Source organism: Ornithorhynchus anatinus, chromosome 1 (assembly GCF_004115215.2).
Source record: "Ornithorhynchus anatinus isolate Pmale09 chromosome 1, mOrnAna1.pri.v4, whole genome shotgun sequence".
NCBI classification, from domain to species: domain Eukaryota; kingdom Metazoa; phylum Chordata; class Mammalia; order Monotremata; family Ornithorhynchidae; genus Ornithorhynchus; species Ornithorhynchus anatinus.
In genome coordinates this window covers 8,384,949-8,529,127 of record NC_041728.1, presented here as the reverse complement: position 1 = coordinate 8,529,127, position 144,179 = coordinate 8,384,949, and the positions used below count along the sequence as shown (strand labels likewise).

Sequence of the window (144,179 nt, the reverse complement as noted above, 5' to 3'; positions counted from 1 at the left end):
GGGGCTGGAAAACTCTAGACTGTAAGCATCTTGTAGGCAGGGAATATATCTACCAACTCTGTAATACTGCAATCTCCCAAGGTCTAAATATTGTGCTCTGCACACGATAAAAACACTCAATAAATACAATGTATTGGAAACTCCAGGGGGTTGAAGGGAAAGGTCCCTGGAGTTCCTTAGATTGCGAGCCCCACGTGGGACAGGAGCTGTGTCCGACCTGATTGACTGGAATCCATCAGTGTTTAGAACAGTGCTTGACGTGTAGTAAGTGCTTAAAAAATACCATAAATAAGTGGGAAGACTTCGGTCTGAAGTAGGCCTGCTGAGGTATCCCACAAACCAAAGACTCCTTAGAACTGAAGGATGGGAAATTGACATCTCTCTCTTCAAAAGGCCCCATTGTCACTAAGCCCTCTCGTCTTAACTTGTGCACCTGACTCACCTCTTTCCCTTCTGCAAAATATCTGAAAGGAAATGTGTGAATAAATTATAATAATAATAACATTTATGGTATTTGTTAAGTGCTTGTGATGTGCCAAGCACTGTTCTAAGCAGTGGGATAGGCACACGTTAATCAGGTGCCACGTGGGGCTCACAGTCCCGGTTGGAGGAAGAACGGTTATTGACTCCCCATTTTGCAAATGAAGTAACTTATGACGCAAGGAAGTGAAGTGATTTGCCCAAGGTCACACAGCAGACAAATGGAGGGGCTGGGATTAGAACCCAGGTCCTTCTGATTCCCAGGCCCATGCTCCAGCCACTAGGCCATGCTGCTTTTCTATGTCATGCCTGAGGCCAAACCTAAGCAAGAACAGAGACAGTTTGGCTCCCTCTAGACAATAAGCTTGTTGTGGGCAGGGAATGTGTCACCTAATTCTGTTAGATTGGACTCTCTCAACCACTCAGTACAGTGCTCTGCACATAGTAAGCGCTCAGTGAATACCACCGATTGATTTCTTCAGTAAAAGCCTAGTGATTTCTTAAGAGAAGCAGCGAGGCCTAGTAGACAGAGCATGGTCCTGGGAGTCAGAAGACCTGGGTTCCGATCCCAGCTCCGCCATTTCTCTGCTCTTTGATCTTGGGCAAGTCATTTCACCTCTCTGTGCCTCAGTTTCCTCATCTGTAAAATGGGGATTAAGACCGCGAGCCCCTCTAGACAGTGAGCCCTTTCCTCTAGACCGTGAGCCCGTTGTGGGCCGGGATTGTCTCTCTTTATTGCTGAATTGTACTTTCCAAACGCTTAGTACAGTGCTCTGCACCCAGTAAGCTCTCAATAAATATGATTGAACTGAATGAATGGGGGACGGGAACTGGTTCTAATCTGATGAATTTGTATCTACCACTTAGCACCTAGTGCCTGACGCAGAGTAAGCGCTTAACGAATTCCACAATTATGATTGATATTATTATTATTCAGCTCAGAAGGCTGCTCCAATCAGGGGTGGATCCCTAATCCACCGGATCCAGCTCTGTCCTCTAAGAGACAGCAGAAGGTGAAGAGTCTCCCTGGGTTTCGAGGGCTGTGGCTGGGCGGGGGATCGAGGCAGACTTTGCCCACTGGCACGCGTGGAGGACTGTAAGACGAAATAAGCCCCCATTGATCCTCAAATCATCATCGTCCGCCTGGCGTAGTGGCTAGAGCCTGGGCCCGGGAGTCAGAAGGTTGTGGGTTCTAATCCCAGTTTTGCCACTTGCCTGTTGTGTGACCTTGGTCAAGTCACTTCTCTCTGCCTCTTTTACCTCATCTGTAAAAGAGATTGAGACTGTGAGCCCCTGGTAGGAAGGGGACTGTGTCCAACCGACTTGCTTGCATCCACCCCAGCGCTTAGTACAGTGCCCGACACACAGTAAGCGCTTAACAAATACCGCAACTATTATCATCGATCACTTTCTGTGTGCAGAGCACTGTACTAAGAGCTTGGGAGAGTACAATACAACAGAGTTGACTGACCTAATGGAGGAGATAAAGCATCTGGCTTTTGGTCACTAATAACAGTTAATGGTCATCATTGAGTCCATTTCCCTTGAGCCACTTGCCCATTAAAATTGTTTACAGCCTTTTGTTCCCGGTTTATTCATTATCATTTGGGGTTTTGTATCCATCACTACCACAGGTTCCTTAAGGGAAAGTGGCTTTTTAAAATGCAGCAAAGAACCCACTCATCCCTCACAAAAAACCCTAAGCCAATTCCAGCTTCTTGGCTGACTTTCTGTCTCTAAGATTTATTTGGCTGAAAAGGCAACCGCATTTCAACCACCGGGGATGAAAGCTCCTGGTTTTTAAGCACAATAAATCTTCAAGGCTAACGTCGGCCCGAAGACGACTGAATGGCTTTGATCTTCAGCAGAGGAGAGTATTGATGCCTTGGGGGGTTTATGATATTAACCAAAACCGTCGATGGAATTTCAAAATGGAAAATCGATTCTGAAAGGATTGGTTTGGAAGGTTTCCCTTTAAGTTTTATTTTTCAATTTGGGAGCTATTAATTCGTGACTTTTATGAGCCGTCCTCCACGGGACTGGTAACAAGGAAAGGGGGAAGGGAAGGAATTGGGGTCTCGGAGCCCGCTGAGCGTTCGGTGCCGGACCCGCATTCCCAGCCTCACTAGGCACACGGAAAGGTAGTCCTCTGTTGCGTTGTGGTGCTTCGTGTTTGCAGTGCCTGGAGCGGCCTTTTTTTAGGTAATCTTTATATCTTCATAAAATCTTACCGGAACGAAGTTTTACTCAAAGCTCTTCTAGCACCACATTATGTTCTCAGAAACTAATACTACTACTAATAATGATGATGATGGCATTTGTTAAGGGCTTACTCTGTGTCGAGCACTGTTCTAAGCCAGGGGTAGATACAAGGTAATCAGGTTGGTCAGAGTCCCTGACACACAAAGGGTTCACGGTCTTAAACCCCATTTTGCAGATAAGGGAACTGAGGCCCAGAGAAGTAAGTGATTTGCCCGAGGTCACATAGCAGACGAGTGGAGGAGCCAGGATTAGAACCGGGTCCTTCTGACTCCCAGGCCCATGTTCTATCCACTAGGCCACGCTGCTTCCCTCCAAATCTAAGGAAGTCTCTTCTGAATCACTGAGTCCGTGGTATTTGGTTCTCCAGATCTCAGATTTGACATAATTTTAAAACTTATTTTATTGACCGCTGTCTGTGTGCAAAGCACACTATTAAGCGCTTAGGAGAAGACAACACAACAGAGTTGGCAGATTCGTTCCAAACCCATGGCGAGCTTACTTTCAGCGACTGAGAAGAAATGTGAAGCAGCGTGGCGCAGTGGAAAGAGCCCGGGCTTTGGCGTCAGAGGTCATGGGTTCGAATCCCGGCTCTGCCACCTGTCAGCTGTGTGACTGTGGGCAAGTCACTTTACTTCTCTGTGCCTCAGTTCCCTCATCTGTAAAATGGGGATGAAGCCCCACGTGGGACAACCTGATTCCCCTGTGTCTACCCCAGCGCTTTGAACAGTGCTCTGCACATAGTAAGCGCTTAACAAATACCAACGTTATTATTAAAGTGCCACTGCCTCTTACCTCTCTCAAGGATGAGGAGGATAGTTCAGTCAGACCGGGACCGCCGAAGAAAAATTCGCATTCTGATTTCCCCTCACTACTCCTATGAAATACAGATGAGTTCTTTCCAGTTGGTTTTTTTTGGCAAGTTTCTTTGTTCACCTGAGTAAAGAAGGTCAGAACTTACTCGGCTGAAGCAGGTCTTTTCACATGAAAGCACTTGCTGAAACGATAATAATAATCGTGGTATTTGTTAAGCCTTCGCGACGTGCCAAGTCCTGAGATCGGCGCTGGGGTCGATAAGGAGATCAGACACAGGTCTGAGGAGCAGCATGGCCTAGTGGAACAATCATAGGCCCGGGAGTCAGAAGATCTGAGTTCTAATCCCAGCCCTGCCACTCGTCTGTTGTGCGACCGTGGGCAAGTCACTTCACTTCTCTGTACCTCAGTGACCTCATCTGTAAAATGGGGATTGAGACTGTGAGCCCAGTATGGGACAGATACTGTGCCCAGCTCGATTTGCTCGTATCCACCCCGGTGCTTAGTACTGTGCTTGGCACAAAGTAAGCGCTTCACAAATACCATCATGATTCTAACATGGGGTGGCTAGAACTGTTAGTAGCCTTTCAGTCTCGTGTTGATGCACTTTTCTGAAGTGACAGCATTTTTGTAAACACGTGTACACACGTTCACACACACACTCACACACACAGAGAAACTGTGAGGGTTACAGCCAGACTGATCTCGTGTTTTTCAGATTCATCTCACCGAGCGTTCCCCATATGGATTTTACTTAAATTCTCTTTGAATGAATGTACTTTTCATTTCCCACTGGCAACCCACGTGTGGTGTTACTTCTATTGCTATTAAATTAACGAGTTTCACCCTAAAGGTGAATTCACTTGATTTGTAAGCATTTGAGAATGCTTTGACATGTAGGGCATTATTACGGGTGAAGCATTAACATTTTTATTGGGATATCAAGGTAGAAGAGAATACGATGGTATTGGGGCAATATTAATATTTATTAGAGTAAAAGAGGAAGGGCTGATGCCAAATAAATATTCATACTGTGGGATCAGAGGAGAGGAGATGACAAATAAACACTAGGATAGAGAAGTCTTCTCATAGAGACAGAGGGATGAGGTTCATGATGCTGGTTCAAATGCAGTCGTGTTTGTAAATATGAATTCACAACCACGAAGGCTAATTCGCGAACATCTCGCGGTTTTAATCCCATCAGTGTGGAACCGTCTCCTGATGGTGTGTGTTAGACTCGTTCACATTCCCGGTCTGTTGTGGTTCTTTTTCCCTCATGGCATTTCGATTCCACCCAAAGAGGGACTCCTCGAAAAGACACATCCATCCTAATGAGATCTGGATTCTGCTCAGAAATACATTTTTAGCAGAAATTGAAGTGGATGGCAAGGGACGAATCTCATTGCCAATAAAACAGACACCTGCCAGTCAGCCCCTAATCTTCACCATCACGTCCTGAGACGCCATGAAGGGAATCCGTTGATGTGGCTGAGGGAAGTAAACTTTCGGGGAGGTGGGAGAAGGGGAAAAACATATTTTTCTCCCACAATCCCTTCAGTAATATCATATTTAAATTACAGGGTTTTTAATGTCAAATTTACCTCAGGGTTTTGGCAATTTTGCTGGGCTAATGGTTTTCCTTGGGACCGCATCCTCTTTTATCTATTTCTTAAAAGGCGTGTATGTAAATACGGCATCTGCAAAAGCTCTCCTCTTATCTTTAGGGAGAGACTTCTGGGCTTTTGGACTCCTTAATCACACTGTTGCCTTCTTTGCAACGAAACCATTAAAAATCCATAAATCAGGTAGGGGGCGGAGGGGGTTTCGACTATATGAGACGCAATGTGACTGTTCGGGAATGCCAGCTTTAATTCAGTTCCATTATAGAAGAAACGACACTAGAATCTGTTTCATTTCAGCAGCAGCCAGCTAGATATTTATTCAATCATATTCACTGTTCATTCTGCAGAGAAGTAAGCAAGTGTCTTCTTGAAATATGAATAACTTATTATGATGATGGATGCATAACCCGTGTCAATCTTTAGTTAACTACAGAAGGTTTCTCCCAACCTGCGAAGACGGAAAAACGATCCAACTTTCGTTTGAAGCACAAGGGAAAATATGGGGCTGTGCACTTTGCATCACTGAAGAGTTTCTGTCACTACAGGAAAGCGATCCCGATCGTAGCGTTCAATGTCCCCTTTCACCCGCTCCCAACAAGCTATTGGAAATCTTTGCTGCGACTAGGTAGAATGGTACAATTAAATAGACCATGTCTTACTTCAGTCGAATTTAAATCACGTGGCGGAAGAGACAAAGGTGAACTAAGAGTAACTAGGATCCAGAAAGAGCACTGAAATGATAGAAGAAAACCTCTCCCACCCACCTAAACCACTTCTGTTCTTAATGACCTACATAGCCTGCTACTGAAGCACCTCTTCTTCATTTTTTTTGCCTTTTTCTTCTTTTGTCAGTAAATTATCTGGGCTCAGTCTCCTCTGCTAGGCTGTAAGTCTGTTGGGTAGGGATTGTCTCTATTTGTTGCCGAATTGTACTTTCCAAGCGCTTAGTACAATGCTCTGTACACAGTAAGTGCTCAGTTAATACAACTGAATGAATAAATGTAAGGTATGATCCGACTGGGTCTTCTACTGCTCCTGCTCTCTTAATAGTGCTCTCTTAATAGTGATGGCATTTGTTAAGTGCCTACTTCGTGTCAAGCACAGTTCTGAGTGCCGGGGTAGATACAAACAAATCAGATTGGACACAGTCCCTGTCCCACATTCATTCAGTCTTTCGGTCATATTTACTGACCACTTACCGTCTGCAGAATACTGTACCAAGTGCTTGGGAGAGTACAATACAGCAATAAACAGACACATTCCCTGCCCACACGAGCTTACGGTCTCGAGGACTCACTGTCTTAATCCCCATCTTAAAGATGAGGTAACTGAGGCACGGAGAAGTTAAGTGACCTACCCAAGGTCACACAGTCCACAATTGGCAGAACTGGAATCAGAACCAGGTTTCTCTGACTCCCAGGCCCATGCTCTACCTATTAGGTCATGCTTCTTTGCTCCTAAACACTTAGTACAGTGCTTGCTCACGGGAGGTGAGCCCCCCTTTTCCTTTTCTCCTCCTCCCCTCCCCATCACCCCAACTGCCTCTCTCTGCTCTACCCCCCTCCCCCCCCCATAGCACTTAGGTATATATGGGCATATTTATTACTCTATTCATTTTATTAATGATATGTTTATATAATTCTATTTATTTATATTGATGCTATTGATGCCTGTCTACTTGTTTTGTTTTGTTGTCTGTTTCCTCCCTTCTAGATTGTGAGCCTGTTGTTGGGTAGGGACTGTCTCTATCTGTTGCCAAATGTACTTTCCAAGCGCTTAGTAGAGAGCTCTGCACACAGTAAGCGCTCAATAAATACATTTATTTATCCGTTGGTTGACTGACTGAGAAGAGGATGAGCGAGGGTCAGATAACATCCTCCTGGGCCTTTAAGGCTAAGACATTTCCAAGATGCTAGTCTCCTGCCCCCCTATTACTTAACGAGGTGGGTTCAGTGAGGGACGAGGGGAAGAAAGATCTCTTTTTCGTGCTGTGGTTTCTTTGTGCTGGATTGAAAACAGAGCCCAAGCTGGGATCAGGCTGTGGTTCAGGGTCTTGGAGACCTGGGTCTGCTACGCTGCAGCTGAGGCACGCTCTGTCTGCATCAGCGGAGAGAAGAGGATCAAGGGACAGCCAGGAGTGAGAGTCGCTTGGGGTGGAAGAAGCAGCAGAGGAAAAGTCTACCTAACAACTCTCTAGCCGGTAAACTCGTTAGGGGCAGGGAGTGTGTCTGTTTATTGCTGTAGTGTACTTCCCAAGTTCTTAGTACAGTGTCTACACACAGTAAGCACTCAATAAATAATAGCAATAATGACGGTATTTGTTAAACACTTACTATTTGCCAAGGACTGTTCTAAGCCCTGGGGTAGATACAAGCTAAGGAGGTTGGACAGAGTCCCTGTCCCACGTAGAGCTCACAGTCTTAATCCCCATTTTACAGCTGAGGCAACTGAGGCCCATAGAAGTGAAGTGACTTGCCCGGGTGGCAGACCAGGATTAGAACCCAGGTCCTTCTGACTCCCAGGCCCGTTCCCTCTCCACTAGTCATGCTGCTTCCAAATCAGTGGGATGCTGTGCTTAGAGGAGCAGGATTTCAGGCTCCTTGTGGTTCAGAGTCCAAAGCACCGTCGAAGTCACAGCATCCACTACAGAAGCCACAAGTCTTCTTGAGGTTTTGCGGAAGCCGCAAGCTGCGGGTGCTTTCCCACCAGAGTGATTTGGAATGGCTTTAGACGAATCAAGAACCATTTGACAGAACAAGAACGAAGTGCTTAGTAGAGTGCTCTGCACACAGTAAGTACTCAAGAAATAGAGTTGAACGAAATTGGGGATCTTAGGGATGAATTGGTTCCTCTTTAAGATGATGAGAGTTTTCCAGAAAAACAACGGCATACCTCCTAAAGCAACTTTAAAGCCTCAGTGACTGCTGTGAAATGAAACATGACAGCATCAGAGAATTTTCATTTATCATTTTAAATACATCAGTGGGAAAGAGCTAATTCTAAAATAAAATAGGCAGGACTGGGCAGTCCACGAATGATCCCAAGCAGGAAATGCTGATTGGCATGAGGTAGATTTGGGGAAAAAAGATGTAGAGAAACAAAGAAATGGTTAACGATTTGTGAAAAATAGAAGGGAGGCTGGCTGGATTTATAGTGAGTTGGAGAGGGCAGAGGATGTTGTGAGGCGCAGTTTGTCCATAGATCAATAGATTGCATTTATTGAGTGCTTATTATTTTAAAAGGTATTTGTTAAGCACTTACTATGTGCCGGGCACTGTATTAAGTGCTGGGTTAGATGCAGAATAACCAGGTTGGACACAGTCTGTGTGTCACACGGGGCTCCCGGTCTTTATCCCCATTTTCCAGATGAGGGAACCGAGGCCCAGGGAAGTGGAGTGACTTGGCCGAGGTCACACAGCAGACAAGTGACGAAGCTGGGGTTAGGACACAGTTTCTTCTGACTCCCAGGCCCGTGCTCTACCCACTAGGCCATGCAGGTTCTCACTGAATGCAGAGCACTGTAATAAGTACTTGATGAAGTTGAGATCCAGGATCGTCAGAGACTTGGTATCAGTGTATCCTTCGCATTCTTTATTGTAACCCCCTCTAAACTGTAAGCTCCTTGTGGGCTCCTGATGTGTCCTGAAGTTTTGACCCTCACCAATCTGCACCATCAGAAAGTCTCTAACAGGAGTGGAGTCTGGCCGTGCAGAAACCTCCTTGTGTCGCCCAGAAGCTGGGGATTATTGCATTACCGTTGTGGGGTTGGGGAATGTGGGACAGGTAATTATCTGTCTTCTATGTCGTTCTAGCCTTTTGTTACAAGCTCAAAAGAAGGTCAAACTCAGCCTACAGAATGTTACCTCCATTTGAAAATCACGCTCCCGGTTTACAATCGTACTACCTCAGTCTTCAGCTCACACTTCACTCTGCTGCCCAGATCATTTTTCCACGAAAACGTTCGGTTCGTGTTTTCCCACTCCTTAAGAACCTCCAGTGGTTGTCCAAATAGCCCAGCATCAAAGAGAAACTCCTCACCATCGACTCGAAAGGACTCAATCACCTTGCCCCCTCCTACCTTACCTTTCTGCTCCCCTACTACAAGCCAGCCCGCGCACTTCGCTCCTCTAATGTCAACCTGCTCACTTCCACCTCCATCTCACCTACCTCACCACTGACTCCTCACCCACATCCTGCCTCTGACCTGGAACTCCCGTCCCCTTCTTATCCGACAGATGACCGTTCTCCCCGGCTTCAAAGTCTTATTTCAAGCACATTTCCTCAAAGAAGCCTTCCCCAAGTCCCCACTTCCTTTTCCTCATTCCCTTCTGTGTCACTCTTACACTTGGATTCGCATTCTTTCTACACTTCCACCTATTCAGAATGTTTCCTGAGTACAAGAAATTAAATTTTCTCTTGGCCTGTACACTGCCTTTCCAGGGTCCATAAACATGCTGTGTATTAGGACGGGTGTTAGCATAATTTGCAGTGTGCTCTCTGCTTCATCAAAATAGAGCTCTCTTTTATTTATTTTTCCCTATATTTCTGTATTATGCATTTACTGAGTTTTGAAATTATAATTGTACTTTTTTACACTTCACCTTTCAGTTTTTCCTTGTAGTCTTATGACGTTTCTGAAGGCAACTCACCCCAGATAGATTCCTTTTACCTTCATTGCTTTATTCACCTCACTAGGTCCTTAATCCGCTGTTCAATTAGTTTGTTTTTAAATTTAGACTTTCTTCAGTCCAAGTGATTAAAATGAACCATATAAAATCAGTCAATCAACCAGTGGTATTTACTGAGCGATTATTGTGTGCAGAGCTCCGTATTAAGCTCTTGGAAGAGTAAAATACAACAGAGTTGGTAGTCATGTTCCCTGCCCATGAGTTTACAGTTTTGAGGAGAAGGCAGACATCAATATCACTTAAACATTGGAACAGGAAGTTCACCAAAAGAAGTAGAAGAAAATTATGGCATCTCAGAGAAGTCAAGTCAGAGGGGAAAATCATTACGCTAATGAGAGAGAAATTACAATTTACAGATCTCAAGTGATATGCTTAAACAAATCTGGACTGTATATATATATATACATACTATATATACACACACACACATATATATATAAATGTAGATATAAATAACCGAAGCCCTAGCAAACCAGGATTATAGAGATCATATACATATAAACAAACGGAATGTCAGCGCCTTCACCTTCAATTGCAAAGGACAACTGCACATACTCAAGTGCTTAGTACAGTGCTCTGCACACAGTAAGCCCTTAATAAATACGACTGAATGGACACTCAGTTTTCTTACAGTATAAGGGTTGCATCTAGACTGTGAGCCCATAGTGGGCAGGGATTGTCTCTATCTGTTGCTGAATTGTACTTTCCAAGCGCTTAGTACAGTGCTCTGCACGCAGTAAGCGCTCAGTAAATATGATTGAATGAATGAATTGATTCTTGTGAGACCTCCCAGCTAAGGAAAAGTCATGCCCTAGAACTTACCCTTCTAATGCCAAGTGCCAGAGAACAAGCAATTTCTTCGATAACACAGTGGGACAACTCTGAATAAGATTACTTTTTTCTGAAGAACTCTGCCTTATCCCCTAACGGTGTTCTAGCCAAAGTACCTAGTCATGATGGTGGAATTGAGCAAATACTAATAATCATGATAATAATAATGATGTTCTTCATTAAGCACTTACTATGTATCAAGCACTGTTCCAATTAGTAATAACTGTGTCATTTCTTAAGCACTTACTATGGGTCCGGCACTGTACTAAGCGCTGCGGTGGATACGAGCAAATCAAACTGGACACAGTCCCCGTCCCAGATGGGATTCACAGTCTTAATCCCCATTTTACAGACGAGGGAACTGAGGCAGAAAAGTGGAGTATTTGCCCAAGGTCACACACAGCAGACAAGTGGCAGAAACAGAATTAGAACCCAGGCCCTTCCGACTCCCAGGCCAGTGCTCTATCCACTAGGCCAAGCTGCTTCTCGGTGTTGGGTTAGATACAGGCTAATCGGGTCACATGCAGCCTCTGGCCCACTTGGACCTCACAGTTTAAGTAGGAGGGTGAACATTTATTTATTCAATAGTATTTATTGAGTGCTTACTATATGCAGAACACTGTACTAAGTACTTGGAAAGTACAATTTGGCAACAGAGAGACAATCCCTACCCAACAATGGGCTCACAGTCTAGAAATGTGTTTGACCTTTGTTTTATAGATGAGGAAACTGAGGCAGAGAGAACTTAAGTGACTTTCCCAAGGTCACAGCAGGCAAGTGGCAGAGCCAAGATTAGAACCCAGGTCTACTGACCCCCAAGCCCATGCTCTTTCACTAGGCCATACAGTTTATACGTAATGAAGAGGTGTTTGTATATCGTGTGTCATTCATTCAGTCGTGTTTATTGAGCACTTACTGTGTGCAGAGCATTGCACTAAGCGCTTGGAAAGTACAATTCTGCAGCAAATAGAAACAATCACTACCCAACAACGGGCTCATAGTTTAGAAGGTGGAGACAGACAACAAAACCAAACCAGTAGACATGCATCAATAGCATTAATATAAATAAATAGAATTATAGATAGATGCATGTCATTGATAAAAATAAATAGAATAACAAATATGCACATATATAGATAAGTGCTATGGGGCGGGGAGGGGAGTAGAGCAGAGGGAGGGAGTTGGGGCAGTGGGGAGGGGAAGAGGAGGAGAGAAAAAGGAGGGCTCAGTCTGGGAAGGCCTCCTGGAGGAGGTGAGCTTTCAGTAGGTTTTCGAAGGGGGAAAGAGTGATTGGCAGATTTGAGGAGAGAGGGCTTTCCAAGCCAGAGGGAGGACGTGGGCCAGGCGTCGATGGTGGGACAGGCGAGAACGAGATCCATTGAGGAGGTTCGCGGCACAGGAGCGGAGTGTGCGGGCTGGACTGTAGAAGGAGAGAAGCGAGGTGAGGTAGGAGGGGGCAAGGGATGGACAGCTTTGAAGCCAACAGCGAGGACTTTCTTCTTGATATCAAGGTTGATAGGCACCACTGGAGATTTTTGCGGAAGGGGTGGGGAGTGTAGTTGGCCTTTGTATTTGAAGATGGCATTACTAATGTAGTGGTTCACCTATGGGAAAGAGTGGGGCGGATAAGGCTGATATGTGAATTATAAAATGCCTAAAGGAAAAAGAATGAGATTGGGAGTTGAGATTCTAGTCCCGCTCTACTATTTGCTTGCTTTGCGACCTCTTTGTCCCTCAGTTTTTCCCACCTGTAAAATGCGGATCAAATACCCGTTCTCCCTCCCCTTTAGACTTGGAGCCCATATGGGACGTGGACTGTGTCTGAGCTGAGTATCTTGTGTCTAACTCTGTGCTTAGCACAGTGTAGGGGATTAGAGTGCTGAATAAATGCCACAATATAATACATCTTAATTCATTATTAACAAGTAATAATAATAACGATGATAAGATTTAGGCAGTTTCATTCAGAACCTAATTGATTCCCAGGGAGTTACTTGTATAATGGAAGAATCTGACTCACTATGCAGAATGATATCGATTAAGGTGCCGTAGATTAGTGTTAAAAGATCTCTGCTCAAACACGGCGATCAGTGAACGAACAAGCAATTGGCAAAGTAGTCATTAAAGGGATTGACCGTGGTGACAGTGTCAATATCCACATCTTAAATGCTTAATCCGTGTCCTCACAGAGACTCAGTATCCATACTGATCCAAGCCTGTCATTCCTCGTCGGAGCGATGCTTTTTTTTTTTGCAATCATCTGATGCATCATAAGGAAATGAAACCATTTATCTCTGCTTTTTCCATCAGGTAAATGAAGAACTAAAAAAAAAAAAAAATAGAAGGACACTGCCTAGGTCTTAATTGGAAGATTTAAGGGCCACTGCCATTAAAAAGTGCAATTTACGTGCTGTATCAAGGGATATAAAAAAAAAATAATCAGTCACACTTTCGCAGGTTGTCCCGGTGAGGCGATCGTTAAACCCTGACCAGCCTTGAGTGCCACGTGGCACAAGGGGAGATGAAAGTGATCAAAGAATTAATAGGGGAACAGCTCATTAGAACACTCGGTGATTAAATGAATGGATTGGGGAGATTGCCTTGGGTGACACTCACGACCGCATTAATGCTAATTCAGAACAATTTTGAGCTGCCCCGACCTTTTGAGGCCGTTCTTGGAAAATCTCAACTTCAGATAAACATCCACCTTTTCCACCCTCCTGGGTTCTAGATGCTATTCCTGACTTGAATTTACTGCCTTAACATTCGAAAATCCTTCCTCCCAGCCCAACTAACTTTCTCCACTTAAGATTTTAGATGAAGGTGAACCTAAAGGGTCTAGTCAAGGGAGGCGCTAATCGAACCGAGCTAGTATCCTTTCTAACCGGAAAGAGAAGGTTCAAAAAGAGGAATTCAGGTTGGAGAGCTTATTAGCGATGGAGCAGTGGTAGTTATTGAGCACTTACTGTATGCAGAGCTATGTACTAAGTGCTTGGGGGAGTGCAAGATGGGATCCTTCCCTCGAGGAGCTTATAATCTAGTGGGGAAGGACAGATATTTAAATAAGTTTGTCAGGGGAAGCGGAAGAGTATAATAATGTGTTCGTAAGTGTTGCGGAGCTGGGGGTAGGGTTTCCAAATGCTTAGGGGATTCACAACCCAAAGGCATGTGTGATGCAGAAGGGAGGGTGAATAGAGGGTAGGGAAATAGAGACGCAGCGCGGCTCAGTGGAAAGGGCACGGGCTTTGGAGTCAGAGGTCATGGGTTCGAATCCCAGCTCTGCCACTTGTCAGCTGTGTGACTGTGGGCAAGTCACTTAACTTCTCTGTGCCTCAGTGGCCTCATCTGTAAAATGGGGATTAAGACCGTGAGCCCCACGTGGGACATCCTGATTCCCCTGTGTCAACCCCAGCGCTTACAACAGTGCTCTGCACATAGTAAGCGCTTAACAAATACCAACATTATTAAATAGGCTAATAAAGGAACATAATCGTCTCATTCATTCATTCATTCATTCACCCAGTGTATTTATTGAGCACTTACTGTGTGCGGAGCACTGTTCTAAGCATACCGGTTAGAATCCCGGTTACATGTTGTCAGTGTGAGACTGTGTCGTCTAGTTTTGAAGCATATTTTATTCCGTTGTCTTCCCTTGTTTATTTAGAAGCACCGCTTTTTAACCCAGGGCACGTACTAAGTGCGCTGAAGAGTCAGACTTTCAATGTTGTGGAATGCAGTGCTTCCACAAAGCTGACTTTTGTTATGCATTGAAATATTTCCCATCAATGAGCCAAATTTATCAATTATAATTTTAAATAAGGAACATTCTGCATATTCAGGAGGAGAAAAACCTAACACTGTAGCATGAGATGTATAATGATTTGGGAAACAATTCCATTTTCTACGTGCCTCTTCACTTCTTGGCTTGAAGAACAGTTGCAGAGAGGACAAATGTCTGTGAGAAAGTCTCTATTAGAAATACCGGAAAATTCATAATATAGCCTATGCCGAATGGAAATTTCCAGCCTCGATTTGTTTCTGTATTTATTGATTCGATTCTTTGAAAATGAAGCACTGATGCCAGTAGACGATACGGTAAAAGACCACTGCAAACAAAATAAGATGCTGGAACTCGGTCTAACCTCTGATAAGTTATCCAAACATTCTGATGCTCAACTAATCCTGAAATATCCCTTAGAAAATGACCTTTCCACTGGTGGAAAGGTATTACACTACCTCATACTTAGAGGCAGAAAATGCCTCGTGCTGTCTATCCATAATTCTTTTTGTTTCATTATAAGATTAGGGTAGGTTTGACGAATGAGGTCTGAGCAGTTCCCACTAATCCGGGACCTGGGTTCTAATCCTGGCTCCACCACTTGTCTGCTCTGTGACCTTGGGCAAGTTGCTTCACTTCAGCTGCTTCATCTATAAAATGTGGATGAAATGCCTCTTCTCCCTCCTTAAGAAAAAAAAAGTCTGGGTCCTAGCTGGGTGAGGAAGGCAAGAATGTAGCTATCATTAAGCTTGCGCATGAATCTGGGATACGAGGAGGTGTGAGCTTTTAGGACTGGCTTTCCTGACAGGGTTTAATCGCTATCATTATTATCATTACCACTTCCACTAATAAATCTATTTGTTAAACACTTTCTGTATAACAGCACTGTGCTAAATTCGGAGCAATCCCTGCGCTTCATGGGGCTCAGTCTAAGAAGGAGAGAGAAAAGATATTTAATCCCCATTTTACAGATGAGGTAACTGCCTCACAGAGAATTCAATTGACTTCGCCAAGGTCACACAATAAGCAAGTGATAGAGCGCTAGGATTGGAATCCAGATCCTCGGACACCCAAGCCTGTGGTCTTTCCACTAGGCCATGCTGCCTCTCTAACAGGGTCTACTAGGATTAAGTGCATAGTCTGGAATTTTCTCTCTGATCCAGAATGTCTATTCTGTAAGTATGTCAATGATGTGTGGATAGAGCACGGTCCTGGGAATCAGAAGGTCGTGGGTTCAAATCCTGGCCCTGCCACGTGTCTCCTGTATGGCTTTGGGCAAGTCACTTCACTTCTCTGTGCCTCAGTTACTGCATCTGCAAAATGGGGATTGAGACTGTGAGCCCTCTGTGGGACAGGGACTGTGTCCAACCCGATTCGTTCGTATCTACCCCAGCACTTAGTACATAGTAAGTGCTAACACATGCCACAATTATTGTTGTTATTATTATTATGTGCTGTAAACAGTGAACATTCTGTAAGTGTGTGATTGATATGCTACAATCAAGGAATCACCTAACTCAAATTAGCTTCTCAAACCTAACAGATATCTGACTTCCATATTATGAAGATGTCTCCTTTCCCTGGCTGTGAATGTGGGACATTTTATTTAAACACACACATACAGACACGCACACACACACACACACACACACACATAGTGTGAGCTATCCATGAATTTCAAAAATGATCTTCTAGACTGTAAGCTCCTGAGGCAAGGAACGTGTCTACCAATCTCTTTATTCTGTACCCTTCCAAATGCTTAGTACAGTGCTCTGTACATAGTAAGCACCCAATAAAAACGTATTTATTTACTGATTTATTACTGATTGATTTATGCTATTGTCAGTCAACTGCAAGTGGGTACAGCTAAAAAAAGATTCCTATCAGCCCAGCCGGTGTCCCTTCCAAATCTCCAAACTGTGCAAGTTTGCCAAATAGTAACTCTGTTTTTCTAATTCCCCTTTCCCAGTTCCCAATCCTTGGATTTCCCGTTTCCTTTCCCCACATCCTGAACTCATCCTCCTACTTCTCCAGTCTCCACAATCCAGATGGGCAAAGGCAGGGAGCCTGGGACCAGAACAGGTGAGATGGAGGGAGTGCAGACAGGAAAAGGAGGAGAGAAGGAGGAAGAAATTGGGAGAGAATATCTGAGGCGGAGAGGAAGGAAGAGACTTAGCTTTCTATACCCCAACAGCATTGAGTTTCTGTGGGTATTTCTGCTCTAAAATTCACTCTGCTGGTGGATAAATACAATTGAAAGAATGTATGAATGATGGATAACTACCGAAAAGACTATTATGGCACTGACCCTCATTTGATGATGATGATGATGGTTTTTGTTAAGCGCTTACTATGTGCCAAGCGCTGTTCTAAGCGCTAGGGGAGAAACAAGGTAATCAGATTGTTTCATCAGGGATTTACAGTCTTAATTCCCATTTTACAGATGAGGTAACTGAGGCCCAGAGAAGTTAAATGACTTGCCCAGGGTCACACAGCTATGTGGCAGAGCCAGGATTAGAACCCATGACCTCTGACTCCCAAGCCCGGGCTCTTTCCACGAAGCCACGCTGCTTCGATCCGAAAGCAGGGAGCTCCCTCTTAAACGTAAGTTCGCTGTGGGCAGGGAATGTGTCCGGGTTTTGTTCTACCGTACTCTCCCAAGTGCTTAGTACAGTGTTTTGCACACCGTAAGTGCTCTATTGAAAGAAGGAATGAACAAATGAATGAATTCCCTGAATTTCCAGTCAATTGTAATGATGGTGTCATTTTTGAAGTCCTGTAGCAATTCCTCCATGTCGCATACGTTGAGGAAGGGCACGGGCAGATAGTTCTTTAGATATTTAAATACACTCAGTTCTCCTATAAAGCAGAAGCTACACTTTTTTAGGACTCCACAGTGTGATGTGACGCTCGCCCACGTCTGTGGCAACATACTTGTTCTTCTGACAACACATTACACTGTATCAATGGAATTTATTGAGCGCTCAACCGGTACCGAGCACTGTATTAAGCACTTGCACTATATGGTTCGCACAGCACTGTAGTAAACGCTCGCGGCGGGGGGGGGGGGGGCGTTCAATAGAGTAAGTCGATGTGATCTCTGCCCTTGAGGACTTTATCATCTAGCCAGAGTGAGACAGGCAGTAGCCTACTGTGTGCAGAGTGCTGTACTAAGCACTTGGGAGAGTACGATAAAAAAGAATCGGTAGACACGTTCCCTGCTCTCAAGGAGCTTACGTTCAAGTCGACAGTCAACTGCATTGCCTAGAACTCTTGAGTGATGGGCTTGTTATTAATAATAATAATAATAATAATGGTATTTGTTAAGTGCTTACTGTGTGCAAAGCTGATACAAGCTGATCAGGTTGTCCTACGTGGGGCTCCCAGTCTTCATCTCCGTTTTCCAGAAGAGGTAACTGAGGCCCAGAGAAGTGGAGCGACTTGCCCGAAGTCACACAGCTGACAAGCGGCAGAGCCGGGGTTAGAACCCGTGACCTCTGATTCCCAGGCCCGTGCTCTTTCCACCGAGCCACGCCGCTTCTTGTTCTCTACGTAACTCTGCTGGGATGCTGAGGCTGGGGTGGGTGGGGAGGAGGCTGTGGCTTTTGTAGGGGTTCACTTTCAGGGACCCCAAAACAACGGTAATGGAAGTGGAGGGCAAATGTTGGCAACAAGGAGGAGGAGGAGGAGGAGGAGGAAGCAGCAGCAGTAGTGTTTGCGAAGCGTAAAATAACAAAGTGACTCATTTCCTGCCCCAAAAGAGCATTCACTGTAACAGCGGAGACCAGTGTAAGACCATTTACAGCTGGTGGTCAAAATAAATAAACTAGGCAGTCATACAGACCTGAGGGCTCACAGGGGTGTATTATGTACTGTAATCATGTCCTGCAATTAAAATAATACTGTGATTACGGTATCAGCCACCCTGCCGACCTCCCGGCCTCCTGTTTGTCGTCAACTCCGGTCCGCACTTCGCTCCGCTGCCCGGTTCAATTTTCTACAGAAATATTCAGGACACGTTTCTCCACTCCTCAGGAGACTCCAGGGGTGGTTCATCCACCTCCGCATCAAACAAAACCTCCTCACCATTGGTTTCAAAGCACCCGATCACCTCGCGCTCCCTCCTACCTCGTCTCGCTGCTCTTTTAATACAACCCGGCTCACTCTCCACTCCTCTAGTGCTCACCTTCTCACTGGGCCTCCATCCCTCCTGTCTCGCCGCTGACCCCTCACCCACATCCTGCCTCTGAAACAGCCTCCCTCCTCAAATCCCACAGACGAAGACTCTCCCGAGCTTCAGAGCCCTATGGAAAGCGCATCTCCACCCAGGGCTTCCCTGACTAAGCCCCTCCTTTCCTCTTCTCCCACTCCCTTCTGTGTCGCCCTGACTTGCTCCCTTTATTCATTCTTTCATTCATTCAGTATTTTCTGAGCTCTTACTATGTGCAGAACACTGTACTAAGCATTTGGAACGTGCAGTTTAGCAACAGATAGAGACGATCCCCGCCCACTGACGGGCTCACGGTCTAATCGGGGGTGGGTAGACATGTTCCTTGTGAACAGTGTGAGCAGGGGACTTGGCTGATTGGGATCCCTCTTCTTGCCCAAGGCGAGGTAGCACCACACCACAGAGGACAGGAGTCTACCAGTCACTCCCTTGGGCCTCAGAAGATTGATTCAGTCATTCGATCGCATTTATTGAGCACTCACCATGTGCAGAGCGGTGTATCAAGTACTTGGGAGAGTACACTAGAACAGTAAACAGACACATTCCCCGCCCATAATCATAATAATAACAATGTTGGTATTTGTTAAGCGCTTTCTATGTGCAGAGCACTGTTGTAAGCGCCGAGGGAGATACAGGGGAATCGGGTCGTCCCACGGGAGGCTCACGGTTAATCCCCATTTTTACAGATGAGGTAACTGAGGCACAGAGAAGTGAAGTGACTCGCCCACAGCCACACAGCTGACAAGGGGCAGAACCGGGAGTCGAACCCATGACCCCTGACTCCGAAGCCCAGGCTCTTTCCGCCGAGCCGTGCTGCTTCTAGATGGGGAGACAGACGTTGATATGAATAAATAAATTCCAGATATGTGTGTCGATAAGCGTTCATTTATTCATCCATTGAGCACTTACTCTGTGCGGGACACTGTACTAAGCGCTTGGAATGTACAATTCCACAACAGATAGAGACAATCCCTGCCCAACAACGGGCTCACGGTCTCTTATTCATCCACTGTCCTAGCCCCATGGTATTTCTGTACATATCTTTTATTTATTTATATAAACTAATGTCTGTCTCCCCTCCTAGACTGTAAGCTCGTCATGGACAGGGACTATGTCTGTTTATTATTACCTTCCTCTCTACCAGGGGTTTAATATGGTCCTCTGCACACAGTAAGTATTCAACTCAGTGAATATGACCGAATGAATGAAAGAATAAATAAGGAAGGGCATTGGGAGAGTATCTGAAAGGGAGCGGGTTGAGATTGAGTTTTCTAGAGAAGTAGCATGGCCTAGTGGAAAGAGCATGGCCCTGGGAGTTAGAGGACCTGGATTCTAATTCTGCCTCTGCCAGCTTTCTGCTGTCTGACCTCGGGTAAGTCACTTAACTTCTCGACGCCTCGGTTCCCTCATCTGCAAACTGGGGATTCAGAACGTGCTCTCCCTCCTACTTATTCTGGGAACCCAAGTTGGACCTGATTATCTTGGATCTACTCTAGTGCTTAGTCCGGCACTTGGCATATAGTGCTTAGCACATTATTATTACTATTATTATCATTATCAATATTGTTAACAATATCTGATTGCCAGATGAGAGCGTCAACGTGAGATGACCCAAGAATTTCATTTCGTACGGCAGTAAGTTTCCGTAATAACGCGCGCATCGGCCCCAGAAATCCATCTTTACGCGGATACCAACCACAGATCAATCTGGTCGGCCACACCCGAACACGGTATGGTGTTCAGTAGCACCGTCTTTGAACACAAAGCGAGCAAATATGTCAATGGTGCGTATACAATAAATATGTTATGTATAAAGTGAGATTCTAGGGAGCCTGACACATATATCGGTTTGTCAACCACCGCTAGACCGCCTCTAATGAGTTGTCTTCAAATAAACAGCAGGGCTTTCAAGCCAAATAATAGTTCTGCACTTTTAAATCCTTCCCTGTAAGCAATCGTATGCTTGAATCGGGAACAGGGTGGAAAATTTATTATCCCCTTGAATATTTTTATATTCTTCAGCTATCACCATTTTTCACAGTATCGTCATCTCCCCCTATTTTATGATTTAGTGTCTCAGCTTCATCACATCGAGCCTTTAGAGAGATTAATATCACCAGAGCATCGATCCATCTTTTCATCTTTCATTTTTCAAAACCCAAGTTGGGTGTCTTCCCCCCCCCCCCCCCTTATCCTAAGAGGTACCTGTCCGTTTCTCCATCCGTGCCTCTTTTAAGCCAAGAGCTCCCGAGAAATGGAGCAAGATGATATTCAGATCAGATTCTATTCGTTTTAGAGATCTTGTCCTTTTGCAACACTCATAAAGTCTCAGGAGAGCGGGCAGCTACGCGATGCTCTCTGTTACCGTGGAGAAGGCAGCATCAAGCCAGAGGACCAACTGAGATGATCTCTTTTCAAGCCAACTGGGAACTTGGAGGCTGGAGAAACAGGGTAGGTTGATGGACCCACTGAATCGCTCTCCCTCCATGTTCCTCAAAGCCCGATTTCAAGTGTTCTGAGGGCGGGGATCGTCTCTTCTTTGCATCAACTCCTCCAGGGCACTTAGCTGGACACAGTCAGCAGCGCTCAGTAATAATAATAATAATGTTGGGATTTGTTAAGCGCTTACTATGTGCAGGGCACCGTTCTAAGCGCTGGGAGGGTGATCAGGTCGTCCCACGGGAGGCTCACAGTTAATCCCCATCTTCCAGCTGAGGGAACTGAGGCACAGAGAAGGTAAGGAATAATGTCGGTATTTGTTCAGCGCTCACTATGTGCCGAGCACTGCTCTAAGCGCTGGGGTAGACACAGGGGAATCAGGTTGTCCCAGGTGGGGCTCACAGACTTCATTCCCGTTTTCCAGATGAGGGAACTGAGGCACAGAGGAGTGAAGCGACTTGCCCACAGTCACACAGCTGACGAGTGGCAGAGGCGGCATTCGAACCCATGACCTCTGACTCCCAAGCCCGGGCTCTTTCCGCTGAGCCACGCTGCTTCTCTAATCCCGTGATCATATATTATACCATATCATACTATTATTGATGATAATAATTACTATTGTTATCGTACTTGTTAAGCATTTACTATCAATAAATGTTATTTACATTTAGTAGTACATGGTAGTACACGGGCAGAACACTGCACTAAGCACTTGGGAGAGTACGATACGACAGAATTAGCGATCGCATTCCCTACAAGCGTACAGTGTAGAGGGGGAGACAGATATTAGTGTGAATAAATAAGTAATTTATAATATGTAGTTCAAAGATAGGTACCCAAGTGTTGAGAGTTTGGTGGGTGGGGCGACAGATGATGTAAACTCTGTTCTAAGCGCTGGGGTAGATACAAATTCATCAGGTTAGACGCAGTTTCTGTCCCACATGGGGCTCACGCTCTCGTCTCCAGGTCAGAGATGAGGCACAGAGAAGTTAGGTGACTTGCTCAAGGTCACACAGCGATACGCTAGCTGTTTGACGCAAGGCCTGGGTTTCCCTAGGTGGCCTGCCACCACCCCGACTCTGCCGCTTGTCGGCTGTGTGACTGTGGGCAAGTCACTTAACTTCTCTGGGCCTCAGTTCCCTCATCTGGAAAATGGGGATTAAGACTGTGAGCCTCACGAGGGACATCCGGATGACCCTGTATCTCCCCCCAGCGCTTAGAACAGTGCTCTGCACGTAGTAAGCGCTTAACAAATACCAACATTATTATCCCCCCATGGCTTAGTGGAAAGAGCCCGGGCTTGGGAGTCAGAGGTCACGGGTTCTAATTCCGGCTCCGCCACTTGTCTGCTGTGTGACTTTGGGCAAGTCACTTCACTTCTCTGTACCTCCGTTACCTCGTCTGTAAAATGGGGATTGAGATTGCAAACCCCACGTGGGACGACCTGATTCCCCTGTGTCTACCCCAGCGCTTAGAACAGTGCTCTGCAGATAGTAAGCGCTTAACAAATACCAACAATATTATTAATAGTAATTATTATCAATATTATTAACATTATAGTCCTTTCCTCATCAGTTTTTTTCTCCCGATGTTGTCTCAAATATTCCTCTAACCTCATTCTCCCGAGAAAAAAGCCCATCGAACGGGCACCCTGGGCTTTTCCTTCGAGTCCTCCTAGTCCTTTTCAATCAGCATCCAGTTCCACTCTTTATTTTCCTTGTAGTCATTTCCTCCGATTCTAATTAATCAGGGAGGTGTTTCAGGCAGAGATACTCCTTCCTTTACCTCTCAGGGATCCATTATTGTAAGGAAAAAAATACAATTAATTCAATCAACTATTTTAATGGAGGAGATCTGCGTGTTTCAGAAGATAACTCTACATTTGCATCGCATTATTATTGAAGTCGGCTATCCCCGTTGTGTTAATGAATCAATTGAGTTTTTCATGGTGAATATTTTAAGGTTAAATCACTCGTTCTAAACTAATATGGCAAATTGTCTTTGCTAATGAAAGTCAATTAAATCAGCTTAATGAAAGCCCATATGCGAAGCATTTTATTTAAATACAATTATGGACAGAACCGTGTGGTCCATTCATAGTGCCGAGCAGTGAATGTAAAAATCTAGTTGAAGTGAATTATCTTAGGAAAAACACGTACAGTAAGCATTTCGTACGACATCACGTTTCACGAAATGACGGACGAGTCAAGCGACACAAGACAAATATTGACGATTTGGGCATCTGGCCGGGGTGATCGAAATCATAACCGTGGCGCTTACTGTGTGCCAAACACTTTACTAAGCGCGGGCGTTGTACGAGAAAATGAAGACTGGACTCGTGGAATTCACGGCCTGAGTAGGAGGGAGAATAGGTACCGAATCCCCATTTTGCAGATGAGGAAACTGAGGCACAGAGAAGTTAAACGACCTGTTCAAGGCCACACACGTCAGGCAAGCGGAATAGTTGAGATTCTAACCCGGGTTTTCCGATTTCCATGCCCGGTCTCTTTCCACCAGTTCACCCGTTAACTTTTATAGATAGATATAACATTTATTGACACAGGCTATATGTTCATCTCTCGGAATTATATAGCCATTCAGTATGGAAGACAACGTTATCGGGAATGTTAGAGTTGACCTCTGGAGTCTCAACCTCCAAGTACCCGGCGCGACTCCTGCGGCCTTACTATTTCTGATATGTGAAAATACTGATTTTTTAATGATATCGGCTAAGAACTTATGATATGCCAGTCACTGTCCTAAGCACTGGGGTAGAGCAAGCTAATCAGGTTGGACACGGGCCAGGCCCCACTTTGGGATCACGGTCTTAATCCCCATTTTACAGTTGAGGAAACTGAAGCACGGAGGAGTTAAAACGATTTGCCCAAGGTCACCCAGGAGACAAGTGGAAGAGCTGGGATTCGAATCCCAGGCCCTTCCTCCTATCAGACTGATTCTGGTTTAGCAGGGTCAATCCCGCTGGATGTGGCTCAGTGGAAAGGGCCCGGGCTGGGGAGTCAGAGGTGATGGGTTCGAATCCCGGCTCTGCCACTTGGCAGCTGGGTGACTGTGGGCAAGTCACTGCTCTGTGCCTCAGTTCCCTCATCTGGAAAATGGGGATGAAGACTGTGAGCCCCACGTGGGACAACCTGACTGTCCTGTATCTCCCCCAGCGCTTAGAACAGCGCTCTGCACCTAGTAAGCGCTTAACAGATGCCAACATCATCATCGTCATCATCATCTCTAGAAACATTGCAAAATTCTCTGGAATAATGATAATGTTATTTGTTAAGCGCTTATTATGTGTCGAGCACTGTGCTAAGCAATGGGATAGATACAAACTGATTAGATTGGGGACGGTCCCTGCCCCACGTGGGGCTCACTGTCTTGATCCCCATTTTATAGGTGAGGAAACTGAGGCCCAGAGAAGTGAAGTGAGTCGCACCAGGTTACACAGCAGAGAGGTGGCAATCCAGGGATTAGAACGCGTCCTTCTGAATCCCAGGCCCGTGCTCTATTCGTTAGGCCCCGCTGCTTCCCCGGGACAGATTCCAGGTCTGAAATCAAGCCTGTCCAGGGAAACCGGTCAATCCAACTTGTCCTCTTTCCTAGCTGCTCTTGCTCACCTTAAGTGTGTGATTTTCATGCTCTGTGAATGCCGGATCTAGGAATTGTAGTATTTTGCGGGTTCGTAACATCAGTGCCTTAAAACATCCAAAGTTTCCTTTCCTCCTCTCCTTCCTTTCTCCCCGCCCTCTCCATTCTCCTTCCCCATCAACCATTAATATTCATTAAATCCTCTGTCTGCAGAGCACTGCACTAAACACTCCTTTACCAGTCGCTGAAGGAGAAGAGTAAGGCACAGCCGCTTGCCATGCATCCCAATTTCCCCCCTTGGAACAAGAACAAATGGGCAGGCTATCCACCCAGGATTCCTTTCTTTTTGAATGTTCCTAGTAGCCAGCAAAACTCAAAGTTTTGCACTTATTAATTCCCGGAGCCCCGTTGGTTGTCAAGACCTGTTTCGCATCTATGATTTTACGATGGGAATAATGCACTGGGTCTTTGCACGTAACCGTTTAGAGGTTTCTTCTTGATGACGAAGAGCAGCGGGGCCTAGTGGAAAGAGCACGGACCTGGAAGTCTGATTCTGGGTGACCTTGGGTGCGTCGCTTCACTCCTCTGGGCCTCCGTTTCCTCATCTGTAAAATGGGGATCCAATCCCTGTTTTCCCTCCTACTTTGACTGGGAGCCCCATGTGGGACCTGATTGTCTTGTACCTATCCCAGTGCTTACTCATTCATTCAGTAGCACTTACTGAGCGCTTACTATGCGCAGAGCACCGTACTAAGCGCTTGGAATGTACAAATCGGTAACAGATGGAGACAGTCGCTGCCCTTTGACGGGCTTACGGTCTAATCGGGGGAGACGGACGGACGAGAACAATAGCAATAGATAGAATCGAGGAATCAGAGAATCTCGAGATAGCAAGTGTTTTACAAATACCACGATCATTATTCTTATCGTTATTATTATCGTACTTCATACCCCTGGCTAATACATAGCTAAAATTTCCTTAGAGCAGTTCAGACCAATCACCCCACACGCTGCCGTGGACCTCCGTTCTACTTAGTAAGGGGCTTTCAGAAGTAGCAATATTAATGGTGGAAGAAGAAGAAGAAGTGCAATTCACAGTAGTAATAATAATAATAATCATAATTGCGGTATTTGTTAAGCACTTACTACGTGCCAGGCACTGTACTAAGCACTGGGGTGGATACAAGCAAATCTGGTTGGACACAGTCCCTGTCCCACGTGTGAGGCTGTGAGGCTCACAGTCTCAATCCCCATTTTACAGTTGAGGTAAATGAAACCCAGAGAAGTTAAGTCACCCGCTCAAGGCCACACGGCAGGCAAGAGGCAGAGCCTACATTACGACCCACATCCTCTGACTCCCAAACCCATGCTCTCCTTCGCTAAGCCATGCTGCTTCTCAAGAAGCAAAGAAACTAAAGAAACTATCCCCTCCAGGGATGGAGCAGTGATTGGTAATTAGCTAAGAATTGATGAAAAATCTCCTTCCCCTCCTTCAGGCTAGGAGGAAACTTTAGCTTAGGGTAAATAATGATTACCAGTAAGTAGGGACACCTGGCAGAAGTTAAATCCCACCTTCTGATGATTGTCCTATGAAAGAGCTGGGCAAATTTTCGGGATAAGAATGACAGCAAGGCTGCCTTAGTTTTGGAGAAAAATCCTCCAGCATCCGGAAAGAGACCTCTAGGAGAAGAAAAGGATGATGAAGAGATAAAGAATAATAATAACGGCATTTGTTAAATGCTTACTATGTGCCAGACACCGCACTGAACACTGCAAGAAGCCCCTCACCCACAGTTGGCCGTCTGCTCGCCCCTTCCTCCTGCCTGGAACTCCCTCCTCCTACATATCCAGCAGACCATCACTCTCCCCATCTTCAAATCCCTACTAAAATCCCGTGTCCTCCAGCAAGCCTTCCCTGATTAATCTCTCACCTTTCCACCCTATCTCCCTCCCAGCTGTCTCACTTTATGCACTCCATCCCACCCATTAAGCCCCTAGGAACTCACCATCCCCAACACCACTTATGTATGTCTATATCCATATAATAATAATAATAATAATAATGTTGGTATTTGTTAAGCGCTTACTATGTACAGAGCACTGTTCTAAGCGCTGGGGTAGTCACAAGGGAATCAGGTTGTCCCACATGGGGCTCACGGTCTTAATCCCCATTTTACAGATGAGGTAACCGAGGCCCAGAGAAGTGAAGTGACTTGCCCACAGTCACCCAGCTGACAAGTGGTGGAGCCGGGATTCGAACCCATGACCTCCGACTCCCAAGCCCGTGCTCTTTCCACTGAGCCACGCTGCTTCTCTGTAATAATAATATCGGTAATTGTAATAATAATGATGGTAATCATTATTATCGTTATTGTACTTAGTAAGAACTTGCTATATTCCAAGTACCGTCCTAAGCACTGGGGTAGATGCAAGTTAGGCAGTCAGTCGTATTTATTGAGAGCTCAGTGTGTGCAGAGCACTGTACTAAACGCTTGGGAGAGTACAATAAAGCAATAAACAGAAACGTTTCCTGCCCACCACAAGCTTACAGTCTAAAGGCTGGACAGTGTCTCCGTCCCAGATGGGGCTCACAGTCTAAATAGCTGGGAGTAGGATTTAATTCCCATTTTACAGCTGAGGAAACTGAGGCCAGAGATGTCAAGCGATTTATCACAGACCATGCAGGAGACAAGTGGCAGAGCCGGGATTAGAACCAGGTCCTCTGATCTAAGACCCGCTCTTTCCACTAGTCCATGCCGCTTCTCTTTTCTTCCTTTACCTGTGATTTCTTTTCACGTCCATCTCCCCCATTAGACCATAAGATACTTGAGGGCAGGGGTCATGTCTACCAAATGTATTCCCCCCAGGAGCTCGGCACAGTGGTCGCGCAGAGTGGGTGCTCAATGAGCACCGTTGATCACTTGATTTACCGTGTGCCCGAGGTTAGACCCTCAGACTATAGGCCACTTTCGGCCCTATAGCTTTTGCGAGGGGGGATCGATCGGTCGATCGATGAGATTTATTGGGTGCTCCCTGTTCTCTCCACATTTCCTCCTCTGGACCTCAGACCCCTCTTCTCCCTCAGTCGGAAGGGAGCGCCTGCTCCCCCAACACAGACCCTGTGCTGGTCATCCCAGGGCCCGACCTCTAGCTCCTGGGAATGAAGATCGGACCTATCGTATCCTTTTCAGAGCGTCACCCGCTCCGCTGTGCCGCCCGTCAAACCCGGGCCGTGAAACTGAAGAGAAAATGATTTCCATTCTTCGACGCACAATTTCCCAGTTATTACATTTCATCTTGTGGTAACCCGAAAGGTGAAAGCACTCAAATCCTTTTCTAATACATGTTACACTTACCCTCTTTCCCAAACAACACCCAATTACTGTTGAACTCGTACAATAAAGGTTTCAAAAACGCAAAACTTAAAATGTTTTGGAAAATCTCAGAGCTGTCAGGAACTCTTGGCCCCAAGCTGCTTTAAAACCTCACGCTGGCAGCTAAATGGTAGACAACACAAGGTCCCCGTGACCTTATAAAAATGACAAGGGACAGGATGTTCCCCTAGTGTTTTTCATCCATTAGGCATAGAATGAGAGTTCTTTAATATTACGCATTAATGTCACCCTGTTCTATTATTTTTCTTGAACCGCACATATTTATTAAACCCAAAGGCAAGGGAAAATCATGATTTTCATTCATATTTAAGGCTTTCATGCTCCTTTTATAGTGACACGACAGAATCATGTTCCACATTAATGCATTTCTGGTCAGATATGTTTTCGGAGTCTAAAGTCACGGAAAAACTGCCGGCAGCTGGTATTTAGTGACCTCCTGTACCCGGCGATTTGTGCCTTTGGGGAAACAAAATACATTTTCATTCGCTACGACTCCAGAATGTACTCCATTCCTCTCATTCTGTCATTCCCGCAGAAATGGCAGGAAGGACAGCTTCAGAGTCGGTCTGAGAACTGTCTATCTTGTCAGAAATGACGGCCTCAAGATTGTCTAGCGGCGAGTTGGGCTAAAGAAACATTCCATTTTCTACGGTTCTTGGGAAAGATACAGACAAATCCCTACCTTACCTCAGTTCCCCGGTCAGGGTCGCACGTGGAGAGTTTTCAGTACTCTACCAGTCGCGACTACGGGAGGGAGAGTCGAGCAGAGACCTAACCGTTCCATTCCTCACTTGGCCAGTGGCTAACCAGTGGAAGGCAATCAATTGGCTACAAGTCAAAACTCGCCCGTGCTGGGTAGCAGCGGCTGGGAGAGAATCGAGGGCAGAGACTCGTTTCCCGTGCAGAAGGAGGGGACGCTAAACCACTTCCATATTTTTACCAAGAAAACTCCACGGATCCGCTACCAGGATGATGGCTGATGCAAGTGGGGCATTCTGGGAGAGACGTGTCTAGGGCGTCGCTAATGGGTCGGACACGACTCGACAGCATAAGACAACAGCCACCTTAGTTACCATCGATGCATCGTCGGTGTCTTTTTATTGAGCACTCAGTGTGTGCAGAGCATTGCAACAAGCGCTTGGGAGAGTACAATACAACAGAATCGGTAGACACAATCCCTGCCCACATTGCACTTACGGTCTAGAGGGGGAGACAGACAAACTATAAATGAATAATTTATAATATGCAATCGATAGACATGTACATAAATGTAGTGGGGCTGAGGGTGGAGTGAATATCAAATGTCCAAAGGTCACGCAGCAAGGAGAAGAAGCTGGGGACGAGAAGACTTAATCAGGGAAGCCGATTAATTTGCAACTGCATTGCAAGCTCCTCCTCTAGATCACAAGGTCCTTGAGGGCAGGGTAATCGTTTACCAACTCTCTTACAGGCAATCTCCCAACAGCCCAGTACAGTGCTCTGTACAGAGTAAGTACTCAATAATTGCCACTGAATGATTGATTTGTTTGTGCTTGTGTCACGGGGAATATCTTAGTTGCTTCCACAGAGGGAGAAGAGAAGTCTAGGGGTTACTAGAGTAGGGCTCGGGTCTATCTAGTCCATTGTGCTTTCTGAAGGGCTTAGTAATCAACCAGTCAGTGGTATTTATTGAGCCCTTTCTATGTTTAGAGCGCTGTACTAAAATGCTTGGGAGAGTATAATCAAACAGCATCAGCAGATGCATTCCCTGCCCAAAATGCACTTACAGTCTAGAGGGGGAGAAGAATTAATCTTCAAACAAATGAAAATTCTCATTAGAGGGAAGTTATTAAGTTTTTCTTTGTGAATTTTCATTCGATCATATTTACTGAGTCCTTACTATGTGCAGAACACTGTATTAAGCGCTTGGAAAGTACAATTCGGCAAGAGAGACAATCCCCAACAACAGGCTCAAGTCCAAACAGTTAGGTAAGGGTTAAAATTGCAGCAAGAGGGAAAGTTGTTTTGGCCTTGAGAACTCACCACATTTGTGAGGAACCACAGGGCAGTCAATTGTATTTATTGAGCTCCTCCTGTGTGCCAGTCACCGTTCTCCCCCTCTAGACCGTAAGCATATTTTGAGCGGGGAACGCGTCTGCCGATTCCCTTTCATTATACTCTCCTAAGCATTTTACTACAGCGCTCTACGTATAGTAGGCGCTCAGTAAATACCATTGATCGGTTGATTACTAAACCCTTCGGAAAGCACAGTGGAGATAGGTAGACATGAGCCCTACTCTATTGGTTAAAGGAATTTGATAGTAAAGTCTTTCAATATTTCATCAGCTCCTACTACATTTCATCTCTTACTCCAACCCAGCCCTCACACTTTGTTCCTCCGGTGCTAACCTTCTCACCGTTCCTCGAACTTGACTTTCTCTCTGTCCACCTCTCGCCCACATCCTACCTGTGGCCTGTAATGCCCTCCCTCTTCATATCAGATAACTGGGCTCCCCCACTTTAGAGCCTTATTGAAGGCCCATCTCCTCCAAGAGGCCTTCCCTGACAAAGCCCTCCTTCCTCTTCTCCCACTCCCTTCTGCACCGCTCATATTTGCTCCATTATTCATCCTCTCTCCCTTCCCCATGGCACATTGGTATATATTTCTATATATCTCTAATTTATTTATCTGTTTATAATAATGTCTCTCTCCCCCTCTAGACTGTGAGCTCACTGTGGGCAGGGAACGTGTTTGATATTATAGCGTACTCTCCCAAGTGCTTCGTATAATGCTTCGCAGTCAGTAAGCATTCAAAAAATACTATTAAATAAAAAATGAAACAAATCAGCGACAGCATTTATGGAGTGACAACTGGGCATAGAGCTCTGTACAAAGGTCCTGGAACCAAACACTAGAGTTAGAAGACCCGGTTCCTCCCTCAACCTCATTCACTGACGTCTCACAGAGTAAGGTTTCCATAAACACTTAGCCGACGTTAAAAGGGCTGCCAAGGGCAGACACCACTACAGATCGGCTACACTGCCGCCCACAGATCCACCCGAGGGGCAGGGAGCAAATCTATGGATTGTCCATTTCCAGATCCCGTCTCTCTCCGCTCCACTGGATCTACAAAGCCTGGCGGTGGGGGAGGAGCCTCTTTGCCAGCTTCCACTGATTCACTGATTCCAGCTGTTTGCAATTTGTGCCCCAAGACTCAGGGTTAGTGGGCAAGAGAGTGTGGTTTGCCTAGTTAAAACCTTCCCTATAAAATCTATAAAATCAAGGCAAGGTGAATAGGTTAACGTTAACAGAGAAGCAGTGCGATCTAGTGGACAGAGGATGGGAATGGGAGTCAGAAGGACCTGCGTTCTAATCCAAACTCCGCAGCTTGCCCGCTGTGTGACTTTGGCCAGTTCACTTCATTTGCCAGCGATCGGTACAATGCCTGGCATATAGTAAGCACTTAATAAATACCAAAACGAAACAAATAAACAAAAAACCACACATGACTACCCACAGTGTGCAGGTGCACTTGGTATTTGTGCCAGAAAATGAATTTAGGACTTTGTAAGGTCAATAACTGGAGTTTTCACTGGGTAATTCACCAATAGATTATTTGAATAGATTCTGGAACACCTTAAAGACTCTGATAACAAAGCAGAATTCTCCTATCACAGGAAGAGTGCTGTAATATTCCTAGCTCCTTCACTCCCCATCTCAGAGGGTGCATGTGGGTATTTGTGGGTGGAATATGTAAATCCTGATAATTACATCAATTTTAGTAGGTAACTGACTCCTATCAGATCCATCGAGCGGTGATATTTACCGTGTACTTATTGTGTGCAGAGTTCTGTATTAAGCGCTTGGAACAGTACAATACAGTACAGTTCAGACATGATCCTTCCCCTCAAGGAGCTCACACTTGTATATTATTTTTCATTTTTATTTGAAAACCAGACTTCTCAACCCTTAGTGCCTCTAATTACGCACAAACCAACTGGGCCAGGACCAAGGACGCACAGAAATTGAAAACCCAAGGTGACTCGAATGGGAGAATTAGCATATTGGAAGAAATGTCTAAATGATAGAAAAGCTCATAACCTGCGTAATAAAATACTCAATGAGATATCATAAAGCAAACTCTCCAGGAAGGAACGGTTACTGTCTCTTTCCCAGAAACCTGAGAAATATAAGCCCACGATCCATTTTTTCAGGACTCAATGTCCATCAGCGGTCGGCAGCAGGCAGGACAGAGGAAATCTTAAATCACTCGTCCACCTCCGGGCTATCTGCACGATAAAATTCACTCCGGACCCAAATTACGTCTCAATTCATTGCCGGGCCCCAGCATTGGAAAACTGTGATCCGGGGAACATATTTGCATATACCAGCAGTTCCAGATTGGATAGGTTTTTTTAGATTATGCTAAATGACCATAATTTGTATCAGCTGGTTGAAGAATTCAAGATATTTTAAGTCATTTTGAGACAATCATGATCATTGCTAATTTTGAGAGTTTTTTGCGTTTGCTTATTCTCTTGGGAGATCGAATTCAGCATAAACCCCACTGGTGTTCACTGAGTTGTGATCTAAATTTGACAAACGTGACCATGAAGATTTAGGCCACGTCTACACGGTTAAAGAGAAGAGGAAGACATTTGGCTGGAGAATTCAGGTCGTTTGAAATATCTGGGGACTGCAGGGAAACAGCGTGCTCTACGAAAGAGCATAGGACTGGGAGTCAGAAGATCTGGGTTTTAATTCTGGCTCTGCCACTTTGCTGTGAGACCTTGGGTAAGAATCTTAACTTCTCTGGGCCTCAGTCACCTCCTCTATAAAATGGGGAGTAAATCCTCCTCCTTCCAATTTAGCCTCATGCGGGACAAGAACTGTGTCTAACCTGATTAACTTGCATCTACCTCACTGCTTAGAACAGTGCTTGACACATAGTAAGTGCTTACTAAATACGTTTGATTAATAATTTTGAATAATTTTGATTCTTGTTATTATTACAGGGCAGATGAGCTGAAAGCAAGATATGAGGCAAGTAGGTCTCAGGCATACGCAGCTCCTCTCATTCTCCCACCATCAGCTGATTGTCAGCCAGATTTCTGAGCCACTTAAAAGCCATCAATCAATCAATCAAGTAAGGATAGTTACCCAGCACTTTCTGTGTGCAGGGCATTGTACTAAGCACTGGGGATAGAACAACACAACAGACTACTTTAATGTTGGTATTTGTTAACCGCTTACTAGGTGCAGAGCACTGTTCTAAGCGCTGGGGGAGATACAGGGTCATCAGGTTGTCCCACGTGAGGCTCACAATCTTAATCCCCATTTTACAGATGAGGTAACTGAGGCCCAGAGAAGTGAAGTGACTTGCCCACAGTCACACAGCTGACGAGTGGCGGAGCCGGGATTAGAACCCACGACCTCCGACTCCCGAGCCCGTGCTCTTTCCGCTGAGCCACGCTGCTTCTACTTTCTGTGTGCAGAGCACTGCACTAGGCACTGGGGAGAGAACAACACAATAGACTATTGGAAAGCACCATGGCCTAGTGGATAGAGCACGGTCCAGGGAGCCGGAGGGACCTGAGGTCTAATTCCGCCTCCGCCACCTATCTGCTCTGTGACCTCAGGCAAGTCAAGCATTCTCCAATTTTAGAGAAGCAGCGTGGCTCAGGGGAAAGAGCCCGGGCTTTGGAGTCAGAGATCATGGGTTCGAATCCCGGATCTGCCACTCGTCAACTGTGTGACTTTGGGCAAGTCACTTAACTTCTCTGTGCCTCAGTTACCTCGTCTGTAAAATGGGGATTAAGACCGTGAGCCCCACGTGGGACGACCCGATTCCCCTGTGTCTACTCCAGCGCTTAGAACAGTGGTCTGCACATTGTAAGCGCTTAACAAATACCAACGTTATTATTATTTAACTTTTCTGGACCTTGGTCACCTCATCCAGGTATTAAGACTGGGAGCCCCAAGTGGGATAGGCGCTATGTCCAAGCTGATTAGCTTGGGTCTACTCCTGTGTTTAATACAGTGCCTGGCACATATTAAGTGCTTCACAAAATACTATTTTTAAAAAAAAAACAGTGTTACTAGACACGTTCTTGCCTACAGCAAGCTTACAGTCTAGAGAGTGATAAGAAAAAGCGGTTCCCTGGGCCAACAGCCAAATATAACGTTTAAGACATTAATGTTAATCAAGGTTTGATGTCTAAGACAAAAGACACTTAACTACAACAGAAGCATAAGTTTCCAAAGTCCCTTTAATTAATTAAAAGTCAGATGCAAGGCTGGAACCCTAACAGTCTTGCTGACTAACAGGCTGAATCTACTCTGAATCTATTTTTAAAAACTATAATCCTTTCTGAAAATTGACAACTGGGAGGCAGGCAGAGAGAGACAGAGGAAAAGAGAGAATGTAAGAGAAACCAAAAGGGATACTTAATAGAAGAAATAAAGGCAGAGAGTGAGAAACAGGAAGAAAGGGAAAGGGAGAGAGACAGAGAGAGCAAGAGGGAGAGAATAGCAGCTCATCTTTCTTCACAAAGAATCAGCAATGCTCATGAGGAATTGAAGGGAAAATCCAGTGGGAATGAAAAATTCCCCATTTCCGTTGCTCACGGGAACACTCTGGAAATCGTGCACGTGAAGACACTGTAGCCCGGAGGATTCCACTCCTGGCATAGTACATCTCTGCCAATTATTCCAATAATCTGATCGATGTGGGTGCCCGTGGGATGGGTGTATCTAAGGACAGACTTTGACCCACTGGCCATCTGGCTGTTCAAGAAAACTTGCATGTCACGCGGAGCAGACGTTAGTAAACTAAGCCGTCAAGACGGATAAAGATCAATAAGAAGACCGGCCGGAGCATACTGTAAATCAATGAATGTGGTCCTGGCAGCGTACGAGCAGTCACTGAGATAAACCCTCTCCCCAGAGATGTCACAGATGTGAATGAAAATCCTGGGAAGAGAACAGAAAGTCTCTTTCCTGAAATACTAGTGGAGCCCAGCCAGTTCAATGGGTTTGGTACAAAAAGATCATATTTGGGAAAGCTCCCAGTGGGATAGGAGTGGTGTGGCCTAGTGAAAAGAGCATGGGCCTGGGAGTCATAGGACCTAGGTTCTAATCCTGGCTCTGCTGTGTGACCTAGAGCAAGTTAAGCCCTTACTAGGTGCCAAGCGTTGTACTAAGTACTGAGGTAGCTACACGATAATCCGGTTGGACACAGTCCTTTCCCCACATGAGGCTCACAGTCTTAATCCACAATTTAAGAGAAGCTGTATGGTTTAGTGGATAGAGCACAGGCCTGGGTGTCGGAAGCTCATGGGTTCTATTCCCAACTCCCGCTCTCGTCTGCTGGGTGGCCTTGGGCAAGTCACTTCACGTCTCCGAGCCTCAGTTACTTCAGCTGTAAAATGGGGATTGAGGCCGTGAGCCCCATGTGGGACGGGGACTGGGGCCAACACCATCTGCTTGTATCCACCGCAGAGCTTAATATAGAACCCGGCACATAGTTAAGCGCTTAACAAATACCACGATTATTACTACGAGAAGCACCGTGACTCAGTGGAAAGAGCACGGGCTTGGGAGTCAAAGGTCGTGGGTTCTGATTCCGACTCTGCCACTTATCAGCCGTGTGACTTTGGGCAAGTCAGACTCTAAGGTCCCGGTGGAACAGGGACTGCGTCTCACCTGATTAACTTGTATCTACCCTAGTGTTTAGAATAGTAGTCCTTGGCAATTAGGAAGCACTTGACATATAATAACAATAATTACCATTATGATAATAAGGGCTGGGAGCAGGGCCAAAAATGCAGAAAGAGAGACAGAAAGATGGAGAACGAGAGTAAGAGAGGGACAGTCGAGAGACAGGGAGAAAGAGAAAAGCAGAGACCCAGAGAGACAAAGCTCATCAGGGATAGGGAGTCATCTATCACTCCCTCGGTGAACTCATCCGCTCTCACGGCTTCGACTACCATCTCTACGCAGATGCCACGCAGATCTACATCTCCGCCCCCGTCCTTTCCCCCTCCCTTCGGGCTCGCGTCTCCTCCCGCCTCCGGGACGTCTCCGCCCGGATGTCGGCCCGCCACCTAAAACTCGACACGAGCGAGACCGAGCTCCTCATCTTCCCTCCCGAACCCGGTCCTCTCCCAGACTTCTCCATCACCGTCGACGGCACGACCGTCCTTCCCGTCTCTCGGGCCCGCGATCTCGGCGTCGTCCTCGACTCGTCCCTCTCGTTCGCCCCACGCGTCCTATCCGTTACCGAGACCCGCCGGTCTCACCTCTACGATATCGCCGAGATCCGCCCTCTCCTCTCCACCCGGACGGCTACCTTACCGTTACGGGCTCTCGTCATATCCCGGCTAGACTACCGTGTCGGCCTTCTCTCCGACCTCCCTTCCTCCTCTCTCGCCCCGCTCCGGTCTATCCTTCACTCCGCCGCCCGGCTCATCTTCCCGCAGAGACGATCCGGGCGTGTCACTCCCCTTCTTAAACAACTCCGGCGGTTGCCTATCGACCTCCGCTCCCAACAGAAACTCCTCACTCTAGGCTTCGAGGCTCTCCGTCACCTCGCCCCCTCCTACCTCTCCTCCCTCCTCTCTTTCCACCGCCCACCCCGCACGCTCCGCTCCTCCGCCGCCCGCCTCCTCGCCGTCCCTCGGTCTCGCCCGTCCCGCCGTCGACCCCCGGGTCGCGTCCTCCCGCGGTCCCGGGACGCCCTCCCTCCTCGCCTCCGCCAAACCGATTCTCTTTCCCTCTTCGAAACCCTACTTAAAACTCACCTCCTCCGAGAGGCCTTCCCAGACCGAGCTCCTCTTCTCCCTCTACTCCCTCTGCCATCCCCCCTTTACCTCTCCGCAGCTAAAGCCTCATTTTCCCCTTTTCCCTCCGCTCCTCCGCCTCTCCCTTCCCATCCCCACGGCACCGTACTCGTCCGCACGACCGTATGTATTTTCGTCACCCTATTTATTTTGTTAATGAATCGTACATCGCCTCGATTCTATTTAGTCGCCATCGGATTTTACGAGATTTCTTCCCCTCGACTCTGTTTATCGCCATCGTTCTCGTCCGTCCGTCTCCCCCGATCGGACCGTGAGCCCGTCAGACGGCGGGGACCGTCTCTGTCGCCGACTGGTTCGTCCCAAGCGCTCGGTACGGTGCTCTGCACATAGTAAGTGCTCAATAAATACGATTGAATGAATGAATGAATGAATCTATTTCTACTCTTCTGCTCTGTACTGTCCTAAGTTCTTCGTTCAGTGCTCTGCACTCCGAAAGCATTCAAAAAATACCCTTGATCAATTGAGGAGAATAAAAGGCAGAAGAGGAAGCAGAATTGCCTAGTAGAGTACGGGCCTGGACGTCAGAGGGACCTGAGTTCTCATCCTGGCTCTGCCCCTTGTCCGCTCTATGAACTTTAGCAAGTCACTTCACTTCTCTGTGCCTCAGTTACCTCATCCGTAAACTGGGGATTAAGACTATGAGCCCCGTGTGGGACAGGGGACGTGTCTGACCTGATTAGTTTATTTCTACCCCATGGTAATGCCTGACACATAGCAAGTGTTCAACAAATACCGTAGAAAAAAAGCGGAAGGGGTTAATGAAAATTTTCCCGGCCGTTTCTCTCTCAAGAGAACGGACATCCTCCAAAATTCCCTCCTGCTACTCTGTAGAGTTGGGCACCAATAATCAGTCAGTCAGCCAATCTGATTTATTAAGCACTTACCCTGTGGAGAGCACCGTACTAAGCGCTTGGGAGAACACAGCACAACAATAGACAGACACATGTCCTGCCCACAATGAGCTTACAGGCTAGAGTGAGTAGGAGAAGCAGCGTGGCTCACTGGAAAGTGCCCAGGCTTGGGAGTCAGAGATTGTGGGTTCGCATCCCAGACCTGCCACTTTTCAGCTGGGTGACTGTGGGCGAGTCACTTCCCTTCTCTGGGCCTCAGTGACCTCATCTGTAAAATGGGGATTAACTGTGCGCCTCACGTGGGACAGCCTGATTACCCTGTGTCTACCCCAGCGCTTAAAAGAGTGCTCTGCACATAAGGTTGGTATTTGTTAAGCGCTTACTATGTGCAGAGCACTGTTCTAAGCACTGGGGTAGACACAAGGGAATCAGGTGGTCCCACGTGGGGCTCACAGTCTTCATCCCCATTTTACAGATGAGGTAACGGAGGCACAGAGAAATGAAGTGACTTGCCCAGAGTCACCCAGCTGACAAGTGGTGGAGCCGGGATTCGAACCCATGACCTCTGACTCCAAAGCCCGTGCTCTTTCCACTGAGCCACGCTGCTTCTCATAGTAAGTGCTTAACAAATACCAACATTATTAGAGTGGGAGCTGAACAATAATGTAAATAAATTACAAATCCACTGGATCATATTTATGGAGCACTTACTGTGTGCAAGGCATTGTTCTAAGAGTTTAGCACTGTACTAAGGGCTCAGCACAGTAAAGCTATGTAAAATAATCCCATTAATCACACAGAAATCATCTGACTCCTTTGGACCCACAATTATCCAGTCTTCTCTGAGCAAGCCAAGTAATCTTTGGCCTGATATACTTAGATCGCTCAAACCCAGGCTTTTTGCAGGCTTTAATAATCCACTGGTGAACACAGAGGCTAATTCTGAACCTAGTAAATTCAACCAACAGATCACGCGAGCGGTTAGATTTATCGTACTTAGGAGAGCCCCATACTAGACAGTCAGGAGAGTATACTAGAATTAGTGCCTGCCTTCAAGAGGTATGCAGTCTAGCGGGCGACACCGGCATTAAAATAAATTTCAGGTAGAGGAAAGAGAGTTTTATTTTGCGGAATTTGTTAAGTGTTTACAGTGTGTTAACCACAGTCTTAAACACTGTGGTTAGTTAATTAACAAGTTAAGTTGGACAGAGTCCCTGTCCTGCACGGGGCTTACGGTCTAAGTTGGAGGGAGGACAGATATTGACTCTACATTTGCGGAAACTGAGGCACAGAGAAGTTGACTGACTTGTCCAAGGTCACCTAGCAAGCCGTCGGCAGAGCCGGGATTAAAACCAGGTCCTCTGACTCTTAGACCTGGTCTCTTTCCATTAAGCCGTGCTCCTTCTCTAAGTTGAAAGAGTTGAAGAGTTGAAAGATCAATCAGTTGATCAGTTGAATTTACTGAATACTTACGGTGTTCCGAGCATCGGATTAAGCATTTGGGAGACTGGGGAAGTTCAGTCACCGGTATGTACCGAGTGCTTGTTACGTGCAGAGCACTGTACTAAGCGCATGGGAGAGGACACTACAACAGAGTTCCCTGCCTGCATTAAGGAATAATGATAACGATAATAATGGCGGTATATGTCACGTACCAGCCACCGTACCAAGCCCAGGAGTGGACACAAGCAGATCAGGGTGGACAGAGAAGCGGTGTAGCTCGGTGGCAAGAGCCCGGGCTCGGGAGTCAGACGTCGCGGGTTCGAATGCCGACTCTGCCGTTTACCAGCTGTGTGACTTCGGGCAAGTCACTTCACTTCTCTGTGCCTTAGTTACCTCAGCTGGAAAATGGGGATTAAAAACCGTGAGCCCCACGCAGGACGGCCTGATCACCTTGTATCCGCCCCCCAGCGCTTTGCACATAGTGAGCGCTTAACAAATGCCACCTTATTATTATTAAAGTCCCTGTCCCAAATGGGGCTCACAGTCTTAATCCCATTTTACAGGTAAGGGAATTGTGACCCAGAGAAGTGAAGCAAGGTCACACGGCAGATGAGGGGCAGAACCAGCATTTAAACCCATGACCTTCTGACTCCCAGGCCCATGCCTCAAAAAGAGCAAAGTGCCTTCTGCCTGAATAGCTTCCTTCGTTCAATTCGATCGCATCTGTTGAGCGCTTACCGTGTGCAAAGCACTATACTAAGCGCTTGAGGGAGTACAGTGTAACACTGACAATATAACAATAAACAGACACATTCCCTGCCCACAGGGAGCTTTAGAGTCTCAGGGCTAACCCCCTCCTTGGAAGGGAACACAGAGACCAAGAAAAATTACCTGGTTTTCAATAGCTGAATGGCATATACATGCTAGGAAAGAATAATTTTGCCCAACGATCGTAAATAAATCAAACGCCTCATCTGTTCTCATGCTATTTCAGAGGTTGTCTGTAAAAAAACAAAATTGTGGTATTTGTTAAGTGCCTCCTATGTGCAAAGCTCGGTTCTAAGCGCTGGGGGCTACAAGGTGATCAGGTTGTCCCACGTGGGGCTCACAGTTTTAATCCCCATCTGACAGATGAGGTAACTGAGGCACAGAGAAGTGAAGTGACTTGCCCAAGGTCACACACCTGACTAGGGGCGGGGCCGGGATTAGAACCCGTGACCTCTGACTCCCAAGCCCGTGCTCTTTCCACTGAGTCACGCCGTCTGTAGTGGAGTTCTCCTCAGCTCTTAGTCGCTTGACCCGACGTGAGCGGCCTTTTCATGAGCGAACAGTCGTACCCCAGCACATCACAGTGGGGACTTCTTGAAACCAGCAAGAAATAACATAGTTTAAGTCTTAAAGAGTCATTTAAAGTATTCTGACAGGCAAGCTCCTTGATACTAACCCTCTCGTTTTCCAAACATGATTTCAGCTTGTCTGCCCTCACAGAGTTCTTAAATAATACGGTCTGTTTGGGTTGACGGATTATCGGAAGCCGGCTCGTACATCCAGAGTCTGACATTCTAAATCAAATCTTTCAGCTCTGAACGAATGGAATGAGTTTGATATCTTGATATGTATGGCTTTGCAGCATTTTCAGGATGGGTTAGATCTGTATGTTTAGCGTAATATACATTTTCTAAAATTGATAAAATTTTCTCTGCCTTATTAATATTAGTCCCAGATTACAGTTGCCTCAGCATACCGAAAGTCCCAAAGAAAGAACTAGATGATAACAGGCATTTCTAGATGTATACATCGCTCCTTAGGATGAAATTTCCTTTTTGATAGTACTTTTGACAATAATAAAATTAAATGGCTAATAAAACTCTAAGCCCAACTAGCGTACCTCTAGACTTTTTCATTATTCACATTTCCATAATCACTCTCAATCGCTCCAAATCTTTAAATATTTTTTCTTCCAACATATTTTTTTTTTAAATGGCCTTCGTTAAATACTTATGATGTGCCAGGCACTGTACTAAGCGCTGAAGTAGACACAAGCTAATCAAGTGGGACATGGTCACTGACCCACAGGGAGTTTATGGTCTTAATTTGATGTCTGTCTCCCCCCTTCTAGATGATGAGTCTGCTGCGGGCAGGGATTGTCTCTATTTGTTGCTGAATTATAATAACAGTGATGTTGGTATTTGTTAAGCGCTTACTATGTGCAGAGCACTGTTCTAAGCGCTGGAGGAGATACAAGGTGATCGGGTTGTCCCACGTGAGGCTCACAGTCTGAATCCCCATTTTACAGATGAGGGAACTGAGGCCCAGAGAAGTGAAGTGACTCGCCCACAGTCACACAGCTGACAAGTGGCAGAGCTGGGAGTCAAACCCATGACCTCTGACTCCCAAGCCCAGGCTCTTTCCACTGAACCACGCTGCTTATACTTTCCAAGCGTTTAGTACAGTGCTCTGCACACAGTAAGCATTCAATAAATATGATCGAATGAATGAATTGTACAGGTAAGATAATTTAGTAACAGAGGGGTTATGTGTCTGGTCCAAGGTCACACAGCGGACGAGTGGCCGAGCCGGCATTAGAACCCAGGTCCTCTGACTCTCAGGCCCGTTGCATCTCAGTGGGGCACGCCATCATGATGCATCATCGTGTAACGGAATCAATCAAGCAAGCGAGCGACTGTATTTATCGAGCACCTATTGAGTGTGGAGAACTGGACTAAATGCTTAGGAGAGTACATTAGAACAGAGTTGGTGCACTACAGTGCAACAACAGAAGAGGACATAATAACAGTAATAATTATGGTGTTTTTTAAGCGCTTACTATGTGCCAAGCACCGTTCTAAGCAGAGGGTTGGAAAAAAGCTAATCGGGTGGTCCCACGTGGGGCTCGCAGTCTTAATCCCCATTTTACAGATGAGGCAACTGAGCCACGGAGAGGTTAAGGGTCTTGCCCAAGGTCACCCAGCAGACAAGTGGAGGAGGCGGGATTAGAACCCACGACCTGACTCTCAAGCCTGGTTCTTTCCACTAAGCCTTATTGCGTTAGCAGTGAAATAAAGAGACAGTAGAGAACCCGCTTGGCTTAGTGGATGGAACACGGGACTGGGAATCAGAAAGACCTGACTAAGTTGTATCTACGCCACTGCTTTGACCAGTAAGCCCAGTGTAGGCAGAGATTGTCTCTCTTTATTGCTGAACTGTACTCTCCGTGTATGTAGTACAGTGCTCTGCACACAGTAAGCGCTCCATAAATACGATCGAATGAATGAATGGTGTTGGCGCATAATAAGCGCTTAACAAATGCCATTAAAGAAAAAAATGCAAGGTGAGATGAGATGAGGAAGGATAAATGAAGAGGAAGTCACCTTGCACTGTCGATCAATCGATCGATCAGTGAAAGTTGTTGAGCTCTTACAGTGTGCGGAGCACTGTACTAGGCATCTGGGAGAGTACGATCGAGTTGGTAGGAGCTACCAACTACCCCCGCCCTCGAGGAGCTCACAATCTAGTGGTCAAAGCACATAACCTACTGGTCACTGGGGAACGAAGCCCACTGGATTATTTGGCCACTCGTCAACTGTGTGACTGTGGGCAAGTCACTTAACTTCTCTGTGTCTCAGTTACCTCATCTGGAAAATGGGGGTGAAGACTGTGAGCCTCACGTGGGACAACCTGATCACCCTGCATCTGCCCCAGCGCTTAGAACAGTGCTCCGCACATAGTAAGCGCTTAACAAATACCGACATTATTATTATATGGCGTAGTCATTCTCATCCCCGTCCAAAACAACAGTGAGTCTCTGTAACGTCACCGATTCCTCTGAAAGACCAACTCGGCCCACATCGGCCTCGGCAGGAATCCGGCGGGCATTTCCGAGAAGTGCCGGATTTTGACCTTCGAGGCCCCTGAGTGGAAAAACACTTAGTTCTGCTGGAACACGTGTTTTCACGAGGAATCTGGGCTAGAGTGGGATAACACGATTAGGGAAGAATCTTCTGACAATAGGAACCTGTCTAGGTTCAGCACTAATGTGTCGTTAGAGGAAACGTTTGTGCATATGTTTGTGGGGATAGATATGGGGAATACAACAGTGTGATTTTTTCCTCCCCGCAGGAAAACGCGAACCTCTCTGTTATCGGAGGCCTGCGGGGACACGAGACAAATTATCCACTACTGCGTTCTTCCTGATACAGAAATAATCCTACCATCAGGTCAGACCGTTGGCCCGACCACTGTGGAACCATGCCGGCCACCACAACGTAATAGCTGCCATCCTCACTCCCTTTCTCATGGTTAGGAATGGACCGATTTATCCCTTTAACGATCCCTCCCAGACATGTTGTCCATGGATGTACCAGGGAAGCAGCACAACCTAACGGGAAGATCCCGAGACCAGGAGTCAGAGGACCTGGGTTCTAATCGCACCTGTGCCGCTCGTCAGCTCTGTGACTTGGACGAGTCTCATAACTTCTCTGTTCCTCGGTTTCCTCGATCGATCAGTGGATCAGTCAACCAATCCATGATATTGATTGAGTGCTTACTGTGTATGGTGTACCATATCAAGAGCTTGGGAGAGTATGATATAACAGAGTTGGTTGACACGTCTCCTGCCCGCGAGGAGTTTACCTCTGTAAAACGGGGGTTCGATCCCTGTTCTCCTAGAGAAGCAACATGGCCTAGTGGCTAGAGCATGGGCCTGGGAGTCAAGAGGACCTGGGTTCTAATCCCAACTCTTTGACTTTGCTGTATGACCCTGGGCAATTCACTTCACTTCTCTGGGTCTCAGTTATCACAGCTGGAAAATGGAGATTAAGACTCTGAGCCCCATGTGGGACAGGGACTGTGCCCAACCTGATTTATTTGTATCTACCCCAGTGCTTAGTACATTTCCTGGCACATAGTGAGCGCTCATCAAATGCCACAGTTGTTATTATCATTATTACTTAGACTGTAAACTCCACGTGGGACAGGCACTGTGTCTAACTGGATTGTGGTGTTTCTGTCCCAGAGCCTAGTACAGGCGTGGTACGTAGTAGGAGCTTAACAAATACTGCAATCATTATTATTACTTAACCTCCCTTTTACTCAGTTTTCTCATCTGTAAAATGGGGATAAGATACCTGCCTCAGCTTCCCTCTTTGACTGACCACTCTCTAAAAGGACTGTGTGTGTTTTGATGTCATCGTACTGATCCCAGCATTCAAGTATATGTAAAGTACCTAATGCATATCATAATTATTATTCATCTAAACTGATCACAACCTCTTAACCTCTATTTCCCCCCTCCAAAAATTCACAATAGTAATAGTAATGGTACTTAGGCACCTACTGAGGGAAATATCTAAGCTTTGAGGAAAATACAATCAAATCAAACCTCACTTTCCCTGCCCGCAAGGAACTTGGTAATCAGCTGGAAGATAAGACAGGGGAAAGAGAGAGAAGAGAGACAGAAGAATGAACAGGAACTTCCGAGGCTTTTTGCATTTTTACCAAATCAGGGTAGCTTAGCTTTATCCTGATTTTGCGTACAGTCACGCTCGACAGTGTTTGGGTGTGTAGTGTGTGCAGAATGTCAAACTGGACGCCTTCTGTGTCCACAGCCCTGTTATGGGAAAAAAGGCAGAGGCCTGGGGTTCTAATCCTGCCCCAAAATGTGACTCTGAGCAAGAAACCTAACTACTTTGTGTCTCATCCGTAAAATGGTTATTAAATAAGCTCCGCACAGTGTTCTGCACACTGTAAATGATGCTCAGTAAATATGGTTAAATGAACGAATGAATGAAATACCTGTTCTCTCTCCGACTTAGACTGCGAGCCCCATGTAGGATAGGGACCATGCGTGAACTGTTTAGCTTCTATCTGCCCCAGCACTTAGTACAAATGCTTGGCATACAATAAGTGCTTAATCAATACCACATACCGTATGTGAATGATGGGAACAAGAGGAAAATAAAGAGTAATGGAATAAATAAACCATTTTAACCCATTTACTTGGGTTAGAACAAGAATATTCACGTGATTCATTAAAGCGTACGTATTAAGCGCATATTATGTGGAGAGCACTGTAGTAAACACTTGGGAAAGTACAATACAGCAATAGTGACAATCCCTGCCCAAAACGAGCTCACATTCTGGAAGGGGGCAAACAGACATCACTACAAATAAACATACATCAATACAAATACAGAATAAACTCTTTAAGGACATTCAAATAAAAGAACCAAAGACACAAAAATGTAAAAACCCAGTTTGAAAAGACACAAGGGAACAAAGAATGTACTGTGTTACCTGACTAGAGATTTCTAAAGAAAATATATGACTAAGAAATATTTGCTTGCCTAGCTCTGAGTCCATTTGGAGATATCGCCCCATTTTCTATTTCACGATGAAATAACTTTTCTCATCCAATTAGAAATTCGCCTCCCCAGTCAATATTTAATTTTCTTTCTCTTATATTCCTCCTAGGAAAAGCTTGTTTGTTTTCTCTCTCTCATTTTCCCAGGGACAACCAGTGATTCATTTTAAGCTGAATAATGTCTGTGTTTGAAATGTAACTGAGGTTGTATTGAGTTACCTTAAGTGGTTACCTATTATCAAGCCTGTTTTTAAGCCGTTTCTTCCACTCATTTCTGCATGCTCCCCCTGGTCCCACAAACACACGATAGACACCTCCATTTACACACAAAGAGAAATATCCACTGGAACTGAACTGTCTTCTGGTATAGCAGGGGAAGTGCAGAACAACCAAAGTTGGTGACAGAAAAACAAAAGGCGTTCCCCGAAGCCTGGCCACAGAGAAATCTTTTTTTTTCTCTCACCAGCTCCTGCATCGTTGCTATTTCTTTCCGCTCTCCCTTCTTCCCTCACCAGCCTCTCTCCCTCCGTCTCCCCTTAACTGCCCCCCAAATCCCCACTTTCTACCCTGTTGGATGGTGGCTCTACCCCTTGGGTGCCTTGAAGTTCTCCTAGAGCCCCAACGATGACATCTGCTCCCTGCCAAGTTTTTTAACTCACTGAGCTTCCTGGATTCTGCCGGAGATGCTCTCTTCAGTTAACAGTGGTGTTTGTCACACTGAAAATCAAACCAGTGATTTTGTTCATCCTGGTCACAATGGAAAGATCTTTTAAACCTTTATAAAGCTTAATTGCCGGTTTCTAAAAGTGACTGTAGTCAAGAGTAATTTTTCCTTTCCTCAGAAAGCTAGAAACTGATGAAACAGGAGCTAATAAGAATCATAATAATAAAGGTATTTGTTAAGTGCTTACAGTGTTTCAGGCACTGTACTAAATGCTGGGGAAGACATAAGCAAATCGAGTTGGACCCAGTCCCTGTCCCATGTGGGGCTCACAGCCTCAATCCCCATTTTACAGATGAGGGAACTCAGGCACAGAGAAGAGAAATGACTTGCCCGAGGTCACTGGAGTTTTAGCTCAAACTGTGAAATCCAATAATCAAGGAACCTAGACAAATTGGCCCTTACATTCACACACAATTACACACACACGCACACATATTCTTCTTGTATACAGGACTCCAAGAATTATTACCCTAACTGTAATTTATTTCGATATTTCCCTCCCCGTCTAGACTCTAAGTTCCTTATGGGCAGGGACCCTGTCTACCAATGTTATTGTCCTGTCCTCTCCCCAAATGCTCAGTCCAGTGCTCCGCACACAGTAAGTGCTCAATAAGTATTATTGATTGATGGATTGAATTATAAGGGACTTTACTCAGTGAACCCTGACCTTGACAAGGCTACCACGTGAAGGGGAAATTGAGAAAGTGATGACGTTCTTCCTACCACGTTATCGCCTACTCATTTGCTTGTTCTTTTGTGACCCATTTATTACGCGGTCTGCTCTTTTCACACTTTGCGGAAAATAAGATGAGCTTAGGATAGAAAGAGCAGTTCCCCCACAGCTCAGGTCTGTTCTTCGAAGACCCAGATGAACAATAACAGAAGAAAACTCTCCTTCAAATTGTGGTGGCTTTTACTATTATGAAATGAAAGTGCTAGAATCGTCGATGAAATTGCCCCAGAGGCAGGCTTGCTACCTAGTTCTTTTCATTCCTAAATGAATAAACTGTCACTATTTTGCATTTCCCACCAACAAGAGTTCTGTCAGAAACAAGAGGAAGCAAAATGTGATATGATGCCAAGGATACTCAGCAGAAAGACTGCAAGACTGCACCATGTGGCTTTCTAGATAAGCAGCATTAGACCAAAGAGAAGTTTAGGGATTAAAGGAAAATACAAAGGTGACTTCTTCAGATCACATATTTTCAATAGTCATTAATTATAGAAAGAAGGTCTGCTTTTCATGTTTAATATGGCCCCGTGTTCATCCGACTGTTGAAATCAGCTGAGGCGAAAGGAAGATGAGTAATGAATGGTTGGAACTATTCATAACATCCTCACATACAGACTCAATCATATGCACACAAAACCTGTGCAGAGCCCAGTATTCCACTGTCAATAAGATTCTGTCCAACAACCTTGAGGGCAGGTTAAACCCCCTCCCAATTAACCAGGCATCGCCTGAATTGCAAGGAGGTTTAAGGCCAAAATATTTCCCAAGATAAAATGATCTTTACATCGTGATAAATATAAGGAAGGTAGCGGGATTCTGGGATTCTGGCTCTGCCATCTTGCCTTCCGTGTGACTTGGGAAAAGTCACTTTACTTCTCTGGACCTCAGGTCCCTCATAATAATAACTGTGGTATTGGTAAGGTACTTACTATGTGCCAGGCACTATTCTAAGCACTGGGGTAGTTACAAAATAATCGGGTTGGACCCTATCCCTGTCCCACATCAGGTTTACAGTACTGATCCCCATTTTACAGGTGAGGGAATTGAAGCATGGAGAAGTGAGGTGACTTGCCCAAGGTCACACAGCATGCAAATGGCGGAGCCAGGATTAGAACCCAGGACTAAGCCCACTCTCCTCTCCTCCCACTCCCTTGTGCGTCGCCCTGACTTGCTCCCTCTGTTCTGCCCCCTTCCCAGCCCCACAGCACTTAGGTACATGAATGTCATTTATTTACCCCTCTCTAGACTGTAAGCTCGTGGTGGACAGGGAATGTTTCTCTTTATTGTTGTACTGTACTCTTCCAAGTGCTTAGTTCAGTGCTCCGCACACAGTAAGCACTCAATAAATACCAATGAGTGAATGTGTGAATGAATGAAGGTCCTTCTGAGACCCAGGCCCGGGCGGTCTCCATGAGGTCACGCTGTTTCTCGTCTATAAAATGGAGACTAAGATTGTGAGCCTCCTGTGGAACAGGGACCGTGTCCAACTTCATTTCCTTGTATCCACCCCAGCATTTTGTACACTGCTTATTACGTAGTAAGCATTTAACAAATAGAACAATTATTATTATTATCATTATTAAAGTACCAAGAACAACATAGATGCCACTATATATTTTTCATACATCTTAATAAAAGCCCAGTCCTGGTTTCTGGTTGTCTTGAGATGTTAGTAAGATCCTTAGACTACCCCACAATACTATATGGCCAGCCAAGTAAGGATTATATATACTCTATCTGACCTTTTCCCCGTCACCATCAGAGTAAAGCGGTAGAAATTAGCAGGGAACATTTCTCTCAACTCCATTATATTGCTCTGCTGTACTCTCTCAAGCCCTTAATACAGTGATCTGCACACAGTAAGCACTCAATAAGTACCAGTCAGTCAGTTGTATTTACTGGGCGTTTTTGGCAAAATGGGGGTTCAGTACCTCGTCACAGATCATGGGTTCCAATCCTAGCTCTGCTATGTGACCTTGGGCAAGTCACTTAACCTCTCTGCGCCTCAGTTACCTCATCTGTAAAAAAAGATGGGGATTAGCAGTGTGATCCCAGTGTGTGGCCGAGACGATGTCCCGATAATTTTTGTTATTAAGTCATTTCATTTATCTGGGCCTCAGTTACCTCATCTGTAAAATGGGGATTAAGACTGTGAGTCCCACGAGGGAAAGAGACTGAATAAGGCCCATTTTCTTGTATCCACCCCCTCACTTGGTTCAGTGCCTGGCACATAGTAAGCACTTAACAGATAGCACAATTATTAAATACCACTAAAAAAAAACCATCGAGTGGCAGAGCCAGGATCAGAATCCGAGTATCTTAATTCTCAGTCCTGGGGTCTTTCCACTGGACCGTTTTCTGTCAGTAGTGTAATTACTGGGTTAAAAATGCCACCAAGCGTTTTTCAAACTAACCGTCTTCTTCTGGAGAGAACCAGATAAAAACCGGAAATCGGTGAGCAAACCTCCCAAGCCGTGACAGTATTGTGACAAGCAGAGATGAAGCTCGATGTGTTTGTCAGGTGAACGGCGACTCATTTTCATCCCGGAAAATGTATTTTGAAAAGTGGGTGTAAAGACAATGTGTGAAGTCGCTGACCTTGTCATAAAGCCTCATGGGTAATCAAAACGGCAATACCGTTTGAGTTCCGTTACTTCTGTGAAACGATTCAACTTTGCAAAGGAGTTGAACGTGGGCGGGAGGTGATTCTGAAGAGATGCTGGGCTGGAAAGGAGGATTAGACACCCCCCACTCCCCCCCCCCGATCTGAAATGTCCCCACAAATGGCAGCTATCTCTGCCTCTTTGCATTCACAGACACAGAATTTAAAGATACAAAAGCCCCATTAATCCATTAAACAAAAGCTCTGCCGAACCTCTTCACTCCCTTTTTTTTTTTTTTACACAGAGGGCCAGGAATATATCTGACCCTCCTTTTCAATAATAATACCTGTGCTTTCTGTTACGTTCCAGGCACTATACTAAGCTCTGGGGTGGATGCGAGCTTATCGGGTTGGACACAGTCCCTGTCCCACTTGACGTTCGCAGTCTTAATAATAACAATGTTGGTATTTGTTAAGCGCTTACTATGTGCAGAGCACTGTTCTAAGCGCTGGGGGAGATACAGGGGAATCAGGTCGTCCCACGTGAGGCTCACGGTTAATCCCCATTTTACAGATGAGGGAACTGAGGCACAGAGAAGTGAAGCGACTCGCCCACAGTCACACAGCTGACAAGTGGCAGAGCCGGGAGTCGAACCCATGACCCCTGACTCCGAAGCCCAGGCTCTTTCCACTGAGCCATGCTGCTTAATCCCCATTTTACAGATGAGGAAAATGAGGCACAGAGAAGTGACCGGCCCAAGGTGGCACAACAGACAAGTGGGAAAGCCGGGAACAGAACCCATGTCCTTCTGACTCCCAGGCCCGTGCTCTATCCACTAGTCCATGCTGCTTCTCTTACAATACTGGCCTAGACTTAGGGGTGAATTCTCCCAAATGCCAAACGTATAACATTTTTTTGCCCGCCGGAAGGGCTAACCTTTAAGCAACTGCTATTAGCCCAAGCAGCTCAGCTTGGTCTTGGCTCAGACAACAGAAACAGCTGGTTAATAAATACACATTTGTTTTGGCTGAGCTGAGCTTAGTGGGAGAGGAAACCGAAGAAAGGAACACATTGCTTTTTCCCCACCTCAGCATACAGTCGAGAAAAGGAAGGGATTTAACACCACTGTCCAACTGCTCTGAGTGCTGACTGGAATTGACTCTTTTCTCTACAGAGAAGCAGCGTGGACTAGTGGAAAGAGCCCAAGGACTTGGATTTTAATCCCGGCTCCACCATGTTCCTGCTCCGGGACCTCAGGCAAGTCACTTACTTCTCTGCGCCTCGGCTCTCTCTTTTATCTGTTACGGCATTTGTTGAGGGTTTACTGTTTGTCAGGCATCGTACTAAGCCCTGGGGTAGGAGGTTGGACACAGTCCGTGTCCCATGTGGGCCCACGGTCTTAATCCCCATTTCACAGATGAGGGAAGTAGGGCAGAGAGACGTAAAGTGATTGCCCCAGGTCACACAGCAGACGAGTGGAAGAGGGAACTTCTGACTCCAAGGCCCACGCTCTTCCCGCTAGGTCATGCCGCTTCTCTGGTTAGAGAACTCTGGCCACGAAGGGCCCCCGTCAGTCACACCCCAGATGCCTCAGTTCGACGCAACAAATTTCTCCCTCAGGAACGGGGCTGATGCTTTGTCCCTGACTAGTTCCCCTCACTGCCTTGTTCCCTCGCCCTGGAAGCGGATCTGGGGACCAAAATCAGAAGGAAATCAGAAAGAGTCTGTTCTGAATAAGCTCCGTTGGGCCCAGAGCCTAGGAAGAATCAGAGGCAAGCTCACAGTGAAAACGAGAGGTCTGGTTCCTTTCAAGTGTTTTTCCTTCCTGGAGGCAAATCTCTTTTTTGGCCAAAAGTACAAAAGAATGATGATAGAGTTCCCCAAAAAGAAATCTGAAATGCAAGAGACACTGATGATCTGGCTACAGTCCCAGATTTTGTTACTATTCATCATAGTAAAACCCATCAGAGAAGGGAATTTTGCTTCTCTAGGATGCGCAAATCACTTCACTCTCATTAATTCATTCTTGTATTTATTGAGCGCTTACTGTGTGCAAAGCGCTGTACTAAGCGTTTCTCTGTGCCTCGGTTTCCTCACCTGTAATATTAGTATTCAATTCCTGCTCTCCCTACTGCTCAGACTGTGAGCCCCATGTGGGACAAGGACTGTATCTGATCTGAAGGTATTTTATCTACCCCAGAATTTAGCACAGTTCTAGGGTTCATGTCTTCTTAACTCTAACGTACTCTCCAAAGCGCTTAATGCGGTGTCTTGCACATGGTAGGTTCTCAACGGATATATTCACGATGGATTGCGTTTCCTGATTAATTAAGGTGATAGTAGGGTGATTAGGATATCCTCATGGCAAATCTACTTAGCCTCCGCTATCTCCTTCTCTGGCAGGGCTCTTCTCTGCCGGCAGCAGAATCACACACCTCTTCATTCCCCAAGATTCTCCCCTTGAGTCAGACTAAAATGGTTTTCTATGGAGAAGAGAAGAAGAGGGAGAGGTCAAAAGATCCCAGAGAAAATTCCGTGGATAGTAGTATACTAGGCAGCCCGTACATTGATCTAAAATTGGAAAGAGGCTGTTTGATTGCTTCCAATCTTGGATTTATGGGGGGAATGTATTGCCTATTTACAGAGGAATAGATTATCCATTAAATAAAACCATATCATTTTAAATGTAAGATTGTTTCTATTTATTGGACTATTTTGGAGATATGAAATCCATACGGATTAGGCAGTGGACGAATAGTCTGGCTCTCCTCCTGCTAATGTGGAATTCCCATCAGGGAATAATTTTCAAGCCAGGGCTGATGTTTCATGGTCAGCGGACTTCCGTACGTTTCTGTTACGTGTCTTTGGACAGCCGTTACGACCGAATAAGAGGTGAGGAACTTCCCTCTATAGGAATTTCCCTCTCCTGAAGCAATAATAATAATAACTGTGGTATTCGTTAAGCACTTACTACGTGTCGGGCACTATCCTGAGCGCTGGGGTCCGAATCAGTTTGGACGCAGTCCCTGTCCCACTTGGGGCTCAGAGTCTCAATTTTACAGATTTTACAGATAAGGTAACTGAGGCACAGAGAAGTGAAGCGACCTGCCCAAAGTCATACAGCAGACAGGTGGCGGAGCCCAGATTAGAACCCAGGATCTTCTGCCTCTCAGGTCCGTGCTCTATCCACTATGCCAAGCAGTGTGGCTCATTTTGGAAAAAAACAAGGTTTCGACGGAGAGGAAGTTGTATGGTGTGGGGGCAGGACTCAAGGAGACAGAAGGAAAAACTAGGAGAGTCGAATGGGGTGAAATATGAGAGAGTTAAGGATACTTTCTTTTAAAGCAGCTTGGGTGGAACAAAACATATGAACTAGAGGCAGTGGGTGAAGAGGTGGGGAGAACCTGAAGAGAACCTAGAAGCCAAAAGTAGTAATCATAATTGTGGTTTTGTTGAGTCCTTACTACGTGCCAAGGACTGTACTAAGCGCTGCGATAGATACAACATAATCGGGTACGACATCTAGGGCTCCGGACTAAGGGGGAAGAAGAATAGGTATTGAATCCCCATTTTGTAGATGAGGAAACTGAAGTACTAACAATGTAGTTAGTTGCCCAAGGTCACAAAGCAGACGACTGGCAGAACTGGGATTAGAACCCAGGTCTCTCATTCCCGGACCTGGGCTCTCTCCACTAAATTACGTCGTGTGTTTCCATAGAAATTCATATCAGGTTTCAAGTTTAGGTGACCGAGCTCTTCCATCCCATCGCGGCAGTTCCATTATTCCAGAGTTGACCTGTCAGGGGAATGAAATCTCACTCCTCCGGCCGGGAACGTGTCTACCATCTTGGTTGAATCGTACTCTCCCTAAGTGGGAGCTTAGTACAGTGCTCGGCGCAGAGTAAGTGCTTAATCGAAAGCACTGATTGATTGGGCAGTCAGCTCCTTTCCCGACAAGCTACACACAGCTAGACCCGACCCTCCTCCCCTTCTATTCCACAGGTTTCAGTATTTCTCACCCTATTCACACATTGCACCCTCCCAAACGCTTAGCGCGATGCTCCGCGCACAGTATCCTCTATCTGCCCCCTCCCAGTTCTCCCGTACCCTGCTTCTGCTCCAAATCCAATACCGCAAATTCCATTTTTCCCAGCTCCAGACAGCCGATCGATTAATGGTATTTGTTTAGCTCTTTCTGTGGGCAGAGCACTGTACCAAATTCTTGGGTGAGGACAATATGAGAGAGTTCGTCGTTACACCCGATTTCTGATCTCGAGGAATTTAGAGTCTCTTGGGGGAGACAGACATTAAAGTGAGTGGATTCTAGACTGTAAACTCATTGTGGACAGGGAAAGGGTCTACCCACTTGTCTGTACTGTACTCTCCCGAGCGCTCGGTACAGGGCTCTTCACACCGTAAGCGCTCAGGAAATGGGATTGATAAAATTAAGTACAGATAGAAAAGAGGCAGAGTTTATGGAGATGTGTAAATAAGCATGAAGTGGTTGGGGATGGGGTGAGTATCAGAGTGATCCGTTGTGATGGACTCCACCACCCCACTTGAGGTCCAAGCAGTAGTCGGGGATGGAATAGGATGGAGGTTGCTCAGGGGGCTGTGGGACCAGTGGAAGAGAAGGAGGAAGGGAGAGAGGGATGGAGAGGAGGGAGGGGGCCGAGGAGGGAGGGGAGCAAGTGGGATTGAAACACAGACCTGTGATGACAGTGATAATAATTGTGGAATTTGTTAAGCACTTACTTTGTGCTGGGCACCGTTCTAAGCGCTGGGGTGAACACGAGAAAATCGGGTTGGACACGGTCTCGATTCCCCCTTTTATAGATGAGGTCGCTGAGGCGCCCAGGAGTGAAGTGACCTCCCCAAGGTCACATGGCAGATCTTGCTTAAGAACCTTAAATGAGGAGCAGAAAGAACAGTGTCCATCCAATCGTGGCATCAAAAGGAATCAAGGAGATAAAGAATTTCATTAAGATTCTCTTTTTTTAAAAAAAATTATATCTGTGAAGTGTTTACTCTGTGCCAGGCACCGTTCTAAGCTCTGGCGTAGATACAAGATAATAAGGTTGGACACAGTCCCTGGCCCACATGGGGCTCACAGTCTTAAACCCCATTTTACAGATGGGGGAACTGAGGCACAGGGAAGTGAAGTGACTTGCCCAAGGTCACACAGCACACCAGCGGCGGAGCGGAATTAGCACCCAGGTCCTTCTGATTCCCAGGCCCACGCTTCAGGCATTAGGCCACACTGCTTCTCCTGGCGACGTGTTTTGAATAAGGCTTTGAAGGTGGAGATTCAACTGAAAACTCCGCAGAGGCGATTTAGAAAGCTGCAAGATCCTCAGGGAATATGTTTAAGGGGAAATTTCCAAATCCAACAATTACCAGCAAATAAGACTTCACTCAGAAAAATATTTACTTAGATAAAGGCACGCCCGTGACAGTGAATTGAAGTTAAAAGCAAAAGCTAAGATTTAAACTGCACAGCGGAAACTACTGCCTTGTTGTCTGGAGAAACCAGCCTGGCCTAGTAAAAAGAGCCTGAGACTGAGAGACGAAGAACCTGTTTTCTAACCCCGTCTCCGCTGCTTGCTTGTTTTGTGTGACCTTGAGCAAGTCCGTTAACTTCTCTGTGCCACGGTTTCTTCTTCCGTAAAATAATGATAATGTCGTGTTTGTATTTGTTAAGCGCTTACTATGTGCCGAGCCCTGCTCTAAGCGCGGGGGTAGATGCAGGGTCATCAGGTCGTCCCACGTGGGGCTCACAGTCTTCATCCCCATTTTACAGATGAGGGCACTGAGGCGCAGAGAAGTGAAGTGACCCGCCCCCAGTCACACAGCTGACAAGTGGCGGAGCGGGATTCGAACCCATGACCCCGGACTTCCAAGCCCCTCGTCTTTCCACTGAGCCACGCTGCTTCAGATGGGTAAAATGGGTATTCAATACCCGTTCTCATTACTACTTAGATTGTGAAGCCCTTGTGGGACAGGGGCTGGATCTGAATGGAATTGCATCTACCCCACAACTTAGAAAAGTGCTTTGCACATAGTAAGCGCTTAACAAATATAACGACAACGATAATAGCAATATAATGATATTACCTTGGTTAACCCTCCCCACGAGGATTGATTTACATGCTAAGGGAGAGACTCAGCTCATGTTATCAGCGCATGGCCTAGTGGTAGATCAGAAGGACCTGGGTTCTAATGCTGACTCCACCACTTGTCTGCTGGGCAAGTCACTTGCCTATGCCTCGGTTACCTCATCTGTAAAATGGGGATGGAGACCGTGAGTTCCATGTGGGACGTGTCCTACGCCCTACCCAATTTGTTCGCGTCCCATCCCAGCGCTTAGTACGGTGCCTGGCACGTAGTAAGCGCTTAACGCACACCATTAATTAGAAGCAGCGTGGCTCAGTGGAAAGAGCCCGGGCTTGGGAGTCAGAAGTCATGAGTTCGAATCCCGGCTCTGCCCCTCGTCAGCTGTGTGACTCTAAGCAAGTCACTTAACTTCTCTGCGCCTCAGTACCTCATCTGTAAAATGGCCTCACGTGGGACAACCTGATTACCCTGTCTCGACCCCAGCGCTTAGAACAGTGCTCTGCACATAGTAAGCGCTTAACAAATACCAGAATTATTATTATTATTATTATTATTACCTTGGGGCCAAACCTTGGAGTAAAAACCAAAATCCTCCTCGTCACCCTGCCATATCCAGATATCCAACTATAGTTCTGGCCCGAGTGGAAAATCGGGGTATGGATGGTCAAAGCCAGAGGGGGAACCGTCTGAGAGCCTATTCCTTTCTATGCCTAGGGCGGAAAAGTCTTCGTCGAGACTGAATGAGGAGAGATGATCCTTTGTTCTCTTGTTCAAGTTATGAATCACACTTTGAAAACCATTTCTGTCAGGGTCTAATGCAAAGGAATCTTTTAATAAGACACTTTGTCCTTCTATGTAGTTCAGTGGAGCGAATAGAGGTCTGATCCCTAAATAAAGAGTGATCTGTGTCTTCTGCTCCGGCCTTTTAAGCCCAAAATACTATCCGGGTACATCGGTGTGCTCTTTGGCGTCTCTCTTGATATCGGTGGAATGGAGAGCAGGGATGCTCTCCCTGTTCTGGAAACAAGGTTCTGAAATATTTGCCAAGCCTGTAAGGTGGAGAAAAGAATAAGCGGAGGACAAATAGCCAGAGAATGTAGGTGTGTTAGGATCATTTAAGAGCCCCCCCCCCCAAAAAATGGCACCCGAATGACCTGGAATGACTTCTCTGCACCATTTGTCTGATTAAGTGACCTGCCCTCAGCTCTGCAATCTGCTCCCATCAACCAGCACAAACAGGTGCTTAAATGGGAGTCAAAGGATGTGGGTTCTAGTCCCGACTCCCCCCAACTTCCACTACTATCTGGTGCGTGACCTGGGGCAAGTCACTTAACTTCTCTGTGCCTCAGTTTCCTCATTTGAAAAATGGGGTTCAGTACCAGTTCTCCCTCCTACTTAGACTGTGAGCCCCACGTAGGACCTGATTATTTTGATCCTACCCCAGCATTTAGCAAAGTGTCGGGCAGATAGTAAGCATTAACAAACCCCATCATTCTCTGCCACTTAGCTGTGTGACTGCAAGTCACTTAACTTCTCTGGGCCTCAGTTCCCTCATCTGTAGAATGGGGATTCATCCAATGGCATTTACTGAGCGCTTACTACGTGCAGAGCACTGTACTGAGCGCTTGGAACGGACGATTCGGCATTAAGACCGTGAGCCTCATGTGGGACAACCTGATTACCCTGGATCTGCCCCAGCGCTTAGAACAGTGCTCTGCACATAGTAAGCGCTTAACAAATACCAACATTATCATCACTACTAAGTATATAAATTAACAGAGTCGTATGCAACTCTGGGCAATTGTCTACCACTAGATTACAATTCCTATGGATGGATTCGAATTTTACTGATGGACGAGCAAGGTTGAGTGCAAAAGAAAACAAAAAAATAGGGCAACCGGTCGTTTCCAGCTGTGTGTTTTCAGAAGACTTCCTCTTTGAACTGTAATAATAATAATAATAATGATGTTGGTATCTGTTAAGCGCTTACTACGCACCGAGCACTGTTCTAAGCGCTGGGGTAGATACAGGGGAATCAGGTCGTCCCACGAGAGGCTCACAGTTAATCCCCATTTCACAGATGAGGTAACTGAGGCACGGAGAAGTGAAGCGACTTGCCCACAGTCACACAGCTGACAGGTGACGTAGCCGGGAGTCGAACCCATGACCTCTGATGCCAAAGCCCAGGCTCTTTCCATCGAACTGTGTACTTCTTGAAGAGAGAAATATCTTGGATTATTCACGCAGTCACTCAATCGTATTTACTGAGCGCTTACCGTGTGCAGAGCACTGTACTAAGGGCTTAGTGATCTCCTGCGTCGCAGCGAGGTGGAGCTTTAGCAAAGAGGGGGATCGGTTTTCCATCAGTGGCGTTTACTGAGCACTTCCTGACCGTAATAATAATAACGTTGGTGTTTGTTAAGCGCTTACTATGTGCCGAGCACGGTTCTAAGCGCTGGGGGGAGATACAGGGGAATCAGGTCGTCCCACGTGAGGCTCACCGTTAAATCCCCGTTTTACAGATGAGGTAACTGAGGCACAGAGAGGTGAAGTGACTTGGGAGAGTACAATATCACAGAGTCGGAAGACACGTTGCCTGCCCACGATGAGGTCAGAGTCTATATCGGTATTGGCGGGCTCAGAAGCTACAAGGACACGGCCGTTTCCCCAGAATGATAGCTTGGAAAAAGGACTTTTTAGGGCTTGTAAGGGTTCCCACCCCTCTCAGGGTGACCGACACCTGGAGAGTTTCCGCTACTCCGCCAGTCTCGGCCACGGGAGGGAGAGTCAAGCAGAGGCCTGTCCGTTCCAGAGTAAGAGCTCGGTAAATACGACTGAATGAATGAATGAATTCCTAGCTGGGGCGGTGGCTGGCGAGTGGAAGTCAAAATAATAATAATCATGATAAAGTTGGTATTTGTTAAGCGCTTACTATGTGCCAAGCACTGTTCTAAGCGCTGGGGTAGATACGGGGTGATCAGGTTGGCCCACGTGGGGCTCACGGTCTTCAGCCCCATTTTCCAGACGAGGTCACCGAGGCACCGGGAAGCCAAGTGACTCGCCCAGAGTCACACAGCTGACGGGTGGCGGAGCTGGGATTAGAACCCATGACCCCTGACTCCTAAGCCCATGCTCTTTCCACTGAGCCACGCCGCTTCTCGCCGCGGCGGCACGGGAGAGAGTCGAGGGCCGAGACTCGGGTTTACTGTGCGGAAGGCGGCGGCGGAAAACCGCTTCCGGATTTTTACCGAGGAGAAAACTCCCCGGATCCACTACCAGGACGATCGCGGGTGAAGAGCGGGGCGTTCTGGGAGAGACGCGCCCGCGGTGTCGCTATAGGTCGGAAACGACTCGAAGGCAAAAGACAAGACAAGAAAGGCTCCCGACCATAACCACACGGAAGTGTTGCATGAGACAACATCAGTCTTTGCTCAAGATGCCTATTCTTAGTCCCTCCCAAGTGTAGAATGGGGACGGGAAAGCAGCATGGACCAGTGAAAAGAGCATAAATCTGAGAGTCAGAGGATCCGGGTTCGAACTCTGGCCCTGCTACTTGCCTGCTGTGTGGGTCCTTGGGCAACTCACCTGGTCTTTCTGTGTCTCGGTTTCCTCGTCCGCAAAGTGGGAAACGAACACCCTCCCCCTTTGACTCTGAGGGACGGACTGTGACCCACCTCATTAGCTTGCATCTACCCCCAAAAGCGGTACAGAATAAACGCTTAACAAATATCACAGTTATTACTGTGATGATCCTCATGTGTTGTATTTATCAGGGGTTTTTTGCATGCCAGGCACTGCACTAAAGACCGAGGAAGGAACGGAAACAGTCCCTGCCCTGGCCCACAAAGAGCTCTCGATCTAGGTAGGAAAAAGAGCGGGTGCTGAATCCCCATCTGACAGTGGAGGAAACTGAGGCACAGAGAAGTGAAGTAAATTGCCCGAGTTGACCCAGCAGCCAAGTGGCAGGGCTGAGATTAGAACTCATGTCTTCTGACTCCCGGGCCTGTGCCCTTATCACTACTATTAATAGTAACAAAAATGGTATCTGCTGAGCACTTACTCTGTGCCGGGAACCGTCCGAAGCGCTGCGGTAGCTACCACGGGCTTAATCCCCATTTTACAGATGAGGTATCTGAGCCCAGAAAATTCAAGTGACTCGGCCAAGGTCACACAGCAGACAAGGGGCTGAGCCGGGATTAGAGCCCAGGTCCTCTGACCCCCGGCCCGCGTTCTCTCCTCCAGGTGATGCTCGTTGCTTAGAGTCCCGTTCGTTCTAGCTACTTCGCTGTCTCATTCTGTCTGTGAAACAGGCGATTCTTACCTGGATAGATGTTATAAAGTAATCCAGGCAATACGGAGGACCACCTCTCAGAGCAAGTCATGCTGACGAGGCCCTCATAATCAGCCCGATCGCTTAATTACCAAGTTCCCGTCTACAGCTCCGCCGAGACGTGCCAATTAAAAGGATTCTATTTGATTCCCAACAGAATATTGGTACGAATTACCTGACACGCTGACTGCCTTGAAAATGTGTTTTATCACCTGTGTGTTTCCATCCCTGTGTCACCAACAAAATGTTATGGTCTCCACGCTGTGTCTCTGAGCCGTCTTCTTGCTTCCGGCTCGGTCTGGATCCCCCTCCCCGAGAGAATTTCTGGATTTCTCGGGAACCAGACGCTCCCAGAAGAAGACCGGCAAAGGGCGGAGCATTTCTTGGTCGGCGTAGCCAGAGTAACGGCCAAGCGGTATGGCCTAGTGGGCAGAGCGCGGGCCTAATAATAATAATGTTAATAATAATGTTGGTATTTGTTGAGCGCTTCCTATGCGCAGAGCACCGTTCTACGCTCTGGGGTAGATACAGGGCGGTCGGGTCGTCCCACGTGAGGCTCGCAGTGAATCCCCATTTTCCAGATGAGGGAACTGAGGCCCAGAGCAGTGAAGTGACTCGCCCACAGTCACGCGGCTGACGGGGGGCAGGGCCGGGAGTCGAACCCGTGACCTCTGACTCCGAAGCCCCGGCTCTTTCCACTGAGCCACGAGAAGGACCTGGGTTCTAATTCCGCTCCATCATTTGTCTGCCGTGTGACTTGGGGCGGTCATTTCACTTGTCTGTGCCTCAGTCGCAAAGTGGGGATGAAGACTGTGAGCCCCATGTGGGGCAAGGACCGTGTCCATCCTGATTAGCTTGTATCCAACCCAGTGCTCGGTACAGAGTTTGGCACGTAGTAAGTGCTTTACAAATACCATGAAAAAATCAGTCACATTTACAAAAGACCTACTCTGTGCGGAGCACTGCTCTAAGCATTTCTTCTGCCTCTCCCCCTACCGGAGACTGTGAACCCCAGGTGCAACAGAACCGTCTATCGATCAGTCAGGCAAGCGTATTTACTGCACGCCTACTGTGTGATTCCCGTTATCTATGCTATCCCGCTAGCGCAGTTGAAATTTTCTGCCGGTAGTTGCGGTCCTCGGCATAATAATAAACGATAATAATGACGATGGTATTCGTTAAGCTCTCACTATGTGCCGAGCGCCGTTCTAAGCGCCGGGGTGGATGCCCGGTAATCAGGTTGTCCCCTGGAGGGGCTCACGGTGGTAATCCCCATTTTACTGATGAGGAAACTGAGGCAAAGAGAGGTTGAGCGGCTTGCCCGAGGTCACACAGCAGACGAGGGGCAGAGCCGGGATTCGAACCCATGTCCGCCGACTCCCAAGACCGGGCCCTTTCCACTGAGCCACGCATGTGGCATAGACCGTGAGCTCGTTGTGGGCAGGGAATGTTTGTTCTTGCCCTCTCCCGAGCGCTTAGTACAATGCTTTGCACACAGTAAGTGCCCAATAAATATGAATGTTAATGATAATAATAAGGAGGAGGTGGAAAACCGGTAGTCCAAACACGTTCCTGAGCGCTCAGGAGAGTCAGAGAGAGTCAGAAGATGCGGACCCTGACCCGGAGGAGTGAGAGGATCTCATGGGGTCTTCTGGGGAACTTTAGTGCACCTTCTCCACCGTGAGAAGCGGCGCGGCTCAGTGGAAAGAGCACGGGCTCTGGAGTCAGGGGTCGTGGGTTCGAATCCCGGCTCTGCCACTCGTCAGCCGCGTGACCGTGGGCGAGTCACTTCACTTCTCTGGGCCTCGGTTACCTCATCTGGAAAATGGGGATGGAGACCGGGAGCCCCACGTGGGGCACCCCGATTCCCCCGTGTCTACCCCAGCGCTTAGAACAGTGCTCGGCACATAGTTAAGCGCTTAACAAACACCGACATTATCCTCCACAGCAGCCCGAGGAACTCCTGCGCCGTCTTTCCTTTGTTCGCGTTCAGCCCTGGAAGCAGCCAGTGTTATATGTAGAAGCAGCGTGGTCTAGTGGAAAGGGCAGGGGCTCGGGAGTCAGAGGACCTGGGTTCTAATCCCGGCTCCGCCACTTGTCTGCTGTGTGACCTTGGGCAAGTCGCTTAACTTCTCTGGGCCTCAGTGACCTCCTCTGGAAAAACGGGGATTGAGAAGTGTGAGCCCCGCGCGGGACAATCTGACTACCCCGCATCTCCCCCAGCGTTTAGAACAGCGCTCTGCACATAGTGAGCGCTTAACAAATACCATAATTATTATTAGAGGGGTTTTTTTATGGTGTTTTTTTTAAGCGCTTACTATGAGCCAAGTACTGTTCAAAGCACTGGGGTAGATAAGAGTTAATCAGGTTGGACGAAGAGCATGGGCTTGGGAGCCAGAGGTCATGGGTTCGAATCCCAGCTCCGCCACTTGTCAGCTGTGTGGCTGTGGGCAAGTCACTTCGCTTCTCTGTGCCTCTCAATTACCTCATCTGTAAAATGGGGCTGAAGATTGTGAGCCTCACGTGGGACGACCTGATTACCTTGTATACCCCCGCGCTTAGAACAGCGCTCCGCACACAGTAAGCGCTTAACAAATACCAACATCATTATTATTAGTAGTATATCACGTCCCACGTGGGGTCCACGATCTGAATCCCCATTTTCCTGATGAGGTAACTGAGGCCCCGGGAAGTGAAGTGACTTTCCCAAGGCGAGACGGCAGACAAGCGGCAGAGCCGGAATTCGATCCCATGACCTCCGGCTCCCGAGACCGGGCTCTTTCCACTGAGCCACGGTGGCTTCTCTGGCCGGCATAATGTGAACAGGGTTAAAGACCATCCTTGGCCCACTCGCACTCTGTGTGTCTTTTCAAGTAATTAACAATCGCCGAGCCAATCGCACCGTTTACGCGGAGGAGCAGACGGCTCCGGGTTCGCTCTCCACATCCCGTCGAGATGATCTCTCGGCAGCTGACGCTCATTCCCCGCAGCAGAAATATAAGCACGGCGTGGATATTTATAGACGATGAAAAGGAATAAAGGGTGCTCGGAGTAAATTTCTCTTCGAGGAATCAAGTGCCGGTGGAGGATGACACTTGACCTACAGGCGTGATGTATCTCAACATTTCCGAATAAGCATATTTACCTCTGAAGAAATCCAAAGGCAGTGAGGTTTTAACTTTTAAGTGATGTTTGAATAATCTTTGCAAAAAGATCCCAAGGACGGGATAGACCGTCTTCCTTAAATCACCCCATCTCACCCTTTCCTCACAAAATGCATCTAATAGCGGGTAGATAAGGATGTAAACGTAGGTGGGTAATAATAATAATGTCGTCCGTTAAGTACTTACCGTATGCCGGGCTCTGTGCTACACGGCAGGGTAGAAACGAGCTAATCAGGTTCGGACAGAGTCCCCGTCCGGTGTCTTGATCTGGATCTTAATCCCCATTTTGCAAGGGGATGTAACCGAGGCACTGAGAAGTTAAGTATCCCGACTCTGCCCCTTGTCAGCCGTGTGACCGTGGGCACGTCACTTCGCTGCTCCGTGCCTCGGTTCCCTCGTCCGTAAAATGGGGCCGAAGACCGCGAGCCTCACGTGGGACAACCTCGTTCCCCTGTGTCTCCCCCGGCGCTTAGAACGGTGCTCTGCACGTAGGAAGCGCCGAACGAACACCGACGTTATTATTATTAAGTGACTTGCCCAGGGTCACGCAGCAGGCAGGTGGCACGGCCAAGACGAGAAGCCAGTTTCTTCTGCTCCTCCCTTCAGTTTCACTGAGCTGACTAGTCGTTCGTCAACACGGTCAACTTCTAGTATCGTCAGTCGATCGGTGGGATTAATTGAGCGCTTACTGGGTGCAGAGCACTGTACTAAACACTTGGGAGAGTACAATATAACGCGGTTGGTAGGGTACAATCCCTGCCACCAGAAACCTAGAGTGGATTGTGTGAGGTCAGAGCTGTCCTTGGCAGACTATTGCAGAGCAGATTAGGATTTAGATTCTCGATGTTTTTCCTATTTGCCGTCTACAAACGAGGACCATAAGGTCAGAACTCCACTAGGGTCAAGGTGTCTTTATTTATTCATTGTTTTCGATTGTATTTTTCAAGCACTCATTATACACCAGGCGCTACGCTCATTTCTGGAATAGATACAAGGCTAATGAGACTGAACCCGGTCCCGGTCCCATCTGAGGCTCCCAGTCTTAATCCTAGTTTTAATAATGTTGGTATCTGTTAAGCGCTTACTGGGTGCCGAGCACCGTTCTAAGCGCTGCGGGGAGATGCAGGGTAATCGGGTTGTCCCACGTGAGGCTCACGGTCTGCATCCCCATTTTACAGATGAGTTAACTGGGGCCCAGAGAAAAGAAGTCACTTGCCGAAGGTCACCCAGCAGACAAGCGGTGGAGCCGGGATTAGAACCCAGGACCTCTGACTCTAACCAGTGGGCCACGTCGCGTTGGGAGACGCTTCACTTCTCTGTGCCTCAGTTACCTCATCTGTAAAATGGGGACTTGGACATGGGACGGGGATTGCGTCCAACCCCACTTGCTCCTATCCCCCCCCAGCGCTTAGTACAGTGCCTGCAACACAGTAAGCGTTCAATGGCTTGATGGAGAGAGCACGAGCCTGGCGAATCAGAGGACGTGGGCTCTAATCCCGGCTCCGCCACTCGTCTGCTGCGTGTCCTTGGGCGAGTCACTTTACTTCTCTGTGCCTCGGTTACCTCATCCGTTAAAGGGGGATTAAAAGCGTGAGCCCTACCTGAGACAACCCGATTACCCTGTATCTACCCCAGCCCTTAGAACGGTGCTTAGCACACAGTAAGCCCTTAACAGATACCATCGTTATTATTATTTACCAACACCGTAGCTATCGACGGCGGGTCTGTCTCCGTGGAAGGGATGCAGCGGATCTTGCGATGACGAGCCATCGATGTGGCTCTGGATTTTCCAACCCGCTCCCTTCCCCTCTACAGAACTTCTGAAGACAGATTCATCCGTTCATCCGACCGTACGTAGTGAGCGCTCGCTGCGTGCGGAGCACTGGACCAAGAGCTGGGAAGGTACAGTTCGGCAACAGATGGAGGCGATCCCTACCCGGCAACGGGCCCGCAGTGCCACCTGGATCGCCCATCAGACTTTCCCCTTCCAATGTCTGCATTCCAAAGAGGCATTTTAAAAATCCGTGCACAACCCTGGCAGTACGTTCAGGGATGGGGCCAAGCTGGCTTCCTCTCTGCCGGCCGTCAGGCCTCGGTGTGATTGCCAGGCTCCATCGCCCAACGATTAACTACGTCGAAGTGGAAGAAAAGAAAAAAGCCGACGGATCCCCTTCCCTCTGAAAAGAAAGAGCTTCTGTGGCCCGACCGCAGTGGACACGTTGGCAATCAGATCGGTTGTTCGCGAAAGAATTTCACGGCTAGAGGCGTTTTTAGTAGACGGGCTAGACCCGGCTGCAACTGCAGTGGCGAAGCCGAACGAAAATGTAATTAGCTATATCGTGCGAGAGGGCGCAGATGGGGACGTTCCAAAAGACGGGTACAAGAAAGCAGGCGAAGTTGCTTTGGATGTGATTTTCAAAGAGGGAAGGCTGATTTTTTCTCGGGGCTTGGCAGAATGGGAACGGAGGCTCGACTTCCTTCTGTCAGCCTCGGGAGCCAAAATGTTTATCCAACGTGTGTGGGAAGTGGGTCCTCAAACTGAGAGATTTTCAGGAAGGTAAGAAAATGAGGAAAAGCGACAGTGGCGGGAGGCAGGGCCCTGCTTCAGCGGGGAAGGAAGAGTGTTCGTTCAATCTCTCCGTCGCATTTATTGAGCGCTCACCGTGGGCAGGGCACTGTACCAAGCACCGGGAAAGTACAGTTCAGTTCTCCGTCGCGGATGGAGAGGCAGCAGGGCCTAATGGATAGAACACAGGCCCGGGAGTCAGAAGGTGGTGGATACTGATCCTGGCTCTGCCGCTTCTCCGCAGGGTGACCCGGGGCAAGTCAATTAACTTCTCCGTGCCTCAGTTCCTTCATTTGTAAAATCGGGATTAGGGACCGTGAGCCCTATAATAATAATAATAATAATGATAATGTTGGTATTGGTTAAGCGCTTACTATGTGCAGAGCACTGTTCTAAGCGCTGGGGGAGATACAGGTCGTCCCACGTGAGGCTCACAGTTAATCCCCATTTTATATATGAGGGAACTGAGGCACCGAGAAGTTGAGTGACTTGCCCGCAGTCACACAACTGACAAGTGGCAGAGGTGGGATTCGAACTCATGCCCTCTGACTCCCCAGCCCAGGCTCTTTCCACTAAGCCACGCTGGGATAGGGGCTGTGTCCAGCCCGATTATCTTGTATCTACCCCGGTACATAGAACCGTGTCTGGCACCTAGTAAGCACTTAACAAATATAATAATAATGATAATAATGATGAAGCAGCGTGGCACAGTGGATAGAGCACGGATCTGGGAGTGAGAAGGTCATAGGTTCTAATCCCAGCTCTGCCATTTGTCTGCTGGGTGACCTCGTGCAAGTCACTTTGCTTCTCTGTTCCTCAGTTATCTCATCTGTAAAGTAGGGAATGAGACCGTGAACCCCACGTGGGACACAGACTGTGTCAACCTAATTTGCTTGTACACACCCCAGCGCTTAGAACAGTGCCCGGCACATAGTGAGTGCTTAGCCAAAACCCTAATTATTCTTCTAGACCGCGAACCCCCTGTGGGAAGGGACTGTCTCTGTTTGTTGCCGAATCGTACTTTCCAAGCACTGAGTAGAGAGCTCTGTATGGGACTCAGAGTTTAAATAGGAGGGAGTGGGATTCATCCCCATTTAAGAGAGGAGGAAACTGAGGCAGGGAAAGGATTCGCCTAGCAGGCAGGTGGCAGAGCCGGGCTTAGAACCCAGGTCCTCTGAATCCCAGGCGTGTGATCCCTCCACTGGACCACCTCTGGCAGGAGAACCCTGCCCAAGATCCTGTCGACGCCGGAGAGGAACGAGTCATCCCGATAATTGTCGCGGTTGGTTCTCGCCACCTTAGAGATGGTGATCGGTCGGCACCGTTGGGCCTAGAGCGGAGCAGTGTGGCCTAGTGGATGGAGCGCGGGCCTGAGTTCTAATCCAATCTCTGCTACACGACTGCTGGGTGACCTGGGGGCAAGTCGCTCAACTTCTCTGTGCCTCAGTTCTCTCATCTGAAAAATGGAGATTACATTTGGCGGCCCCCTGTGGAATGTGGACTCTGTTCCACCTGATCACTCTGCACCTATCCCGGTGTTCGGTACGGTGCCTGGCACATAATGAGCGCCGAACGAATGCCATACACGGATCGGAAGCCCTTAATAAATACTATAATCATTACCATTAATAAGAACTATACTCTCTGCTCTCCTCCCAGGTTGGGACCCCGAAAACAAATCATTCTGTTTCTGTCAACAGCTTCATTTTCGGACTGGTGACAGTGCAGAACTAACGGAGAAGCAGCGGTAGAAACCAGATTTGGGGACGGGTCGGTGTGTGGCTTCAGGCGGTAACACTTTTGAAATTAGCACATTATTCATCTGTGCTTTATTAGGAACCATTAGGAGAGGAAACCGTCACGCTTATCATCAGACATGTTAAGCAGGGCATCGGAAACAAGTGTTACCGGGCTGTTAATAAATTCCTCGTGTCAACTGTCACATGCTCTGTCCCGGAAATCATGTAATTCGAGCAAGGTTGTTTTTTCTCCTGCCTTGGCTTCACCGTGACCGTTTTCTTCTATGTCTCTCCAGTAGAACTACTCGTTCTGGTGGCGCCTACACTCATTTGGATGATGAAATGATTTGATACTGTCAATCAATCGTATTTATTGAGTGCTTACTGCGTGCAGAGCGCTGTGCTAAGTGCTCGGGAGCGTGCAGTACGATAATAACGGTAATGATAATGTTGGTATTTGGTAAGCGCTGACTATGTGCAGAGCACTGTTCTAAGCACGGGGGCAGATGCAGGCTCATCAGGTTGTCCCACGTGAGGCTCACAGTCTTCATCCCCATTTTACAGATGAGGAAACCGAGGCCCAGAGAAGCGAAGTGACTTGCCCACAGTCACACAGCTGACAGGTGACGGGGCCGGGATTCGAACCCATCACCCCGGGCTCTTTCCACTGAGTCACCCTGCTTCTCTAAGGTAGAGAGAACCCACCACGGCAATTATCGGGATGACTCGCTCCCCTCCGATGCCGACGGGATCTTAGCCGCACAACACAAAAGAGGGTGGGGAGGACTAATTCTCCGGAGAAGACGCCGATGCCGGGAAAAGTCCAGGGAAGACGTGGAAGAGGCAGAGCGGCGGCTAGATGGACAGGGACCCTAACGACGACAACGGAAGAACCGTTAGAAAGGTTGCGGATTATGGCAGAGGACAGGACGTTCCGGAGAGAGCATAATCCGCGGCGTCGCTACGAATCAGAGAAGATTCGACGGCGCTTAGTAATAAATAATAACAGGGTGTTACGGAAACAGAACGGCAAGGGGCGGAGGGGCGGGGACTGCGACTGAGGGAGACCGGGGAGTCGGGTGGTTAAAGATGATGACGATGATAGTATTTGTTAAGCACTTACCGTGTGCCAAGCACTGTTCTGAGCTCTGGGGTAGATAAGAGGTAATTCAGGTTGTCCCAAGTGGGGCTCACAGTCTTAATCGCCATTCTACAGATGAGGGAACAGAGGCACGGAGAAGTCAAGCGAGTTGCCCGAAGTTGCACAGCTAAGTAAAATGAACAAACAAATGGTGGTATCCGTTAAGCGCTTGCTAGGTGCAGAGCCCCGTTCCAAGCCCTGGGGGATACAAGGTAATCAGGTTGTCCTACGTGGGGCTCACAGTTTTAATCCCCATTTTACAGAGGAGGGAACCGAGGCTCGGAGAAGCGAAGTGACTTGCCCAAAGTCACGCCGCTGGCAAGTGGCGGAGCCGGGATTCGAACCCATGAACTCTGACTCCCAGGCCCGCGCTCCTTCCACTGTACCATGCTGCTTCTCTAAGTGGCAGAGTAGGGATTAGAACTCCCGGCCTCTGACTCCCAAGCCTGTGCTCTTTCCACACTGAGCCACGTCGCTCCTCTAAATAACGGGGAGCCCTCGGGGGAGCAGGTGATAGCGGGAAGCCTCGATGACCCAAATTGAAACGGAATGTCACGAAAGCAACGGGCTCATCCAGGAGACGGCTGGCAAGGACGAGGGGGTTTCCCCTGTTGCCGTTCCTCCGTCACTCGTCTGCCACCGGAGACGACGAGGAGGCGGAGAATGATGGGGCGGAGGAATCCCAACGGGTTTTCCTACGTTCTTCCTTTCTGCCGCCCCCGGTGGAATCGCACGCGAAAGCATGACCGTCCCATGGACTTCAAGACATCTGGTCCCCTAGCTGAACCGTCAGGAAAGGTAATCGCCAAGGACGTGATCTAGATGTTCCATTTTCTCGCCTGCAAAATGATGATGATGATAATTATGGCATCGGTTAAGCGCTTACTATGGTCACTGTGCCTCGTTCCCCCCCCCCGCCCCGTCCCGTCCCGCCGACCGCCCACGTCCTACCACTGATCGGGAACGCCCTCCCTCCTCACCTCGGCCAAACTAACTCTCTTTCCCTCTTCAAAGCCCTCCCGAGAGCTCACCTCCTCCCGGAGGGAGGCCTTCCCAGACTCGGCCCTCCCTTTCCCTCTGCCCCTCCTCCCCTCCCCATCTCCCCCCATTCCCTCCCCTGCTCTACCCCCCTCCTCTCCCCACAACACTTGCGTATACTATTTACATACAATAATAATAATGTTGGTATTTGTTAAGCGCTTACTATGTGCAGAGCACCGTTCTAAGCGCTGGGGTAGACACGGGGGAATCGGGCTGCCCCACGTGGGGCTCCCAGTCTTCGTCCCCGTTTTACAGATGAGGCGACTGAGGCACCGAGAAGCGACGCGACCTGCCCAGAGTCACACAGCTGACAAGTGGCCGAGCCGGGATCCGAACCCACGACCTCTGACTCCAGAGCCCGTGCTCTTTCCACTGAGCCGCGCTGCTTCTCTCTATATAGTATGATAGTATTATACTATTCATTCATTCATTCAATAGTATTTATTGAGCGCTTACTACGTGCAGAGCGCTGTCCTAAGCGCTTGGGACGAACGAGTCGGCAACAGATAGAGACGGTCCCCGCCGTTGGACGGGCTTACGGTCTGATCGGGGGAGACGGGCGGGCGAGACTATTCTAAGCACTGATCGTTAAGTAGGTAAGTAATGAATTAAATAAGTAAGTATTGATATTAATACTTAGAATAGTAGTAGTATTTATACAGTGTACATTTATACTATTTTATTAATGATGTGCATCTATCTATGATTCTACTTATTTTGTTGGTATCGATGCCTGGCCACTCGTTTTGTTTTGCCGTCTGTCTCCCCCTTTTAGACATTGTTGGGCAGGGACTGTCTCTATCCGTCGCCGAATCGTCCATTCCAAACGCTCAGTACAGTGCTCTGCACATAGTAAGCGCTCGATAGATACGACCGAATGAACGGATGCGCCCGACACTGTGACGATGACGACGGCGGTACTCGTTAAGCACTCACTACGTGCCGGGCACTGTTCTAAGCACTGGGGTAGATCCGAGTTAGCCAGGTTGGACCCGGTCTCTGACCCACATGAGGCTCACATTCTAAGTAGAGGGGAGAAGGACTGAACCCCCATTTTACAGAGGAGGTAACTGAGGCATAGAGAAGTTAAGTGACTCGCTTAAGCGGACGAGTCAAGGAGCCGGGAATAGAACCCAAGTCCCCCTGACTCCCAGGCCCAGGCTTGATCCACTGGACCCCACGGCTTCCCCCACTGGGTACTGAGCTCCGCCACCTGTCGGCTGTGTGACTTCGGGCAGGTCACTCAACGTCTCGGTGCCTCAGTTACCTCTTCCGTAAAATGGGGATTCAGACCGTGAGCCTCACGTGGGACGACCTGGCTGCCCCGTATCTACCACCGGCGCTTAGAACGGTGCTCGGCACACAGTAAGCGCTTAACAGATATCAGTATCATCGTTATTACTCGGTGCCCATAATGCGCTTTTGTCGCTGTGTGGGACGGCCTCTGCTTCAGCCCCTTCCGGCGTGTGACTTTCCGACTCTTTCCATCTGCCCTCTTGGCGGCAATGTCGCTGACCCTTCTGACTTCCCATAATCTCGGGATGAAGTGAAAGGAAACGGGTTTCCCGGAATAGCGTCTTCTGTGCCTACCCAAAAAAGGAGGTTTTACCCCTTCTGGGTAGTTCACAAATGCAAGTGCTGTTCTTCCTATGCTCTCTCCCGTGACCGCTTTCCATCACTTACCCAGACAGTCTTTGCTGGAAAGGCATGGAGGAGTCAGGGAGAGGATTAAGGGGAAGCTGGGTCACTCTGGGTACACAGGCAAGACTGTCTTTGGGCAGGATAAATAAGGAAAATTGATGGGAAATAATTCTCTCGTTGTTAATCTTAAAGTGACCAGGCATCTTACACTGGGTGGGACAGAACTGGAATTCACCGCCTGATCATTTTTCGTTCAGGATCGTTCAGGATGCGTCCCGCCACTCCTCAAAAACCTGCAGGGCTTGCCCGTCCACCTCTGCATCCAACAGAAACTCCCCACCGTTGGCTTTAAAGCGGTCCATCCCCTTGTCCCCTCCCACCTCACCTCACTACTCTCCTACTAGGAGCCAGCCCACGCGCTTCGCTCCTCTAATGCCAACCTTCTCGCTGTGCCTCGATCTCGCCCATCTCTCCGCTGACCCCTCGACCACCTAGCCCCCGATCAGACCGTGAGCCCGTCAGAGGGCAGGGACCGTCTCTATCTGTTACCGATTTCTACATTCCAAGCGCTTAGTACAGTGCTCCGCACAGCGTAAGCGCTCAAGAGATACTAGCGGATGAATGAATGAATGCCCTCCCTCCTCAAATCCGACATTTACTCTCCCGCACTTCAAAACCTCGTTATCTCCTCCAAGATGCCTTCCCTGACTTAGCCTCCTCTATCCTCTTCTCCCGCTCCCTTCTGCGTCACCCTGTCCTGCTCCCTTTGTTCTTTCCCCCTCCCGGCCTCGCAGCACTTCGGTCGGTATCTATCGTTTATTTATTTATATTAACGTCAGTCTCCCCGCCTCTAGACCGTAAGCTCACCGTAGGCAGGAAATGTGTCTGTTAAATGTTATACTGTACTCTCCCAAGTGCTCAGTACAGCGCTCTGCACACATTAAGGACTCAATAAATATTAACAAATGAGCAATCATCATAATTATCATATGTCCCCCTTAGACTGTGAGTCCCACGTGGGACCCGATTAGCTCGTATCTGCCCCGAGCGCTTAGTACGGTGCTTGACAAATAGTAGGCGCTTAGCAAATACCACGATTATTATAATGCAAAAGTACTTTGGAAATAAAAGTGTAACACAACTTCCAGATCCAGTGGATCTCCAACAGTCAAAATATTCCTGAAACCGTCCCTCGCCCGTGAGATCGGGTGTTCCAGCCTTGGGAGAAAAGGACAACTGAAGAGACAAAAATGTACGTGGGAGAAGCCGCGTCATTTATTGACACGGGCACAAAATGTTCAGCTGGATTGGACGAACGGACGAATGAGGTCGAAACCACAGGCCCACTCCGAGTTCGCTTATTTCCCCGAAAATCCAGCTGACCAGCAAAGTGATGATTTTTTTCAAAATCGACGTGCCTACACAGCAGCGAGAACTACTGTTTATCCAAGAAAGCGCTTGTTTTGAAAAACGAGAGCGGATAAATGTAGTTTGAGGGGTTGAATAATGCGCCATCAAAAGGCTCGTACTTCTTCTTGTAAGTTCTCGTCTGAGAGCGGTCAGAGGTCCTTTCCGTCAGGTTTAATGATTGGCAAAACAAATCCACCCCACACCTGTGCGAGCGGGACAAAGTACGCGGGTCTCGGATCGGCAAAACGTTTATCGATCTCCAGCGTGAAAAACGACCGACTGAACCGAATCGGCTTTCGTACGATGTCGGAATGAGGGTCAGGGTGGGAAAATTCTCTCCAAGCTTTGACTGGGGTAACGTAGCTTTAAGCGGACTGAAAATTAGCGGGAGCGGTGAAATATTACATTCCAGAGGCGGCTGGTCTTATTGGCATGGGTTGTTTAGCTGGGAAAATAAACTCTGGCCCACACCCCCTGGGACCTGAAAGAAATCAAGCAATGGGACTAATGAAAATCAGTCTCCCGGAGTCCTGGTTTTTGCCATAAAGGGATCTACTCCTCTTGATGGAACACCGGTCTTGGGCCTCGTTCAAAGACTGCAGGCGGGAAAGACCACGTGTACTGACCGATGATTTCCACCTTGCGCTTGGAGTGCATCCTTTATTCAGCTCTCCCTCAACCCCGCGGAACTTACATGTTCAGAATTTATTTATTTATATTACTGTCTTTATCCCCCTCTAGTAATAATAATACTGAGGGCATCTGTTAAGCTCTTTATATGTGCCAAGCACTGGTCTAAGTGCTGGACCAGATACAGGGTAATAATAATGTTGGTATTTGTTAAGCGCTTACTATGGGCAGAGCACTGTTCTAAGCGCTGGGGTAGAAACAGGGGAAGCGGGTTGTCCCACCTGGGGCTCACGGTCTTCATCCCCATTTTACAGATGAGGTCACTGAGGCCCAGAGAAGTGAAGTGACTCGCCCACGGTCACACAGCTGACAAGTGGCAGAGCTGGGATGCAAACTCATGACCTCTGACTCCAAAGCCCGTGCTCTTTCCACTGAGCCACGAGGTAGTCAGGTTGGGTACAGGCCCTGTCCCACATAGGGCTCACAGTCTTCATCCCCATTTTACAGATGAGGTAACTGAGGCCCAGAGAAGTGAAGAGACTTACCCACAGGTCACCTAACAGACATGTGGGTTCTACGCACTAAGCCAAGCTGTTCCTCATCAACCGGAGGCTCACTGTGAGTAGGGAACGTGTCTATCAACACCGTTATGCAGTAATAATAATGATGATGGTATTTGTTAAGCGCTTACTATATGCCAAGCTCTGCTCTAAGCGCTGGGGGAGATACAGGGTCATCAGGTTGGCCCACATGGGCTTCTCAGTCTTAATCCCCATTCTACAGATGAGGTAACTGAGGCACAGAGAATAATAAGGTTGGCATTTGTTAAGCGCTTACTATGTGCAGAGCACCGTCCTTAGCTCTGGGGGAGATACGGGGTCATCAGGTTGGCCCACGTGAGGCTCACAGTCTTCATCCCCATTTTACAGACGAGGTCACTGAGGCACAGAGAAGTTAACTGACTTACCCAAAGTCATACAGCAGGCAAGTGGCAGAGACAGGATTAGAACTCATGACCTCTGACTCCCAAGCCCGTGCTTTTTCCACTAAGCCACACGGCTTCCCATACAATAATGATATTTATTAAGCACTTGCTATCTGCCAAGCTCTGTTCTAAGCGCTGGGGTAGATACAAGGTAATTAGGTTGTCCCACCTGGGGCTCACAGTCTTAATCCCCATTTCCCAGATGAGGTAAGTGAGGCACAGAGAAATTAAGTGACCTGCCCAAAGTCATGCAGTTGATAATTGGCAGAGCAGGGATTAGAACCCACGACCTCTGACTCCTAAATCTGTGCTCTTTCCGCTAAGCCTTGCTGTTTCTCACTAAGCCACACTCTCTCAAAAAAAGGAAAATTATATAACGGTGCCAAGCACTGTTCTAAGCATAGATACCGGGTAATCAGATCGTCCCACAAGGGGCTCACTCTCTTTATCTCCATTTCGCCGATGAAGTAACTGAGGCACAGAAAAGTGAAGCGACTTGCCCTAGATCACACAGAAGACGAGTGGCGGAGCTGGGATTAGAACCCGCGTCCTCTGACCCCCAAACCCGTGCTCTTCCCGCCATTCACGCTGAGGTGCAGTGAGCTTACAATCTCAATCCCCATTTTACAGAGGAGGTAACTGAGGCCAAGAGAAGCGAAATGACTTGGCCAAGGACACACAGCAGACAAGTGGAGGAGAAGGGATTAGAACCCAGGTCCCGAGAGCTTCGTACGGGGCTCTTCACACAGTAAGTGCTCAAAAGGTATCCCTGACTGATTTCGTTTTCCTGAGGTGAGTGGGCGTCGAGGCTCCGCTCCGACACTGTCCCCCCAACCTACAGAGACCCGTTACCTACCGAAATAACCGGCTTTCAGGAGGACATTTGTCTCTGGTAAATTTCCAAGAGGTAAGACCCCCCCCCCCCCCAGATCAGAAAATGTATCCCTAGATATTTCACTGACCTGTATGAGAAGCGGCGTGGCTTAGTGGAAAGAGCGCGGGCCTGGGAGTCAGAGGACCTGGGTTCCAATCCCTTCTCCTCCACTTGTCTGCTGTGTGTCCTTGGACAAGTCACTTCTCTTAGCCTCACTTACTTCACCTGTAAAATAGGAATTGAGACTGTGAGCCCTATCTGTCCAACACCTTTATCTTGCTGGCGTACAGAACAAGCTTTAACAAATATCACCATTATTATTGTTATTATTATTCTATATCATAACCATTCATTCATTCACTAGTATTTACTGAGCGCTTACTAGGTGCAGAGCACTGTACAAAGCGCTTGGAATGTACAAATCGGTAACAGGTAGAGACAGTCCCTGCCCTTTGACGGGCGCACGGTCTAATCGGGGGAGACGGACGGACGAGAACAATAGCAATAAATATTATTTATTTATAATATAATATATTATATATATATATATATAAAAGAATCAACTATCTCTCCTACAAGGAGTACATAAGCAGGTACACTGAGAGGGAAGATACCACTCTCAGGATTCTGCAGCCTGAGAGGAGGCCCAATTCATCCAGAAAGACTAATTCATTCCTAGGCAGTATCATGGAATGGAGAGGAGCAAACCCTGTACCCTCAAAGAGTTTATTTTCCATAATCAGTTTATGAGAAGGAAATGGTTACACAAACCAAATATATCTGTAGAAATGATCTCCCCTCATTTTCTAAAAATGTAATAGCCTGGGCTCTATTTCCTCTCCCGATCAAATGAAAAAAAAAAAACAAATGAACGTAGATAATCTGCCCCAAACACACTTCCTTGAAACGATTTTTACGCAGAAGTTTCATTTACGATGCAGCAGTGGGGTTCTGGAAAACTCTTCATTCAATAGTATTTATTGAGCGCTTACTCTGTGCAGAGCACTGTACTAAGCACTTGGAATGTACAAATCGGGAACAGATAGAGACGGCCCCTGCCCTTTGACGGGCGCGCGGTCTAATGCGTTAGCAGACGGCGTACCCCATCAACCGTTGTCGTTCAGTGGGAAATAAAGGGTAGGATGGAGGAGGTTTAGTCCAGTACTTTGTGCGTAGTAAGTGCTTAATACCCCTCTCGGGGTGGCCCCTGGAGAGTCTCCAGTCCTCTACCGGTCTCGGCTACGGGACGGAGAGTCAAGCGGAGGCCTGTCCTTTCCATTCCTAGCTCGGCCGGTGGCTGGCGGGTGGAAGGCCATCGGCTACAGGTCAAAACTCCCCCGTGCCGGGGGGCAGCAGCGGCCCGGGAGGGAGTCGAGGGCGGAGACTCAAGTTTAGCGTGCGGAACGCGGCGACGGTAAACCACTTCCGGATTTTTCCCAAGAGAACTCTACGGCTCCACTACCGGAACGATCGCAGACGGAGAGCGGGGCGTGAGGAGAGATGCGTCCGGGGTGTCGCCGTGGGTGGGAAACCACTCGATGGCATAAGACAGGTGCTTAATAAATGCCACTGACTTATTGATTGATTGGTTCTGTTATATCGTTATATTGTACTCCCCCAGGCGCCTATTACCGCAAACGGTAAGTGCTCAATAAATATGATGAACTGACCGGTTTTGAGACGAATGAAATAGTAAAGACTCCTGTCAAACTGGCTGAGATTGAAGAGGGTCGGGAAAGTTGACAGATTCAGGCAGTCCCAATCGTCTGTCATATAATAATGTTGGCATTTGTTAAGCGCTTACTTATGTGCAGAGCACTGTTCTAAGCGCCGGGGTAGACACTGGGGAATCAGGTTGTCCCACGTGGGGCTCACAGGCTTAGTCCCCATTTTACAGATGAGGGAACTGAGGCCCAGAGAAGTTAAGTGACTCGCCCACAGTCACACAGTTGACAAGTGGCAGAGCCGGGATTCGAACTCATGACCTCTGACTCCAAAGCCCGTGCTCTTTCCACTGAGCCACGCTGCTTCTCTGCATATACATATCCAGGATTTATTTATATTATTGAATAAACAATATTGGGCCAGAAACACATCTGCTGACTCTCTCGTATTGTAATCTCCCAAGCTCTGATTTCAGTGCTCTGCGCATCCTAGGCGCTTTAATAAACACCACAGATTGATTGATCCACCAGCAAGTTTCTGAAACGTATCGGTGGTCGCTGGCATGTCGGGGAAACTGATCCGTGACCGCTCAAAGTCAGTTTGTGGTAAGCATTTCATTTTATTAAAATTAACGGTAATTCATTCATTCATTCGTATTTATCGAGCACTTACTGTGGGTAAAGCCCTGGACTTGAAATATCTGTTAAGCACTTATTATACGCCAAGCACTTGACCGTGCGCTGGATAGTCACGACATAAGCGGATTGGATGCATTCGCTGTCCCAGATAGTCCTCAAAGTCTAATCAGGGGGGACGACGGGTATTTAATCCCCTTTTCGCAGATGAGGAAACAGAGGCGCAGAGAAGTTAAGTGACTTGCTTGAGACCACACAGAAGGCAAGTGCACGAACCAGGATTAGAACCCAGGCCTCTCGATCACCAGGGCTTTACTCTTTCCACTAGGCCTCGCTACTTCACGTGCTGCGGTTTTAATCATTACAAAGCTGGGCTCTAATCCAGCCCTCCCGTTCATCCGTTACGGGGGAAGCCGCGTGGCTCAGCGGAAAGAGCCCGGGCTTGGGAGTCAGAGTTCATGGGTTCGAATCCCGGCTCTGCCACCTGGCAGCGGTGTGACTGTGGGCGAGTCACTTCACTTCTCCGTGCCTCAGTTCCCTCATCCGTCAAGTGGGGATCAACTGCGAGTCTCACGTGGGACGACCTGATTCCCCTGCATCTCCCCCCAGCGCTTAGAACAGGGCTCTGCACATGGTAAGCGCTCAACAAATACCAACATTATTATTATAAGTCATTTACCTTCTCTTAACTGTAAGTTCCTTGTGGGCAGGGATCACGTCTTCCGGTTCTATTGCACTTTACTCTCCCAAGCACTTGTACGGTGCTCGGCTCACGGTGAAACACTCAATAAATACCATGGGTGATTGCTTGCTTCTCTGTGCCTCAGTTTCCTCCTATGTGAAATGGTTATTAAATACTCACTCTTCCTCCTACTTAGACCGAGCCCGGAGCGGATCAAGGACTGTGCCCAGTCTGAGTGTATTGTGTCTAGCCAAGCACTGAGGATAAGCCCCTGAGAAGCAGCGTGGCACAGTGGAAAGAGGCCGGGCTTGGGAGTCAGAGGTTGTGGGTTCTTATCCCGCCTCTGCCGCTTGTCAGCTGTGTGACCTTGGGCAAGTCACTTCACTTCCCCTGTGCCTCGGTGACCTCATCTGTAAAATGGGGATAGAGACTGAGAACCCCGCGTGCTCTGCACGGAGGAAGTGCTCCATAAATACTACCGAATTAATGAATGACAACCTGATGACCCCGTATCTCCCCCGGCGCTTAGAACAGTGCTTGGCTCATAGTGAGCCCTTAACAAATGCCAACATCATCATTATCATTATTATAATGCTCAGCGCAAAGTTAAGCACTGAACAATACCACAGTTATTACGATCGTTCTCATCATAAGAATGAACTACTAGTAATAGAATAACCACTGACTGTATTATATCTACTCCAACTCTCAGCACGGTGCTTGGCACATAGCAAGCGCTCAGCAAACATCAGTCATCATTATTATTAAATCACTACTAACAGCATAAGGACTAACTGTATTATATATTCTGATCATTCCCCCCCCTCGTCAGACGGAAGCTCCTCAGCATCCGCTTTAAAGCAGTCAATCACCTTGTCCCCTCCTACCTCACCTCACTCCTCTCCTCCTGCAATGCAGCCCGCACTCTTCCCTCCTCTGATTCATTCATTTAATCGTACTTATTGAGCGCTAATTGTGCGCAGAGCACTTGCACTAAGCGCAACGAGCTGAACGCCCTCCCTCCTCGTATCCCTCAGACAGTGACTCCCCTCCATTTCTAAACCTTACTGAAGGCTCATCTCCTCCAAGAGGCCTTCCCTGACTAAGCCTTCGTTTCGTTTTCTCCCTCTCCGTTCTGCATCACTCTGATTTGCTCTCCCCCTCTTGACCCTAATGATAATAATAATAATGATGTTGGTATTTGTTAAGCGCTTACTATGTGCCCAGCACCGTTCTAAGCGCCGAGGTAGATGCGGGGTCATCAGGTTGTCCCACGTGAGGCTCACGGTCTTCATCCCCATTTTACAGACGAGGGAACTGAGGCACAGAGAATTTAAGTGACACTTGCCCACAGTCACACAGCTGCCAAGGGGCATAGGTGGAATTTGAACCCATGACCTCTGACTCCTCTTTCCACTGAACCACGCTGCTTCCCGAGCACCCTAAGCACGTTGCGGGCAGGGGACGTGGTAGAAATTCATTTCCTCGTTCCCAGACAAGATCCCACTTTTAAAAATTCACAAAGGGCTGATGAGAGGTCTGGAAAAAGATTACTTGTACCTGGAATGGCTCCGAGTCAAATCACAAAAGAAGAATAATGATAATAATGTCGGTATTTGTTAAGCGCTTACTACGTGCAGAGCACCGTTCTAAGCGCTGGGGGAGATACAGGGTGATCGGGTTGTCCCACGTGAGGCTCACGGTCTTCATCCCCATTTTCCAGATGAGGGAACTGAGGCCCGGAGAAGTGAAGCGACTTGCCCACAGTCACGCAGCCGACAAGTGGCAGAGCTGGGATTCGAACCCACGACCGAAGAATGGATCATTGACCCGCAGGAGACCGAAGGGCTTCATCGAATAGTACCCGTACGGCTCGGCGATGAAAAAGTGGCGAGCTGGTGCTGAGAATCACGACGAATGTGGTTTTTGTCAAGTCCTACGTGCCAGGCACTGTGCTAAGCGCTGGGGTAGACACGACATAATCAGGTCGGACACAGTCCGTGTACCGTATTGGACCCATAGTCTTAACTTCTCTGTGCCTCAGTTTCCTCACCCTTAAGACGGCAAAAATCGCGCCTGCCTCTCCCTACCTCACAGCGATGCGGTGAGTTAAAATGACAGGTGTGAAATCATTTTGGGAAAAGCGTTCTATTGATTCTAGCTCTTTTGTCATCATTATTATAAAATGACCAAACTCAACGGCCCCAAGCTTCACTGTGGCTGGTTTTCACTAAGACATAGTTCTAATCCCTCTACCTGAAGGAAACCGCGTGCGGCTCTAGAGAAGCGGCGTGGCTCGGCGGAAAGAGCCCGGGCTTTGGAGTCAGAGGTCAGGGGTTCGAATCCCGGCTCGGCCACTTGTCAGCTGTGTGACTTTGGGCAGGTCACTTCACTTCTCGGTGCCTCAGTTCCCTCATCTGTAAAACGGGGATTAAGACCGTGAGCCCCACGTGGGACAACCCGCTCCCCCCGTGTCTACCCCGGCGCTTAGAACGGTGCTCGGCACGTAGTAAGCGCTTAGCAAATACCAACGTTATCGTTATCATTATTATTATTACCTTGTGGAGTCCGTATATGTTTGGAGAATTGGAAAACTAATATCGAAAAAGGCGATTTAGCGATGCATCAGTCAATCGATCGATGGTATTTATTGAGCATTTGTTATGTGCAGAGCAACGTACTAAGCGCTTGGGAGAGTCCAGTGTAACAGAATTAGCAGGCGCGTTCCTTGCCCATAGCCAGCTTAATTCTATCTGTGTTCGGGCCCTTTTTAGGAAAGCGCTGCATCCTGGTGGATAGAGCGTGGGCCCGGGAGCCACGGGACCTGAGTTCTAATCCCGGCTCTGCCACTTGCCCGCTGCGTGAAATTTAGAGATATATACACAAGCGCCGGGGGGGGCGGGAGGGAGGTAGAGCAAAGGGAGTGAGTAGGGGCGTTGGGGAGGGGAAGCTGAGGAAAAGGGGGGCTTAGTCTGGGAAGGTCTCCTGGAGGAGGTGAGCCTTCAGTAGGGCTTTGAAGCGGGGGAGTACGATTGGCGGATGTGAGGAGGGAGGGCGTTCCAGGCCAGAGGTCGGACGTGGGCCACGGGTCGACGGCGGGACGGGCGAGGACGAGGCCCAGCCAGGAGGTTAGCGGCGCCGGAGGAGCGGGGCGTGCGGGCTGGGCTGGAGGAGGAGAGAAGGGAGGTGAGGTAGGAGGGGGCAAGGGGATGGACGGCTTTGAAGCCAACAGTGAGGAGTCTTTGCTTGATACTGAGGTTGTGCGGCGACCACTGGAGATTTGTGAGGAGCGGCGTGACGTGCCCAGAGCATCTCTGTAGAGAGATAATCCACAGCAGAGTGAAGTGCAGAATGAAGTGCGGAGAGACAGGAGGTTGGGAGACGAGAAAGGAGGCTGGTGCAGTCATCCAGTCGGAATATGATGACGGACCGTACTAAGACGTAGCCGTCTGGATGGAGAGGAAAGGGCGGATCTTAACGACGTTGTGAAGGTGAGACCGGCGGCTTTTGATGACGGAATGGACATGTGAGATGAATGAATTTTCATTCTCATGCGGTCTGCCCACGCGGAACATAGATCTCGGCACTTCTGTATCTGTGGTAGAAGACCCGGGGCAAGGGCCATCGGCCTAGTCGGATAGTATACGGTGAGAGAGGTTTCCACCGAAGATGCGTTTGCATAATTGCATGTGGAAATTCTAAGTGATGGTGATCGTTTCCCTTCCGATTTTTCTGCTGTCGTTCTGTCCGAGTCACTCAAGAAGGTGACTGATTACACCCGAATCGGCCCATAACAGCGTATATAGCTCCTCTTGCCTTTCGGGTGGAAAAATTAAAATTGAGAGGAGAGATGAAAAGAAAAGAAAGGAGGAGTCATAAATGAGGGAGGAGAGAAGGAATTAATAGAAAAACAGCATGAATAATCCAAGTCTAACGGACTGGAGCGTATTCCGCCAGGCATAGGAATCCGTGAAACATCCGGTATTTTTCAAATAAGGGCAACACCCACTATTTTCTCTTTTTCTCATTTTCGTTTCTAACGCTATCCCCCTTTTTTCTCCTTCCTTGCTACCAGTTCTTTCTGACCTACCAACTGGGGTGCCCATTTTCCTAGTTACACACTTATTCTTTGTACTTCTCAGCTGTTTCTTGTTTTTCTTTGGGGGGGGCGGGGTTACGGTGTTTATTAAGCATTTACTGTGTGCCAGACACTATACTAAGTGCTGGGGTAGATACAAGCTAATCAAGGTGGATCCGGTCCATGTCCCACATGGGGCTCATAGTCTTAATTCCCATTACATGCTTATTCTTTGTACTTCTCAGCTGTTTCTTGTTTTTCTTTGGGGGGGGGGTGGTTACGGTGTTTATTAAGCATTTACTGTGTGCCAGGCACTGTACTAAGTACTGGGATAGATACAAGTTAATCAGGGTGGATCCGGTCCATGTCCCACATGGGGCTCATAGTCTTAATCCCCATTTTACAGATGTGGTAACAGAGGCACAGAGAAGCTAAATGACTCACCTGTGGCCACGCTGCAGACAAGTAGTGGAGCCGGGATTAAAACCCAGGTCCTTCTGACTCCTAGGCCCATGTTCTACCCATTAGGCCTGTGCTCTGTTCACTAGATTCATTCTGATTCTCTGTTTCCCCTGAAAGTATTTATCTAACACTCTGTTTCTCCGTGTGTGTTTCGTATCTTTTGCCCTCTGCTTCCGTGCCTCTGTCTGGTTGGGATTTAAGGGAATGTGTCTACCGACTCGGTTATACTGTACTCTCCCAAGCGCTTACTACACTGCCCTGCCCACAGTTAGCACTCAATACACAGGACTGAGTGATTAAGATGACCAGAATACCCAAGCCAGTGTGGCGGAAGGCATTGAAAGTCATAGCAGCGCGGCTCGGGAAGCAGCGTGGCTCAGTGGAAAGAGTCTGGGCTTCGGAGTCAGAGGTCATGGGTTCGACTCCCGGCTCTGCCGCTTGTCAGCTGTGTGACTGTGGGCGAGTCATTTCACTTCTCTGTGCCTCGGTTCCCTCCTCTGTAAAATGGGGATTAACTGCGAGCCTCACGTGGGACGACCTGATGACTGTATCGACCCCAGCGCTTAGAACGGTGCTCTGCACATAGTAAGCGCTTTACCGCTGCCAACATTATCAGAACGCAGGGCTGGGAGTCCCCACTCTGCCACGTGTATGCTGCGAGACCTCGGACAAGTCACCGCACTTCTCCGGGCCTCGGTTACCTCATCTGTAAAACGGGGATTCGTGCTGGGAGTCTCCGGTGAGACGTGGATTGCGTCCAACCGGATTATCTTCCATTTCCCCCGGCACTTAGACTGGTGCCTGACACATAGCGAGCACTTAATAAAGGCCATCATCATAGCTGTTATTACTGAGGGCACTGGCAACGGCGTCTGTTTCCACTCTTGAAGAAGAGGCAAGGGCTCTCCTGTCTCTTCCCCGTCTCCAGCGGTGACCCCGGCGGCTCCGATAGAACTGTCAATATCACCGCAGTCGCCGTGATGGAATGGCAGCAGTTAATCGTAATGATAATAATAATCGTGGTATTTGTTAAGCACGTGCTACGTGCCGGGCACCGTACCAAGCGTTGGGGTGGAGGCATGCGAGTCGGGTCGGACACGGTCCCTGTCCCACTTGGGCTTCACAGTCTTGACCCCATGTTACAGAGGAGGAAACTGAGGCACAGAGAAGTGACGTGACTTGCCCAAGATCACACAGCAGACCGGTGGAGAAGCCGGGGTTAGAACCCAGGTCCCTCTGACTCCCGGACCCGGGCTCCATCCGCTAGGCCACACCGTTCCATCACGGGACCGTGGTGGAAACTGCATTCGCTGCCTAGAAGGGCCAGCTCGGGGGTGGCCAGTCGGCTGCCCGTCAATGCCCACTGCCCGCTTCTGGCCACTGCCCTGCCCACTGCTGTCCATTGGGAGCCACTCGTCCAAGAGGCTGGGGCTAAACGTCGGCAGCCGGACCTGCTGCCAACCGAAGAACCCCGGGTTCCGGCAGCAGTGGAGGATCACGGGAGAGCTCGGAGGGCTGGGTTCGATGGGAGGGGACACTGGAGGAGGAGGAACGTGGCTCAGTGGAAAGATCCCGGGCTTGGGAGTCAGAGGTCATGGGTTTGAATCCCGGCTCCGGCACCTGTCAGCCGGGCGACGGTGGGCGAGTCACTTCACTTCTCTGTGCATCAGTTACCTCATCTGTAAAATGGGAATTAACCGTGAGCCTCACGTGGGACGACCTGATTGCCCTGTACCTACCTCGGCGCTGAGAACAGTGCTCTGCACAGAGTAAGTGCTTACCGAATACCAACATTATTATTATTATTATTATTAAGGAAGTACAGGTTAGGACCCTCCTGTCCCTAAATTACCTTTCCCTCCTCTTCTTCCTCATCCTTCTCCCTCTTCTCTTCCTTCTCCCCCTCCTCTTCCTTCTTTTTTTCTCCTCCTCCTTTTCTCCTCCTTTTCATCATTCTTCCTTTCCTCTTCCTCCTCCTCCTCCTCTTCCTTCTCTGGTCCTTCTCCTCCTCTTCCTTCTCCTCCTCCTGTTTCCCCTTCTCCCCCCCATCCTCGTTCTTCTCCTCTTCTTCACGCTCCTTATCTTCCCCCTCGTCTCTCTTCCTCTTTCTCCTCCTCCTCCTCATCTTTCTCTTCCTCGGTCTCCTCTTCCTTGTCCTCCTCCCTTTCCTCATTCTCCCCCTCCTCTTCCTCATTCTCTTCCTCCTCCTCCCCTCTCCTCATCTTCTTCCTACCATTACTACTATTCTTCCCCAGTGCCTTGCTTTCCCAGAGTGTGAGAGGAGAGATTATTCGCCGGTCCCCGATGAGACCCTTAGGGGGTTGTAAACACCATCAAGGGAATAATTCAAAGCCTCCAATTGAAGGCTCTAAATAAACATGGAGCGATTTCCCTGCCACTCACGTTGAGCAGTTTCCTGTTGTAATGGGCAGCGGCTTCAGTGGGAACAGAGCCTCGTCTCTGGGTAATCTCCCCTCTGTGGGATCGTAACACGCGGGAAACACAATAGTGGAACGAATTAAGACGAGTCACTACCTAGATGTACAGGGCGCAGTGATCATTCTGTAGGCCTAATGATCGAGACGAATAAAAACCCACGAGGAAGCACCGCTCCTCTTCTTTATGAACCGATTATTTTGTTTCCCCCACCAGCTGGGAGTGGATTTGGGGGTTTTATTTGGTCTGCGGGGCCGGCAAGGTGCCCTCAGCTGAGGGGTTACTTGAGTTAATGCCGGGCGGCTTGGTCGCCACGCGACTGGCAAAAAACTTCCGTTTTTATGGTATTTCTTAAGCGCTTACCGTGTGCCAGGCACTGTAAGAGGCGCCGGGATAGATACGAGCTCATCAGGTTGGCCGCGGCCCCTGTCCCGTGTGGGGCTCACACTCATAATTTTGTTAATGAAATGTGCATCGCCTTGATTCTATTTATTTGCTATCGTTTTAGTGAGATGTCCATCCCCTCGATCCTATTTATTGCCATTGTTCTCGTCTGTCCGTCTCCCCCGATCAGACCGTAAGCCCGTCAGAGGGCGGGGACTGTCCCTATCTGTTACCGATTTGTCCATTCCAAGCGCTCGGTACAGTGCTCTGCACAGAGTAAGCGCTCAATAAATACTATTGAATGAATAATCCCCGGGGGATTGAGGCCCAGAGAAGCGAAGTGACTTATCGAGCTCACATAGCGGACCGGTGGCCGATCTGGAATTAGAAAGCCAGGTCCTTCTTATCATCGGGTCCGGGCCCTACCGGCTAGGCCACACTGCTTCTTTACGTTAAGTGGGGTTGGGACTACCTCCGAAGCCCCAACCGTTGATCCACCTGGCCATTTTCCCCTCTCTCAAGCAGCGGCGAGACCAGTCTCGGCACCGAATGAAGAGAACCATTTTGCTAGGCGGAGTGGGGAGAAGAGGGTGTGGAAGGAGAGTAGACAGTCTTTCCATGGGGTCTAAATTGAAGGGAAAAGTTTAGGGAGCCCCTCATATTTTGTTCCGGAGAAATGACGATCACCTAGACACTGGTCTGAAGGCCGGAGAGCCGAGCCGTGATCGATGGTTCGCTCCCTTCACATCTCCCCTCCATCAAACAGTAGGGAAGCAGCATAATCTAGTGAATAGAGCATGGGGCTGCGAGTCAGAAGGACCTGGGTTCTAATTCTGGCTCCGCCACTTGTCCGCTGCGTGACTTTAGACGAGTCACTTCACTTCTCTGGGTCTCAGTTACCTCATCTGGAAAGTGGAGATTAAGACTGTGTCCACCTGATTAGCTCGTACCTGTCCCGGCTCTTAGTACCGTGCCTGGTACACGGCAAGCGTTTAACTTCTATCATAATTATCATTATCATTGTTATGGTTTCTCTCCCACTGACCCATCTGTATAACTGACTTATTGTCTGTCTCCCCCTCTAGACTGGACTGTGTCTTTTACCGCTCTATTGTACTCACCCAAAATGCTTAGTGCAGTGCTCTGCACCCAGTAAGCGCTCAATAAATACGATCGAATGAATGAATGTACACTCCCAAGAGCTTAGTAAGTGCTCAGTAAATGCCATTGATGGATTGATTGATTTTTATTAATTGTAATACAAACACGAATGCAAGATTATTAACCTGGGTGAAAACAGCAGAAAACAATGCAAATATAATTTTCTTTTTTTTTATATATGTATTTATTATGGCTTTCGTTAAGTGCTTACTTTGTGCCAGGCACTGTACTAAGCGCTGGGGTAGATACAAGCCAATCGGGTTGGACACAGTCCCTGTCCCTTGTGGGGCTCTTCTAGATCGTGAGCCCCACAAGGGACAGGAGCTATACGTAATTCCCACCTGTGCATTCTCTCCCCACACTTATTAAAGTGTTCTGCACACAATAAGCACTTAGTACAGTGCTTGGCACACAGTAGGGGCTCAATAAATACAATTGAATGAAATATGATTGAATAATACTATTGCTATTGCTAGGCCAACTGAGGGCTGTAACAATCTGATCTGAATTTGAGAATTCATCATTGAAATATCTGCCCTCCACCCTCCATTTTTTAAAAAATGGTATTTCTTAAGCAGTCACTAACTATAAGTCAGGCACTGTATTAAGTGCCGGGGTGGATACACATTGATCAGGTTGGGAAGCGGCGTGGCTCAGTGGAAAGAGCCCGGGCTTCGGAGTCAGAGGTCATGGGTTCGACTCCCGGCTCTGCCACTTGTCAGCCGTGTGACTGTGGGCGAGTCACTTCACTTCTCTGGGCCTCGGTTACCTCGTCGGCAAAATGGGGATTAACTGTGAGCCTCGCGTGGGGCGACCTGATGACCCTGTATCTCCCCCAGCGCTCGGAACTGTGCTCTGCACATAGTAAGCGCTTAACGAATACCAACATCATTATTATTATCAGGCTGGACACGGTCCGGGGTCCAACATGGAGCTCGTAGTCTTAATCCCCATTTTGCAGATGAAGGAACTGGGGCACAAAGAAGTGAAGTGCCTTGTACAGCGGAGGTGGAATTAGAACCCAGGCCCTCTGACTTCCAGGTCCGTGCCCTTTCCACTAGGGCACGCTGCCCCTCACTGAGTACTCATGGTACAGACTGGTTTATTCCCAGCACTGGAATGGGCAAAAGTGTAATCCCATTTTGAAACTAACCCGACTCCATTTGACGCAACGTTATTTCTCATCCTAGTTGACCTTGGGGCTGTTTCTCCGTGGTACTCGTTAAGCACTTACTGCGTACCGGGCACCGTACTAAGTACTGGGGTAGGAGTGACATGATCAGGCTATTTGCAGGCCCTTTCCCACCTAGGGCTCACATTCTTATTCCCCATTTTACAGAAGGGGTAACTGAGGCAAAACTCTATCAGAACGACTTTATGACCGAAGCTGGGATGTTCTTAAGGGGGGTGTGTCCGTGGAGTAACTATGGGGAAACGGCGCCACGGCATTAGAAGAAAAAGAACTGAGGCAAGAGAAGCTAAGTGACTTGGCTGAGGTCACACAGCAGAGAAGCGGTGGAGCTGGGATCAGAACCCAGGCCTTCGGGCTCCCGGGTCCACGCTCTTTCCACTGGGCCTGGCTGCTTCTCACTGGGCACCCTCATTAACCAAATAACCAAAACATTCCTTCAAAGTAGTCTTATTGAGTTTTTAATCAAGTTTTACCGAGTACATGTTCAGTAAATGTGATTGACTGACTAGTAAGATACGTGTTAGGCATTTCGGCTCTCTCTGTTCTCTGTCCCTTCCGGTGTTTTACTGCTGAGGCCGGACGTGCCTTGGGCACCAGACCGCATAACTTGACAACTCTTCCGTATGCGGGGTCCGTCCTACTCACCGCACCTCCATCTCATAATAATAATTATTACGGTATTTGTTAAGCACATATATGCGTCAGGCACCGTACTAAGCGCTGGGGCGGATAGGAGCAAATCGGGTTGGAGACGGCCCCCGTCCCACGGGGGACTCACAGTCTACCCAGAAGAAGCTGGCCATGGATTTAATTCTTTATAATGCGCAAAAGTCAAAGAAATCATCGAGAGTTTGAGAAAAGGGTGAGCATTCTGAAAATACGTCTAAGTCGTCTGCAAACGATTCTAGGCCAAAGTTGGAAAATGCACAGGAACAGGATGACAGAGTAACAATTAAACAGGGCGTGGAGAAAGTCTGAGCATCACTACCCGTACAGTAGATTTCATCTGATTTGAAATCAGTCCAAACAGGAAACGTTACCGCAGAAGGAAGTATACCCAACCTTTCTCTCCAACGAGCCAAAGTTCAGGGCAGCAATTTTAACTCCAAGGACAAGCTTACACAGGCAGGATCATTTTGAGAAACAATTTTTACAGTGGAAAAATCGATGTTTTTAGCCGAACCCATTTGGGAGAAATGTAATTTTCAACATCAAAGCGATGTTAGTGAGGTTGGGCCCAGGCTCACGAGATTTTCGGAAGTCGCGTGGCCTAGTGGACAGAGCGTGGGCCTGGAAGTCAGAAGGACCTGGGTTCTAATCAGCGTGGCTTAGTGGGAAGAGCCCGGGCTCTGACCTCGAGTCAGAGGTCGTGAGTTCTCATCCCACGCCCGCTGGTTGTCTGCTGTGTGACCTGGGGCAAGTCACGTAACTTCTCTGTGTGCCTCAGTTACCTCATCTGTAAAAAGGGGATGAAGACTGTGAGCCCCACGTGGGACAGTCTGATGACCTTGTATCTATCCCAGTGCTTAGAACAGTGTTTGGCACATAGTAAGTGTTTAACGAAGACCATCATCATTATTATTATTATTATTATTGTTAATCCCAGCTCTGCCAGTAATAAAAATGGCATTTGTTAATCGCTTACTATCTACCAGGCACCGTATTCAGCGCTGGGGTAGATACAAGCAGACCAGATTGGACACGTGGTTGGACACACCAGGATGGACACAGACCTTGTCCCAGGTGGGGCTCACAGACTTAGTCCCCATTTTACAGACGAGGTAACCGAGGCACAGAGAAGTGAAGCGACTTGCTCAAAGTCACACGATAGACAAGTGGCAGAGTGGGATTAGAACCCATGATCTTCTCATTCCGAGGCCCGAGCTCTATCCACTACACCATGCTGCTTCTCCATTTAATAATGTTGGCATTTGTTAAGCGCTCACTTCGTGCCAAGCACTGTTCTAAGCGCTGGGGTAGACACAGGGCGATCAGATCGTCCCACGTAGGGCTCACCGTCTTCATCCCCATTTTACAGGCGAGGTAACTGAGGCCCGGAGAGGCCAAGTGACTCGCCTGACGTCACCCAGCTGACAAGCGGCGGAGCGGGGATTAGAACCCACGACCTCTGACTCCCAAGCCCGGGCTCTTTCCACTGAGCCACGCTGCTCCGCTTGTCGGCTGTGTGACCTTAGGCAAGTGACTTCACTTCGCCGGGCCTCAGTTAACTCATCTGTAAAATGGGGATTAAGTGCAGCCATGGGAAAGCACAGCATCACTACCATAACTCAACCAATCGATCAATCAGTCATCTTTACCGAGCAACTCCAGCGTTGTTGCGTGGCCCCACAGCCTGAAAGATGGGGGTTCGAGACCTGTTCTGTGAAGCCCCACGAGGGAGGGCTGCGTCTGATCCGATTACACTGTACCTAACCGAGAGCTAGGTGCATAGTAAGGGCTTAACAGACTTCCTAATCATTATTATTCCACTAAGCCCTTGGGAGTGCACAAAAGGATTAGTGGAAATAATTCCTGCCCTTAAGTCGCTTGAAATCTATTTAAAACTCTAAAATTATTCAACCGATACCTTACTTAGGGGGGAGTTTCCTAAATTGGGTTGAATTTCCCATGTTCCGTTCAACTAAGCTAGTGTGAGCCATTTAAAGATGGGAGTTTCTGCGTCCGTCTCTCGTGACGGGTAATTAAAACAAACCGAGAGAGCCCTCCCACTGATGCGCGAGATATTCCTCACGGCTCCGCTGGCGCTTTCCAGCCAGCTTTCGAGCCACCTGAGCCTGTTGGGGCGATGCCCCCCAAGTCAGCTGGGGTCGCCGACCAGAGGCCGGCTCCGGGTCCTTTAGGTTGGGCGACGACGAGCCAGAGACCGGAAACGGAGCCGGAGTGAGGAGTTGGGCCTCTTTATCGGGCGCGCTCACGTAGCCGTATCAGAGCCGGCAAGCGAAGGACGGGGTCCGAGTCCTCATCAGCAGGACGGGCTCTGCGCGGGCTCGGTCCAAGCGCCTCCGACTAATGATCGCCACGGTGCCTCTTACATACCCTACTTATCACGCGTTTGTGTGCGAAGCCCCCTCGTACCGGTTAGACCTCCCCGTGTTCCCAGGATCCCAGGATGTCCATCGGATCGGGACAGTTGCCGTCGATAATAATGATGGTGGTATTCGTTCATTCATTCATTCGATAGTATTCATTGAGCGCTTACTATGTGCAGAGCGCCGGACCAAGCGCTTGGAACGAACAAGTCGGCGACAGATAGAGACGGTCCCCGCCCTTTGACGGGCTCACGGTCCGATCGGGGGAGACGGGCGGACGAGAACGATGGCGATAAGTAGAGTCGAGGGGAAGGACGTCTCGTAGAAACCGATGGCAACGAAACAGAATCGAGGCGACGCACATCTCGTTAACAAAATAAATAGGGTGATGTAAATATATACGGTCGAGCGGACGAGCACGGTGCCGAGGGGATGGGAAGGGAGAGGGGGAGGAGCGGAGGGAGATGGGGGGAAAAGAGGGTTAAGCGCTTACTATGTGCAGAGCACTGTTCTAAGCGCCGGGGTAGATGCGGGGTAATCAGGTTGTCCCATGTGCCTCAGTTCCCTCCTCTGTAAAATGGGGATTAACTGGGAGCCTCACGTGGGACGACCCGATCACCCTGTATCTCCCCCAGCGCTCGGAACAGGGCTCTGCACATAGTAAGCGCTTAATACATACCAACATCATTATTATTATTATAAACTGACTCCACTATAAATGGATCAAATTAAAGCTATACACATAAGTGCTGAGGGGCAGGGAGAGGAGGGAAGAGCGAAAGGAGCGAGTCGAGGTGACGCGGAAGGGAGTGGGAGATGAGGTTAGTCAGGGAAGGCCTCTTGGAGGAGATGGGCCTTCAGTAAGGCTTTGAAGGAGCGGGGAGAGGAATTGTCTGGTGGGTTTGAGGAGGGAGGGCGGGCGTCCAAGGGTTGGCGGACTCAGGCGATGACAAGGCCCAGTGAGAAGCTTAGTAGCAGAAGAGCGAAGTGTGCGGGCTTGGTTGCAGAAGGAGAGAAGGGAGGTGAGGTAGGAGGGGGCGAGGTGATGGACAGCTTTAAAGCCAATGGCGAAAAGTTTTTGTCTGCAACAGAGGTGGATAGGCAACCAGTGGAGATTCTGGGGGGAAATCAGTGACTTGTCCCGCACGTTTCTGTAGAAAGATCATCCAGGCAGCGGAGAGACGTCTGGACTGGAGTGGGGAGAGGCGGGAGGTTGGGAGGTCAACAAGGAGGCCGATGCGGCCAGCTAGGCGGGATAGGATGAGTGATCGTATGAACGTCGTAGCAGTTTGGATGGAGAGGAAAGGGCGGATCTTGACGATGCTGTGAAGGTGAGACCGGCAGAACCTGTTGATGGATTGAATGCGTGGGTTGAATGAGAGAGAGGAGTCAAGGATAACGCCGGGTTTACGGGCTCGTGAGACGGGAAGGATGGTGGTGCCGTCTACGGTGACTGGAAAGGTCAGGAGAGGACGGGGGGCTTGGGTGGGAAGATAAGGAGCTCTCTTCTGGACACGTTAAGTTTGAGGCGACGGGAGGACGGCCAAGCAGAGATGCCTTGAAGGCGGGAGGAGATGAGAGCCTGGGGAGAGGGAGAGAGATCGGGGGAGGGGATGCGATTTGGGGATCATCTGCGTAGAGGTGGGAGTTGAAGCTGTGGGAGCGAATGAGTTCTCCAAGCGAGGACGAGTAGATGGAGAACAGAAGGGGATCCAGAACTGAACCTTGAGGGACCCCCACAGTTAGGGGGTGGGAGGGAGAAGAGGAACCCCGCGAAGGAAACTGAGAATCAACAGCCAGAGAGACAAGAGGAGAACCAGGAGAGGACAGAGGTTGGTTAGCTTTTCCAGGAGACAGGGGTGATCTACAGTGTCAAAGGCAGCTGAGAAGCGGAGGAGGATCAGGAGGGAGTAGCAGCCGTTGGATTGAGCAAGCAGGAAATCATTGGTGACCTCTGAGAGGGAGGTTTCAGTGGAGCGAAGGGGACGGAAGGCAGATTCTCTTGTCTGCTGTGTGACCTTGGACAAGTCACTTCGTTCCTCTGTGCCCCAGTTCCCTCATCTATAAAATGGGGTTTAAGACCATGAGCCCCTTGAGGGACCTGGACTGTGTCCAACCTGATTAGCTTGTCTCTACCCCAAAGTTCAGTACAGCGTCTGGCACCTAGTAAGCACTTTACAAAGACCGTGGGGAAAAAACGCCAAACCGACCTTTGCGAAGAAAGACCCAGCCCAAGAAGTCCGTGACGTTGAGAGGCATATTTATTTCCGTGTCCTTGAGTCACTGAGAAAGTTCAGAAGGACAAAGTGAAATAGCAAAAGTCACCGAAAGTAAGGAGGAGGTGTTAATAACTTAGAAATTTCCATTGCAAACTGGGAGCGGGAGGAACGGCTTAGACTTGGAAACTGGAAAATTTAAGATTCGTGCTCTTTTCCTACCCGCAATCATTTCCCGCCCGCTGTAAAAGGGAAGCCTGATCCTTCCGCCTGATTGAGAGTTCCACTAAGCGTCACAGTCGGTAAGAGCCGAAGAGTTGACTGAAGGGATGATACGGCTCAGAGTGCTGGGAAATTAATCGGGAAAAGCTTGTCGGCGAACGTGGGATTTTGAATGTGGGGAAAGCTGGGGTCTGACTGATGTTGGCAGTTCCAGGTCAGAGGGAACGGAGGGAGGTGGGAGATGCCAGACAGAGGTACAAAGTTAGCTCGAGAGGAGTCGATAAAAAGGCGTGGGAAACAGTCAGAATTAGAACCCAGGCCCACGCTCTTTCCACTAGGCTCTGCTGCTTCTCTGCAGGTACGTTGAAGAAAACAGGCCAGGACAGTAAGGCTAAGAGATCACATCCCAACTATATCCATTTTTCTTTCTTTCTTCCATTGACCAATCGCTTCAGTGTCTGACTTTCCCGCTCGTCTGTAAATAATGATAATAATGATAATGATAATATTCGTATTTGTTAAGCGCTTACTATGTGCAGAGCACCGTTCTAAGCGCTGGGGGAGATACGGGGTCATCGGGTCGTCCCACGTGACGCTCACAGTTGATCCCCACTTTACAGATGAGGGAACTGAGGCACAGAGAAGCAAAGTGACTTGCCCACAGTCACGCAGCTGGCAAGTGGCAGAGCCGGGAGTCGAACCCATGACCTCTGACTCCGAAGCCCAGGCTCTTTCCACTGAGCCGCGCTGCTTCCCTAACTCCTTGGGGGTAGGGATAATGTCTGTGAATTCTATTATACTCTCCCTAGTGATTAGTATAGTACTTTACACATAAAAATGCTTAATAATAAAACTGACTGATTACAACAAGAAACAATGATATTCTTTTGTGTCCTCCCACGTATTTTTTTTCTTTTAATTGAGACTTCACACTGGTCCTTTCTTGAAGCTAGAGCCGACTTTTTTACGGGACTGGTTAAGTGCTTACTATTCGCCAGACACGGTTCTAAGCTCGGGGGTTGATACGAGGTAATCAGGTTGTACACAGTCCATGTCTCACAGGAGACTCACAGTTTGAATTCCCATTTTACAGATAAGGTAACTGAGGGCCAGAGAAGTTAAGGGACTCATCCAAGGTCACACCGGGGACAAACGGTGGAGCCGGGTTTAGAACCCACATCCTTCTGACTCCTAGACCCATGCTCTATCCACGCCCACCTCCTCGCCGTCCCCCGTTCTCGCCCATCCCGCCGTCGACCCCCGGGCCACGTCCTCCCGCGGTCCCGGAACGCCCTCCCTCCTCACCTCTGCCAAACTGACTCTCTTCCCCTCTTCGAAACCCTACTGAGAGCTCACCTCCTCCGAGAGGCCTTCCCACACTGAGCTTCCCCTTTTCCCTCTGCTCCCCCTCTATCCCCCCTTCACCTCTCCGCAGCTAAACCCTCTTTTCCCCCCTTTCCCTCCGCTCCTCCCCCTCTCCCTTCCCCTCCCCTCAGCACTGTACTCGTCCGCTCGGCCGTATATAGTTTCATTACCCTATTTATTTTGTTCACGAGATGTACATCACCTTGATTCTATTTATTTGCTATCATTTTAACGAGACGCTCATCCTCTTGATCTCATTGATTGCCATTGTTCTTGTCTGTCCGTCTCCCCCGATTAGACTGTAAGCCCGTCAAAGGGCAGGGACTGTCTCTATCCGATTCGTACATCCCAAGCGCTTAGTCCAGTGCTCTGCACATGGTAGGCGCTCCAGAAATACTACTGACTGAATGAATGAGGCCATCCCGCTTCTCAGTTGCTCAATTCCTTCCATTTGCAGCCAAGTAAAATAAGCTAAAACTTCAGGGTAGAAGCAGCAGCAGCGTGGCCCAGTGGAAAGAGCACGGGCTCTGGAGTCAGAGGTCATGGGTTCGGATCCCCGCTCGGCCGCTTGGCGGCTGTGTGACTTTGGGCGAGTCACTTCACTTCTCGGTGCCTCAGTTCCCTCATCCGTAAACGGGGATTAAGACTGTGAGCCCCACGTGGGACAACCTGATTCCCCTGTGTCTACCCCAGCGGATAGAACGGCGCTCGGCACATAGTAAGCGCTTAACAGATACCAACGTTATTATTCTCATATGCTCTCCGCTTCCTCGTGGGGTAGATATAAAATGATCACACTAGATACAGCCTCCCCCTCCCTTCTGTCACAGGGCTCAAAACCTGAGCATTAGAGTAAACTGGTACCTGAAGAAGCTGATTCAGAGAGGGTAAGTTACTTAGCCAACATCCCACCGCAAACCAGGTGGCGGAGCCGGATTTAGAACCAGATTCTCCTGACTCGATCCATCGATCGGTAGTATTTACTGAACACTTACTGGGTACAGAGGTCCATACTAAGTGCTTGGGAGAGTACAGTACGACTGAGATGGTTGAAACGTTACCTGTCTACAAGGAGTTTACAGTCTAAAGGAGAAAGGCATTAAAAGACTCCCAATCCATGTTCTTCCCATGAGACCGGCGGCAGCCAAGCCTCATAACGTGAAGAGTCACACGCTAATGATAATAAGAGTATTTGTTGAGCGCTTACTACCGTGCCAAGCGCCGGAGCCTTGTCTCGTCATCTGCTGCCGAGTCATCTCCGACCCAGAGTGACTCCATGGACCCTTCTCTCCCAGAAAGCCCTACCTCTATCTGCAATCGTCCTGGTAGTGGATCCGGAGTTTTCTTCATAAGCGTTCAGAAAAATAATAACAATAGTATCTGTTAAGAGCTTTCTGCGTGCCAAGCGCCGTTCTAAGCGCTGGGGTAATGATAATGATCATGTTGGCATCTGGTATTTGAGAAGCAGCGTGGCTCAGCGGAAAGAGCGTGGGCTTTGGAGTCAGAGGTCATGGGTTTGAATCCCGGCTCGGCCACTTGTCGGCTGTGTGACCTCGGGCAAGTCCCTTAACTTCTCGGTGCCTCAGTTACCTCAGCTGTAAAACGGGGATTAAGACCGTGAGCCCCACGTGGGACCACCTGATTCCCCCGTGTCTACCCCAGCGCTTAGAACAGTGCTCGGCACCTAGTGAGCGCTTAACAGATACCAACATTATTATTATTATCATTGTTAAGCGCTCACTAGGTGCCGAGCACTGTTCTAAGCGCTGGGGGAGATACAAGGTAATCGGGTTGTCCCACGGGAGGCTCACAATCTTAATCCCCATTTTACAGATAAAGTAACTCAGGCACACTCGCCCAGAGTCACACAGCCGACAAGTGGCGGAGCCGGGACTACAACCCACGACGTGCGACTCCCAAGCCCGGGCTCTTTCCACTAGAAGCGGTTGACCACGGCCTTCTTCGGCCCCGTGAAGTCGAGTCTCCGCCCTCGACTCTCTCCCGTGCCGTCGCCGCCCAGCACTGGGGAGTTTTGACCTGTAGCAGGTGGCCTTCCGCGCGTTAGCCACCGCCGGAGCTAGGAACGGATCGGACAGGGCTCTGCTTGACTCTCCCTCCCGTAGCCGAGACTGGTAGAGGACCGCAAACTCTCCGGGCGCCACCCTGAGAGGGGAAACCCTGGAACAGATACAAGATAATCAGATTGGATTTAGTTCCTGTCCCCCCGTGGGACTCCCAGCCTAAGTAGGGGGGGGGAAACAGGTATTGAATCCCCGTTTTACAGATGAGGAAGCTGAGAAGTGAACTGACACGGCCAAGGTCACACTGGAGGCACGGGGCAGAGCCAGCGGTAGAATTCAAGTCCTCTGGCTCTTGGGCCTGTGCTCTTTCCACTGGGCCACACCGCTTCACTACAAACCACCAGAGATCTCTCTCTCCTGAACAACGAGCGGGTGTTCCCGACATGTGGGCCAATAGGCAGGAATGAATGGCAGCGGTATGAAAGATTCATAACTGGTCAAGAGGGATTGGGGGAGGTGGAGCTGTTCCTACCACGGCAAAATAATAGATCATAAACCGCGAACGGTATGGCGAGTGAGCTGCAGAGAACCATGCACCTTGGTTCCCTAAATCAATCGGGAAATTGTGCTGTATTTCACGTTGCGTAGTGGAGAGCGTTTCTTTTGTACATCATAAACAGCCACGCCTGTCAACGCCTGTGCACGTGTAAGTTCACGATCTTCACAGTCCTCGCCGAAGATCGAACAAAGCCTTTTATTCTGTGCTTACTGAACGATTCACCGTTTCCTCTCTCCCCCCATCCCCCATTTTTTTTTTCCCATCTTCAGAACACTGGGTGTTGTTTCCGAATTAGAACGATCTCTTTTCATTTTTTCATTCAAATAGCTTGTTACCGTACTGCTCTTTTCGATGTTTCTTTTCTTGAGTTTTTTTTCTCTTTCTTTCTCCTTCAACTTTTTTGTGTATCTAACTCTTCATAATTCTAGACGTATAGGGGACTACGGCCATACATAGGCGCAGTGGCATCATATGGCCGGTCAGGTCTCTTATAAAGAATGCTCTCTTTTCGATGTTTCTTGAGTTTTTTTCTTTTTCTTTCTCCTTCAACTTTTTTGTGTATGTAGCTATTCATAATTCTAGACGTATAGGGGACTACGGCCATACATAGCTGCAGTGGCATCATATAGCCGGTCAGTTCTCTTATAAAGAATGCTGTCTTTTCGATGTTTCTTGAGTTTTTTTTTTCTTTTTCTTTCTCCTTCAACATTTTTGTGTATGTAGCTATTCATAATTCTAGACGTATAGGGGACTACGGCCATACATAGGCGCAGTGGCATCATATAGCCAGTCAGTTCTCTTATAAAGAACGCCCTCTTTTCGATGTTTCTTTTCTTGAGTTTTTTCTTTTTCTTTCTCCTTCAACTTTTTTGTGTATGTAGCTATTCATAATTCTAGACGTACAGGGGACTATAGCCAAACATAGGTGCAGCTGCATTATATAGCCGGTCAGTCCTCTTATAAAGAATGCTCTTAGCCAGGTATTTGGATAGAACGCTACTTTTAACAGTCCACCTCTCTCTCCATCTTCAAAACCCACCTAACACTGAACTCCTCCAAGAGGTCGTCCCTGACCCAGTGCTTAGTAGTGCCGGGCACAAAGTAAGCGCTTAACGAATAACATAATTATTACCCACTCTCTCTCCTTCGTCCCTATACATCTATCTATATATCCCTTAAGCACTTTACCACTCACCGAAGCCCCACACCCCTTATGCGCACATCCATACATGCTCTTTCCCCTATCTGCAATTTATTTTGATATTTCTCTCTCCCCCTAGACTGTAAGCTCCTTGTGGGCAGGCACGGCACCCCCCACCCCCATCTCTTTCGTATTATACTCTCCCAAGCACTTAGTACGGTGCTCTGCACCCAGTAAGAACTCAATTACCACTGGCTGATTTCATGGAACATCCTTCTTCATAATGCCTAGCTCTCGGTATGAAACGTGGAAGAAACACTCGTGTGGACGCGTGTGGTTTGAGGGGTAAAGTTTCGAGTTCGGGCTGCCGAAATGCTTCACGTCACGTTGAGGCGCTTCAAGAACAAGAACGAGGCCTTCAAGGAGAAGACTCCCGTGTTTTAAAGCCGCCTGAATACATGTACGTGAAGTTCAGCCATCGTCGCCCTGCTAGCAATCAATTAACCAACTGCATTTACTGAGTACTTACCGACAGCAGAACACTGTACTGATCAATCAATCCTATCGATTGAGCACTAAACGTGCAGAGCGCTGTACTAAGAGCTTGGGAGAATACAGTCTATTAAAGTTGGTGGACGCGTTCCCCGCCCACAACGAGCTTACAGTCTAGAGGGGAATATATACAGTAAATATATACAGTAATATGAATAAATTATGGGTTTGTATATCGTCGCTGCACGTACGTACTCGATGATGGTAGAGATCATGTGTGTCTACTAATTCTATTGTATTTTCCCAAATGCTTAGCATAAAGATCTGCCGGCTGAAAGCGCTCAATAAATACATTGATTTTGGAGATACGGGCACATGAAGATAGGCAGGTAGCGCTTAGAACAGTGCCAGGGTTTAGAACAGTGCTCGGCACATGGTAAGCGCTTAATAAATACCAGAGAAAAACTATAATCTGTTTCCAAGAGTCATCCCAACAATAAACATGACCTTGACAATTGAATGACCCTGTACAGTGACGATAAACGTACAGGAATCGAAGGCCAAGGCCCGAAGAAATCTTAAAAGGAGCGGAGATTTTCATTAGCGCTAACAATACCTTGCTTTTTGTATAGCTCATCTGTTTTTCCAAAGCACTTTTACATCAGTTGCCTCAACATCCCGCTCAAGAAATCAGTCGACGGTGTTGAGCGTTTACTAGGTGCAGAACACTGGTCTAAGTGCCTAGGAAAGTATAATACAACATTCATTCATGCATTCATCTATTCAATCGTATTAATTGAGTGCTTTCTGCGCGCAGAGCACTATAATGAGCGCCCGGGAAAGTACGCTACAGCAATAAAGGGAGACAATCCCTGGCCACAACGCGCTCACCATCTAGAGGGGGGAGCAGACGTCAGTACAAGTAAACAGGCATTGAGACATCAAGGCAAGGGAACAGGCATCGATATAAATAAATAAAATTACAGATATATACAAAAGTGCTGTGGGGCGGGAGGGGGAGAACAAAGGGAGCGAGTCAGGGTGATGTGGAAGGGAGTGGGAGATGAGGAAAAGTGGGGCATAGTCTGGGAAGGCCTCTTGGAGGAGATAATAATAATAATGTTGGTATCCGTTAAGCGCTCACTATGCGCCGAGCACCGTTCTAAGCGCTGGGGTAGACACAGGGGAATCAGGTTGTCCCACGTGGGGCTCACAGGCTTAATCCTCATTTTACAGATGAGGTATCCGAGGCACCGAGAAGTGAAGTGACTTGCCCACAGTCACACAGCTGTCAAGCGGCCGAGCCGGGATCCGAACCCATGACCTCTGACTCCAAAGCCCGGGCTCTTTCCACTGAGCCGCGCTTCTTCTCTGCAGGGCTTTGAGGGGGGGGGGAGAGCGAATGTCTGGCGGATTTGAGGAGGGAGGGCGTTCCAGGCCGGCGGTAGGACGTGGGCCAGGGGTCGGCGGAAAGCGTCTCCCCCCCCTTCTAGACCGTGAGCCCGTCGTTGGGCAGGATGGTCTCTGTTGCCGAATTGTACACGCCAAGCGCTTAGTCCAGTGCTCTGCACACACTAAGCGCTCACTAAATACAACTGAATGAATGAATGCTCTGCACACAGTAAGCGTTCAATAAATACGAATGAATGAATGCTCCGCATACAATAAGAGTTCAATAAATTTGACTGAATGAATGAGTGATGTCTGTTTAGTTCTCTCGCTGTCTGTCTCCCCCTTCTAGACCGTGAGCCCATGGTTGGGCAGGACGGTCTCTATCTGTAGCCGAACTGTCCATGCCAAGCGCTTAGTCCAGTGTTCTGCACCCAATAAGCGCTCAGTAAATATGACTGAACGAATGAGTGATGCCTGTTCAGTTCTCTCGCTGTCACCCCCTCCTAGGCTGTGAGCCCACTGTTGGGCAGGGACTGTCTCCATCTGTTGTCCAAATGGGCATGCCAAGCGCTTAGTCCAGTGCTCTGCACCCAGTAAGCGCTCAGTACATAGGACTGAACGAATGAGTGATGGCCTGTTCAGTTCTCTCGCTGTGTCCCCCCTCCCAGGCTGTGAGCCCACTGTTGGGCAGGGACTGTCTCTATCTGTAGTCCAACTGGACCCGCCAGGCAGGCGCTTAGTCCAGTGCTCTGCACCCTGTAAGCGCTCAGTACAGAGGACTGACTGGACGAAGGAGGCGAGGAGGCCCCAGGGCTCTGGGAGGGAGGGAGGGAGGGATGGATGGGGGGGAGGGAGGGAGGGCAGCACGCATGCGCGGCGCCGGGCGCGCATGCGCGGTGCGCTCCGGCGCTCCTCCCGCGCCCGCCCCGCCCCTTGGGGTGACGTCACGGTCCCGGCCCCCGGCCCCCGGCCCCCGGCCCGGCCCCCGTCCTTCCCCTCCCCCTCGGGCCGGGGTCGGGCGGCGGCGCGCTCGGTGCCCGCGGCCATGCGGGGCTGGCGCCGCTGCCTCCTCGTCGCCGGCGTGGTCGGCCTCCTGCCGCCGCTGCTGCTGCTGCTGCCGCCGCCGCCGCCGCCGCCGCCGGGGCCGGCCCTCGGGCCTCCGCCCGCCCCGGCCTCCGCGGCCTCGCCGCCGCCGCCGCCCGCCCCGGACGGAGAGGCCGCCCGGCCCGCCAATGGCACGGCGGGGGCCCCGGGCCCCGGGGAGGGCCTGGCCGTGGCCCCCAAGCCGGGAGACAAGCCCATGACCCAGCGAGCCCTGTCCGTGCTCATGGCCGTCAGCGCCGCCGTCCTCGTCTACTTCGTCATCCGCACCGTCCGGTGAGCCCCCGCCTTCCTCCCCAGGCCGGGGCGGGGCCGGCCGCGGCGCTTAGGACCCAGCCCGAGCATCCTCCCGGGGCCCCTCGTTGCCCGGGCAACGCGGCGCCGCCGCCGATTGGCCGCGGCCTCCGGCTCGGCCCCGGGGCACGCTGGGAAACTCCCGGGTGGCCCGCCCGGGGTCCGCGATGCCGCCCCCGCCGCGGGCGGACCGCTCGGCAGAGCACCCACCAGCCATCGGGGCTCCGGGGAAAGAGCCCGGGCCGGGGAGGCGGAGGTCCTGGGTTCGAATCCCGGCCCCTGCCACTCGGCAGCGGGCGGACCGTGGGCCGGTCACCGTATCCCTTCTTGCCGTAGCATTTGTTGAGCGCTTACCGTGTGCGGGGCACCGGACTGAGGGATCGGAATGGACAGCTCAGCGACGTGGCTTAGTGGAAAGAGCCCGGGCCGGGGAGGCGGAGGTCGTGGGTTCGAATCCCGGCCCCTGCCACTCGGCAGCGGGCGGACCGTGGGCCGGTCACCGTATCCCTTCTTGCCGTAGCATTTGTTGAGCGCTTACCGTGTGCGGGGCACCGGACTGAGGGATCGGAATGGACAGCTCAGCGACGGAGAAGCGACGTGGCTTAGTGGAAAGAGCCCGGGCTGGGGAGGTCATGGGTTCTAATCCCGGCGCCGCCACTTGTCTGCTGTGTGAACTTGGGCAAGTCACTTAACTTCTCTGGGCCTCAGTTACCTCGTCTATAAAAATGGGGATTAAAAAAAAAAATGTGAGCCCCACATGGGCCAACCTGATGACCCCGTATCTACCCCGGCGCTTAGAACAGTGCTCAGCATAGAGTAAGCACTTAACAAACACCATAATTACTATTATTGTTAGATAGACACCATCCTTGCCCACTGACAGGCCTACAGTCTAATCACTTTTCTGGGCTTCAGTGACCTCATCTGTAAAATGGGAATGAAGACTGTGAGCGTCGCGTGGGACAACCCGATACCCCGGAATCTTTCCTAGCGCCTAGAACAGTGCTCTGCACATAGTAACCGCTTAACAAATACCGACATTATTATTATTATTATTATCATCATCATCACCGACACATCCCCGGCCCACAACCTACTTATAATAGTGATCGTATCTGTTAAGCGCTTACTTTGTGCCGAGCACTGTTCTAAGCCCTGGGGGGCAGGTTGTCCCACGTGGGGCTCGCAGTCTTCATCCCCATTTTACAGAGGAGGTAACTGAGGCACAGAGAAGCGAAGCGACTTGCCCGAAGTCACAGAGCTGACAAGTGGTGGAGTCGGGATTAGAACCCATGACCTCTGACTCCCTAGCCAGGGATCTTTCCACTAAGCCACGCTGCTTCTCATCTTACAACCTAGAGGGGGCAGACGGACATTAATAATAATAATAATGATAGTATTCGTTAAGCGCTTACCCATGTGTCGTGCACCACTGGGGTACGTACAAGGTAATCAGGTTGTCCCACGTGGGGCTCATTCATTCATTCATTCAATAGTATTTATTGAGCGCTTACTATGTGCAGAGCACCGTACCGAGCGCTTGGGACGAACAAGTCGGCGACAGATAGAGACGGTCCCTGCCGTCTGACGGGCTCACGGTCCGATCGGGGGAGACGGACGGACGAGAACGATGGCGATAAACAGAGTCGAGGGGAAGAACGTCTCGTAAAAACCGATGGCGACTAAATAGAATCGAGGCGATGTACGATTCATTAACAAAATAAATAGGGTGACGAAAATATATACGGTCGAGCGGACGAGTACGGTGCCGTGGGGATGGGAAGGGAGAGGCGGAGGAGCGGAGGGAAAAGGGGAAAATGAGGCTTTAGCTGCGGAGAGGTAAAGGGGGGATGGCAGAGGGAGTAGAGGGAGAAGAGGAGCTCGGTCTGGGAAGGCCTCTCGGAGGAGGTGAGTTTTAAGTAGGGTTTCGAAGAGGGAAAGAGAATCGGTTTGGCGGAGGCGAGGAGGGAGGGCGTCCCGGGACCGCGGGAGGACGCGACCCGGGGGTCGACGGCGGGACGGGCGAGACCGAGGGACGGCGAGGAGGCGGGCGGCGGAGGAGCGGAGCGTGCGGGGTGGGCGGTGGAAAGAGAGGAGGGAGGAGAGGTAGGATGGGGCGAGGTGACGGAGAGCCTCGAAGCCTAGAGTGAGGAGTTTCTGTTTGGAGCGGAGGTCGATAGGCAACCGCCGGAGTTGTTTAAGAAGGGGAGTGACACGCCCGGATCGTCTCTGCGGGAAGATGAGCCGGGCGGCGGAGTGAAGGATAGACCGGAGCCGGGCGAGAGAGGAGGAAGGGAGGTCGGAGAGAAGGCCGACACGGTAGTCTAGCCGGGATATGACGAGAGCCCGTAACGGTAAGGTAGCCGTCCGGGTGGAGAGGAGAGGGCGGATCTCGGCGATATCGTAGAGGTGAGACCGGCGGGTCTCGGTAACGGATAGGACGCGTGGGGCGAACGAGAGGGACGAGTCGAGGACGACGCCGAGATCGCGGGCCCGAGAGACGGGAAGGACGGTCGTGCCGTCGACGGTGATGGAGAAGTCCGGGAGAGGACCGGGTTCGGGAGGGAAGATGAGGAGCTCGGTCTCGCTCGTGTCGAGTTTCAGGTGGCGGGCCGACATCCGGGCGGAGACGTCCCGGAGGCGGGAGGAGACGCGAGCCCGAAGGGAGGGGGAGAGGACGGGGGCGGAGATGTAGATCTGCGTGGCATCTGCGTAGAGATGGTAGTCGAAGCCGTGAGAGCGGATGAGTCCACCGAGGGAGTGAGTGTAAATGGAGAACGGAAGAGGGCCGAGAACTGACCCTTGAGGAACTCCGACGGTTAAAGGATGGGAGGGGGAGGAGGCTCCGGCGAAGGAGACCGAGAATGACCGGCCGGAGAGGTGAGAGGAGAACCGGGAGAGGACGGAGTCCGTGAAGCCGAGGTGAGATGAGGTATGGAGGAGGAGGGGATGGTCGACGGTGTCAAAGGCAGCAGAGAGGTCAAGGAGGATCAGGATGGAGTAGGAGCCGTTGGATCTGGCAAGAAGGAGGTCACGGGTGACCTCAGAGAGAGCAGTCTCGGTAGAGCGGAGGGGACGGAAGCCAGATCGGAGGGGGTCTAGGAGAGAATGGGAGTTAAGGAGGCTCATTTGACAGATGAGGTACCTGAGGCACAGAGAAATGAAGTGACTTATCCGCGGTCACACAGCGCACAAGTGGCAGAGCTGGGATTAAAACTCATGTCCTCCAGCTCCCAAGCCCGTGCTCTTGCCTTTAGGCCTCTCTGCTTCTATTGTATTTATTAACATAAGTACTTAAAGTGACTGATATGTACGTAAGCGGTGTGAGTCTGGGTGGGGAGGATGAATAAAGGGAGACGGTCAAGGCGGAAAAAAAAGGGAGTGGGGAGAAAAGGAAGGGACGACAAGATCCAGCCTCTCTGAGTCAATCGGTCGTATTTATCGATCGCTTTTAGCGATGAGAGCGAGCAGGCCCGTCCCCACAGACCTGTCCTGTCTGGTTTTTGTTATGTGACAGATATTGTACCAAATACCGGGGTGGACACGAGATAATCATACTGGACATGATCCATGTCCCACGTAGGGCTCATAGTCTTGATCCCCATTTTACAGATGAGGGAACTGAGGCAGGGAGAGGTGAAGCGACTTGCCCAAGGTTGTCCAACAGACGAGTGGCAGATGTGAGATTTCTGAGGCCTGGGCCCGTGCTGCATCCACGCCGCTCCTCGTGCCGCCATTCGGCCCTTATCCCCTACCGGAAGGCGAAGATCGCTACTCCAGGGATAGCGTGTTGCCGGTCCTTGATGATAGTAATTGTGTTATGTGTTTACTATTTGCCAGGCCCTGCGCCAAGCACTGGAGTAGATGTCCAAGATCATCAGGTCTCACATGGGGCTCACAGACTAAGTAGGAGGGAAAACCGGCATTCAGTGCCCATTTTGCACAAGAGAACTGAAGTAAAGAGAAGTAAACCCACTTGCTTAAGGTCACACAGACAGGTGGTGGATGCAGGAATAGAACCCAGGTCTTCTGACTCCCAGACCCATGCTCTTGCCACTAAGCCACTCGGCTTCTGATCCCTTCTGGGTGGGATAGTAGTTCATTCGATTCATTCAATAGTAATTACCGAGCGCTTACTATGTGCAGAGCACTGTGCTGGGCGCTTGGAATGGACAAATGGGCAACAGATAGAGACGGTCCCCGCCCTTTGACGGGCTTCCGGTCTAATCGGTCAAAGATGTGGTTCGGGTCTTCCTCTGTCGAAGAAGCCAGCCCTAAACACTTGCCCAAGTCTTCTCCAAAGATCCAGGGCAAATTGTTAGAACCTTCGGCTTAAACTTCCCCTCGAGATTGTAAGCTTATTGCGTTGTATTCTCCCAAGCACCTAGTAAAGTGTGCTGCACGCAGTAAGCACCCATTAAATACGATCGATCGATCGATTGATTGATAAGGCAAGGTTGGAAGTGTCTTCCCGTTACTAGCCATCCCATGCCGTACAACATTCCGGTCCTAGAAGCCGCAAGTTAACAGCTTGCATTTCGGATATTGCTTCTCATCTGTTGCTTTCCTACATGAAGAGCTTAAGAAAATTCATATTCAGACTCCAGCTTAGAGTTTGGGTCTCCGAGACGGAGATGAAGTTGTTATTCCCAAGTGTTTCGCCGCCGATCGTGAAGGCGGTGTGCTAAATAGGGAATCATTCGAACACCAGGAAAAGCTCCGTGCATTTTTCTCATAATGCGCTCTTTGTTCAACGTTCTCTGTGTGTTAAACACTGTACTGAGTGCCGGGGTACGTACGGGATAATCGTGTCCCTGCTTGGGGCTCCCAGCCCAAGTGGGAGGGAGGACGGGTATTAAATCTCCATTTTTCGGGCGAAGGGACGGAAGCCCAGAGAAGTGAAGTGGCTTGGCCGTGGTCACACAGCAGACAGGTGGCAGAGCTGGGATTAGAACCCGGGTCCTCTGACTCCCGGGCCGGGGCTCTTTCCATCGGGCCACTGCTTCTCTCCCGGCCCTGACGGATTTACCTCGGCTCCTCTCGGGCCTTCCGATCTCGAAGAGTTGAGGCGAAGCAGAAAAGAGCCAGTAGGACCGTCACACGCGGTGCCTTCCAACCCCGGCACCTTCCACAGAGCCAACGGGACCGGCCAAAAGACTGGCAGTGGGAGCCTGACCGAGAGAGGGACCGAAATGCGTAAGGCTGTGAGTTACCGCGGCAGCAGATGATGGCACCAGCTGTGGGTGCCGGCTTCGCTGGGTTTTGCCACCATTTTCCTCCTCCCCCTCCAGACCCGGAGAAGCTCCGCCAGCTGGTTCCACGCCAGTCAGCTGTGGCCGCCGTTATCGTCTCCTCTGTAACTGCCAACTTCTTCTTCTCAACCCGGTGCCCAGCTCACAGTACAGCACTGTGAGGCGGGGTGTTGCTTTTTCTCCACTTCCCCTTGGCCATCTTGACGTATTTGCCATCCTCTTATTAGCCGTTCTTCTACCTTAGAGCCCACTTGAGCTTGGTGTAGTCTCAGTTCCGTCCCGTTCATATATAATCCGGCTCCCGGTGAGTCTTGAGAGGAACCCCAACGAGAATAAGCGTAGCTTCCCCGGGAGAAGGGATTCGACCGCTCCAGATCTTGGGGATCCGTCATTATCGTGGTTCTGCGGACCCTCTGATCAAAATTTCCTCCTATTCCTGCCAGAGCCGCGGAAGAGTTTCCCCGCGTGGACTTTGCGCAGTTTTAACGGCAGTAGGGTGGGATGGAGTTCAGTCAGGGAAGGAAGCATGTGTCCTGCTGCTTTTCCAAGATATGTCTGAGTGACTACTGCCCATCATTGGAAAGGGCATCCCCGCCGGTAATAATAATAATAATAACTGTGGTAATTAAGGGCTCTCACTGTGGGCAGTAATAATAATAACGATGGCATTTGTAAAGCGCTTACTATGTGCCAACCACGGTTCTAAGTGTAAGACACCGTACTAAGCTCTGGGGTAGTAAGAAGCAAATCAGGTTGGACACAATCCCTGTCCCACGGGAGACTCACCGTCTTAATCCTCGTTTTTCGGATGAGGTAACTGAGGCTCAGAGAAGCAAAGGGACTTGCTCGAGGTCGTACAACAGACGAGTGTTAGAGCCAGGATTAGAACCCAGGTCCTTCTGACCCCATTCATTCATTCAATAGTATTTATTGAGCGCTTACTATGCGCAGGGCCCTGTACTAAGCGCTTGGAACGAACAGGTCGGCAACAGACAGAGACGGTCCCTGCCGTTTGACGGGCTTGCGGTCTAATGGGGGGAGACGGGCAGACGAGAACGATGGCGATAAATAGAGTCAAGGGGAAGAACGTCTCGTCAAAACAATGGCAACGAAATAGAATCAGGGCGATGTATAGCTCATTAAACAAAATAAACAAAATAAATAGGGTGATAAAGACATAGACAGTCGAGCGGGCGAGTCTGTTGCCGACTTGTTCATCCCAAGCGCTTAGTACAGTGCTCTGCACATAGTAAGCGCTCAATAAATACTATTGAATGAATGAATGAAAGTACAGTGCCGAGGGGGTGGGACGGGAGAGGGAAAGGGGGGAGAAGAGGGTTTAGCTGCGGAGAGGTGAAGGGGGTGGGTAGAGGGAGCAGAGGGGAGAAAGGGGGGAGCTCAATCTGGGAAGGCCTCTCGGAGGAGGTGAGTTTTAAGTAGGGATTTGAAGAGGGGAAGAGAATCAGTTTGGCGGAGGCGAGGAGGGAGGGCGTTCCGGGACCGCGGGAGGACGCGACCCGGGGGTCGACGGCGGGACGGGCGAGACCGAGGGACGGTGAGGAGGTGGGCGGCAGACTCCCAGGCTGTCCTCTATCTTCTAGACCGGCTGCGGTCAGGGAAATCTCCACCGACTCTTTTGTGTCTTACTCTCCCAAGTGCTTAGTACAGTGCTCTGCACACAGTGAGGGCTCAGTAAATACCACTGACGGTGATACTCTGCATTACACTTCTGTGGTCGCCTGGTAAGAGCTGAACTCGAACTCTAGAAAGAGAGCGTGCAACTCGAATCATTCTGGAAGCGGCAGCCAGCCGAGTCGACTCTCCTCACTTCCGCTTCTCGAGGGCGGGAGCTGCGTGCCAAGCGCTGTCCTGTGCGTTGAGGTAGATACGAGGTAATCGGTTGCCCCCGCGTGGGGCTCGCAGTCTTTAATCCCCATTTTCCAGATGAGGTCACCGAGGCTCAGAGAAGTCAAGTGACTCGCCCAAAGTCACACAGCTGACAGGTGGCAGAGCCAGGATAAGGACTCACGACCCCTGGCTCCCGGGCCCGTGCGCTTTCCACTGAGCCACGCTGCAATATGAGAGGATGTGAGTCCCACTGAAGTTCCGATCTTGGCTCCGCCGCGTGTCTTTTGGGTGACGTTGGGCAAGTCGCTTCACTTCACCGGGCCTCAGTTACCTCATCTATAAATTGGAGATTGAGACTGTGAGCCCCATGTGGGACAGGGACTGTGTCCAACCCGATTAACTCGTATCCACCCCCGTGCTTGGCACCTAGTAAGTGCTTTACAGGTACTGTTTTGTAGTGCGGAAGGGCTTCGGTGGCAGTTGGGTTGACGTAGTCACCCGCCGATGAGGGCACGAAGGGGACGTTTGGTTTCCTATTTCCGATTCTGGGCTAAGGCTCGGTGGGGAGAGGGATGGTCAGAAAATGGAATCCCGGTGTTCCTCCCTCCCTTCATCCCAGTCCTTTCACTCATCCCCGAATTCAGCACAGAGCCTGCAGGGATCCTCTACGATCTCCCATCTATTTTCACGTCTGCCTCTCGTAGACGTGAGCTCCTTGTGGGCAGCTGTCATCTCTACCAACTAGGGAAGTTGACTCTCCCCGGGCCTTAGTACACAGCGGCCCGCCCGCAGTAAGCGGTGTGACGGAGTGGAGAGAGCGCGGACCTGGGTTCTAATCCTGGCCCCGCCACTCATCTGCTGCGTGACTTCGGACAGGTCACTTCATTTCTCTGTTCCCTCATCTGTAAAGTGGGGATTAAGACCGTGAGCCGTAAGTGGGGCGGGGACTGTGTCCGACCCGATTAGCTTGCAGCGCTTGGTATAGTGGTCGGCACATAGTAAGTGCTTAAAAAATACTATTTTTAAAAAAAGCGCTCAATAAATATCAATTGGAAGGCTTGGCTCATGGCGATCTGCTTGGAATTCACGGCGGAAGAGAAACGGGGGAGCCGGGCACCCTCTTTTTCTTGTCATCCTAATTTGAATAGGAAAGAGTCGTGGGATCATTATCCAAGCAAAGAGGACCACAGGCTAAGTAGAAGCCCTTGGCACATAGTAAGCGCTTAGTTATAGTGCTCTGCACACCCTAAGCACCCAATAAATGCGATTGATTGAACCTAACACATTTTTTCCAGCCGCTGAGTTAGAGCTATTTAAGGAACCTACACTTGCTTCTTATCCATCAAGCAGCAGAAAGATTGGTCAGAGGGCTGGAGATCACCGGTTCCTGATTTCTACTAAAATATTTTGAGTTTTTCCAAAGACTTTCCCCGTTTCTTAGAAGAGCAAAGTCCTTCATTTGATTGGAAATTGTTGCCCAGTCGGCCGGGCCGAATGAAAACTCAGCGTCGAGTCGAGCTGCTCTCTTAGTGGGAAATGTTATGAGCTGGCGGAGCAACGAGAAACAGAGGAGTAAACCAGGGAAGGTATCAAACTGAAACGAGTAAAACACAGAAGCCGAAGAGGCAAGGGAGTGTCAGAGGGCTGGTCGTTTTCTGTGATCGGGAGCGGAACCCAAACCTGTCGAGGTCCGTACTGACTCTTGCTGTGGATCTCATTCTCAGTTTATTTGAAACTAACGATAAATCATAATAACGTTGGTATCTGTTAAGCGCTTACTCTGTGCAGAGCGCTGTTCTGAGCGCTGGGGTAGATACGGGGTAATCAGGTTGTCCCACGTGAGGTTCACAGACTTAATCCCCATTTTACAGATGAGGTCGCTGAGGCACAGAGAAGTGAAGTGACTTGCCCACAGTCCCACATGCTAAAGGCATTTATAATCCATTCCTTCCCTTCCAAAACACGATAAATGGTTCAAAATTCATCTTCGCTATCCAAAACAGACCTCCTTATGGTCCCACCCAGACCCCGTCCGTCCTCCCCCGACTTTCCCGTCACTTGTAGACGGCACCGCCGTCCTCCCCGTCTCCCGAGCCCGTAACCTCGGCGCTCTCCTCTAGGCCGACAGCCCGTTATGAGCAGGCGATGTGGCTCCCGATTCGGTTGTATCCTACTCTTCCGAGAGCTCGGTACCCTGCAGGTTCAACCTGGGCACCCCCCCTAAAATTCTGCCTTTCCTCTCTACCCCAAATTGCTACCGCGTCAATCCGGACACTCATCCTGACCCACCTCGGCGACCGCATCGGCCTCCTTGCTGACCTCCCGGCCTCCCGTCTCTCCCCACTGCAATCCGTCCCTCGTTCCGCTGCCCGGAGGACATTCTGCAAAACTGTTGAGTCCGTGTTTCCCCGCGCCTCAGGAACCTCCAGTGGTTGCCGATCCACCTCCGCATCAAACGGAAGCTCCTCACCGGCGGCTTTCAAGCACCGAATCACCTTGCCCCTTCCCGTCTCGCCACTCTATTACTATCCAGCCCGCTAACGTCGCTCCTCTAATGCCAACCTGCTGGTTATACCGCGATCTCATCTGTCTGACCACGTCCCGCCTCTGGCCCAGAACGCCCTCCCTCTTCATATCCAACAGGCAGTGACTCTCCCCTCCTTGAAAACCTTCTCGAAAGCACATCTCCTCCGAGAAGCCTTTCCCAACTAGGCCCTCGTTTCCCCTACTCCCACTCCCTCCTGCATCACCCTTGCATTTGGATTGTTACCTCACTGTGGGCCGGGAAGGTGACCGTTTATTGTGATATTATAATAACGTTGGTACTTGTTAAGCGCTTGCTACGTGCCGAGCGCTGTTCTAAGCGCCGGGGGAGATACGGGGTGATCGGGTCGTCCCACGTGAGGCTCACGGTGAATCCCCGTTTTACAGATGAGGTAACTGGGGCACGGAGAAGTGAAGTGACTCGCTCACGGTCGCACAGCTGACGAGGGGCAGAGCCGGGATTCGAACTCATGGCCTCTGACTCCCGAGCCCGGGCTCTTTCCACTGAGCCACGCTGCTTCTCTGCTCTCCCAAGCACTCAGTACAGTGCCTTGCACGCAGTAAGCGCACAAAAAATACAAAGGAATGAATTTGTACGCTTTAGTCACTCCTCCCTCAGCCCCACAGCCCTTATACCTACAGCCATAATTTATATTCATTCATTCATTCCATAGTGTTTATTGAGCACTTACTATGTGCAGAGCACTGTACTAAGCGCTTGGAGTGCGCAAATCGGTAACAGATAGAGACGGTCCCTGCCCTTTGACGGGCTCACGGTCCGATCGGGGGAGACGGACGGACGGGAACAATAGCAGTAAATATGAATGTCTGTCTTGCCATCTATACTGTAAATTTGCTGTGGGCGGGGAATAGGTCTGTCAACTCTGTTACATAGTAGAGAAGCGGCGTAGCTCAGTGGAAAAGAGCCCGGGCTTGGGAGTCAGAGGTCATGGGTTCGAATCCCGGCTCTGCCTCTTGTCAAATGTGTGACTGTGGGCAAGTCACTTCACTTCTCTGGCCCTCCGTTCCCTCATCTGTAAACTGGGGATTAAGACTGTGAGCCTCACGTGGGACAACCCGATTACCCTGTGTCTACCCTGCACTTAGAACAGTGCTCCGCACATAGTAAGCGCTTAACGAATACCAACGTTATTATCCCAGCTCTGCCACTTGTCAGCTGTGTGACTGGGGGCAAGTCACTTCAGTTCTCTGTGCCTCAGTGACCTCATCTGTAAAATGGGGATTAAGACTGCGATCCCCATGTGGGACAACCTGATGACCCTGTATCTACCCAGCGCTTAGAACAGTGCTCTGCACATAGTAAGCACTTAACAAATACCAACATTATTATTATTATTATTACTCTCCCCGGCACTTAGTACAGTGCTCTGCACACAGTAAGCGCTCAATAAATATCATTCATTAGGAGATCACCATCTAAACGGAGAAGATAAGTGGTCCCAAACTGCAAAACAGACTACGCTCGTTGTGGGCCGGGAACGCGTCTACCGATTCGGTTGTGCTGCACTCTCCCAAGCACCCCGCACAGTGCTCAGCTCACAGTTAGTGATTGACGAGGAAACTGAGGCCCAGAGAAGTTAAGTGACTTGCCGAAGGTCACACGGAAGACCGGAGGCTGAGTTAGGTTGAGACCCCGAGTCTCCCTCCCGACTCTCAGCGCTATGCTTTTCCTACCAGGCTCCTGCAGGGGTGGGTGGTGATTTAGCCTGAAGGCCACCTTCGGGAGGCTAGGGAAACCCGGGCCTGGAAGTCAGAGGTCATGGGTTTGAATCCCAGCTCTGCCACTTGTCAGCTGTGTGACTGTGGGCGAGTCACATCACTTCTCTGGGCCTCAGGGACCTCATCTGGAAAATGGGGATTAAGACTGTGAGCCCCATGAGGGACAACCTGATTACCCTTCATCTCCTCCAGTGCTTAGAACAGCGCTCTGCATGTAGTAAGCATTTAACAAATGCCAACGTTATTTTTATTATTATCTCTAACGGAGGGCGGTTCAGGCCTTACCACTTCTAAACTGCTACTGGGGCCTTAGCAAAATCTCCCATTCCAACTGCCCCTATCCCGCTTCCCTCCCCCAACCTCTCCTCCCCCCCCCCCCCACATACGCACATTCTCCTTTGCATCTTAAACGGGAACCTAAGTATATGGTATAGGAGCAACATGGCCTAGAGGAAACAGCACAGGTCTGAGAGTCAGAGGACCTGGGTTCTAATCCCAGCTCTGCCATTTGCCTGCTGTGTGACCTTGGGCAAGTCGCCTAACTTCTCTGGGTGCCTCAGTTCCCTCACCTGTAAAATGGGGATGAAGACTGAGCTCCCCGTGAGACAGGGACTGTGTCCAACGTGATTAAATTCCCTCACCTGTAAAATGGGGATGAAGACTGAGCTCCCCGTGGGACAGGGACTGTGTCCAACCTGATAAACTTATATCTACCCCAGTGCTTCTCTCCTGTGACTCGACGCCTTATTGGGGCAGGAGAGTTTGCATAGGCTGATGAAGTTTGGAGCTATTTCGTAGAGGACCGCCCATTAATGGAAAGGTCTGAGCCAGAGGGTCAACGTCGATTCGCTCGTGCTGGGCAGCAGTGACGTGGGAAAGAGTCAAAGACAGAGGTTCAAGTGATCAGAACGTCCATCAAAGACAACGTCAGAGGCTCAAGTTTCTACCACAGGGAAGAAGGCGATCGTCAACCACTTCCGTATCTTTACCGAGAAAGCCCTGCGGATACACGGACTGGATCAACTATATGACAGAAGATGGGTGGGTGTGTCCTTGGAGTCGCTATGGATCGGCATTTGAAGAAGACCCAAGTGCTTAGAATAGGGACGAGCCTACAGCAAGTGCTTAACTTGGGGAGACAGCGTGGCTCAGTGGAGAGAGCTTGGGCTTCAGAGTCAGAGGTCCTGGGTTCGACTGCCGGCTCTGCCGCTCGTCAGCTGTGTGACTGTGGGCAAGTCACTTCACTTCTCCGTGCCTCAGTGACCTCATCTGTAAAATGAGAATTAACTGTGAGCCTCACGTGGGACGACCTGATGACCCTGTATCTCCCCCAGCGTTTAGAACGGTGCTCGGCACATAGTAAGCGCTTAACAAATGCCAACATTATTATTATTATTATTATTATTATTAACGAATTCCGTAAAAATAATAATAGCTGTGGTTCAGTTATGCTTCGTGATCTTCCTTTCTCGTGGGAAGGGGGAATTAGGAATCAAGCCGTGAACTTTGTCTCACTTTACGATATCCGTGTACTTGCAGGAAGCAGGATGGGCTTGCTCTTTCCGCGTGCCTCCTAAGAATGTGTAGTAATGGTGATATTGCGTGTCAACCATTGTACTAGATAATGAGTAGATGCAACGTAATTCAGACACAGTTCCTGCCCCTCATGGAGCTCACGGTCCGTTAGGACGGAGAGCAGCTATTGAATCCCCATTTTACAGATGTGGAAACCAAGTCACAGGGAAATGAAGCGACTTGCTCAGGATCACACAGCAGGCGAGTAAAGGAGCTGGAATTAGAACTCAGGTCCTCAGACTCCCGGGTTCGTGCTCTTTCCGCTAGGCCGTGCTGTTTTTCTGTAAGTAACACTGCTATAGAGGTATTCTGTTCGACTGGAGATCCTCAGTAGGTCAATGACCTGACTGTTGAATAACTTAAAATCCTCATAGTTCAAATGACCTCAATAGGCCGATTAAGAACAGGATGGATTTTGTCGCTCCATATAGGGGGATTCCCTGAGGAAGGGTAAATAAACTTGAGAAATACAAGATGAGGAAAGATTAACTGAGGGCTCCCTTGGCAGAAGAGCCTAAAGTGATAGTGGATTGCAAAGTAAAGATTCAGTCAGTCGGTGATATCTCTTGAGAAGCAGCGTGGCCTAGTGGGTAGAGCCCAGACCCGGGAGTCAGAAGGAACTGACTTCTAATCCTGGCTCTGCCACTTGTCTGCTGTGCGACCTTGGGCGATCTACTTGACTTCTCTGGGCCTCAGTTCCCGCATCTGTAAAATGGGGATTAATACAATGAGCCCCATGTGGGAATGGACTGTGTCCACCTGATTAGCCTGTAACTACCCCAGTGCCTAACAAATACCTTTTTTTTAAAAAGGGCAGTTGTTTCAGGGGTCGGGTTAGTGCCCCTAATCACTTCTTCCTAGGCAGATCTGGCTCCCCATCCCCTCTGGCCGCAAAAGCATCCGTCAGTTGGTTAGCACTCTGTGGAAAGACCTCTACGAAGCCAAGGGCCTAGCTAGATCCCTTCTCCACGGGCCATCCTTCATCGGACCGTTCACTCGTTCGTGAATTCATTTAACCGTATTTACTGAGTGCCTACTGTGTGCAGAGCACTGAACTGAGTGCTTGGGAGAGGGCGGTACAACAATAAACAGACACATTCCCTGCCCAAAACGAGCTTACGGTCTGGGGGTCGGGGACGGACGTCAATGCAAATAAATAAATCACAGTTATGTACCTAAGTGCCGTGGGTCTGGGATGGGGACGAGCAAAGGGAGTAGGTCAGGGAGACGCCGAAGAGAGTGGGAGATGAGGGAAGGTGGGGCATAGTCAGGGAAGGCCTCTTGGAGGAGATGGGCCTTCAATAAGGCTTTGAAAGGCGGGGGAGAGTAATTATCTGCTGGATTTGAGGAGGGAGGGCGTTCCAGGCCAGAGGCGGGACGAGGCCCAGTGACCAGAACAGCCTCGCCCAGCACTCTGTTATCGATCAATCAGTGGTATTTATTGAGTGCTTACTGTGCACTGTACTAAGCGCTTGGGAGAGCACAACACCACCACTCTCTACCCGAGCAGTCCCTGGACTCCAAGCAACCCTATCCTCTCAATCGATGCCCCTGTCCAAGGGGGTTTGTGTGGAAGTGACACCTGTGGATAACGGAGTGGGTCGGAGGGGACAAAAATGAAAACCCAGGGTCCACGCCATACCCGCCAGGAAGTCAGGAGCCAGGGGACTGGGATTCCCCGGAACTCCTCGTTTTGGCATTGAGTCAGTGAAAGGACACCTAAAAAACGGTCGGCTCACTGCGGACACTTTCCCGTCAGATTGACAAAACGCTGGCGGTTAAAAGGCGTTCGGGAACGGAAGTTCTGCTGGCAGAAAATGAATGAGCAGAAAAGAGACTAAGGTTTAAAATATGTGTCCAGCCCTTGTACAGAAATTCACACTCACCTTTATAGTTGTACTACTTACAGAGAAGCAGCACGGCCTAGTGGAAAGAGCACGAGCCTGAGCGTCCAAGGACCTGAATTCTAATTCCAGATCCTTTACTCGCCTGCTGGGTGACCTTGGGCAGGTCACGTCACTTCTCTGTGACTTGGTTTCCACCTCTGTAAATTTACTCGGTGGACACCCATCTTGTGTCGCTGGCCATCTCCTTGCTCCTCGCTCTTTCCGCCCACACGATTCCCTGGGTCGAGCCAGCGGAGGGACATGGGGAACAAACCCATTAGACTGTAAGCCCGTCAGTGGGCAGGGATTGTCTCTATCTGTGGCCGATTTGTACATGCCAAGCGCTTAGTACAGTGCTCTGCACATAGTAAGCCCTCAATAAATACTACTGAATGACTGAATGAACAAACGGAAGATATGGGTTGGGGTCTTACTTAGGCCACGGCCCTCAATCAGTCAATCAATCCATCAGTAGTATTTATTGAGTGTTCACTCTGTGCTGGACATTCCCCCCTCTCTAGACTGTGAACTCGTTGTGGGCACGGATTGTCTCTTCCGCTGTATTGTATTTTCCCAAGCGCTTAGTACAGTGCTGTGCACACGGTAAGCGCTCAAATAGATAGGATTGAATGAACGCGCAGGACATTGTAATAAATACGACTGAGTGAACGAAGTGCCCGAGAAAGTCCTGTATAAAAAGGGTGTACTTGATTAGCACCCTTTATTCAGCCCCACAGCACTTAACGTACGTACCCGTAATTTATTTCTCTATATCAATGTCGGTCTCCCCCTCTAGACTGTAAGCTCGTTGTGGGCAGAGATGTGTCTGTCGGCGTGCCCTAACCCCCTCACCCTATTGTGATTTCCCGCTCCAGCCCCCTCCCTTCGCTCCCCACTCCCTCCTCCTTCTCCCATCTATTCTTATCCACTCTGCTAGGAGCAGCTAACAGATATATCCCAGGCTGGTTGTAAATGTCCTAAGCGATATTGCTTCTAACATCTCCCCGAAATTATCCTACATTTAACAGAACTCCCAGTTCTAGTAAATCTGGTGGGCACAAAGAGTTTTGCTGTCAGAATAGTAAAATGAAATGGACTTTTTATTCTGTTATGGCCGAGTTAATTCCCCGCACATTTTTAGAGAAATTTTATGAGGCTTTTTTTTTTGTTGGTTTTAAGTTTACTTTTTTTTTTTTTCTTACGCTGCAGCCCAGATATGAAAACCAGAAATGTCACCTCAAATGAAAACATTCTGAATCTTGGAGAGTTTGAATGTAAGTTACAAGGGCTTAGAATGAGGGCCAGACGCCTAAGTCCCATGTGGGACAGAGACTGCGTCCCACCTGATTTGCCTCTTCCTACCCTGGTGCTTAGTACAGTGTCTGGCACACAGGAAGCACTTAAATCATTATCATTATTCTTGAATCTTCCTTCCTAAGCAGTCCCAAAGCCACGGCGTAGCTCGGATGGGGCAAAAATATGACTTAAATGTCAGATCTTTTCCCCTCTTGCTTTGCCCCTCTGCAGTGCCCACACAGACTCATTAAAAAGAAGTATTCATTCATTCAATAGTATTTACTGAGCGCTTACTATGTGCAGAGCACTGTACTAAGCGCTTGGAATGTACAAATCGGCAACAGATAGAGACAGTCCCTGCCCATTGACGGGCTTACAGTCTAATCGGGGGGAGACAGACAGATAAAAACAATAGCAATAAATAGAATCAAGAGCAATAAATAGAATCGATAAATAGAATTAAGTAGCCTGTAAGCCAAAATGGTAGCCCATCCTCGATGTGGCTGCCTGTCTGTACTTCACGGGGAGTGGACGCTGTAGGAGAAGTGGCAGTCAGGACTGTTTATTTTTATGTTCCAAATCTAGTAAGAGTGAAACCCACACATTTATAGTAACATCTAGCAGTTTCTCCAAAGGAGGGGCCCGTGAATCATGCTTGTGCACACACACTTTCCTCATGAGGAAATCAAGCAAAATACCCAACGGGTATTCTTTGCTGCTTGAAACCTAATCTTCGTTGTCCTCTTTTAGGGTAGGCCTAGTAATCCTAAAAGAATTAGCCTAAGAAATGTACGGATCATTATTCGGATCTTTTTTCTGCATTCTCAAGCACGACTTAACGTATTTAAAGCTGTCACTGGTGGAGAACTGTAGGGCTGACTGACAGCACCGAAGCTATAAATTGTGAAGTACGGATTCTTGAGGGAAATGGCTTTGTCAGTATAAAAGCAAGTGTCTCGAAGCCGCTACCGTTGATTGTTTCGACATCTGATACGGTACGTGTGATCTGGACGCTGCAGGGCAGGATCGCCTCCTCGAAACAAAGGAGCCCCAAGTCCTGATCTGTACGTCCGCAACTGGAGCTATAGGACGGCAGCATGGCCTAGTGGAAAGAGCACGGGCCTGGGCGGCAGAGGCCCTGAAAGAGAACCAGGCCGAGTTCGCTGAGTAAGATGGAAAAGAGAATTGCTTGGGACGATCGGGGGATTTGAGGCTTGCAATCTCCCCGATGGCCCGCCTGAGATTTTAGAGAGCGTGACCCAGTTTTAGTCACCGAGGGGTAATTTTCATTCATTCCCCATCCCTGCAGTCCTCCGAGCTATTGGGCTGGAGTCTCTCCGGGACCTAAATCACTCCCTGGGGCGTCGCGGAAGACAAGCGACCGCCTCGGGCGACTCGGGGTACCGTTTAGTGGCCTCGAGCTCCTGGGCGCGAGGGGCCCATTTCCAGCCCCGGGCCCGTAAAGAGTCCTCTCTGGCCTGCCGGAGCCCTGCACTTCGCTAAGTGCCTAACCGAGGCACGAGGAGCCTCTAGGGAATCTGGCTTGAGGCACATCGTGCGCCTTTCCGAAGGGCATGTTTTTTTTAGAACATGGCTCCACTTCCCCTACTCCGTCTTTCTCCCTGTCCGTGGTGGAACGTGGTAGAGGAAGTGGGCTTCAGAGCACGGATCCCTTGCCCGAACCAAAAAACTGGCATTCAGAGCCAGCGGAGAGGCACGCTTCATCCTGATGGCTTTCAAGAGTGTTCGACTGCTAGCTGGGCTAGCTGCGGCCCTTAGAGATGCTGGCTTAGGACGGCGCACGGGCCTGGGAGTCGGAAGGACCTGGGGTCTAATCCTGACTCCGCCGCTTATCTGCTGCGTGACCTTAGGCAAGTCACTGTACTTTTCTGCACCTCGGTTCCCTCATCTGGTAAATGGGGATTAAGACTGTGAGCCCCACGTGGGACAGGGATTGCGTCCAACCCGATTATTTTGGATCTTCCCTAGAGCTGAGTACAGTGCCTTTCGCCTAGGAAGTGCGTTAACACATACCATTAAAGAAGTGGAAAACTCACCCACCGGCCCTGATTGTTGGAGGAATCAGCGAGGGGGCCCTAGGGGCCTTCGTTGGGACCACCAAAAATGTCCACTGTGAATGCAGGCGATTCTGTGTGGAGTGGGTGGGGAAGAGAGAGCCTTGGGGTTCGGAATGGGGGACTTCCAGTTCTCAGTCCTGTGTCACTGACATCTCCTAGAGTCCTGTGACAAGCGATCTTATCGTACGCCAGAGGACGGAGCATCGGCCTGGGATTCAAGAGTCCCGGGGCCCAATCCCAACTCGGCCACTGGCCCGTTGGGGGATCGTGGACAAGTCACTTCCCCTCTTTGAGCCTCAGTTTCCTCATCTCTAAAGTGCGAATGAGACACCCGCTCTCCCTGCCCCTTAGATTGTGATTACCATGTGGATCGGGGACTAGGTCTGATGGGATTATTTTGGACCTATTTAGTACATTGCTAAGCACTTAGTACAGTGCTCACTAAAGCACTCAAATACGATTGAATGAATGACCCGTCCCAGCATTTGGCGCAGTGCTTGGCACCTAGTAAGCTCCCTGTTCCTCAAAACCCTCTAGTGATTTACCATTCCACATGGAGCAGAAACTCCTAACCTTTGGCTTTAATGCACAAAATCAGTGCTTGCGCTCTCTCCCTCTGTCTCCCTTTCTCTCTCCCTCAGTCGGTTGTATTTATTGAGCACTTACTTTGCGCAGAGCACGGTACTAGGCAGTAGGGAGAGCACAGTACAACAGAATTAGCAGACCTGTTCATTCAGTTGTATTTATTGAGCGCTTACTGTGTGCAGAGAACTGTACTGAGCGCTTGGAAAATACAGTACAACAATAAAGAGAGACAATCTCTGCCCCCAGTGGGCTTACAGTCTGGGGGGGGGGAGACAGACACCAAAACAAGTAAACAGGCATCAATATAAATAAATGGAATTATAGATATATAATAATAATAATGTTGGTATTTGTTGAGCCCTTACTATGTGCAGAGCACTGTCCTAAGCGCTGGGGGTGATACAGGGTAATCGGGTCGTCCCACGTGAGGCTCACAGTTAATCCCCATTTTACAGATGAGGTGACTGAGGCACGGAGAAGGGAAGTGACTTGCCCACAGTCACACAGCTGACAAGTGCAGAGCCGGGAGTCGAACTCATGACCTCCGACTCCGAAGCCCAGGCTCTTTTCCACTGAGCCACGCTGCTTCCCCCCCGACATATATGCATAAGTGCTGTGGGGCGGGAGGGTGGGGGGGAAGAGCAAAGGGAGCGAGTTGAGGTGACGCCGAAGGGAAGGGGAACTGAGGAAAGGGGGGCTTAGTCTAAGGCCTCTTGGATGGAGGAGGTGTGCGTTCAGTAGGGCTTTGAACGGGGGGAAGAGTGATTGGTGGATTTCAGGAGAGAGGCTTAAAGTCCAAGGAGGGAGACAGACATTATTGTGAATAATAATTCCTTTTAATAATTATTCTCTCTCTCTTCCACCTATCTACTCTTTCCTTGCCCCCCAACTCACAGTCATCATTTCTGTCCAGCTGACCTAGTCTCTTCTTATCTCTCCTGTCATTGCCAGCCTCTTGCTCCACATACTCATTCTTGCCTGAAACTTCCATGTCTTCCTAACCTAAAAGACCACAGCTCTCCCCACATTCAGAGCCCCTTCAAAGTCACATCTCCTCCAGGAGGCCTTCCCTGATTAATATGGTCATTTCCCCCACTTCCTATATCCCAAATGCCACTTCACCCATTTTGTACTATTTAAGCACCGAAGTTCCCACAACCTCCATGGTGACCTTACCCGTGATATATTTAAGCGTCTGCCACCTCCACTTGATTGTCGTCTCTTTGAGGGCAGGGAGTGTGTCTTTCTCCTTGATCAGAGGCTCCCAAATGTTTAGTGCAGTGTTCTGTACAAAGGTGCTCCATAAATGCTGTTGATCAGTAAATACTGTTAAAAAACCCCCAGGGTCTCTGTGTGTGATTTCAGGCAGGGCAAATAGCGCTAGTACCACAAAATGTAAAGATTAAATTATACATGTAACAGAAAGCAGCGTGGCCTAGTGAAAGAGCACAGAGGACCTGGGTTCAACTCCCGTCTCTGCCACTGATCTGCTCTGTGACTTCGGGCAAGTCACTTAAATTCTCTGGGCCTCGGATTCCTCATCTGTGAAATGGGAATTAAGTCCTACTCTCCCCTACCGGGAGCCCCATCTGGATCAGAGACTGTGTGGCAAGGAATTTCTGGATTTCTATTTCTATTTTTTGATTTTTTTAAAAAAAAATTTAGGGCAAACCCAAAGAAATCCTACACCGTGGTTCCTTTCTCCCTTTCGCCTACTTCCACTGTTTCCTGTTGCTCCTCACTTCCTGTTCCTGCCGCGAACAGAGGCAGGCGTGGCAGGCCTTCTTTTTCTTTTTCTCCTCTCTCCTCCCTTTAGGGAAGCCGGGCCAATGATGAGGGGGGTGGGGGCGTGGAAATAAGAGGAGAAAGGGGCAGAGATGATGGCAGAGATCAGAGCCGGCCGGCCATTCTTCTGCCTCCCTCATCCCCAGGAGCCTGATTTCCACAGTCGGGATCCCCGCGAAAGGAAGGGCCTGCCATTCCCCTCCTAACGCTCCATCCCTCCCAGCATGCTCCCACTGATCTACCTTCACATGAGGGCCACTGGTGCCCTGTCCTCTCTAGATACCTTATGCCAGGGTACCCGATCTCCTCTATCTCGTCGCCAAACTCTCGCCCACATCCTGCCTCTGATCTGAAACGCCCTTCCCCCTTTATATCTGACAGTTAGTCTCCCTACCTTCTAAGCCTTTTTGAAGGCACGTCTCCTCCAACGTGCCTCCCCCGACTAATAATAATGTTGGTATTTGTTAAGCGCTTACTATGTGCCGAGCACTGTTCTAAGCGCTGGGGTAGACACAGGGGAATCAGGTCGTCCCACGTGGGGCTCACAGTCTTAATCCCCATTTTACAGATGAGGGAACTGAGGCACAGAGAAGTGAAGTGACTCGCCCACAGTCACACAACCGACAAGTGGCAGAGCTGGGATTTGAACTCATGAGCCCTGACTCCAAAGCCCGTGCTCTTTCCACTGAGCCACGCTGCTAATGACTAGACCCTCATTTCTTCTTCTCCTACTCCGTTCTCCCGTTCCACTTGAATTTGCTCCCCTTATTCACTCCTCCCTCAACCCCAAAGCCCTTATGTACATAGACATCATTTATTTACATTAGTGGCTGTCTCTCCCTCTAGACCGTAAACTTATTATGGGCAGGGAATGTGTCTACCAACTCTGCTATATTGTACACCACCAAGCACTTAGTACAGTGCTCTTCTGCATACAGTAAGTGCTTATTTAAATGTGATTGATTGCCAGGACCACCACCAAGCGCTTAGTACAGTGCTCTTCTGCATACAGTAAGTGCTTATTTAAATGTGATTGATTGCCAGGACCACTGGGAAAAGGAGAGCACTGCTTTTTGCTTTTTTTTGAAACCCTAAATTAAAATTATCATTTCAAAAAGTTAAAGCAGTGAAAAAATGGAATGATGGTTTTTCCACGAAAAGGAAGCCCCCAGAATTGTACTTAACTTGAAGAATCCATTCCCGATAAAGAAACAGTGAGTGATTTCTTACTTGACAGGTAAAGAACAGACCAGTCAGCTTTTTGTTTCCATGATGAAATTCGGCTGGAACATTAGGGAGTTAGGAAAAGTTCTCCTGAAGACCCACCGTGCACCTTGGTGTTGGACGGAAGCGGCCTTTGTTCGTATTGCGGCATCAGAGTGTTTTCAAGGATACAACAGGGGCTTCTCTAACGTGGGGTTTTGCCAGAATACGACCCTTGTGCTAGAGGGGAATTTGGGTGAAAAGCCGATTTTTGTGTAGCAGGATGGTGTGGATTTAAGCTTTCTAACTAAAACAGAGCATAGCAATAATGAAAATAAAAATCGTGATCTTTGTTAAGTGCCTATCATGTGCTAAGCACCTTTCTAAGCCCTTTGGTAGATACAAGATAGGTCAGACACAGTCCAAGTCCCATATGGGAGTCAGAATATAAATAGAGTATAATAAATAATAAATGAATGGTGAAGTGGTCGGCCAGACGATGGTGGGTCCAGGGAGGATGGAGGGCCTGAGCGAGGGGTTGACGGCGAGAGATGAAATCGAGTCACAGTGAGGAGACTGGTGTTAGGGGAGGACAAATATTGAATGTCCATTGAGGTCCAGGGAAGTTAAGTGACTTGCCCAAGTGATGGAGTTGGAAGTAGAATAATAATAACGTTGATATTTGTTAAGCACTTACTATGTGCAGAGCACTGTTCTAAGCTCTGGGGTAGATACAGGGTAATCAGGTTGTCCCAAGTGAGGCTCACAGTCTTAATCCCCATTTTACAGATGAGGTAACTGAGGCACAGAGAAGTTAAGTGACCTGCCCACAGTCACACGGCCGACAAGTGGCCGAGCCGGGATTCGAACTCATGACCTCTGACTCCGAAGCCCAGGCTCTTTCCACTGAGCCACGCTGCTTCCTCAAAGTTGCAGAGGGGAGGGCTGGTGATAGGTCTCTGATAGTCAACCTCTGGGCCAAATCCAGAGGCCGTGCCTTTCTCTCCACATGTTTCTGGCTGTGGGGATGAGGAGAGGGGCGAGGAGCCATGGTTTCCACACCCCTGCTCTTTGGGCTGGACTCCCACTGCCTCACTGATCCCACATCCCCTCAAGACCTGATGGCTTCCTGGAGAAGCTGAAAGGAGCTAAGGGTTCCCCAGTCGGGATAAAAAGACCAAAATCTGATCTCTCTCTCTCTCTCTCTCCCTGACCCTTTAGCTCCTTAGAGGCCACCTGACTTCGCCAAACCCCATCCAGCTTGCCCTTTCCCTGCCCTCCTCCCAATGAAAGATTGTCACTTCTGTTCTTCGTGTCCTGCAGGGAAATCTAGGTTCAGAGTGGGGATGGGCCTTTTGCCCGGGAACCCAGGTCCTCTTGTATTCTTCCCCCTAGATCACACTGCTTCATGGAAAAGAGTGAGCAGTGGAAACAGATCAAATGCTTTAAACCTGTGGGAACCATCTCTGTAGCTGATGGGAGGCAAAAGCAGCCTATGGATGGTTTGAATTGTCAGTCAATGGGTACGGTTCTTTTCCGAGGCTAGAAGCGAAGGGTTTGTAAATATCAACCAATCAGTCAGTAGTGCTTGAGTACTGAAAACTTGGGCACATGGGTGATTCAGTAAAGGTAAAAAATATGATCCCTGACCCATCAGTCAATCAACAGTATTGATCGGAAGCTGCATGGCCTAGAGGAAGAGAACACGGGCCGTGGAGTCGGAGGATCTTAGTGCTGATCCCGGCTCTGCCACTACTTGCTTGCTGTGTGACCTTGGGCGAGTCACGTAACTTCTCTGTGCCTCCTTTTCCTCAACTGTGGGACAGGGACCATGTCCAGCCTGATTAACTTGTATCTACCCCACCTCTTAGAACAGTGCTTGTTAGTAAGCGCTTAACAAATACCATTATTATCATTATTACTGAACGTTTGTTCTATTCAGGGTATGATACTAAGTCCTTAGGAAAATACAGTAGATATAGTATAGATGATCCTCGCCCTCAAGGAGTTTACAATCCAGCAGTGGGAAAAGACACTAAAATCAGCCAAAGGTAGGGGGAAACAATAGCACATTAAAATATATATATGAGTACGGCGGAAAGTCCCAGTCGTTCATTCATTTTTTGAGTGCTTGCTATATGCAAAGCACTGTACTAAGCGCTTGGTAGAATACAGCATAAAATGTGAAAGTGCTGAAACGTCAGTAGTGGAGTGGAGAGGTGATAGATTGATCAGAGATCTCCCCGAGGAGTTGTCGTTTCGGAAGGGCGGCGTGGCGTAGTGAAAAGACCACGAGCCTGGGAGTCAGTAGGACCTGGGTTCTAATGCTGGCTCTGCCTCTTGTCTGCTGGGTGACCTTGGGTAAGTCCTTTCACTTCTCTGTGCCTCAGTTACCTCAACTGTGAAATGGGGATTCAAGCTGTGAGCCCCATGTGGGACAGGATCTGTGTCCAACTGATTAGCTTGTATCTACCCCGGCGCTCAGTAGTGTGCCTGGCACGTAGTAAGTGCTTAACAAATGCCGGGTTTTTTTGCTTCGTTTTAAAAAAGGGAAGATGGAAAGAGAAGTGTTGAAGTGATCTGCCAGACACAGGTTGGGTCCAGGGAGGATGGAGGGCCAGAGCGGAAGGTTGACAGTGAAAGATGAAGTCGAGTCACAGTGAGGAGATTGGTTAGGGGGCAGAGTGTGTGGGGGTGGTGAGTTGTAGTGGGAGAGCAGTGATGGTACGTAAGGGAAGAAAGATGATCAAGTGCCTTAGGAGTTTCTACTCTATCCCACTCTAGACTGTAAGCTCACTGTGGGCAGGGAACATATCTGCCAACTCTGTTATAGTGTACTCTCCCAAGTGTTTGTACAGTGCACGAAGTAAGCACTCGGTGAATACAGTTGATTGATGGATGCGAAGAGGAACGGGCCACCTTTGGAGGTGAGCCCGTTTGGGGGCAGGGATTGTCTCTATCTGTAGCCGAATTGTACATTCCAAGAGTTTAGTACAGTGCTCTGCATATAGTAAGCACTCACTAAATACGATTGATTGAATGAATGAATGAATAAATGAATGAGGTATTTGAGGAGTGGAGGAGATGCGTGCGGAACAGTGTTTTAGAAAGCTGATCCCAGCACCAGAGTGAAGTATGGATTGGAGAGGGGAGAGACTGGAAGACCGAGTAGGGATTTCACAAGTGGGTTTTTTAAAAATGGTATTTATTCACTCATTCAGTAGTGTTTATTGAGCGCTTACTATGTGCAGAGCACTGTACTAAGCGCTTGGAATGTACAAGTCGGCAACAGATAGAGACAGTCCCTGCCCTTTGACGGGCTTACAGTCTAATCATTAAGCACTTACCACGTTCCAGGCACTATACTAAGCGCTGAATAGATCCAAGCTTATCAGGTTGGACTCAGTCCAGGTCTCACAGTCTTAGCGGCCCATTTTACCAATGAGGTAACTGAGGCACAGAGAAGTATGAATGAGTGTGTTGGCAGTGTCAGATTAGAATTCAATGGCCCTGCAAGTGGAAGGCGTGTGTGCCTGGCAAAGGATAATCTTTTTATACACACACTGGGGACTGCATCATTGATCTTTTCAATCAGACTCACACACAAGCCTGGGATTTCCCCCTAAGCAGAGTCACCTTCAGATATGAAAGACAATTCTGTACGTGTGTGGATTATTGTTTTGATTTTTCAATATAACCGATTTAAAACCCTCCCGTTGCAAATCTTTGTTTCGTAGGATGAGAAGAAGAAATAGAAAGACACGGAAGTATGGCGTCTTGGACACTAATCTAGAAAATATGGAGTTGACACCGTTAGAACAAGATGAAGATGACGATGAGATAACAGCATTTGATGCCAATCACCCTCGAAGGTTAGTTGAGGAGGGCATCATTCCAATAGGGGGAGAGTGAAAATATTAGAGTGTACATTTGAAGAAACTAATTTCCTCTTGCAGCGTCTTGCAGTGTACATTGGAGATAGGACTCGATGTGGATTTTCCCCTTTTTCTGACACTTCAGTGGTGTTCTTTTAAATCTCGGCTAGTTATACAGCCATAAAATGATGGGCTAGAAGGGCATTCTAATTATTTCGTGTAGATGAACACACCAAGAGGAAAGTCATAATAATTAGAGAGAAAAAAATAATCATCTGATCCGTCCTGACAGAATATGCCGTTTTGAGCTCTCTTAATTAGGTAATCCAATCCAATTTAATAGCTACGATAGCCCCCAAAGGATTTCTGGCATGCAAAAATTGATTTTGACAATCATTTGAAAAATATTCAAAGAAATTCCAGCGAGGAGCCGGTAACGGGCATTTTACCTAAGACTCGAATGCCTTTTTTAACATTAGAGTCTGAAAATGTTTATTTTTAATTCCCACAATCTGTTATTTCCCATTCTGTAACAAGCAGACAAGGAGGTTGAGAACCTCAGTCAGTCAGCCAAACAGTGGTATTTTTTGAGCCCTTACTGTGTGCAGAGCACTGTACTAAGCACTTGGGAGAATACAGTTCAAAAGAGTTGGCGGTCATGATCTCTGCCCACAGGAGCTTTCAGTCTTGAGGGGAAGACAGACTTGAGAAGGAATTAGTGATAGTGGAAATGGCAGAGTGTAAGGATGTATTCATAAATGCTGTGGGGGGTGAATGCTCAGTGCTTAGTGGGTACAAATCCAAAGACGACGCAGGAGGGAGTGGCGGGTAGGGGAAATGACGGCTTTGGGTAGGCCTCGTGGAGAAGATGTGATTTTAGGAAGACTTTGAAGGTGGGGAGAGTGGTGATCTGTTGGATGTGATGAGGGAGAGCATTCTAGGACATATGGGCAAGGGGTTGGCCATGAGATAGTTGAGATTGGGTTACGGGAAATAAATTGGCATTAGAGGAACAAAGTGTGTAGATTGGGATGTAGTAAATTAGCGAGGTATGATAGAAGTGAGGGCCTTAGAGCCGGTGGTAATGACTTTGATGTTGGCTTCAAAGCTGTCCATCCCCTTACCCCCTCCTACCTCACCTCCCTTCTCTCCTTCTCCAACCCAGCCCGCACACTCTGCTCCTCTCACTGTGCCTCGTTCTCACCTGTCCCGCCGTCGACCTCTGGCCCACGTTCTGCCTTTTGCCTGGAATGCCCTCCCTCTTCAAATCCACCAAACAATCACTCTTCCCCCCCTTCAAAGCCCCACTGAAGGCTCCCCTCTCCCAAGAGGCCTTTCCAGACTAAGCCCCCCTTTTCCACAGCTTCTCTTTCCCTCCACGTCGCCCCGACCCGCTCCCTTTGCTGTACCCCCCACCCCACGGCACTTGTGTATACATTTACGTATCTATAATTCTATTATTTATATTGATGCCTTTTTACTTGTTTTGATATGGATATATCTGTAATTCTATTTATATTGATGCCTGAATACTTGTTTTGATGTCTGTCTCCCCACTTCTAGACTGTAAGCCCACTGTAGGCAGGGATTGTCTCTCATTATTGCTGAATTGTGCTTTCCAAGGGCTTAGTAGAGTGCTCTGCACACAGTAAGCGCTCAATGAATTCAATTGAAAGAATGAATGAATTAAATGGAGGTGGTTTGCAACCACCGAAGGTTTTTGAGGAGTACGACAGGGTGGACTGAGAGGTTTTACAGAAGAAAGATCCAGGCGGCAGAACGAAATATGGGTTGGTGTAGAGACGGGAGGTAGGGGGATCAGCAAGGAGGCTGATATGGTGGTCAGAATGGGATCTGACATATCCTTGGTTAGCACAGTAACTAGTTGGAGAGGAGAGGGTGGATTTTAGTGATGTCATGTAGGTAGAACTGACAGGATTTGGTGACTGAATGAACATGTGGGTTGAATGAGAGAGATGAGTCCAGGATAATGCCAAGGTTGTGAGACAGGAAAGATGGTGGTAATGTCGCAAAAGTCATGTGGAGGACAGTGTTTGAGCAGGGCCTTGATATATGAACTTTGAAGAAGGTGAAGCATGAAAGATGTAACAGGTGGTTTTTTTGAGCAGAAGTTTCTGAAGTTTCCCCTTCAGCCTCTGGGGTGGCAACAGAGACCACCACCACCCCCGTCCCCGCCCCCCAAGTGGACAAGACAGATTTGGGCACAGCAAGATAGGTGGCTTTGCTGGGATTTAATGTAGGTGGGAAAATCTGCCATTAAGAAAGTACTGAAACTCGGGCCACCATTCAAGACCTGCTTTGATCCGAAGCTGGTGGGAGCGTCACACGGACATTTAGCCAGTGTCATACTGCTGTCGATGACGAAGAAGTGCTGTGTAGTGAAAAGAGCCGGACCTGGAAATCAGGCAGACCTGGGTTCTAACTTGACTCGGCCCCTTGCCTGCTGTATGACCTAGGGCGAATCACTTAACTTCTCCGGGCCTTTCTTTCCCAATCTGTAGACTGGGGTTCAATACCTGTTCTCCCTTCCTCTTAGACTATGAGCCCCATGTGAGACAGGGTCACTGTCTGTTCTGATGATGTTCTCCATAAACTCAGTGCCTAGCACAGGATTTGGCTCATAGTAAGCACTTAACAAAGACCACTGTTATTGTCATCAGTAGCGTGGCCTAGTGGAAGGAGCCCGGGCCTGAGAGTCAGAGGACGTGGCTTCTAATCCCGGCTCTGCCACTTGTCTGCCGTGTGACCCGGGCCACGCCATATCGCTTCTCCGTGCCGCGGCTGCCTCATCTGTAAAATGAGGGTGAAGATTGTGAGCCCCATCTGGGACATGAACTGCGTCCAACCTGATTATCTTGTATCTACCCCAGTGCTAAGTATGGTTCTCGGCTCATAGGAAGGGCTTAACAAATACCACGATTATTATTATTATTATCATTATTAATATTTTTAGGAATATGCCATGCCACACGTCAAAGCCTTCGTAGTTTATCTCAGCCGCCTCGAGGGTTGTTGGAGCTAGGGATTATCGTGGAATCTCCCAGTATATCCCACACCGTCTGGCCTGGATCTGGACCGGATCAAGCAAAAGGCAGCCGGACTAGAATTTGGGTCACTGTCTCCCCACCCCCTCCACCGGGGTAGCTTTTTGGGATCTGGGGGTGTGACTTTGCTCTCCGTTTTCCCAGTTAGTCGCCCATCAGATGGGGAAAGGTGCAGCGGAGAAGGAGGTGGCGATGTGTGACTGTGCTGTTGTTTGGGCAGCTCACCCTTGAAGGGGTTTTCCAGGCCACAGGCTGTGGGAAGCTCTCTTCCAGCTCTACTCCGAATTCCCTTGGGCCTGAAGACCGGAGGAAGATCGTTTTATATTTCTCTTCACCGTATAGAGTCGAAATTTTTTTTAAAAAAGACTAAGTGTAAAATGATGAGGGTGGTCCTGTTAGAATCCCCAAGACGGTGGTCTATAAATTGTTCCAGACACCGGTGCTATTAGAGTCCTGATAGCACTGATAAAACATTGGTTTAACTCACTACCTTGATAGATAAAAGCAACCTAAACAATATGTTTTAGACAGAGAATAATAAAAAATATTCCTTCCAATAAAGCCTTCCAGCCATGTATTATCGTTGTATTATGTCTGCAGAAGCTGGGTTTTCTGTAGCTTCGGGGACAAGGAACTGACTACATGAAAGTGGCTGATGAGCTGGGCTTGCCGGTTCAAAGCAATTTTGCCTCGTCCTGGAGGCTTAAATCTGAATACCCCTGGCCTTTCAGTGGCCTGTTCTAGCCCTTGCTTTTCAAGGACTATGAAAGGGACAATTCACTGCCTGATCCCAAGTGACCTAGCTGGGAGGCCAAAGATGAAGAAATGACAGTTCACCGGTTTTTCCCTTCAGTTTGACCAGCTTTGCTATTTAAATTTCAATCTCAAAATTTTCCATGCACTCACTAGTGCTCTCTTTCTCGCTCTCTCGCTCTCCAACCCACCTTTATCCTCTCCCCTGGCAATTTTTGGGTCCGGAGAAGAATGCAATAACAACTGTGGTATGTGTTCAGCCCTACCTTCTGCCTAGCAGTGTATTAAGTGCTTGGGTAGATACACGATAATTAGTTTGGATACGATCCCTGTCCCACATGAGGCTCACGGTGTAAGGGAGAGGGAGATAGGCATTTAATTCCCCATTTTATAGATTAGGAGCCCGAGCCATCGAGTGATTTGCCCAGGGTCACATGACAGATAAATGGTAGATCCAGTGGTAGAACCCAGGTCCTCTGACTCCAAGGCCTGTGCTCCGTCCACTAGGCCTGCTCCTTTTCTGCCTAGGCGATGAAGAGTATGAAACTGCAACTCCTGGGGAATTTGTTTCAATCTTTTTTTTGCATGATTGAGGTTTTTTTGTCAGTTCGCCTTTCCTTGCTTGTCTGTCACCAACCTTCCCACCTGTTTTCCTTAGATTGTGAGCCGCTTGAGGGCCAGGGAACTTGTTAGTTTTCATCAGATCAGTGTACGTCTTCTCAGTCCTATTTATTGAGCGTTTCCTATGTGCAGAACACTGTATTGAGTGCTTGGGAGAGTACGGTACAATAATGTGAAAGACATCCCCTGCCCACAGTGACCCTACACTTGAGAAGGGAAGTAGCATGGCCTGGTGGATAGAGCACGGGCCTGGGAGTCAGAAGGTCACAGGTTCGAATTCCGGCTCTACCACTTGTCAGTTGTGTGGCTTTGGACAAGTCACTTCACTTCTCTGTGCTTCAGTTGCCTCATCTAGAAAATGGGGATTAAGACTGTGAACCCCATGCGGGACAGAGACTATGTCCAACCTGATTTGCGTGTATCCACCCCAGTGCTTAACCCCGTGCCTGGTACATAATAAGTGCTTAAATACCGCAGTCATTATTAGTATTATTATTATTAGAGGGACCTTATAGTGCTTAGTATAGTACTTTCCACAAAGTAGATGAATAATAAATACTATCATTACTCATTGTGGCCAGGGAATGTGTCTCTTTATTGTTCTGTTATACCATCCTAAACACTTAATACAGTGCCTTGCACATAGTAAGCGCTCCATAAATACAGTTCAATGAATGAATGTATTCATTGAATTGTATTTATGGAGCGCTTACTATGTGCAGAGCACTGTACTAAGCTCTTGGAATGAATGAGTTACTTCTGCTAAGTGAGAATATAGAGTTGAGGTAAAAAGAAGAGTCCTTTCCCTCCCCAGGACCTTACTGTATAAAAGGTAAAAAATGTTTTAAAAATAGCCGGTTCAGATGGACAGAGAGGTGCTGATGTTGCTGAGAATATCCGTCTGTATCTGTATTATTCCACCTAGGTGTTGCAGAGGTCCACATTGCTTACCCTGTTTGAATACTAACCTCTAACCTAGCCAGATGATCTGCCTGCAGCTCCCAAGTTCCATCTACAGGGATGGAGAGGGGAAGAAGACCTAATCCACAGAACAACTTCTATTACAATTTCACACCCGTAATGGTCCGAGAGGGACCCGGTCTGACGAGGTTTGAACCTGGTCGGCGGGATGTTAAAAATGTATTTTTGACAGTCAGCTATTGATCTCTTTAAACTTTGTGCTTGAGCTCCTCAGCGAACGCAGAAAAGTGCATTTTATAAATCGGAGGAATAAATATAGATTAGGGCTCCTGAGTTAAAAGCCCGTTAGAACCCGTTGCTGTAAGCAAAATCGTTTTATTTCTCCTCCCGATTAAAGCACTGTGCCAGGAGTAATCGAACATCCATTTAGAAGGCAGGTCTTGGTGGCGTTAACCAAAGCGGTGTATTTCAGGCCTCGTTGACTGATGAGGAACCAGAGGTTAATGTGTGTTGTGGCTTAAGCTTCAAGTTACTTTCATTTTTCTAGGAAAAAAAATGTGGAAAATAGACACATTGGCATTCTCAACAGAACGTGAGTTACAAATGGCTGCTTTGTAATGTAAAACGAAAAGGGACGGATGCGACAGTTTATGAAATATGAATATTACGGTAGCTCTCTACCCAGGGTCGAGCAGCATAAATCAGCCTTAATTATTGCCTCTAATGTTTGTTTTTAATGCTCAGGAAATTTTTAAAAGCAGGATCCGGAACCTGGAAACATCACTGTGGGGGCTCCCTTTCGACAATATTTGACATTAATTTCAACCTAAAATTCTCTGCTTTTATACCCTCACAACCACCCCCTTATTACTTCACTTAATTGGGTTTTCTTTAGTGTGGCCTCGTGGCATTTTGTGAAAAAGCAGTTCACTGCCAGGTATTTTCTGAATTATTAAAATCAACAAATTGATCTGAATTTGGAATCGGATTATTTTTCCCCTCAGCCCTCACTTAATCTTTCCCATTTGGAAAACAAATTCTGTTTTAAAGTGCTCAAATAGAAGGAAAACTGTCCTAATTTGCAAATTATGGCCTTCAATATTGGCTCGAAGCATTTTAAGGAACAATTCCCAAGTTTAGCCCCAGCATGCAGCATACAGAAGCAACTGAAAATAAATTATTAATGTTCATTGCAAAAATATAGGCCTTACAGCTCTCCGGAGGGCCAATAAAAAACATATTAAATAGTGCCGTCCATGTTTTTCTGGGTAGCGTCTTCAAATCCGATTGTCCATTGCTCTGCACGCTCAATAAACGTAAGTTGATTGACTGATGACTTTAAGCCGTGATAGTAATTGATGGAGCTAAGTGGTACAGTGCTGTCATAGATCCTGTCACTTTGCTGGGAGAATGTGCGATCCAAGAAGTCCCGGATGAGAAATTTGGAAAGCAGCTAAGCTATTTGGGGCCCATGAAAGAGTGAGATAAAATAGTAATAATAATAATGATTGTGATATTTGTTAAGCACTTACTATGTTCCTGGCAAATGGTGTTGGACACAGCCCCAGTCCCACATGGGGCTTACAGTCTCAATCCCCATTTTCCAGATGAGGGAATAATAATAATAATAGTATTTGTTAAGCACGTACTATGTTCTCTGCACTGTATACATACAAAGTATGTATACAGATACAGATAGATACAAGGTAATCAGGTGTCCCATGTGGGGCTCACAGTCTTAATCCCCATTTTACAGATGAGGTAACCGAGGCCCAGAAAAGTGAAATGACTTGCCCAAGGTCACCCAGCAGACAAGTGGCAGAGCTGGGATTAGAACCCTTGACCTTCTGATTCCCTGGCCTGTGCTCTGTCACCTGGAAAGAGACTGTGACCTTGGCAGGCCCCTCACCTCCTGATGAGAATGGAGAGAGGCTGGAAGCAGGTGACCTGCCTGAGTCCCTGAATCACCCGATGAGCCAGGCTATGCTAAGCGCTGGGGCGGGTCAGTAGATAGGATCTCTGCCCTCAAGGAACTTAGGGTCTGTACCTTCTCAGCCCTCCTATCCTTTATCCCCCACACAGGCCCTTAACTGTAAGCTTGTGGTGAGCATCTCTGTTATAGCATATACCCTTTCCAAATGTTTAGTTTCAGTGCTCCACACCCAGAAAGAGCTCAATAAATATGATTGATCGCTTAGTACAGTGCTCTGCATATAGTAAGCGCTCAATAAATACGATTGAATGAGTGAATGAACTGCTATCTCACCCCCGCGGATGCTAAATGCTGGGATAAATACAAGATCATCAGGTCGGTTGCAGGCTGGGTCCCACGCCGATCTCTCAATCCGAGAGATATGTCGTTGCCCATTCTACAGCGGGTCAGAAGGTTAGCGACTTACCCACAGTCACCCAAGAGGCCAGAGGCGATCGAATATACTAAATAGGGTCATTGAAAATATCCTTCTTGAGGATATTTTGTTGTGTTGGGATTTTCTAGATCTACTGAAGTTCATCATCCGTGCTTCTGCAAAGCCCTGTGTGGTCTCGGCTGCATTAGTGGGAGGTGACCGGACAGGTGTTGGTGAGGAGTGCGTTGTTTATCTCTAGCGATGGTAGGGATGAAGAAATTGAGGCCCTGCTCATCAGGGGCTCAGTGAGAGGACACTGACCATGGCGTAGCGGATAGAGCATGGGCTCGAGAGTCACAAGATCGTGGTTTCTGATCCCGGTTCCGCCACCCGTCTGCTGTGCGAACTCGGGCAAGTCACTTCACTTCTCCGTGCCTCGGTTACCTCGTCTATAAAATGGTGGGATTCAGACTGTGAGCCCCACATGGGACAGGGACTGCGTCTAGTCCCGTTTGTCCGTATCCACCCCAGTGCTTAGAACAGTAAGCACTTAAGAAATACCGTAAGAAAATAAATCAGGTTTGCAGATGATACAAGGGAGGTTGCCTCCCATTATAAGGCAAGGATAAAATCCAGAGTGACCTTGATTACTTGGAAAAAGGTTCTTGCAGAAACAGGATGAGATTCATTATGGTAAATGCAAGGCAGTGCCCTTTGGGTGCATCTGGCCTGAAGCCAGCCCGCAGCGGAAAATGAGCTGAGAGAAGGGACACAGGATATCCAACAAAGTCTATAAAGGAAGCTCACGCGCCGTGGGAAGGTGCCTGGGTGAAGGAATGCGGCTTAGTGGGAAGAGCCCAGCAAAGGTCGCAAGACCGGAAATCTAATCCTAGCTCTGCCACCTGCTTTTTGTGGATCTTGGGCTAGTCACTTAACCTCTCTGTGCCTCTGTTTCCTCATTTGCAAAACAGGGGTGAGATACTTGTTCCCCCTAAGACAGGGAGCCCCATGTGGAACACTATGACCGATCTGATTTTCGCTCGACTGCGAGGTCTTTGAGTGCAGGGATCGTGTCCAGGTAAAAAGCGTTTAACACAGCGCTCTGCACAGAGCAAGCGCTCCAGATATCCCTTTGACTGAGAGGGATAAGGGATCTCTCCGCCGGCAGAAGAAAAAGGCTGAGTGGAAACAAAAACCGACTTCAGTCAGAGTTAGAGCGGAGAGTGAAAACCGGGAAATTCACACGCCTTGCAAATCCTCCGTTCATTCGGCTGTTCTCAGGACTACACCTAGTTGGGGTCAGATCACTGTCGGATGGATGTCGAGGGGGAATGGAGGAGAATGATTGGATAAGCGGTAGACCCTGTTAGAAAAGGAAAAATGGTTGGTATGAGTTAACACGGAGAAGAAAAGAGGCGATGACTCACGTAATGAGAATTTGAAACCGAGGGAGATTTTGCTGGCTACGAGGCTCGCTAAGTTGTTCCCCAATTCCGTTGAGGGTTGGCCTAGGGGAAATGGGATTGAATTGTGGCAGGAGGCTTTCTGGTTGGATTTCTTGGTGATTGGATGTGGAACACTAGCTGGCTGCCGAGGGGGGAGAATGAGGAGTCTATTCCTATGCATATTTCTAAGCAAAGAATAGGCAGTCTCTTTGTGGTGGGGATCATGTCCACCTAGTTCCTTATATTGTACTCGCCCAAGCACTTAGTAATAATAATTACGGTATTTAAGCACTTACTAGGGGCCAAGCCCTGTACTATTCATTCATTCAATCGTATTTATTGAGCGCCTACTGTGTGCAGAGCACAAGACTGAGCTCCTCATCTTCCTTCCCAAACCTCGTCCTCTCCCTGACTTTCCCGTCACTGTGAACGGCACGACCATCCTTCCCGTCCCACAGGCCCGCAACCCTGGTGCCATGCTTGACTCCGATCTCTCACTCACCCCTTATAGCCCATCTGTCACCAAAGCCTGCCGGTCTCACCTTCACAACATCGCCAGGATCCTCCCTTTCCCCTCCGTCCAAACCGCTACCACGTTAGTACAGTCGGTCATCATAACCCGACAGGATGACTGCATCAGTCTCCTTTCTGACCTCCCAACCTCCTGTCTCTCCCCGCTTCACTCTATATTTCACTCTGCTGCCTGGATCCTCTTTCTACAGAAACGGTCTGGGTACATCACCCGCCCCCTCAAAAATCTCCAGAGGTTGCCTATCAACCTTGGCATGAAGCAAAAACTCCTCACTGTTGACTTGAAAGCTCCCCATCCCCTTGCCCCCTCCTACCTCACCTCCCTTCTCTCCTTCTCCAGCCCAGCCCGCACACTCCGCTCCTCTGGTGCCGCTCGCCTTCTCACTTTGCCTCGTTCTCGCCTGTCCCGCCGTCCACGCCTGGCCCACGTCCTCCCTCTGGCCTGGAACGCCCTCCCTCCTCACATCCTCCAAACTAGCTCTCTTCCCCCCTGCGAAGCCCTACTGAAGGCTCGCCTCCTCCAGGAGGCCTTCCCAGACTAAGCCCCCATTTTCTTCTGCTCCCCCTCCCCTCCCCATAGCCCCGACTCGCTCCCTTTGCTCTGTCCCCCTCCCCGCCCCACACCACTTGTGTATATATGTACGTATTTATAATTATATTTTTATTAATGATGTGAATATATCTATAATTCTATTCATAATGGTGCTACTGTTGCCCGTTTACTTGTTTTGATGCCTGTCTCCCCCCCTTCTGGACTGTGAGCCCACTGTGGGCAGGGATTGTCTCTATTTGTTGCTGAATTGTACTTCCCAAGTGCTTAGTACAGTGCTCAACACAGTAAGCGCTCAATAAATACGTTTGAATGAATGATGAAATGAATATACTAAGCGTTTGGAAAGTGCAATACGACAATGAAGAGAGATAATCCCTGCCCACAGCAGACTTACCGTATAGGGACTGGGAGACGGACACCAAAACAGGTAAACAGGCATCAATATAAATGAATAGAATTATAGATATATACATATGGGAGCGAGTCGAGGCGATGCCGAAGGAAGGGGAAGCTGAGGAGAAGGGGGCTTAGTCTGGGTGGACCTCTTGGAGGAGGTGAGCCTTCAGTGGGGCTTTGAAGGGGGAAAAGTGATTGGCAGATTTCAGGAGGGAGGACATTCCAGGCCAGAAGTAGGAGGTGGGCCAGGGGTCGGCAGCGAGACAGGCGAGATGGGAGGCCCAGTGAGAAGGTTAGCGGCAACAGAGGAAAGGACTGTGCGGGCTAGGCTGGAGAAGGAGAGAAGGGAGGTGAGATAGGAGGGGACAAGGGGATGGACTGCTTTAAAATGGACTGCTTTAAAACCAATAGTGAGGAGTTTGTGTTTGTTAAGGAGGTTGGTAGGCAACCGCTCGAGATTTTTGAGGTGGAAAGTGACGTGCCCTGAACGGTTCTGTAGAAAGATGATCCGGGTAGCGAAGTATGGAGTGAAGTGGGTCCTAAGCCCCGGAGGGCTCTTCTTGCAGTAGGTGCTCAAGATATTACCATTAATGGATTGATTGGACTGTCTGATGTAAAGGCCCAGTCCAGTGTAAAATGGGTGGCTGTGGATTTCCCCAGAAGTGTTTTGAGTCAGCTCCATCTTACTCCCTATCAGTCTTCGTTAAGCATCATTTTTAGTTTCCTCTTCAACCCGACTGTCTAACTTAAACTTGGCTGCCCAAGTGAACGAAAGGTATAGTTGTCAAAAGTAACTCAGTCCTTCAAACCACAACAATTTGATATTTAAAATATCCCAGTCATATTTTGGAGGCATAATTGCGTGTATTTAAAATATCCCAGTCATATTTTGGAGGCATAATTGCGTATATCAAAAGAACGTAACGGTGTCAACTTTTTCTAGAGATGTATTTTATGTTGAAAACCCCATGATTAAAGTATCTAAAATTTAATGATGCAAGGCATGCATTCAAACGCCGTCGTATCTCAGGCAGAGGGTGGCTTTTTTTTTAATACAAGTTTCTTTGTCACTTTCGTACAAGGTGTTTCAGGAGTGTGTTTAAATAATAAAAATACAGGAATGGAAATTGGATTCTAACTGAGGCAGTCACTGCTGTAAATATAGTTGATTTCAAATATTTGCCCAACTAGGTGATTGTGGAGGTTGAAGAAGCAGCGTGGCGCAGTGGAAAGAGCACGGGCTTTGGAGTCAGGGCTCATGAGTTCGAATCCCAGCTCTGCCACTTGTCAGCTGTGTGACTGTGGGCAAGTCACTTCACTTCTCTGTGCCTCAATTCCCTCATCTGTAAAATGGGGATTAAGACTGTGAGCCCCACGTGGGACAACCTGATTCCCCTGTGTCTACCCCAGCGCTTAGAAGAGTGCTCTGCACATAGTAAGCGCTTAACAAATACCAACATTATTATTATTATTATGTTGAAGGACAAAATGCAAATATTAGAGAAGCGACTTGGCTCAGTGGAAAGATCACAGGCTTGGGAGTCAGAGGTCGTGGGTTCTAATGGTCGTGGGTCGTGGAGAAGCAGCGTGGCTCAGTGGAAAGAGCATGGGCTTTGGAGTCAGGGCTCATGAGTTCGAATCCCAGCTCTGCCACTTGTCGGCTGTGTGACTGTGGGCAAGTCACTTAACTTCTCTGTGCCTCAGTTCCCTCATCTGTAAAATGGGGATTAAGACTGTGAGCCCCACGTGGGACAACCTGATTCCCCTGTCTACCCCAGCGCTTAGAACAGTGCTCGGCACATAGTAAGCGCTTAACAAATACCAACATTATTATTATTAATCACTGCTCTGCTCCTTGTCATCTGTGTGACTTTGGGCAAGTCACTTCACTTCTCTCTGCCTCAGTTACCTCATCTGTAAAATGTGGATTAAAACTGTGAGCCCCACGTGGGACAACCTGATAGGCTTGTATCTAACCCAGCGCTTAGAACAGTGCTCGGCAACATAGTAAGCGCTTAACAGATACCGTAATTATTATTAATTATTGTATAAGCTAATCAGGGTGGACACAGTCCCTATCCCACAGAGAAGTGCAGTAACTTGCCCGGGGTCACACAGCCGACAAGTGGTGGATCCGGGATTAGAACCAGGTCCTTCTGACTCCCAGCCCCGGATTCTATCCACTGGGCTACGCTGCCTCTCTTGAGTTTTATTTTCAGTCAATCAGTGGTATTTCTTGAGTGTTCACTGTGTACAGAGCACTGAACTATTGAATGAACTAAGCACTTGGGGGAGTGTGGTGTAACAGAATTGGTAAGCATGTTCCCTGCCCACAGCAAGCTTTTCTAAGGTAATGAGATCGTGGACATTAAGTTACTTTTCACTTAGAGAAGCACAGCCCATTGGGTTTCCCACCTAAGAGCTTGGAAAAGGTTGTGTATGAGTGTAAGAGAAACGAAGTCAATAGAAAGTCATTATTCTGCTGTTGCCCTGGGAATCCCATTTGGCAAGTTAACAAACTCGAATTTTGAAGATTCACGCTCCGTGACTTACATCCTCGGTATGGGAAAAGCATTTAATTGCTAATGCCATATCTCCAGCCAGTTCATTGAACAACAGCACGTGGTTCCAAGTTTCCTGCATCAGAGAGCCAAATATTTGGAAAAATCTCGTTGGAACCAGGAAGCGGCGCGACCTGGTGGAAAGAGCACGCGCCTGGGAGTCAGAGGACCCAGGTTCTAATCCCGGTTCCGCCGGTTAGCCGTTTTGTAATCCTGGGCAAGTCTCTGAACTTCTTTCTGCAGCAGTTCCTTTGTCTGCAAAATGGGGATTCAATACCTGTTCTCCCGCCTACATATTCTGTGAACCCAGTTTGGGACCTGATTATTCTGTTTCTACCGTAGCACTTGGTGTGCTCCACCCGATTTGCATGTACCCACCCCTCAGCGCTTAGTACAGTGCCTGGCCCATTGTAAGGGTTTAACAAATACCACTATTATTTTATTTCATTTACAGTGCTTGGCATATAGCAGGTGCTTCACCAGTATCGCTAGTATTATTTTGCGAAAGAAGCGATTGGTCTTCCAGGCTGCCCAATTGAGGATCTGGCCAACTTGGGAGTGATTTGGATGTCTGCTCTATGGGACAGTGTAGCAATCAGTCCATCAATGGTATTTATTGAGTGCTTACTGTGTCCACAGCACTGTACTGAGCGCTTGGGAGAGGACAAGCCAACAGAATTAATGCTCATGTTCCCTGCCCAGGAGGAGCTAACAGTCTAGATGGGGGGGGGGGCTAGAGGGTCTTAGAGTAGTAGGGGGCCTAGCAAGAATCTGTTCAGTACCATCGAGTGGGACCTCAGTCGATTCATTTGATTTTATTTATTGAGCCTCTACCATGTGTAGAGCACTGTGCTAAGCACTAGGGGAAGCACAGTAGAGTTGGTAGACACGATCCCTGCCTGCAAGGAGCTTACAGGGTCGGCAAAATCCGAGAGAACCCCTGATTCGGGTGGCTCCCCTATCCTTCAGGACCACCATTTATGTAACTTTGGTATAGTTTTATTTCATCCGGAGACAAAAAAGCAGACCCCCCCAGCGACCTCCTGATACACGACCGGATCCTCAGCTGTAGACAGAAAAATGCAGATGGGTAATCGAGGAGTCAGCCTCTTCCTGAGCTACACCACGAGAATTCAGAACAATTGGAGTTCAAGGCAGCAAGTCATCCGGGGACTCGTGAATTACGAAGCCTGCCAAGGGTCTGTCGCATCGTGCTTCATGGAACCAAGGGTCATCGGGCCCTCAGGATTTATCCTACAAGCTTGAAATTTACCCTCCAATTAAGAATACATTAGAATCTCATTAGTTTTCAGTAATAACTTGGAGACTTACTGTATGCTACTGATTGGCTATCAAAGGCATTTTATTACAAAATACACTAAATGCCTTCATTTCAGTCCATCTGGTCAAGAATCTTAGTGTGGATAATGTTCGTTTTAAGGGACAATTTAGTAAGATAGCATTTTCCCAGTAAGTGGCATTTATTGAGCGCCATACTGAGTGCTTGGGAGGATACTGTAGAACTCAGGACCTGCGTTCTAACCCCAGCTCCACCACATGTCTGCTGGGTGACCTTGGACAAATCACTTAACTTAACTTCTCTGTGCCTCAGTTACCTCGTCTGTAAAAAAACGAATCAAGACTGTGAGCCCTATGTGGGACAAGGACTGTGTCCAACCTGAGTATCTTGTGTCTACTCCAGCTCTTAGTTCAGTGGCCGTACTCAACAAATACCATAAAATAAAGACTTCTGATTATTGGCAAATGGACAAGAAATGAGCTCAAAAAATGGGTCTCAAACTGCAGATGCTCAGAAGAACTAACCTTTCCTAGAGTAGCCACTGAGATATTTTCCATGCGTCACGCGGTTCTGCTCCAAAGCTCGGCGAACAGGAGACCCGCTCTTGGAACCCAGTCAGGTAATTAACGAAGCATCATTTTTACACAGGACCATATTCCATTGGAATCAGTCACTGTACTTTTTTGGAATAATCAAAACAACCCATCTAAATCTGTGTTGTTTTTCCCATTAGGGGCTTGGGCAGAAATTAAACACATCCAAGCGAGAAAAGACACATAAAGATAATTGCGTATATTTTGTGTTCCAGGTAAGAATGTGCCTTTTGATGAGAAAATGTCATCTTTGAACAACAGAAGAAGAGTTGAGGAATAAGAAGCCAATATTTCAGCTACAAGATGGGGAGTTTGAAGTTGGTATTTTACGACATACTTTAATTTGTTGTTGCGGTATGTACTGTATTAATTTGTTGTACCTTTGTATATAGAGGAGTGCTCAATAAGGGATTGAGCGGATGAAAGAGAAATGCACTATAACAGAGATCTATTTAAAAATTACCTTGAGAACAGGGTTTTTTTTTGCTTTATTTCTTATTTACCATGATATGCTAAACAGTTTTCTTTTATGTACTAATCAGCTAACGTTCATTTTTCTGCCAATGTAATTTTTAAGTAATTATAAATCGCAGCAACCGGCTGATGTAAGATGAATTCTATAATTAGAATTTTTTTTCTTGTAGCCAAGATGTATTTCCCTTTTGGGGGAGGAAAAAAAAGGCCAAATTTATTGCTTTGTGGTTTGAGGTTTTTAAAACTTAAATGAATGTCTGAGTTGTTGAAGGCAAACAAATAGACATGATTTAAAATTGTTCTAAGTGGTAGAAATAAAACATGTTTACAAAATATCAGTTAAGAACCTGTGTGGAATCATTACTTTAATGGTGTGGGCTGACTGGTTGTTGGGCCACTAGCTCTCAGTTCCGGAATGAACCGCGACCTCTGTCTCGAGCTTCAGATCTGCAGTGGGCAGCTGGAAATCCACCTCCGCCGGCTCCCAGAAGCTTCGGGACATAATTTCGGCTTAATTTGAATTGAATCCCGGTACCTGTTCAGCGCTCATTATGTGTCAGCCGCCGTTCTGAGCGCCGGAGTGGATACACAACCAGGTCGGGCACGGTCTCTGACCCACGTGGAGCTCGCAATCAAAGTAGGAAGGAATAAGATTTAATCCCCATTTTACAGGTGAGGTAACCGCGGCGTAGAGAAGTGAAGTGACTCGCCCAAGGTCACACAGCAGACAAGCGGCAGAGCCGGGATGAGGACGCAGGTCCTTCTGACTCCCAGGCCCGGGCTTTATGGGCTGAGCCATGCCAACGGTAACGAGGAAGTGATCGTTGGAGCGGAGAAGCTAAGGCCCTGGGGCAGCCCCTTGAAAGGAGGATCGATCAATCACTGGTAGTTATTGCTGATTCTCTGGTAGCGTACTCTCCCAAGCATTCAGTGCAGTGCTCTGCGCGTAGTTAGCACCCAATACATACCATGGATTCTTTCATTCATTCGTTCAGTCGTATTTATTGAGCCCTTACTGTGTGCAGAGCACTGTACTAAATGCTTGGAAAGTACAATTCAGCAACAGATAGAGACAGTCCCTA

At 48.6% G+C, this 144,179-nt stretch overlaps 1 protein-coding gene across 1 annotated transcript; it reads left to right on the top strand.

Moving 5' to 3' along the window:
• The first annotated feature begins 101,519 nt into the window (after nucleotides 1-101,519).
• Nucleotides 101,520-143,435, top strand: FAM174A (family with sequence similarity 174 member A). The gene is made up of 4 exons (XM_039911164.1): nucleotides 101,520-101,558; nucleotides 101,661-101,851; nucleotides 127,399-127,533; nucleotides 142,839-143,435. The coding sequence occupies exons 1-4, from the start codon at nucleotides 101,520-101,522 to the stop codon at nucleotides 142,840-142,842; spliced, it is 369 nt and encodes a 122-aa protein (XP_039767098.1). The 3' UTR covers nucleotides 142,843-143,435.
• Nucleotides 143,436-144,179: the final 744 nt, after the last annotated feature.

Excerpts from the sequence above, each read along its gene's own strand:
- FAM174A (XM_039911164.1), top strand. The coding sequence starts at position 101,520 with ATGCGGGGCTGGCGCCGCTGCCTCCTCGTCGCCGGCGTG. Across the intron at positions 101,559-101,660 it reads GCCTCCTCGTCGCCGGCGTG|CCGCCGCCGCCGCCCGCCCC; the intron begins GTCGGCCTCCTG and ends TCCGCGGCCTCG. Across the intron at positions 101,852-127,398 it reads TTCGTCATCCGCACCGTCCG|GATGAGAAGAAGAAATAGAA; the intron begins GTGAGCCCCCGC and ends TTTGTTTCGTAG.